We start from the raw sequence: 144,179 nt of genomic DNA, 5'->3' as shown, positions 1-144,179 counted from the left end.
AAACAGCCACCATACCTACCTACTATGGCTTTTTCAAAGTCATTCCAAGATATATTGCCATGGAACTACCACCATGACATGTGCCACCACGTCTACTTTTCCTTTGCATGATCGTAATATAGTTAGCATGATGTTTCCATTGATGTCTATGCCATGCTAGATCATTGCCACGGTACACTACCGAAGGCATTCCATATAGAGTCATAGTTGCTCTAAGTTTTGAGTTGAAAGTGTGATGATCATCATTAATGGAGAGTTGTCCCATGTGAGGAAATCAAAGAGGCCAAAGAAGCCCACCAAAAAAAAGAGGCCACAGAGCCCACCAAAAAAATAAAAAATAAAAAAATGAGAGAAAAAGAGAGAAGGGACAATGCTACCACTTTTTCCACACTTGTGCATATTAAGCACCATGATCTTCATGATTGAGAGTCTCTCATTTTGTCACCACCATATAGCTAGTGGGAATTTTTCATTATATAACTTGGCTTGTACATTCCAATGATAGGCTTCCTCAAAATTGCCTTAGGTCTTCGTGGGCAAGCAAGTTGGATGCACACCCACTAGTTTTCTTTAAGAGCTTTCACATACTCATAGCTCTAGTGCATCAATTTTATGGCAATCCCTACACATTCACATTTATATCTATTGATGAGCATCTCCACAGCTCATTGATATGCCTAGTTAATGTGACTATCTTCTCCTTTTTTGTCTCGCAACCTCCACTTCATTCCACACCATCTATAGTGCTATAACCATGGCTCACGCTCATGTATTGTGTGAGAGTTGAAAAGATTTGAGAAAGTAAAGGTGTGAAACAATTACTTGGCCAATACCGGGGTTGTGCATGATTTAAATTCGTTGTGCAATGATGGTAGAGCATAGCCAGACTATATGCTTTTGTAGGGATAACTTTCTTTTGGCCTTGTTATTTTGAAAGTTCATGATTACTTTGTTAGTTTGCTTGAATTATTATTGTTTCCACGTCAATAGCAAATATTGTTTTGAATCTAATGGATCTGAACATTCACGTCACATAAGAGGAATTACAAAGGACACCTATGCTAGGTAGCATGAAAGCATCAAAAATTCATTCTTATCACTTCCCTACTCGAGGACGAGCAGGAGTTAAGCTTGGGGATGCTTGATATGCCTCAAACGTATCTATAATTTTTGATGGTTTCACGCTGTTATCTTGTCTTCTTTGGTTGTTTTATGTACCTTTTATATTGGGACTAACTTATTAATTCAGTGCCAAGTGCTAGTTCCTGTTTTTTCCGTGTTTTTGACTCTTTTCAGATCTGATTTTGGAACGGAGTCCAAACGAAAGAAAACCCCGAAATGATTTTTTGCCGAACGGAAGAAGACCAGGGGGACTTTGAGCCATGCCAGGTGGGCTCCAGGGAGCCCACAAGCCCCCACTCCGCCACCAGGGGGGAGGCGGCGGTGGGCAGGCTTGTGGCCTCCCTGGCCACTCCCTGACATAGGTCTTTGGCCTATAAATTCCCAAATATTCCACAAAAAATCAGGGGAGCCTCGAAAATACTTTTCCGCCGCCGCAAGCTTCCGTTTCCGCGAGATCTCATCTGGAGACCCTTCCCGGCACCCTGCCGGAGGGGACTTTGGAGTTGGAGGGCTTCATTATCATCATCATCGCCCCTCCAATGACTCGTGAGTAGTTCACTGCAGACCTACGGGTCCGTAGGTAGTAGCTAGATGGCTTCTTCTCTCTCTTGGATCTTCAATGCAAAGTTCTCCATGATCTTCATGGAGATCTATCCGATGTAATCTTCTTTGGCGGTGTGTTTGTCGAGATCCGATGAATTGTGGATTTGTGATTAGATTATCTATGATATATATTTGAGTCTTTACTGATTTCTTATATGCATGATTTGATATCCTTGTAAGTCTCTCCGAGTCTTGGGTTTTGTTTGGCCAACTAGATCTATGATTCTTGCAATGGGAGAAGTGCTTGGTTTTGGGTTCTACCATGTGGTGACCTTTCCCAGTGACAGTAGGGGCAGCAAGGCACACATCAAGTAGTTGCCATCAAGGGTAAAAAGATGGGGTTTTTATCATTGGTTTGAGATTATCCCTCTACATCATGTCATCTTGTTTAAGGCGTTATTCTGTTCTTTTGGACTTAATACACTAGATGCATGCTGGATAGAGGTCAACGTGTGGAGTAATAGTAGTAGATGCATAAAGTATCGGTCTACTTGTTTTGGACGTGATGCCTATAGATATAATCATTGCATAGATATCGTCACGACTTTGTGCGGTTCTATCAATTGCTCGACAGTAATTTGTTCACCCACCGTCTACTTGCTTTCATGAGAGAAGCCACTAGTAAACACTACGGCCCCTGGGTCTATTCACATCCATCATTTACACCTCAGCTTTTACTTTGCTTTGTTACTTTGTTGCTTTCAGTTCTCACTTGGCAAACAATCTATAAGGGATTGACAACCCCTTCATAGCGTTGGGAGCAAGTTTTGTTTTGTGCAGGATCTTGAGATACTCCTCCACCGGATTGATACCTTGGTTCTCAAACTGAGGGAAATACTTACCACCGCTGTGCTACATCACCCTTTCCGCTTTGAGGGAACACCAACACAAGGCTCCAAGGCCACAGGGGAAATCCTTCGCATACTTTCCTAGGAAGTCCCTTAAGCCGTAGCCGCAACAGAAAGATCAAGCCAAGTATTCTCCCGTCGACGTGCCTATTTCTAGCACCGTTGGAAGGTCTTTTGTTGCAGTAGCAGAAGTATTTCTGGCGCATTTTCCAGGGATACACAGCAAACATCAGTTATCAAGATCAACAGGTTCAATCTCCACATCCTTATCATTGCTAGCTTGAGCATCTTCATGAGCATCACTATCGATATTATCATTAGGCTCATGTTCATCACCAGATTGTGTTTCAGCATCAGAAACAGAGACATCATTTGGACTCTCAAGTGTAGCAACAACATGGTTGCTAGCGTGCAAATCCCTATCATCTTTCTTCTGCTTTCTAGGATGACTAGGTGCATCAGTGCTAACTCCTTGAGAATCTTGTTCAATTCTCGTAGGGTGACCCTCAGGATACAAAGCTTCCTGGGTCATTCTACCGCCTCTAGTGACGACTCTGACATAATTGTCATTCAACTCATTGAGCAAGTCATTCTGAGCCTTAAGTACTTGTTCTACCTGAGTAGTAACCATAGAGGCATGCTTACTCAGAAGCTTAAGATCATTGACATTTCTATCCACACAAGCACTTAAATGACTAAGCATACGAGCATTCTGTTCCAACTGTCTGCTAGCATAATCATTGAAACTCAGTTGTTTGGCAACAAAGTTATCAAATTCATCCAGGCATAGGCTTGAATGTTTATCAAAAGGAATATCACTCTCATTGAATCTACGCACAAAATTTACCTCTACTACCTCTATCGGGTTATCGAGACCATGGATCTCTTCGATAGGTAGTAGATTTTTGACATCTTCAGTTTTAATGCCTTTCTCTTTCATAGATTTCTTAGCTTCTTGCATATCTTCAGGACTGAGGAATAGAATGCCTCTTTTCTTCGGAGTTGGCTTTGGAGGTGGTTCGGGAATAGTCCAAGCATTATCATGGCACAAGATATTATTCAATAGGATCTCAGCTTGTTCTATGGTTCGTTCCCTAAAAACACAACCAGCACAACTATCTAGGTGGTCTTTAGAAGCATCGGTAAGTCCATTATAGAAGATATCAAGTATTTAATTCTTCTGAAGAGGGTGATCAGGCAAAGTATTCAGTAGCTGGACGAGCCTCCCCCAAGCTTGTGGGAGACTCTCTTCTTCAACTTGCGCAAAGTTGTATATTTCCTGCAAGGCAGCTTGCTTCTTATGGGCAGGGAAATATTTCTCAGAGAAGTAGTAGATCATATCCTGGGGGCTACACACACAACCAGGAGCAAGAGAAGCGAACCAAGTCTTAGCATCATCCTTTAGCGAGAAAGGAAACAACTTGAGGATATAGTAGTGGCGGACCTTTTCCTCACTAGTGAATAGGGTGGCTATATCGTGCAGTTTGGTAAGATGGGCTACAACCGTTTCAGCCTCATAACCATAAAAAGGATCAGATTCGACCAGAGTGATTAACTCAGGGTCGATAGAGAATTCATAATCCTTATGGGTCACAAAGATAGGCGAAGTAGCAAACTTCGGGTCGTATTTCATCCTAGCATTCAGAGATTTTTCTTTCCACTTGAGCAGTAATTTCTCAACATCATAGCTATCCTTACAAGCAAGAAAATCCTCAGCTATCTCTCCCTCCATAACATAACCCTCGGGCATATCAGGCAATTCATATCTAGGAGAGCTAGTTCTAACAGGCAAAATAGCAGGTTCTACTTCAATAGTATCAGCAGTTTCAGAAGTATCATCACATCTAGCAGCAACTCTAGCAATTTGTGCATCTAGGAATGCACCAAGTGGCAAAGCAGTATCAAGCATAGCATCATCATAAGCATCATGGGCAGCAGAAGTAGCATCATCAAGCACATGCGACATATCAAGATTTCTAGCACGAGGTAGTGTCGCAAACTTACTCATAACTGAAGGTGAATCAAGTGCAGAGCTAGATGGGAGTTCCTTACCTATCCTCGTAGTGCAGGGCAAGACTTTAGTTCTTGGATCTTTCGGATTCCTCATAGTGACTAGCAGACATAAATCCCAAGTGACTCTGAGAATATAGGTGTGCTTCCCCGGCAACGGCGCAAGAAAATAGTCTTGATAACCCACAAGTATAGGGGATCGCAACAGTTTTCGAGGGTAGAGTATTGATGACCCACAAGTATAGGGGATCAATCATAGTCCTTTCGATAAGTAAGAGTGTCGAACCCAACGAGGAGCAGAAGGATCTGACAAGTGGTTTTCAGCAAGGTAAAATCTGCAAGCACTGAAATTGTCGGTAACAAGTGATTGTGTGGTGAGATGATTCGTAGCAAGCAACAAGTAACAAAAGTAGAAATGGTGCAGAAAAGTGGACCAATCCCTTTTGTAGCAAGGGACAAGCCTGGACAAAGTATTATAGGAGGAAAAACGCTCCCAAGGACACACGGGAATTTCTGTCATGCTAGTTTTCATCATGTTCATATGATTCGCGTTCGTTACTTTGATAGTTTGATATGTGGGTGGACCGACGCTTGGGTACTGCCCTTACTTGGACAAGCATCCCACTTATGATTAACCCCTCTCGCAAGCATCCGCAACTACGAAAGAAGAATTAAGACAAAGTCTAACCATAGCATTAAACTAGTGGATCCAAATCAGCCCCTTACGAAGCAACGCATAAACTAGGGTTTAAGCTTCTGTCACTCTAGCAACCCATCATCTACTTACTACTTCCCAATGCCTTCCTCTAGGCCCAAATAATGGTGAAGTGTTATGTAGTCGACGTTCACATAACACCACTAGAGGAAAAACAACATACAACATATCAAATTACCGAACGAATACCAAATTAACATGACTACTATTAGCATGACTTATCCCATGTCCTGAGGAACAAAAGTAACTACTCACAAAGCATAATCATATTCATGACCAGAGAGGTAATGAGTAGCATCAAGGATCTGAACATAAACTCTTCCACCAAGTAATCCAACTAGCATCAACTACAAAGAGTAATCAACACTACTAGCAACCTTACAAGTACCAATCGGAGTCGCGAGACGGAGATTGGTTATAAGTGATGAACTAGGGTTTGGAGATGAGATGGTGCTAATGAAGATGTTGATGGTGATGAGTCCCCTCCGATGAGAGGAGTGTTGGTGATGATGATGGCAGCGATTTCCCCCTCCGGGAGGGAAGTTTCCCTGGCAGGATCGTCCTGCCGGAGCTCTAGATTGGTTCTGCTCAAGTTCCGCCTCGTGGCGGCGGCGAAACCACGAAAAAGCTCCTCCCTGATTTTTTCCTGGACGAAACCCTCCATATAACAAAAGAGGGGGCAAGTGGGCCAGCAGGGTGCCCACAAGCCCCATGGCGCGGCCTGGGGGGGGGGGAGTGGCCATGCCGTGCAGGCTTGTGGCCACCCCCTGGCGCCCCTCTGGCACTTCTTCGGCCCAGTATTTTTGATAAATCGGGAAAAAAATCCTCGTTGATTTTTACGGCGTTTGGAGTTGCGTAGAATAGGTATCTCAAACTTGCTCCACTTTCAGGCTAGAATTCTGGCTGTCGGTATTCTCCCTCTTCATGTAAAGCTTGCAAAATAAGAGAGAAAAGGCATAAGAATTGTACCGTGAAGTGAAATAACAGCCCAAGAAGCGATAAATATCAACATGAAAACATGATGCAAAATGGACGTATCAAGTATTCAACCCAAATTTTTTGATTCGACTTAAGGGGAAGCCAAACAATATTCTCAAGCATTAGCAATTAAGTTGTCAATTCAACCACACCTGAAAGATTTAGTATCTGCAGCAAAGTATCACTAGCAAGGTAGTATGATAACAGCAGTAGCAGTAGTAACGAGCAGCAGCAAAGTGACAGCAGTAGCAACAGAGTAATTGCAGCAGTAGTGAAAGCAGGAAAAACTTGTAGGCAGTGGATCGGTGATGGATGATTATGCCGGATGTTATTCATCATGCAACAGTTATAACACGGAGAGATATGTAACTAGCTCCAGTTCGTCAATGTAATGTAGGCATGTATTCAGTATGTAGTCATACGTGCTGAGGGAAAAGAACTTGCATGACATCTATTGTCCATCCCTCCCATGGCAGCGGGGTCCTAATGGAAACTACGGGATATTAAGGTTATCCTTTTAATAGAGAACCGGACCAACACATTAACACTTGGTGAATACATGAACTCCTCATACTATGGTCATCTCCGGGAGTGGTTCCGGCTATTGTCACTCCAGGGTTGCCGGGTCATAACACATAGTAGGTGACTACAACTTGCAAGATAGGATCAAGAACACGCATATATTGGCGACAACCTAATAGGTTCAAATATGAAATCATGGCACTCGGGCCCTAATGACAAGAATTAAGCATGGCAAAGTAGTAGCAACATCAATCTCAGAACATAGTGGATACTAGGGATCAATCCCCGTCAAAACTAACTCGATTACGTGATAGATCTCATCCAACCCATAACCGTCCAGCAAGCCTACGATGAGATTACTCACGAACGGTGAAGAGCATCATGGACTTGGTGATGAAGGAAGGTTGGTGATGACGATGGCGACGATCTCCCCTCTCCGGAGCCCAGAACGGACTCCAGATCTGCCCTCCAGAAGAAGAACACGAGGTGGCGGCGCCTTCGTATCGTAAAACGCGATGAAATCTTCTCCTTGATTTTTTTCCAAACGAAAGGGACTAAATAGAGCTGAGATTGGAGGCGGTGGAGCTTCGTGGGCCCCATAAGCCTGCCAGGCGCGGCCAGGGGGGCCCGCGCCTGGTGGGCTTGTGGGCTCCACGCTCCACTTCCTCCATTGATTCTTGCGCCAGTATTTTTTATATATTCCACAAAAAATCCCCGTAAATTTCCAGGTCATTCCGAGAACTTTTATTTCTGCGCAAAAACAACACCATGGCAATTCTGGTGAAAACAGCGTTAGTCCGGGTTAGTTCCATTCAAATCATGCAAATTAGAGTCCAAAACAAGGGCAAACGAGTTTGGAAAAGTAGATACGACGGAGACGTATCAGTGGTGGATGCTCATTGTTGATGAAGATCATCTTGAGTTGGGAGCAGTCCTTGTTGCTTCATAGTCTTCTCACCTACATGGGTTAGTCCCACACAAAGAACAAATACAAGGATATCTATGGACATGGATTGAAGTTCATATGAGATGATGTCCATTGGTATTTTAATTACCTTGTCCCTTGCTTACCATTGAGGGAATATGCGACTCCTTGAACTAATGCATATGGTTGGAGTTGATTGCAAATAGTTCTTGCCAAAATGAATAATAATGAGTTTTGTTGGCGGAGTCACCCCTCAAGAACTTCTCTAGTTCTTCTTATTAGGGACCCACATTAACTTGATGGGGATCCTTGTAGTTGAGGTAGCGCTTGATGAAGTCGAGTTAGTGGTCGTCTTGGGAATCCACTTGACCATGGCTTAGTATTCTTCTTCAAATGATTCAATCTCCTCTTGAAGCTTGTCCTTGCCCCTGAGCTTTTGGTATTGTAGTGGAAGGTCATCTTGAGCATTTGTTCCCTTGGGGAGAGTAGGATCACTTCTCCTTTTGGGGAACAAACTTCGGGTTGGGGTATTGACCTTCTTCCCATTCAACTCCATTGGCATTGAAGTATCCATTGCCTTGTTTCTTCCGATATAGTCCTTGCTTGCATACAATCTCCTCGAATTGCTTACTTCTAGAAAGACTCTTGAAGACACCTTTATCTATAATCCCTTTCAATATATCATTTTCTTACTCAAGTGTAACTTGGCTAAGATAATCATTAGTGGAATAAATAGAGCTACTAGCAACAACATCATTAGATTTAACATTAGTGTTGTTATTACAATATTAAGAAACTTTGTTGCCTTCGTTACTAGTTTGCTTAGATTTAACTTGTGGAACAAAAGTAGAGAAGAGTAATCATTTATCTGGATAAGAAGAACTCTTCTTTCGAAGATCATCATTGATTGCTTTTAGAAACTCATGCTCTTGCTCTAAATTTAGCTTCTCTAAGTGTAGCTTCTCATGAGTTCTTGCAAGCTCTTGATGGTCCTCTAGAGTAGGTTCATGGGCTAAATTAAGAGTGTTTAGTTCTTTAGTTAGACGCTCAATCTCCTTCTTATCATCATCACACGACTTATCTTGACTAGCATGATTATGATCAAGTTCATTTTCATTGATATCACTAGTTTTATCAAATATAAAGTCATCATCTCCTAGTAATTCATCCTCATCAGTATTAAAGTCAAAGTACTCGGGGTGTGATACCTTGGGGGCTTGGGGCCTTTAGCCATGAAGCAGTTTCCAATCCCTTCATTTGGTGAATAAAATACGCCATGGGTGTTGGAAGATACGAGTGCTAGTTCGTCAACACCTTCATCTTGACTATAGTTGGAGTTGGAGTGGTAGCTTCTCTCGGACTGGTTGTCGAATTCATTGCCGGATACCCATTCAGCAACATGAGCTTGATGTCTTTATATTGAGTGGCTCTTGGTGTACTTGTCCTTCTTCTCTGATTCCTTGCTTCTCCAGGAGGGTCTTCGTTCATAACGATCTTATCTACTCCTTCTCTCTCTTCAAGGTGACTCATCTCTTAAGCTTTGTCTTCTAGGTGAATCATATCTTGAGCTTCATATTCTAGGTGACTCTTCTCTTCTTTTGTGGAGGGCCGATCACTCATTGCAGTAGTGTTTGGGCCTTCCACAATTGTATTAGTTTTGCTCACGACTAGATGGACGCTTCTCTTCATATCTTGAGTTGGAGCTTCTCTCTTTGCCTCTACTCTTGTAGAACTTGTTGAATTTCTTGACCATGAGGCTTATCTCTTCATTGGTGACAAGGTTCTCATTTGAAGTAGCGGGAGTATCACTTGAAGCTTTGTATGCACCTGTTGACTTGTTATGAAGCTCTTCTTTGTCCTTGAGTGACATTTCATGAGCAACAATCCTTCCAATGACTTCTATTGGCTTGAGATATTTGTAGTTTCGCATCATTTGGATCAATGTGCACATGGTGTCATACTTTCCATCCAGGGCTCTAAGGATCTTCTTGATGATGAATTTGTCACTCATTTCTTCGCTTCATAAGCCTACAATCTCAATTGTGATGAGAGGAAGCATAGAGTACATTTCAGTAACTCCTTCACCATCCTTCATCTTGAAATTGTCAAGTTGACTTTATAGCACATCCAACTTAGATTCTTTGAAGGATTTGGTACTTTTGTACATATCAACCAAAGTAGCCCAAATTTCCTTTGCATTCTCAAGATGGCTAATCTTGTTGAACTCTTTGGGGCATAGGGAGTTGAATGGAATGTCGCATGCTTGAGCATTGTATTGCAACATATTCAATTCTTTCGCGGTCGCTTCATGATCCGGTTCCCTTCCATCACCAAATAATTCACCTTGCAAACCAACACGAACATCTACCCAAACGGCACGGTTATGACCAATAATATGCATTTTCACTTTATGCTTCCAACTACCAAAGTTTGTACCATTAAAGTATGGACCTCTACGGTGGTAATTTCCCTCACTAGACGCCATACTCACCTAGGTTGTGAACCAATAAAAACGTACCCTTTTCCCAGTTTTAGTTGTGGGGAAGTTTAGCAATTGTAGCAAGTCAAGCACACACTACACATGCAAGTCTAAGAGTATAGCAGTGGAAAGGAAAGACATGCACATGTAAATAGAGGGTAGGGATAGAAGTCAAACGCAAAGGTTGACACAGAGATTTTTGGTGTGGTTCCAACTGGTGGTGCTATCGTATGTCCACATTCATGGAGACTTCAACCCACGGAGGGTAACGGGTGAGCGAGTCCAAGGAGGTCTCAACCCGTAAAGGGTCCATAGAGAAGCAATCTTGTGTATTCCGCCATGGCTAACATCCACGAAGGAGTAGCCTCACTCGGGGTAGATCTTCATGAAGTAGGCGATATCCTTGCCCTTACAAACTTCTTGGTTCAACTCCTCAATAGGAAGTAGGAGGCTCCCAAACGAGACCTAACCAATCTAGGAGACACCACTCTACAAAAGGTAATAGATGTGGTAGTATGAACTCCTTGCTCTTGTGCTTCAAAAGATAGTCTCCTCAACACTCAATCACCCTCTCACATATTTAGCTTGGGTAGAAGAGATTGATTGGGTGGAAAGAAACTTGGGGAGGATAGAAATCAAGATTCATGTGGTAGGAATGGAATATCTTGATCTCAACACATGAGTATGTGGCTCTCTCTCAGGAAAATGGATGGGGCAAGTGTTGTATATTCTGAGTGCTTCCTTTGCAAATGAGAGGTGATGGAGGGGTATTTATAGGCATCTCCAAAAATCCAACTGTTACAACATTATTTCCCAACTCGGTGAAACTGAAGTAAAAACTAGGTTACACCGACTAGTGCAAAATGTGGCAACTTTCGGCATTTCGGTGACATAGAATCTCCTCTGAAATATGATTGTCCCAATGACTGAAAATATAGTTTGTTGATTATCAGTAAACTTTATGCTTCATACTCCAGTAGTTGTGAATGGGTTATTACCTTCTTATGAAAAGTTATATGATAAAATACTTGATGCTATGATAATATTCATGATGCTCTCGTGCTTGTATTCTGTTTTTATCAACGCCTCTCTGTCAAATCATGTGGTCACTATTTTCGACCTAGGCTTACTCTTGAGGACAAGCGAGGTCTAAGCTTGGGGGAGTTAATACGCTCATTTTGCATCATGAATTACTATTGATAGTGTTGATCCTATCCAATATCCCTTATTGTCATACAATTCTTATACTCTTTTTCTCTGAATATGCAAGGTACATCACTCAGAGGAAAATATCTGGAAATTGGAATTCTGGACCGGGAAACCGAGAAAAATGTAGAAAAATCAACTTGTGCAATTTGAGAATTGGGATTCTAGACCTGAAATTTTATGGAGAATTTTTCTAGAATATTTGAGAATTTCTAGGCCAAAAATATACCAGAGAGGGGCCACTAGCTGGGCACAAGCCAACAAGGCACCCCCGAGGCCACATCGTGATAGCTTGTGGGGCCCCAGTTGGCCCTCTCGCGACCTTCTTCTCCTATATGGTGTGTTTTACCATAGAAAAAAAAAATCATAAGTGATCTTTCGGGCCAAAGCGCCGCCGTCTCAGGCGGAAACCTTTGCAGGGGCCCTTTTGCTCTCTGACACAGGGATTTTGCCGGGAAGACTTCCCTCCGGAAGGGGTAATTGCTGCGGCAACAAAAGTCCTTCCTTGGCGCGAGGAGTTCTTCTTGTTACTTCTCTGGTTTGCATTGGTTTTTCCCTTGAAGAGGAAAGGGTGATGCAGCACAGGAGCAGTAAGTATTTCCCTCAGTTTGAGAACCAAGGTATCGATCCAGAAGGAGGGCCTCATCAAGTCCAGAGTACCTGCGCAAACACAAACAAGCTTGCACCCAACGCTTCAAAGGGGTTGTCAATCCCTTCAAGATTGTTTGCAAACTGAGATCTAAAGGCGGAAAGTGCAACGAAGTAAAAAGTGTAAGGCTGAAAATATGGTGTGGAGTAGACCCTGGGGGCCATAGTGTTCACTAGAGGCTTCTCTCATAATAGCAAATATCACGGTGGGCGAACAAATTACTGTCGAGCAATTGATAGAACCGCGCAAAGTCATGACGATATCTAAGGCAATGATCATACATATAGGCATCACGTCCGAGATAAGTAGACCGATACTTTCTGCATCTACTACTATTACTCCACACATCGACCGCTATCCATCATGCATCAAGTGTATTGAGTTCTTGACGAACAGAGTAACGCCTTAAGCAAGATGACATGATGTAGAGGGATAATCTCAAACCAATGATGAAAAACCCATCTTTTTACCCTTGATGGCAACAACATGATGCGTGCCTCGCTACCCCTTCTGTCACTGGGTGAGGTCACCGCACGGTATGAACGCAAAACCAAGCACTTCTCCCATTGCAAGAATCATAGATCTAGTTGGCCAAACAAAACCCACAACTCGAAGAGAATTACAAGGATATGAAATCATGCATAAGAGAGATCAGAAGAAACTCAAATAAGATTCATAGATAATCTGATCATAAATCCACAATTCATCGGATCCCGACAAACACACTGCAAAAGAAGATTACATCGGATAGATCTCCATGAAGATCATGGAGAACTTTGTACTGAAGATCCAAGAGAGAGAAGAAGCCATCTAGTTACTAGCTATGGACCCGTAGGTGTATGGTGAACTACTCACACATCATCGGAGAGGTCATGGTGTTGATGGAGAAGCCCTCCGTGTCCGAATCCCCCTCCCGCAGGGCACCAGAACATGCCCAGATGGGATCTTGCGAAGACAGAAGCTTGCGGCGGTGGAAAAGTGATTTTGATGATCTCCTGATTTTTTTGGGATTTTTAGGGAATTTATAGGCGCAACCCCTAGGTCAGGGGACGCTCAGGGGGCCCACAAGCCTGTGGGTCGCGGCCTACCCCCTAGCCACGGGGTGGGGGCTTGTGGGGCCCCTGAGGCTCCCCTGCCTTGGCTCCCAAGCTTCCCGATCTTCTTCCGTTCCGGAAAAAATATTTTCGGGTATTTTCTTCCGTTTGGACTCCGTTTCAAAATCTCCTCTGAAAGGGGTCAAAAACATGGAAAAAACAGGAACTGGCACTTGGCATTGAGTTAATAAGTTAGTCCCAAAAAATATATAAAAGGCATGCAAAACATCCAAAGTTTGATAAGATAATAGCATGAAACCATCAAAAATTATAGATACGTTGGAGACGTATCAGTAATTGAAGCCATCGTCATCACCAACGCTTCCTCCTTCATGGGAGGACCAATCTTCATAAACATATTTACGAGCACGATCTCATCTCCAACCCTAGCTCATCTCTTGTACTCAATCTTTGTCTCAAAACTTTAGATTGGTACGTTTGGGTTACTTGTTGTGTTGGTTGCATCTTGTAGTTAATGCTTGTTGGATTACTTGGTGGAAGATATTATGTTGAGATCCTTAATGATTATTATTACACCTATGATCTTGAATATGTTTATTAGGTGTGAGTAGTAACTATTGTTCCTGAGGACATGAGAGAAGTCTTGTTATAAGTAATCATATAAAGTTATTATTCGTTTGATATTTTGATGATATGTATGTTGTTATTTCTCTTAGTGGTGTCATGTGAGCGTCGACTACATGACACTTCACCATGTTATGGGCCTAAGGTAAGTCATTGTGGAGCAATAAGTAGATGATGGGTTGCGAGAGTGAGAGAAGCTTAAACCCCAGTTTATGTGTTGCTTCATGAGGGGATGATTTGGATCCACAATTTTAATGCTATGGTTAAATTTATCTTAATTATTCTCTTGTAGTTGCGAATGCTTGGAAGAGAGGGTAATCATAAGTTGGTTGTTTGTTCAAGTAAGAACAACACCTTGGCACCGGTCCACCCACATATCAAATCATCAAAGTAGAGAACGTGAATCAACTTAATATGATGAACATGACTAGACAGGAATTACCATGTGTCCTCGGGAGCACTTGCTTTATATAAGAGAACTTTTAGGCATGTCGTTTGCTAGTTGCTCCTTTGCTACTCTTGTCACTTGTCACTTGTTACGAATTATCTTGCTACAAAACTTTCTATCACTATTACTTACGACACTTGTACAGAATGCCTTGCTGAAAACTGCTTATCATTTCCTTCTGCTCCTCGTTGGGTTTGACACTCTTACTTATTGAAAGGACTAGATTGATTGATATGTCCACTTTGCATCATGTCTTGTTACTTTTATTTATAGTGTTTTTATGCATATCGCCACTTGGTGGAGTAATTCTAATGTCTTTTCTATCATAATATGCAAGGTTTACATCAAGTGGGAGAATGCCGGCACATGGAATCTTGGACCTAAAAAAGCTGCATCAGAGATACCTGTTCTGCACATCGCCAATTGGGTTGAAACTTTATGGAGGTTTATTTTACAATAAATAAAACATACTAGAGCGAAGAAGTGTCAGAGGGGGGCTACCAGACACCCACTAGACACCGGGGCGCGACAGGCCCCTGGCGCACCTCTCGCGATCATCTTTTGGTATAAAATCCCTTTTACCCAGAAAAAATTAAGAGGAGGACTTTCGAGACTAAAGGCCGCCATCTCGAGGCGGATCCTAGGCGGGAGCACTTTTGCCCTTCGACGGAGCGATTCCGCCGGAGGAACTTCCCTCCCGAAGGCGAAAATTGAGGCCATCATCATCACCAACAACCTTCTCATCTTGGGGAGGCCAATCTTCATCAACATCTTCATTAGCACAATCTCCTCTGAAAACCGTAGTTCATCTCTTGTACTCAATCTTGTACCGGAACCTCGGATTGGTACCTGGGCTGTGTCTAGTAGTGTTGATTACATCTTGTAGTTGATACTTTATGGTTTATTTCATGGAAGATCATATGCTCAGATTCATTATGCTATTTAATACATGGCTCATCATGAACATGTTTATCACTTGTAAGTAGTTACTTTTGTTCTTGAGGCAACAGGAGAAATCATGTTGCAACTAGTCATGTGAAGTTGATATTCGTTTGATATTTTGATGATATGAATGTTGTGATTCCCTTAGTGGTGTTATGTGAACGTCAACTACATAAAACTTTACCATCTTTGGTCTTAAGGGAATGCATTGTAGAGTAGTAATTAGAGGGTGGGTTGTGAGAGTCATAGAAAGTTAAACCCCAGTCTAGGCACTACTCCGTAAGGGGCTGATTTGGATCCCTATGTTTAATGTTATGGTTATAATTTATTCTTAATACTTTTCTCGTAGTTGCAGATGCTTGCAGGAGGGTTAATCATAAGTGGGAGGCTTTTTCAAGTAAGAGGAGCACCCATTCAAGAGTCCACCCACATATCAAATTATCAAAATACCGAACGTAAATTAACCCAACATGACGAAAGTGACTAGATGAAATTCTTATGTGCCCTCAGGAATGCTTTGCCTATTATGATTTTTTCGGCATGTCCTTTGCCACAAAAGGATTGGGCTACCTTGTTGCACCTATTGGTACTATTGCTACTTGTCACTTGTTATAGTTATCTTGCTATCAAACAACTTGTTACCACTATTTTAGTGCTTGCAGAAATTACCTTGCTGAAAACCGCTTGTCATTTCCTTCCGCTCCTCGTTGGGTTCGACACTCTTACTTATCAAAAGGACTAGGATTGGTCCCCTATACTTGTGGGTCATTAAGACTCTCTTCTGGCGCTCTTGCCGGGGAGTGAAGCGCCTTTGTAAGCGAATTTGGTAAGGGAAAATTTATATTATGTGCTGAAATTTACTGTTACTTGTCACTATGGAAAGTAATCCTTTGAGGATCTTGTTCAGGGTATCTTCACCTCGATCGGAAACACCAAGAGTTGTCCCTCAACCTGCTGAACCTACCGAAAATGTTTACTAGGAAATTCCTTCGAGTATGATAAAGAAACTGCTAGCTAATCCTTATGCATGAGATGGAACAAAACATCCCAATATGCACCTAGTCTATGTGGATGAAGTTTGTGGATTATTTAAGCTTGCATGTTTGTACGGAGATGAAGTAGAGAAGAAGGTTTTCCCTTTACCTTTGGGGGGAAAAGCACTGACATGGTATAGGCTATGTGATGATACAGGATCTTGGAACTGGGATCGATTGCAATTGGAGTTTCACCAAAAAAATTATCCTATGCATCTTGTTCATCGTGATCAGAATTTTATCTATAACTTTTGGCCTCATGAAGGAGAAAGTATCGCTCTAGTTTGGGGGAGGCTGAAGTCAATGTTATATTCATGCGCCAATCATGAGCTCTCAAGAGAAATTATTATTCATAATTTTTATGCCGGGCTTTCTCGTAATGATCAAACCATGCTAGATACTTGTTCTCGCTTTTGTTTGAAGAAGACTATTGAATTCAAGTGGGATATTTTGGAAATAATTAAACACAACTTTGAAGATTGGGAGCTCGATCAAGGTAAAGAGTCAGGTATAGAACTTAATTTGGATTGTGTTAAATATTTTATGAATACCGATGCTTTCAATGATTTTAGCACTAAGTATGGACCTGACTGTGAGATAGTAGCCTCATTCTGTGAAACCTTTGCCGCTCATGTTGATATTCCTAAAGATAAATGATTTAAATATCATCCACATAATAAAGAGAAAATTGAAGAACGAGTTAAAGTTGAGGCTGAAACTATCATTTACAATGTTAACCCAGTTGTGCCTACTGCTTATATTGGGAAACCACCTTTCCGTGTTAGGATAAAGTACCATGCTAAAGCTTCAACCATTGTTAACAAAAGATATGTTAGAACAACCAAACCCTCTAAGAAAATCAAGGTAAAACCAAGTTTTGATATGGTTAAGGATGTCTTGGTAGACAACATCGATGGCCATGTTATTTATTTCTGTAATGAAGCTGCTAGAATAGCCAAACCTGATACTTAAGATAAGAATAGACCTGTTGTTGTCATGCGTGTCGTTTCAATCAAAATAGGAGATCATTGCTCTCATGGTTTATGTGATATGGGTGCTAGTGTTAGTGCTATTCCTTTTATCTTATATCAAGAAATTATGCATGAGATAGAATCCTCTAAAATAGAAGACATAGATGTTACCAATAAACTTTCTAATAGAGACACCATCACACCACTTGGGATTGTTAGATAAGTTGAGGTCTTGTGTTGAAAATTAAAATGCCCTACTAATTTTCTAGTACTTGGCTCACCACAAGATAACTTTTCCCCCATAATATTTGGTAGACCCTTCTTGAACACTATCAATGCTCAAATAGATTGCAAAAAGGAAACTGTGAGTGTTAATTTTGGCGGTATGTCTCATGAGTTTCATTTCTCCAAGTTCAGTAAGCAACCCCATGATAAAGAATTGCCTACTAAACATGAAGTAATTGTTCTTGCTTCCATTCCCATTCCTCCTACTGATCCATTAGAACAATACTTTCTAGACCATGAAAATGATATGCATATGCGTGAAAGAAATGAATTAGATAATATGTTCTTTGAGAAAAAGCCTACCCCTAAACACAACTTGCCTTTTGAAACTCTAGGAGGTCCTCCTCCACCCAAGGCTGATCCTGTGTTTGAACTAAAGAAATTACCTGACACTTCAAAATATGCTTATCTTGATGAAAGTAAGATATATCCTGTTATTATCAGCGCTAACCTTACAGAGTATGAAGAAGAAAGATTGCTAAAAACTTCGAGGAAGCACCGAGCTGCTATTGCATATACTCTTGATGATCTTAAGGGCAATAGTCCCACTCTCTGTCAGCACAAGATTAATATGGAACCAGATTCTAAACCCGTTGTTTATCACCAACGAAGAGTGAATAAAAAAAATGAAAGAAATGGTAAGAAATGAAATATTAAAGCTTCTGGAAGCAGGTATAATCTATCTCCCATAACTGATAGTAGATGGGTAAGTCCTGTTCATTGTGTTCCTAAGAAAGGAGGTATTACTGTCGTTCCTAATGATAAAAATGAAGTCATTCCACAAAGAATTGTGATTGGCTACAGAATGGTAATTGATTTTAGAAAAATAAACAAAGCTACTAGAAAAGATCATTATCATTTCTCTTTCATAGACCAAGTTCTAGAAAGATTATCAAAGCACACACATTTTTTCTTTCTAGCTGGTTATTCCGTAATCTCTCAAATACCTCTGACATAACCTGATCAAGAGAAAACCACCTTTACTTGTCCTTTTGGAACCTATGCTTATAGACGTATGACTTTTGGATTATGCAATGCACCTGCTACTTTTCAAAGATGTATGACTGCTATAATCTCTGTTTTTGTGAAAATATTATTGAGGTCTTCATGGATGATTTTTTTCGTTAACGGAACCTCTTCTGATGATTGCTTAAGCAACCTTGATCGAGTTTTGCAGAGATGTGAGCAAACTTACCTTGTCTTGAATTGGTAGAAGTGCCACTTTATGGTAAATGAAGGTATTGTCTTGGGCCATAAAATTTCAGAATGAGGTATTGAGGTGGATAAGGCTAAAGTTGATGCAATTGAGAAGATGCCATATCCTAAAAATACTAAAGGTATTTGTAGTTTCCTTGGTCATGTTGGTTTCTATAGAAGGTTTATTAAAGACTTCTCTAAAATTTCTAGGCCTTTTACCAATTTACTACAAAAGGATGTTCCTTTCGTTTTTTATGATGATTGTGTAGAAGCCTTTGAAACACTTAAGAAAGCCTTAACATCCGCACCTATTGTTCAACCACCTGAGTGGAACTTGCCTTTTGAAATTATGTGTGATGCCGGTGATTATGTTGTTGGTGCTGTTCTAGGACAAAGAGTTGATAAGAAATTAAATGTTATTCATTATGGTAGTAAAACTCTAGACAGTGCCAAGAGAAATTATGCTACCACTGAAAAAGAATTCTTAGCAGTTGTATTTGCTTGTGATAAATTTAGATCTTACATTGTTGATTCTCAAATAATTGATCACACTCATCATGCTGCTATTTAATATCTTATGGAAAAGAAAGATGCTAAGCCTAGACTTATTAGGTGGGTTCCTTCGCTACAAGAATTTGATTTGCATATCATTGATAGGTAAGGAGCTGAGAACCCCGTAGCTGATAACTTGTATAGGTTAGAAAATGTTCTTGATGACCCACTACCTATTGATGATAGCTTTCCCAATTAACAACTAGATGTGGTCAATGTTTCTCATAACACATCGTGGTTTGCCGATTATGTTAATTACATTGTTGCAAAATACATACCACCTAGTTTCACCTATAAACAAAATAAAAAATATTCTTTGATTTAATACATTATTTTGGGATGACCCAGATCTTTATAAAGAGGGAGTAGATGGTATTATTAGATGTTGTATACCTGAGCATGAACAGGAACAAATCCTTTGGAAATGTCACTCCGAGGCTTATGAAGGACACCATGCGGGAGACAGAACTCCACACAAGTTATTGCAATCTGGATTGTATTGGCCTACTCTTTTCAAAGACGCTCGTAAGTTTGTCTTCTCTTGTGATGAATGTCAGAGAGTTGGTAATATAAGTAGACATAAGGAAATGCCTATGAATTATTCACTTGTTATTAAACCATTTCATGTTTGGGGATTTGATTATATGGGACCTTTTCCTTCCTCTAATGGGTATACACACATTTTGGTTGCTGTTGATTATGTCACTAAAAGGGTAGAAGCTATTCCAACCAATAGTGTTGATCATAACACCTCTATTAAAATGGTGAAGGAAGTTATTTTCACACGCTTTGGAGTCCCTAGATACTCAATGGCTGATGGTGGTTCAGCCTTTATTCATGGTGCTTTTTGGAAGTTGCTTGCTAGATATGATGTTAACCATAGAATTCCATCTCCCTATCATCCTCACTATAGTAGTCAAGTAGAATTAACCAATAGGGAAATAAAACTAATGTTGGAAAAGACTGTCAATAGGCCCCAAAAGAATTGGTCTAAGAAATTAGATGATGCATTGTGGGCCTACAGAACATCTTTTAAAAATCCTATGGGTATGTCTCCTTACAAAATGGTTTATGGGAAAACATGTCATTTACCTCTTGAGTTAGAACATAAAGCTTATTGGGCAATTAAAGAACTCAACTATGATTTCAAACTTGTCGGTGAAAAGTGTTTATTTGATATTAGCTCATTAGATGAATGGAGAACCCGAGGTTATGAAAATGCCAAACTATTCAAAGAAAAAGTTAAAAGATGGCACGGCAAAAGAATCCAAAAGCGAGAATTCAAAGTTGGTGAATATGTTCTATTACATCATCGAAAACTTCTCGCCTTAGATTTTTTGCAGGAAAACTTCTCGCCAAATGAGAAGGACCATATATCATCAAAGAAGTTTATCAGTTAGGAGATATTAAGATCAATAACCCCGAAGGCACTAATCAGAAGGGGGTTATGGACAAAGAATAAAACAATATATTTCAGGTACACCAATTAATGTTGAAACAAATATTGTACAAACCATCACATCGGAGGAGTGATCAACACAATAATATGATAGTGTTGATAGAAGTGGTAACAGTAGCAGCAGTAACGGTAACAGTAGCAGCTGTAATGGTAGCAGTGATAGGAGTTTTGTAGGAGTTGTAATAGGAGTACCAACATTAGTAACTTAGCAACCACAATATGTGGAGAACTCGTAGGCACTCGATCGGTGATATTGCTGGATAATATTCACCATGTAACAGTCACAACATAGGGCGACACAGAACTAGCTCCCGCATCGATATAATGTAGGCATGTATTCGTAAATAGTCATACATGCTTATGGAAAAGAACTTGCATGACATATTTTGTCCTACCCTCCCGTGGAAGAGGGGTCCATAAGGAAACTAAGGGATATTAAGGCCTCCTTTTAATAGAGAACCGAAACAATGCATTAACACATAGTGAATACATGAACTCCTCATACTACGGTAATCACTGAAAAGAATCCCAATTATTCTCACTTTGGGGTATGCGGATCCTAACACGTAGTAGGTGCATATAACTTGCAAGATCGGAAAAGGAACATAGATATAATGTTGAAAACATGAACGGTTCAGATCTGAAATCATGGCACTCGGGCCCTATTGACAAGCATTAAGCATAGCAAAGTCATAGCAACATCAATCTCCGAACATAGTGGATACTAGGGACCAAGCCCTAACATAACTAACTCGATTACATGATGAATCGCATCCAACTCTTCCCCGACCAGCAAGCCTACGAAGGTATTACTCACTCTGAGTGGACATTATCATGGAATTAGCAATGGAGGAGGGTTGGTGATGGCGAAGACCAAAGATTCCCCTCTCCACACCCCAAAAGGACTCCAGATTAGGCCTCCGATGAAGAACACGAGGTGGCGGCGGCTCCGTATCACGAAACGCGGTGAAATTCCCCTCTTATTTTTCTCTCTCCGGAAATAGGATTTTATAGCGCTGGAATGAGGGTCAGCGGAGCCACGTGGGCCCTACTATACACCACACATCACGAGGGGGTCCTCATGTGCCCTGATGTCTATTGGGCCCATGTGCCCTCCATGTGGTGTGTCTTGGTTACAATTTTTTTATTTATTATAGAAAAAATCTCCAAAAAGTTTCGTTCCATTTCGAGAACTTTTATTTCTGCACAAAAACAACACCATGGTAGTTCTGCTGGAAACAAGGTTAGTCCGGGTTAGTTTCATTCAAATCATGCAAATTAGAGTCCAAAACAAGAGCAAAAGCGTTAGGAAAAGTAGATACGATGGAGACGTATCAACTCCCCGAAGCTTAACCCATTGCTTGTCCTCAAGCAATTCAGCTAACAAACTTAAAGTGATAAAGGAAAACTTTTATGAACTCTTTTCTTCTTGTTTACATATACATGCTTAGAGGGCACCCAAGTTTTCAGCACAAATCATGACTAATCATATCAATAATAACCCTTAGAAACAATATTACCTCATATCAATGACATAATCAACTAGCAAGCAATAATAAGATAACTCAAAAGCCAACACTTGGTCAAAACAATTATGATATAATATGACAACAATGGTATCTCTCTAGCCCTTTCTAAGGCTGCAAAACATAAATGCAGAACACCTCCAAAGTTTAAGCAATGACTAGATATTGTAATTCATGGTAAAAGAGACCCAGTCATGCTGCAAAGAACGACTGACTAGACACAAAGCATGAGGATGACAAGAGTGCTCCCACATATGATGCTTATTTGATAAGGTGATGACTCAAAGTAAAAATACAATAACAAGAAAATAAATAGAAACTCCCTTCATAGAGGGAAGAAGGGATTTGAAGTGGTGCGAGAGCTCATAGCAAAAATAAGAGATAAATTATTGTGGGAGGTACACCCTTCCTGTCAATGTTGCGACCAAGAGTTATCGGTATCTTCCATGCTAAACAAATTAGCGGCAGTTACCAAGGGGTAGAAGTAAAGGTTTACTCCCCCTCCACCGACAAACACACACCACGGCTAGCCGAATCCACGGGTGCCGTCCATACCAACAACAATCCAGGGTGAGTTTTTTTAATTATTTACGATTTATGATTCGGGATTGGGAGTCATTTTTACCAACCCCTCTCGTGCAAGGACGAGTGAATAAACACTCATCATGAGAATAACCCGCTTAGCATGGAAGGAACTTACCGGCCCGTGTTGCTCCGTGAGCGGTCCAAGCACACAAAACAGAAGTTCATTTGAAATATTAGATGTGGCACATGCAAATTTACTTGGAACGACACGATAATACCGCATATAGGTAGGATAGTGGACTCATCTGGAGTAACTTTGTTTAAATTATTTTTATTCACAAGCAGTATTCCCCCTTAGTACATGTGAAGGCTAGTAAATAGGTTGCGAAGCGACCAGCTAGAGAGCGAAGACGATCATGAACTTGCTTTATGAATAATTATCGTTGCATACTAGCATGAGTAGGATATAAACACCATGAACATAAATATCATGGAGGCTATGTTGATTTTGATTCAACTACATGTGTGAACATGTGCCAAGTCAAGCGACTCGAACATTCAGAGGAGGATACCATATCATCATACTACATCACAACCATTTTAATGCATGTTGACATCCAAGATAAATCATTATCCATTCCTAGCTACTTAAGCATGGCATGAACAACTATAATCTCTAATTGTCATTGCAAACATATTTGGTCATTATACACTGAATCATGGATACTGGTCTAAACATATTTACAAAAACAAAAACAAGTTGAGTTCATACCCGCTTCTCTTTGCCATAGTCACTTCATCAAATATCGTCATTATTGCCTTTCACTTGCACGACCGAATGATATGAAAATAATAATAGTGCAAAAGTGCCATGGACTAAGCTAGAATCTACAACATTTGATTCAAAAGGAGAAGACAAAGTAATATGGGATCTTTATTAGATTGATAATCAATACATATGAGAGCCACTCGATATTTTCATCGTGATCTTCCCCTTGAGTATAACTCAAAGAAGGGAAAAGAAATTCAGAGAAACACACTAAAATATTTTTGGAGTTTTTAGTTTTTACAGAAGAAGGCCAATTAAAGAAGGGAAAACTAAAATGAGAAAAACTATTTACACGAGAAAGATCCCAACAAGTAAAAGAAGAAAAGAGAAAGGTTTTTGGGTTTCCTATAAGTTTTCCAAACACAAAAGAAGAAGGCAAGAAAATAAATCTAACAAGGATTATACGATGCAAAAGTGTGAACACCAACAACTAGAGTATGTAAGCATGAATGTAAAGTCGATGGAAACACGTACTCCTCCAAGCTTATGCTTTTGGCCTTGCTTGGTAATTACCACCCGTAGTGGCATGGGTAATAGTCAGTGTGGTAACTCATGGAAGCCCTTGGAGCACCCTCCACTGCCGTGTTGTATTCATGCGCCTCCCTCTCATAGACATAATATCTTCCTTTTCCTCATAATCAAAGAGGGCAGGTGCAAGAAAAATAACAGGGACAATATATTTCTTATTAAACATTAGTTTGCAGTTATAACTAGTAGCAGTGGCCTTTATGAACTTGTGGCACTTCATGGCCTCTAAATCTAAATACTCGGTAGGAAGAATAGGGTCACTAGACCGCGGTGACACGCCACACTTCTTAGCTAAATGGGAGGCATAAATTCCACCATAAAAATTGCCACTGTCAGAATTGCGTTGCAATATGCGTGCTACGATTGCTCCAAGATTATAGCATTTAGTTCCAATTAACACAGTATGCAGGAGACTCAAGTCCGGGGCACATAAGGTACTACAATCTTTCATGCCCTCTATGCATTTTCCATTAAAGAGTGCTAGATAATGAATTGGAGAAAAATGTATACTATTTATTTTACCTTGAGTTACTCCCCTATCTTCACCAAAGCAAAGACTAGTTAAAAATGCCTCATATTCAGATTTTGGTGGTTTGTCTAACTAACCCCAACATGGAATTTTACATGCATCAGAGAAATCATCTAGAGACATGGTGAAGGCATTTTCGTAGAGGTTAAATGAGACTCTAAATTCTCGAGGATAAAATTTAAATCCCTTAATGAAAGTTTTAGTGAGATGATAATGTTGCGTGAACTTATCTATGATGAAGGGTGTGAGCTCAGTATTAAGAATGTATCGCTCAAATTCTTCCTTAATGCCTGCACCCAACATGAAGTCATCACTTGTACAAAGGCATGATTTGGTGTGGGCTTCTCGCACCGAACTTTCACTTGGCTCAACATAAGATTGTCGTAGCGGAGTCTCACTGGATGATGCCTCCAAGGACTTCCTCCTCGAAGAACTCCTCTTGAACCAACTCATTATTCCTATATATATAATTTTATGAGTTTTTTTTTGGGTCAAAACTAAAGGTTAACGAAACTTCACAAGAATGATAGCAACTACCCATGGGGATGCCTAGAGCCTTAAACAAGCACTTGAACTATTTGGAAATTTAAGAATTCAACATGCAAGTGTTGGGGAACGTAGCATGGGAAACAAAAAAAATTCTTACGCACACGCAAGACCTATCCATGGTGATGATTATCTACGAGATGAGAGAGTGAATCTACATACCCTTGTAGATCACTAAGCAGAAGCATATATAACGCGGTTGATGTAGTGGAACATCTTCATGATTCAAATCGCAGCCCGTCACACGATCTCATCAAGCTCCGTGCCGCAATCCATCACGATCTATCCCGATATAGTGCCGAACTGTGATAGCCTGGCTTATTAGGGATGATAGACTACTCATATCAATAAGGAATTCCTTCTTTTTCGGGAGCCCATTGGAATAGAACTCTCAGGTTAAGCGTGCTCAGCTTGGAGTAGTTCTAGGATGCGTTACTACTACTTCTCAAACAACAGCGCCAGAAATTGGCACGTTGACGGAGACTTGGCTTGCGTTGGTTTTTCCCTTTAAGAGGAAAGGGTGATACATCACAGGAGCAGTAAGTATTTCTCTCAGTTTGAGAACCAAGGTATCAATGCAGTAGGAGAATCGCGTCAAGTCCAGAGTACCTGCGCAAACACAAAAGAGCTTGCACCCAACGCTATAACGGGGTTGTCAATCCCTTCAAGATTGATTGCAAAGTGAGATCTGAAGGCGGAAAATGCAACGAAGTAAAAGTGTAAGGCTGAAAATATGGTGTGAAGTAGACCCGGGGCCAAAGTGTTCACTAGAGGCTTCTCTCAAAATAGTAAATATTACAGTGAGTGAACAAATTGCTGTCCGGCAATTGATAAAACCGCGCAAAGTCATGACGATATCTAACGCAATTATCATACATATAGGCATCACGTCCGATACAAGTAGATCGATACTTTCTGCATCTACTACTATTACTCCACACATCGACCGCTATCCAGCATGCATCTAGTGTATTGAGTTCATGACGAACAGAGTAACGCCTTAAGAAAGATGACATGATGTGGAGGGATAAACTCAAACCAATGATGAAAACTCCATCTTTTTACCCTTGATGGCAACAACATGATGCGTGCCTCGCTACCCCTTCTGTCACTGGGTGAGGTCACCGCACGGTATGAACCCAAAACCAAGCACTTCTCCCATTGCAATAATCATAGATCAAGTTGGCCAATCAAAACCCACAACTCGAAGAGAATTACAAGGATATGAAATCATGCATATAAGAGATCAGAAGAAACTCAAATAAGATTCATAGATAATCTGATCATAAATCCACAATTCATCGGATCTCGACAAACACACCGCAAAAGAAGATTACATCGGATAGATCTCCATGAAGATCATGGAGAACTTTGTATTGAAGATCCAAGAGAGAGAAGAAGCCATCTAGCTACTAGCTATGGACCCGTAGGTCTATGGTGAACTACTCACGCATCATTGGAGAGGTCATGGTGTTGATGAAGAAGCCCTCCATATCTGAATCTCCCCTCCGGCAGGGCACCAGAACGTGCCCCAGATGGGATCTTGCGGAGACAGAAGCTTGCGGCGGTGGAAAAGTGTTTTCGTGGATCTCCTGGTTTTTTCTGGGATTTAGGGAATTTATTGGTGAAGGAGCTAGGGCAGGGGAGGCCCAGGGAGCCCACAAGCCTGGGAGGCGCGCCCCCTGGCCGCGCCACGAGGTCTTGTGGCCTCCCCCGGGTCTCCCTGCCTTGGTTCCCAAGCTTTCTGCGTATCTTCTGTTCCGGAAAAAATCTTTTCGGAAGTTTTATACAGTTTGGACTCCGTTTAAAATCCTCCTCTGAAAAGGGTCAAAAACACGAAAAAAACAGGAACTGGCACTTGGCACTGAGTTAATAAGTTAGTCCCAAAAAAGATATAAAGGGCATACAAAACATCCAAAGTTTGACAAGATAATAGCATGAAACCATAAAAAATTATAGATATGTTGGAGACGTATCAGTGACCGACCGGGAAGTTGATCCCAGGTGTGCATGAGTGAGGACAAAGTGCGCAGAAAAGACTAGTATTGATATGTGGGGCCAGTCTAGATCCCGCCAGGGGTAACGACCGCCGGCGGGTGTGTCCGGGGCGTTACAAGTTTGGTATCAGAGCCAAATTAACTTGTAACAACTAAGATGCGGCCCTTTCCTTATTTGGGAGAGAGGCCTCAAAAGGGGAAAGAGACGCATCTACGCATTTCGCAAGCGAGATAATCATAACTATACAATAACTGAAAGAGTGACAAGTAGGGCATACACTTGCTATCTGATATAAAACATAGTCAACCTGTCGCTGTCCTCATCGAACTCCCACTTCAGCTGGCTGTCATCGGGAACTCCTGCATCAGGGGGTACCTGTACTTGTGGGTGTTTGTAGTAATCCGTGAGCCACGAGGACTCAGCAATCCTATGACCTTGGTATCGAACCTAACTGGGTTAAATGGATGAGGAACGTTAAGTGTATGAGTTGCAGCAACCTAAGCTTGGATGGTGGCTATTTTACGATGATCAGAGTTATCATATGTGGCCTACGCAAGACGGTCGATAACTAGATTGATCACTAAGTGATCCTGAACACCTACTTATGTCATTCATAACCCCACCGTGTTCTCTATCAGAGAAGGAGCTCTGAAGGAGACACTCACGGTTACACATTCAGTTGGCAAGTTTTTTTAGAGTTACTTCAAGTTGTCTAGAACCGGATGTTAACAAAGATCCATGTTTTCCACATAACCGCGTGCATGGCTTTCCAAAAAGAGTAAACCCTGTAGGGGTGCTCCAACTAGTCCATCACAAATTACCACAGGACGCATAGTAATCCTCTACCACAAAACTCGTGATCTCGTCGGATTCCTTAGAGGAAAACCTCAACTCTGAGAAGACCCAAAGTCTCACCGGAATCCCAATGCGCAAGATATATCGCTAAGGTATGACAAGTCCAGCAAGACCACCCAACGTGTCGACGAACCCGATAAGAGTCGCGTATCTCAGTCTCAGGACACGTCGGATAAGCTACGTGCACGGTGGCCTGATAGATATCACCCAAGTTGTCCTGGATTGGCCCCGTGCAGTGCTCTGGTTTGGACCAACACTCATGAGGAGCACTGGCCCGGGTTGTTGATTAGATTCCTCGGGGTAGTTATTCCCTATGCATTTTATTATTAAGTTGTTACTAGATTAACACCAAAGTTGGGTCCTGCCAGACAAGTCTTAACACTATACGATTTATCGAGGGGGTCCCATAACAACCCCAAACGTGTTAGGAGCGCTTAGTTATGGAATAAAACACCGGTAGCCGAAACTAAGGTGACAACAGTGGAACAAATCACCTGGCAAAAGGCTAGGCCTTCTGTTATTTACCAAGTATATAGGTGCATTAATGAAATAGCAGTTAAACATAATGATATCAAATTGCCCATGTTATCACATGGACCAGCTGGCACCTGCAACTAGCAACGCTATCAATTAGTGGTTGAGCAAGCCTACTTAGCCAAACAATATTTGCTAGGAGGGGAGGTGTTTGAGGTTTCATGGCAAAGTTTGATGGCCTATATTCATGTGGTAGGAAGCGGAGATGTAACGACGATAACGTAACACTAAGCATAGCAAAGCTAGATACGGTGTCAAGGTCATGATCATCTTGCCTGTGATTTCTTCAGACCGGAACTGCTCTTGTTCTTCCTGCATGCACTCTCTAGAATCTACGTAATCGTTCTTCGTTCCCGATGCTAACCAAAGGAAAAATAACAGCAAATAAACACCAGAAAAACATAATGCAACAATCAATATGATGCATGTGTGATGAAGAGGGCATGCAACACTATTCTAGTCACTTTCATGTGCATTAGTTGAGTTGTTTATATTCTGGACAGAACCTCATGTTAAGTTATTTTGACATGCATGAACATGGCATAATCATATGCATCACGAGAAAAGAATGAAAAAACCTATAAAGAACGTCGTGAACGGAGTTTGGTTCAACCGGAAACTACAAAACAAGTTACGAAGGTCTACGGAGACAAAACATCAACAAACATAATTACATGGGCACTCACTGGTGAACCAAGGTTGCCTATTTGAAAAAGAACCAAAATCCAAGTGGGATGGTGTTAAAGAACACATAAAACCATCAACCATAGCTCACACAAAGTTCGAAACCAGTTTGACACACAATCTGTTTTTAACAGCATCCTATCACTTTGACCACAAGATCTATAGCAGCTACAACCCTCTAATTAATTCAAACAAGACATGAAACTGAATCCAACCAACAACATTACAACCTCTAACAAGTAGCTAAGGCAAAGGGTTCAGACATCAAAATATTTACAGCTCTAAACTTGGACAAAACATATCAGACTGGGACTTAGTAAAAATTACAGATTCCACCAGTTGCTTATGCTCTGAAGCATTTTGGCAGCCTCCAAAAGGATATCTATAGGAGGTATCTGGGCAAGAAATTTGATAGAGAGCTAGACAAACATACCAACAAACTAACATTAGTTTGTTGCTTGGGCTAATTCCGAACAGGAAAGCAAATACACGCAACACCACAGGGCAAGAAAATAACATCAGATCACGAGACTTGGTGAAAATTACAGCTTTTCACAATTTGTCATTTTCAGCCAAGTGCCCACTTTGACAAGGTGCAAATCTAACATGCAAATTCCTATGAACAAAATAATGGCCCCAAGTTGTAGAGGGGTTCATCCACTACCATTCCTTATTTGGTGCAGCCTCAAAAGAACAACACCTCACTTGGAACCAAGCTCAAAGCAGGGCATGAAATATCAGCTTCAACACTTAGAAAAAACATGCAAGTCTGCAATGAGGAATAAATTGACAAAAAAATAAAAATAAAGGTGCAACAAAACTACCATTCCTTATTTGGTGCAACCTCAAAAGAACAACACCTCACTTGGAACCAAGCTCAAAGCAGGGCATGAAATATCAGCTTCAACACTTAGAAAAAACATGCAAGTCTGCAATGAGGAATAAATTGACAAAAAAATAAAAATAGAGGTGCAGCAAGGGGGGATCGAACCTACAACCTCTCTGGTGTAAATAGCTGCCTCCACCACTGGGCTAGCTACTGCTAGTTGCTCTACTAGGGGCATTCCACCACGTAATCTAGTACTGCACCGAATCCACCACAGGAGAAATAAAACCACCGAAAACAAAAGGGGCCAGGGGATTCGAACCCAAAAACTCTTGGTTTCCTGCACTACTCTATGGAGGTGATCCTGACAGAAAGGGGGATCCACGTTTCTTAACTATAACAGGGGCGCTGTTTTTTCTACCTCCAGCCGGAACTACAAAGAATAGATCTTTACGCCGGCGAGCGATGCAGCCACAACGGCGGCAGGGGACCACCTGCGAGGGTTGTGGGGCCATGGGGGAACCCATTTTTGACGCAAGCTCGGCGAGAGGTGGGCCATGGCGGGATCGCGACGGGGCTGCCCTACTGCATCTGCTACTACTCGCTTCTGCTGCGTGAAGTTGCTGCTTCGCTACGAGAAGATACTGCGCTGCGCTTGGTACTGCGCTACCGAAGCTACTGCACACCTGCTGCTACTACCACATGAGTGTGCTGGACACCTGCTGCTATTACCACATAACAGAGCATGCCGCATCCACGTCCCTACTCCATGCACCGCAGCAGAAGAAGGAGAAGATGGAGGGGAGCTGCCCTTTGCTCACCTAGCGGCAGAGAGCCGATCCCACCCTAGAGATGGAGAGGACGACGAGCCAGTGCGGAAGAAGACCCTTCGGAGTTGGAGAAGTTGTTGCCGTCGTGGACGTCGAGGGCCAATAGCTCGTGTGCGACGTCTTTCCTGGGAATTGGAAGCAGTGCGACATCTTTCGATGAAATAGCTCTCGTGCGACGGTTTGCAGGGAGAAAATAGCTCACGACCACTCATGCGATAAAACCTTAGTCAACTAGTCCAATTTGCGTTAAGTCATGTCTTATTTAATTTGGGCCCAAATTAATTAGCACCGCATCTCGTGAAACTGCCCGACTAGAACTGTCCAAAACAGCCCGACATCTTCAGCTTCGGCGGCGGCTACGACGGAGGAGCCCTCTTTCTCGGCGATGGCGGAGCCCCCTTTCAGCGGCGGCGGCGGCCATGGTGGTGAGTGAATTCGATACTCTAGTCCCAATCCCCTCCGCCTTGTAGATCTGAGCTCTCTGTTTTGCTTGGTGAAATCGATAGAAGGTGAGAGGGGGCGACGCGGTGAGAGGAGTCCGTGGTCAGGTCGAGAAGGAGCCGTCAGATTCAGCTTCGAACAGGTAATGCGCCTCCCTTCCGCCCATTTGTGAGTGCGATTGAAGGCAATCTTTGCTCTGTCTCACGCTGCCCGCCCGCCTATAACAGAGGGAATGCTGCTGAAACATTTGAATTTGCAATCAATTTCTTTCCATCGACGGCAAAATTAGTTGATGGTAGCATTGAGAACATCCAGAGAGACACAATTGTGAAATGGGAGGTTGATTGTGCAGAAATTGATCCCAATGAGATACAGCCGATGGAAGAGAAGGCACTGAGGAAATTGGTGGAGAAAATTGGGGAAACTGTGCTTTGGGGTCCAGAGCAAGAGGTTTCACTATTGTGATATGATGATTTCAAAGGAGAGTATGTCAGAATTGAAGATGGTGAAGATATTGCTGTTGAAATCGATAGGCAAGAGGGCTGGGCAAGCCTCATGGCTGAATTTTTTGCTGAGCTCGTTGATCTGAATATTGACTCGAAGGTAGGTTATGTGCCGTCACACTTGGCTATGCAGAAGGCAGATGATGATTGGGCTTCGCAGAGGCATATCGTTCCCATTATTACGGATCTAACAGTAATAGCCGATGGGGCTAATGCACATGCAGAAGAGGGAAATGTTAATGTTGTTGATTGGAATGCAGCTGAGTTGGAGGAGCCTACTGATTTGGTCATTGCACCAATTGCTGACACTGAGATGGCCAAACTATTTGGCATTCCAGTCGATGATAGAGATGAGGAGGAGAGGGATGAAGCTAATACAAGTGGGAATGATGACAGAGAATTGAATGATGTAGATGAACAGTTGATGAAAGATGCTGCAGATGATGTAGATGATGCACATGATGAAGAGCTAGTGCATGTGTATGACAAGGAAAACCCTGTCATTTGAGTGAGGAAGTTGTGGCCAAACATGGATGAGTTCAGGTTGTCTTTCTAGACTTATGCAGTCAGACATCAGTTTGATGCCATGACAGTTTGGACTGATAGAAAGAAGTTTTATGCTAAGTGCAGAGGTTTTGATGGTAGTGGTACGAGGGCTTGCAAGTGGTACATATCTGCTAGACTGCAGCCTGATGGAAGTACTATCAGGGTTAACCAAATCCCTAATAAACGTACTTGTCTCACAAGTTCACAGAAAAAATCAAGCATGACATCACAGATTTGGGTTGCAGAAAAGATAACTCCAATTTTGGCCAAAACACCCAACACTACTGCAAAAAGACTCCAAGTAGACTTGGAAAAGTTGTACCCCATTAAACTGCATTATACCACAGTGTGGAAGGCTAAACAAAGGGCAATGAAGAATTTGTATGGTGATTGGGCAAACACATTTAGGCTGCTTTTCAATTTCAAAGCAGAGGTGGAGAAAAGGTCACCTGGCAGTGTTGTCGAGATAGATACTGAGGTATCAGAGGGTGGCAAGGTTTATTTCTCCAAATTTTTTATGGCTTTAAAGCCTTGCATTGATGGCTTCAAAGCAGATGTTTCCAATTGCATTGATGCCTTGCATGGAATGGTCAGTTGGCAGCATGTAATGCTCTAGATGGACATAACTCGATGTTTCCAATTGCTATTGGCTTGTTTCAGTCAGAGATAGAGGCTTCATGGACATGGTTCATGATGCAGTTGAAAAGATGCTTAGGGCCAGTCTCACCTTTGGCAATACACACATATGCATGCAAAGGTCTGGAAAATGCAGTTAAAAATGTGTTCCCACATGCTGAGCAAAGGGATTGCTTCGGCCATTTGTGGATGAATTTGATCAAAAAATTCAGAGGAGATGAATTTGGGAGAATGTGGCGAGCAACAAGATCTTACACTAAACAGACACATTCATATCATCTTAGTAAGGTAATGGCAACATGTGAGGAGTTTGGTACATGGTTGAACACCTACCATTCTTTATTATGGTACAGGTCAGGATTCAACACTGCCATCAAGTGTGACCATATCAACAACAATTTGGCAGAAAGTTTCAATAACAAGGTGAAGCAGCTAAAAGATTTTCCTGTGCATGACATGGTTGATCAAATCAGGATCATGCTCATGCGACTGTGGGAATTGAGAAAAAAGATTGCTGATTATCTGCAAGGTGATAAACTTCCAGCAGTGGTGCAACGGGTGGTCAACAGAAGCAGAGGTCTTACACATTTGTCTGTTGAAAAATCATCACTGTGGGGTGCTGAAGTTAGAGATAACAAGACTGGAAGGAGGCATGTTGTTAACACTGAATTGCATGATTGCAGTTGCCTCGAATGGCAGGCCACTGGTAAACCATGTGATCATGCCATTCTATTCTTAGCCGACCAACCAAAGATAAATAGGCATCCATATCTGCATGAGTATTATTCGGTAGCAAAATTCAGAGCTGCATATGCAACTGCAATTCCACCTCTTACAGATCAGGAACAGTGGCCAGAAGTGCCGCTTGAATATTCCATGTGTCCTCCTCTAATAAAAAGAAAGGCAGGCAGACCTAAACAGAGTAGATTCAAAGCATGGTTTGAAAAAGGTGGGAGTAGTAAGAAGGGCAAGAAGGACAAGAAAGATGCAAAGCGAAAAAGGGCTCAAAAGGGTAACAAAAACAGATGCAGGAGGTGCCAAATACTTGGGCACAGAGAGGGATCCAGACTATGCATTTTCTCTCCTCCTAATCCGAGAAAGTATGTGCTTGTTTATTTGTGTTTGTTCATATTCTGATTTTGTTTAAATTATAAATATGTGGCATGCTTTGTTGTTTTCAGGAGGAAGCTTCCAAGTCAGCCTATTGTTGTTGAACAGTCTTGGCCAACAAAAAGACCAAGAGTGAGTGGCAGTAGAAGGCAAACAAGTCAGTGGATGGAACAGTTTGGTGGTGCAAGTGACGAAATTGAAGTTGTGCACACTGTCGAAACTGTCGAAACTAAAGCTGTGCACACCGTCGAAACTGAAACTGAAGCTATGCACACTGTTGAAACTGTCGAAACTGAAGCTGCTATCGAGTTTCATGAGGCGATAGCATCGAGTCCAGTGAAGAAAACCAAGATGATGAGTGAACTTGTGTGTGAAGTACAACCAAAAACAAGAAATGCTAAGGCGAAGAACGGTACACGACGTGGTCGGAACAGATAGAACTGTTGATCATTTGAAATTTATGGCATGTAATAAAATTTGTTGGGCACTATGTACCCACATGTTTCCATCAAAACTTGTTTGATTATTATTGTTTTCAAACTGAATTTCAAATTTGATGAAAAATAAAAATTTCGGTTTAAATTCAAATTTGGAGTAAGTTGAACTTTTGACTCGGGTATGATGTTTCAATGCTACCACAACAACTCAAATATGGTTGTTATGTCATCATTCTGAGCTCTTTTGTTAAGTTAGAGCCATAGTCATGAAAAATGTGTGACAAATGACCTCATAAGGTAGGGTAAACGCCATCTTCTTAAAGGCATTTTCCTACAAATGTATATAAACCATGTTTATATATATTTTTGGTTGCTATGCAACATAATACGACTATGGGCACAAGTTTTGATTTTTTTTGAATTATTTGTGCTCATTTGAAAAATAGTCAACTTTTTCACGAAAACGTTGACCGACTCAAAATCAAAGTTTATATTTTTGTTTGCTAAGTATGTGATGTAAAATGACAATGTGTGCTGGTTTTATATATTTTTGATTTTTTTTGAATTAATTATGTTCAACCCTAGCTCATTTCGTCGATATCGTGAACTTGTGAATTTTGGTTTTAAACTTTGCATATAACAAGTTTCCATTTTTTATAGCAACTCAGTTAAATAAGTACACAATGTGCGCTGGTTTTGTATTTTTTGAATTTTTTTGAATTACTTATGCTCTACCCTAGATCATTCCATCAATAACATGAATTGTGTGAATCTTTTTCATTGAAACATGGATATAACAAGAATCAATTTTTTATAGCAACGTAGTTGCATCAGTAAACAGTGGGAGAAAGTTTCATATTTTTTTGAATTTTTTGTGCTCAACCCTAGCTCACTGCAACCCTAAACCCCGAAAACCCCATCCTAAACCCCTCCATAGTACATTGTACAATGTAACAAAATCCCATCTTCTTGAAGGCATTTTCCTACAATTGTATATAAACCATGTTTATATACTTTTTTTTGATTGCTATGCAACATAATACGACTATGGGCACAAGTTTTGATTTTTTTGATTTTTTTTGAATTATTTGTGCTCATTTGAAAAATAGTCAACTTTTTCACAAAAACGTTGACCGACTCAAAATCAAAGTTTATATTTTTGTTTGCTAAGTATGTGATGTAAAATGACAATGTGTGCTGGTTTTATATTTTTTGATTTTTTTAATTAATTATGTTCAACCCTAGCTCATTTCGTCGATATCGTGAACGTGTGAATTTTGGTTTTAAACTTTGCATATAACAAGTTTCCATTTTTTTTAATAGCAACTCAGTTAAATAAGTACACAATGTGCGCTGGTTTTGTATTTTTTGAATTTTTTTGAATTACTTATGCTCTACTCTAGATCATTCCATCAATAACATGAATTGTGTGAATCTTTTTCATTGAAACATGGATATAACAAGAATCAATTTTTTATAGCAACGTAGTTGCATCAGTAGACAGTGGGAGAAAGTTTCATGTTTTTTTGAATTTTTTTGAATTTTTTGTGCTCAACCCTAGCTCACTGCAACCCTAAACCCCGAAAACCCCGGAAAACCCATCCGAAACCCCGCCATGTTTATAGCCGTCGATCATTGCTGAGTGAGCGGTTGGATCTGACGTCGATCCGCGTTTGTGGTCCGCGTGTGCTGATTGGCTGGCGAGCGGGGGTTTGGATCGAGGGCCCGAGTGAGGGCCTGTCCGTTGGATCTAGTCAGTTCGGTGAAGATCCGACGATTGGAAATGAATCGGTGCATGGATGTGGCATACGCGCCTCTGACTTCGTGTGCTTCTTTGTTGCATGACACGCGTCGGTTTTTCTGCATGCATGCACGGGTCGCATTAGAGCCATTAGCAGCGCATCGAGGACCGCAGTCTGAATGGGCTCTGAATATGAGGGGCGTGCTCGACGCGGTGCACCGACGAAAGTCTGAACGGAGGGCGTGCTCGACGCAGTGCTCGACACGCTGTGTGAATCGACGACGCACCCTTTGATCCAATAGGCAAACGCAAATGGGCGGCATCCATTAATTGCGGCAACTGAATCGACGAAGCGACGCAGCCCAAAACCTGCAATTTTACCCTCCTCTCGTGCACATCTAACCTTCATCTTCCTCCTTGCCCTCCTTCTCCCCAGCCCCCCTCGCATCACATCCAAGCAACCGCAAGCCCCGGCATGGAGTTCCATGGCCCGACGTTCCAAGCGCCCGGCACCAGGACGGAAAGGATGTACCCCGCTGGGGTCGTCGTGGAGAACCAACTCTGGGTCTGGGCCATGTCGCACTGGCGGGGTGGACGGGAGTTCGCGGGGCTCTTCCTTCGCGCCCTGTATTGCCACCTCCCTGTGGGAACTCCCCAGATGTTCACCATCGACGAGTCTCGCATGGGAGGAACTGGCATGATCGTGCGCTTCCACAACCCCTACGACGCATATCACCTCCTCGGCCGTGTCTGGTTTGGGGGGTGCGAGTTCATCTGCTGCACCACCTACAACATCTTCACCGACCACGACAACATCTGGCCCAACGAGCACGCCATGCACACCCTCCCCTACAACTTGCCGGCCGACGACGATGACGAGTGAGGGCGCCCGAGGAGTGAAGACGTGCGCCCGTCGCCCCTCCATGTCGGGTTTATCATAGTTTCTTTCTTATCTATCGTATCTGTAAGGTTAAACACTATCGTATATGTAAGTTTATTGTAATCGTACTGTTGTGCCCTACGTACTGTTGTGCCAGTTTATGTGATGTGTTTATCTTATCTATGTTGTGCACATCTATGTGTTTATCTGTCAGTTTATCTTTTTATCAGTGACGCAGTGCACCAGGTATTTGATCCTTTCTTGTCACCATTCATGGTTCTGTTCTACATTATGATTAAAGGAACTAATCTCTCTTTAAGTTCTCGTTTGGTTGACCCAGGAGCAGCAAGGCAGCAATTGAGGGGGGCCAATGGAGCACAGTCGCAGCGACTAAGGGGCGGGCCAGAAAAGAAGCAGCCAGAAGACGTTCCTTTCCTCGTGTGGATCTGTTCCAGCCGGGCCCGTTCTAGCCACTGTTCCATGCATCACAGGTGATTCTGCAGCGAGTAAGGGGCAAAAAAGGAGCAGTCAGAAGACGTGCCCGACGTTCCTCACGTGTAGTACTAGCTCTGTAGATAATGGGCCCGTAGATAATACACTTGTAAATAATTGACCACGTGGATCGGGCTGTGATGCATGTTGATTGTATCCTAAGCAAAGAAGGCCTTAGGCCGTGTTTGCAATGGTTGTAATTAAATAAATAGGTGTTTATATTACACTTGTATCTTGCAGGCCGCTTAGGCCATGTTTGTAAATAATACAGATCAGATTAGATGTTCAACCCTGTTAAGATAAATGAACTTAGATTGTTGTATATAATCCGTCGTTTTTATTTCCTATTGAAAATCATACATGACCAGTCAAATAATTTTGGGCCTGGTTATTCCTATTGAAATCAGTAGTAGCTTTTGTAAATTACACCTTTGGGCCTCGTTATTCCTCAACTTCAGCGTCATGGCCCAACATCTATTCGCCATCCCACGAATAATTTTTTTGTACTGAAACTGAACTTTGTTTGGTCTCGCACTTGGCAGCCCAATTTTGTTTTTTTTACTACAAACTGAATTTGGGTGTGTACTCTGTTAACTAAAGAACAAAAAACAGAAGAAACACAACATGAAAACTGAATAATTTGTGTTCCAAGCTGCTGATTCATTTAAGATACATGAACTTGTCATGGCGCACAGATCACATCATGTACACTGGACAGACCTAAATGCCCCCTCTAATGACGATGAATAGCAAGTAAAACATAAACAGAGCAATGACACAACAATAAAAAAACACTGCCATGATATTTGCTTGCTTCTGCAAATCGATCATCTCCCTTTGATTTTTCTTTATCTTCTTTAGTTCATTGGTCAGTTTAGACTCCAAGTACCTCGCCATCGGCACAACTCTGCCCGCCCCTCTGTCTGAGCTCCCCCAATTCTCCATCTGCGGCACCCCGCCCAAATTGAGCTCCCAGGTTGCGGCCACGCTAGAATCAATGTAGCCCTCACATTTAATCCTCTGAACATATTCATCAATCCACTCGAAATGTGTGCATTTCTTCAGGATCTGCAAACCACAAAATGAACCCTAAATCTCAAATTAGAGGAGAAAAAACAAAATATGGAGAAATCAAAGCAAACAACAGCGAAAGAACGGGCTTAGAACCGAGATCTAACCTTGCCATCCCTTCCTGCCATTGGTTTGCTCAAGCATTTCACAAACTCCTGCCGAAGTTTGCCATTCTCATCCGTATTAGTCACCAACCGTTTGAGAGGCTCTGGGCGTGGGCAGTTAGGGCGGGCGGACGGACGGGTACGGGCGGAATCGCTTCTAGCCGCGACGAGGTAGGTCCCGCGCTTACTGGACAAGTGGTGGGTCCCGCGCTTAAGTGGATAGGTTGTGGGTCCAACCCATAACAGGTAATGGGGGTATCAGTTCAGCTTAAGGGCCATGTCGCATAGGAGCAATTTACTCGCTCAAAAGTGTCGCTGCCAAGCCATTCTGTCGAACAACGTCTCATTCCATCCAATTCCCAGGAAAGACGTCGCATAGGAGCTATTGGCCCGGACGTCGAGGTGGAGGTCCTGGCGCTGATCCCTTCGCGAAAATGGAACCCTCCGAGTATCCTCTTGCTCCTAGTGCTGGCGGAGAGGAAGAAGATGAGCCGATCACCTCAGCCCCGAGCTCCTGCTAGAGCTGGACATGGTGGGAGCAGCTCCGGTCTCGCCCCCGGCGGCACTAGGGAAGAGGGGAGGGAGAGAAATGGAGACTAGGGTTGAGAGGAGACTGGGGTGGCTCTTATCACCCTAGGAACCCGAGCCCTACCGTCTGATGAAGGAGGGAGGAGGATCTGGTGGTGGAGCTCTGCTCGTACTGCTGACGCACGCGAGGAGGAAGACGAGGGACGCGCTACGGGCTGCGAAAGGGTAAGCTGGGCCTTGAGGGGAAAGAGGCTGGCCCAAGTTCCTGATCAGAAGAAGTAGCAGAAAAGAGTCCCTTACAAATTAAACCCCACACCAAATTAAGAGTTTTATAAACAAAATAGAAATAACTGCTAAGTATAGAAATGCAACCTATTTATTAGAATAGGTTTAACTATTTTTTAGACCAAGTAAAATAAGTGATTTTACAATAAAACCTTTGCTGTTTTAAAATGACAACAAAATGTCAGCCTTGGAAAAAAATAAGGAACCTCACTAAGCCACTCACAAAAATAGAGAGGAGAGGTGGGACATTTTATTGGAATTTTTAAAACAATTTGAAAAACACAAGAAACACCTATTGAATAGAAAGGGTTTTGAACCAAAGTGCTACAAGGTTTTTGAATGGCTTGCTACCCCCACTCCCATGCACAAGATCATAAACACACTCACCACATGATCATCAAGTGACACAACACACAAGATCACACAACCAAGCAAAAAGGAAAATAAGCAAGATATGCAAGATGCATGAGATGCACATGAAATGATAAAGCCAAAGAAAGCACTTGGGCTGTCACAACTCTCCCACACTACAAGAGGATCTCGACCCGAGATCTAGGACTGGAAGAACTCTGGAAATTCGGAACGGAGGTGGTCCTCGCGCTCCCAAGTGGCCTCTTTGTCGGAATGATGTGACCACTGCACTTTGAGAAACTTGATTGACTTATTGCGGGTCTTGCGCTCAGTCACCTCAAGAACTGCAACTGGATGCTCATGGTCGGATAGGTCGGGCTAGAGGTCGATATCCTGGAGATCAACTGTTCGCTCGGGAGTCTTGAAGCATCTCAGGAGCTGAGAGACATGAAACACATCATGCACATTTGAGAAGTTGGACGGAAGCTCTAACTGATATCCAAGATCGCCTCTCTTGCCAACAATTCTGAAATGACGAACAAAACGAGGAGCAAGCTTCCCTTTGATGCCGAAGCGCCAAGTGCCCTTCATTGGAGACACTTTGAGATACACGAAATCATCAAGCTAAAAATTCATGTCACGATGCTTGCTATCGTAGTAGCTCTTCTGACGGGACTGCGCTGCTTTGAGATTATCCCGAATGACACGACACATTTCTTCTGCTTCAGCAATCATGTCATTCCCAACAATCTGACGCTCACCAGTCTCTGACCAATTGAGCGGGGTACGACACTTCTTGCCATAAAGAATCTCGAATGGAGCCTTGCCCGAGCTTGCCTGAAAGCTGTTGTTGTATGAGAACTCGGCAAATGGTACACAGTCTTCCCACTTCATGCGAAAAAAATCACACAGGCTCTGTGCATATCCTCAAGGATCTGATTGACTCTCTCGACTTTCCCACTTGTCTGAGGATGGAAAGCTGTACTGAATCAAATCTTAGTACCAATCGCAGACTGAAATGAATCCCATAACTTGGAAGTAAAGATGCTTCCGGGATCCGAAGATATCAGCATTGGAACACCATGCAATGAGACTATCCTTGACGTGTACAACTCTGCGAGCTGAGTTGTCGAGATAGACTCCTTGACTGCAAGGAAATGAGAGACTTTGCTCAACTTGTCGATGACGACGAAGATAGTATCGTTGCCTTTCTTGGACTTCGGAAACCCAGTGACGAAATCCATCTCAACATGATCGAATTTCCACTCGAGTATGGGAAGGGATGCAAAAGACCTGTTGGATGTTGATGCTCTGCTTTCACTCTGCGACAAACATCACACTTGTTCAGGAACTGAGCAATTTCACGCTTCATGCGAGTCCACCAGAAGGTCTGCTTCAGATCCTGATACATTTTGGAACTTCCTGGGTGTATCGAGAGAAGAGAATTATGGGATTTTTCCATGATAACCTTCTTGAGATCCCCTTTCGGAACGACAAGGCGATCCTCGAAGAACAAGGTATCTCTGTCATCAACACGGAAGCACTTATATTTGGGAATGCTCTTTGCCAAGCCAATCTTAACTTTCTTCACCATCACATCAAGAAGTTGAGCTTGTTGGACTTGCTCTTCCAAGGTAGGAGAAATCTGGAGATTAGCAAGAAAACCCTGAGGTACTAACTGAAGGTTGAGCTTCCTGAAAGATTCACAAAGATTAGGTTGGAGAGGCCTCAGAATGAGGCTGTTGCAGTAAGCCTTCCTGCTCAAAGCATCTGCAATGACATTAGCTTTGTCTAGAGTGTACTCAACGCTTGGATTATAATCTTGGATCATTTCCACCCAACGAGTTTGCTGAAGATTAAGACTAGGCTGCGTGAAGATGTATTTGAGACTCTTGTGATCGGTGTAGCCTCAACCTGTCTGCCCAACAAGAGATGTCTCCAAGTCATTAGAGCATGTACCACTGCCACCAACTCAAGATCATGAGCGGGGTAATTCTTCTCACTTGTCTTCAACTGCCTCGAGGTATAAGCTACCACTTTCTTCTCTTGCATCATAACTGCACCAAGACCTTGAAGAGAGGCATCTCAGAACACTTGATAAGACTTGGAACCTTCAAGAGGAGGAGAAACCCAATATTTCTGCTGCTTCTGGACCACCTGAGTTGAGGACGAGGAACTGGAATCTTTGAAATGCTTCCTTGAATTCTCCACTTTGAGCAAAGCTGCTTCAGCCCTGAGAGCCAAGTTGTAGAACTAATCGAACTCGTCGGGATCGTGCAAGGCAAGGGCCAACTGCAAGTCTTCCTTCAGACCACCTCTGAACTGATAAATCTTGCTCTTTCGATCTGGGATGTCCTGTTTAGCATACTGAGCCAGCTCATGAAACTCGACGTTGTACTTGTACATAGAAGATCGTCCTTGCTTCAAGTGTCTGAACTTCTCACGCATCTCTTCCACAAAGCTAGACGGAATATAGGGAGACCTGAAATCTCTGTAGAAATTGTCCCAGCTGATCATTCTGCCACCCCTGGAGTCCCTCAACTATTGCCACCATTATGTCGCCTGTCCCTTTAGCTAAAAAGTTGCAAACTTGATGAAGTCCTCTGGTCGCACATTACTGCACTCAAAGTGTTTGTTCATGTCATGAATCCGGTCCTCAGCGTCGAATGGCTGGTCACAAGACGTGAAGGACTTCGACTCATATCAATAAGGAAAGCTAGACGTGAAGGACCTGCCTGTGATACCATATGTGATAGCCTGTCTTATTAGGATGATAGACTGTATTCCATCTTTTCCGGGAGCCCATTGGAATAGAACTCTCACGTTAAGCGTGCTCAGCTTAGAGTAGTTCTAGGATGGGTGACCGACCGGGAAGTTGATCCCAGGTGTGCATGAGTGAGGACAAAGTGTGCAGAAAAGACTAGTATTGATATGTTAGGCCAGTCTAGATCCCGCCAGGAGTAACGACCGTCGGCGGGTGTGTCCGGGGCGTTACACGAACGGACGACACCTCCGTGTTCAACACACGTACAACTCGATGACGATCACCGCCTTCTTGATCCAGCAAGAGGGGCGGAGAGATAGATGAGTTCTCCAGCAGAACGTCGTGGTAGTGGTGGTGGTGAACTAATCCAGCAGGGGTTCACCTAAGCGCCGCCAAACTAGACTAGAGGAGAAACAGATCTAGAGATAAGTAGAGGGAGCACGTGGCAATTAGGGTTAGCTCTCCCCTCTAAATCATCTAGTATATCTAGGTGGGAGGGAGGGGAGGAGGCAGCCTGAAACCCTCAAGGCTTGGTCGAAATTGGAGTTGGAGGAGTCCTACTCCAATCCTACTCCAAGTAGGACTCCTCCCAATTGAAATATCCCCCCTCTCCCTTTGGAAACCCTTTCCACCTTTGGGTTTTTCCTACCCCCAGCTGCATGGGCCTTATTGGTTGGTTCGGCCAGCCCACTAGGGGCTATTTTGACTCCTCCCACAGCCCATGATGTATTTTTGGTCATCACACCCCTCCCGGTGGTCCCCCAATACCTTCCCGGCACTCCCGGTACACTACCGAGAAACTTTTCTGATGACCAAAACAGGACTTCCTATATATCAATCTTTACCTCCGGACCATTCTAGAGCTCCTCATGACGTCCAAGATCTCATTCGGGAGTCCGAACAACCTTTGGTGACCATCCCTATAACTCAACTATACCGAGACATCACCGAACCTTAAGTATGCAAACCAAGTGGGTTCGAGAACTATGTAGACATGACCCGAGACACTCTTGGGTTAATATCCAATAGAGGGACCTTGATGCCCATATTGGATCCTACATATTCTACGAAGATCTTATGGTTGAACCTCTATGTCAAGGATTTAGTTAATCCCGTATATCATTCCCTTTGTCCTTCGGTATGTTACTTGCCCGAGATTCGATCGTCGGTATCCCAATACCTATTTCAATCTCATTACCGGCAAGTCTCTTTACTCGTTCTGTAATACAGTATCATGTGACCAACTCCTTAGTCACATTGCTTGTAAGGCTTGTTGTGATGTTGTATTACCGAGTGCGCCCCGAGATACCTCTCCGTCAGACGGAGTGACAAATCCCAGTCTTGATCGATGCCAACCCAACAGACACCTTCAGAGATACATGTAGAGCACCTTTATAGTCACCCAGTAACGTTGCAACGTTTGATACACACAAGGTATTCCTCCGGTGTCCGGGAGTTGCATGATCTCATATTCATAGGAACAGATACATTGACATGCAGAAAACAGTAGCAATCAACTGACATGATCATATGCTATGTTTATAGTTTGGGTCTTGTCCGTCACATCATTCTCCTAATGATGTGATCCCGTTATCAAGTGACAACACTTGTCTATGGCCAGGAAACCTTTACCATCTTTGATCAACGAGCTAGTCAACTAGAGGCTCACTAGGGTTAGTGTGTTGTCTATGTATCCACACATGTATTTGAGTTCCAATCAATACAATTCTAGCATGGATAATAAACGATTATCATGATCAAGGAAATATAATAATAACCAATTTATTATTGCCTCTAGGGCATATTTCCAACAATCTCCCACTTGCACTAGAGTGAATATTCTAGTTCACATCACTATGTGATTTTAAAGAATCCAACACGCATAAAGTTCTGGGGTTTGATCACGTCTTTCTTGTGAGAGAGGTTTTAGTCAACGAGTTTAAACCTTTCAGATCGATGTGTGCTTTACAAATCTATATGTCATCCTGTACATGTTGCTACTACGTGCCATTCGGAACTATTCGAAATGACTACTCTACTATATGAATCCGGTTTACTATGCAAAGTCATCCGTATTAGTGAAAAGCTTGCATCAGCGTAACCCTTTATGACGAACTCTTTTGTCACCTCCATAATCGAGAAAAAAAATTCCTTAGTCCAATAGTTACCACAGATAACTTTTGACCATTGTCCAGCAATCCACTCCTGGATCACTTTCGTACCCCATGACAGATTCATGGAAGGGCACACATCAAGCGCGGTACACAGCATAGCATACTATAAAGCCTACGACTAAAGCATAGGGGACGATCTTCGTCCTTTCTCTTTCTTCTGTCGTGGTCAGGTTTTGAGTCTTACTCAAATTTACACCTCACAACTTAGCTAAGAACTCCTTCTTTACCGATCTATTTTGAACTCCTTCAAAAACTTGTCAAGGCCTGCATTCCATTGAAAGTTTTATCAAGTGTCTTGATCTATCTCTATAGACCTTGATGCTCAATGATCAAGTAGCTTAATCCAGGTTTTCCTTTGAAAAACTCCTTTCAAACAACCTTTTATGCTTTCCATAAATTCTATATTATTTTCGATCAACAACATATTCTAATCAGAAATTATATAGTGCTCCCACTCACTTCTTTGGAAATACAAGTTTCTCATAAACTTTGTATAAAACCAAAAACTTTGATCATCTAATCAAAGTGTATATTCCAACTCCGAGATGCTTGCTCCAATCCATAGAAGGATCGCTGGAGCTTGCATACTTGTTAGCATCCTTAGGATCGACAAAACCTTCTGGTTGTATCACATATAACCTTTCCTCAAGGAAACTGTCGAGGAAACAATGTTTTGACATCCTATTTCCAAGATTTCATAAATAATACAACAACTGCTAACATAATTCCAACAGACTTTTAGCATCGCTACAAGTGAGAAAGTCTCATCATAGTCAAGTCTTTGAACTTGTCGGAAACATCTTTGCGACAAGTCGAGCTTTCTTAGTGGTGACTTTTCACCATCATCGTGTGTCTTCCTTTTAAAAATCCATCTGTACTTAACAGTATTACGACCATCAAGTAGTTCTTCCAAAGTCCACACTTTGTTTTCATACATGGATCCTCTCTCGGATTTCATGGCCTCCAGCCATTTGTCAGAATCCGGGTCCACCATCGCTTCTCCATAGTTCATAGGTTCATTGTTGTCTAACAACATGACCTCCAAGACAGGGTTACTTTACCACTCTGGAGCAGCACGTGACCTTGTCGACCTACTAGGTTTGTAGTAACTTGATCCGAAGCTTCATGATCACTATCATCAGATTCCACTTCAATTGGTGTAGGAGCCACATGAACAACTTCCTGCGTCCTGCTACACACTGGTTGGAGTGATAGTTCAATAACCTCATCAACTTTCCACCATTCTCCCACTCGATTCTTTCGAGAGAAACACTTTCTCGAGAAAGGACCTATTTCCTGAAACAAAAACTTTGCTTCTGGATCTGAGTTAGGAGGTATATCTAACTATTTTAGGTATCTTATGAAGATGCATTTATCCGCTTTGGGTTTGATCTTATCAGGCCGAAGCCTTTGGACATAAGCATCATAGCCCCAAACATTTAAGAAACGACAACTTAGGTTTCTCCAAACCATAGTTCATATGGTGTCATCTCAACGGAACTATGTGGTTCCCTATTTGAAGTGAATGTTGTTGTCTCCAATGCATAACCCCAAAACGATAGTGGTAATTCGATAAGAGAGATCATAGTATGCACCATATCTTAATAGGACGCGGCTACGATGTTCGGACACACCATCGCACTATGGTGTTCCATGTGGCATTAGTTGTGAAACAATTTCCGCATTGTCCTAAATGTGTAGCAAACTCGCAACTAAGATATTCATCTCTACGATCACAGTGTAGACATATTATCCTCTTGTCACGACGATCTTCCACTTCACTCTGAAATTTCTTGAACCTTTCAATAATTTAGACTTGTGTTTCATCAAGTAAATATACCAGTATTTACTCAAATCATCTGTGAAGTATGAACATAACGATATCCATTGCGCGCCTCAGCACTCATTCGGCTGCATACATCAAAATGCATTACTTCCAATAAGCTACTTTCTTGTTCCATCTCAATGGAAAATGACGCATTGAGCCATCTTGCCCATTTGGCATGATTTGCATGTCTCAAGTGATTCAAAATCAAGTGACTCCAAACGATCCATCTACATGGAGTTTCTTCATGCGTTTATTCCAATAGGCATGGTTCACATGTCTCAAACGGTTCAAAAACGAGTGGGTCCAAAGATCCATCAGTATGGAGCTTCTTCATGTGATTTACACTAATATGACTCAAGTGTCAATGCCACAAGTAAGTGGTACAATCATTAGTACTTTGCATCTTTTGGCATCAATATTATGAACATGTGTATTACTACGACCGAGATTCAATGAACCATTCACATTGGTGCATGACCATTGAAGGTATCATTCATGTAAATAGAATAACCTTTTATTCTCTGACTTAAATGAATAACCGTATTGCAATAGACACAATTCAATCATGTTCATGCTCAACGCAAACACCAAATAACATTTATTCAGGTTCAACACTAATCCCGATGGTAGAGGGAGCGTGCGATGTTGATCACATCAACCTTGGAAACACTTCCAACACATCGTCACCTCGCCTTTAGCTAGTATCTGTTTATTCCGCAACTTTTATTTCGAGTTACTAACACTTAGCAACCTGAACCGGTATCTAATACCACGATGCTACTAGGAGTACTAGTAAAGTACACATCAAAATCATGTATATCCAATATACTTTTGTCGACTTTGCCGGCCTTCTCATCTACCAAGTAACAAGGGTAGTTCCGCTTCCATGACTGTTCCCCTCATAATAGAAGCACTTAGTCTCGGGTTTGGGTTCGATTACTAGAGTGTCAACTGGTTTGCCATTTCATAAATCATCCCTTTTAACCCTTACCCTTCTCGAAACAAGTGGTTCTACTAACCATCAACACTTGATGCTCCTACTTGATTTCTACCTTCGGGGTGTCAAACATCGCAAATAGCTCAAGGATCATCAACTCTATCCCTGATATGTTATAGTTCATCACGAAGCTCTATAGCTTGGTGGAAGTGACTTTGGAGAACTATGTCAATCACTATCTTATCTGGAAGACCAACTCCCACTCGATTCAAGCGACTGTAGCACCCATACAATCTGAGCACATGCTCAATGATTGAGCTTTTCTCCCTTACTTTGTAGGCAAAGAATCATGTCAAAGGTCTCATACCTCTCAACAGGGGCACGAGTCTGAAATTCTAATTTCATCTCTTGGAATATCTCATATGTCACGTGACATTCATAACATCTTCGGCGCCTTACTTCAAAGTCGTTTAAGCATTACGCACTGAACTATCATATAGTCATCAAAAACATGTATGTTAGATGTTCGCAACATCTACAGATGATGATCGGGGTTTAGCACACCGTGCGGTGCATTAAGGACATAAGCCTTTTGTGCAGCAATGAGGACAATCCTCAGTTTACGGACCCAGTCCGCATATTCGCTACTATCATCTTTCAACTAAGTTTTCTCTAGGAACATATCAAGAAACAGTAGAGCTACAGTGCAAGCTACAACATAATTTGCAAAGAAAATTTGACTATGTTCATGATAATGAGTTCAATTAATCATATTACTTAAGAAGTCCTACTCAAATAGACATCCCTCTAGTCATTTGATTGGCGCATGATCCAAATCCACTAACTCAAGTCCGATCATCATGTGAGTTGAGATTAGTTTCAATGGTGAACATCTCCATGTTGATCATATCAACTATATGATTCATGCTCGACCTTTCGGTATCTTGTGTTCCGAGGCCATGTCTTTACATGCTAGGCTCGTCAAGTTTAAGCCGAGTGTTCCACGTGCGCAACTATTTTGCACCCGTTGTATGTGAACATTGAGTCTATAACACCCGATCATCACGTGGTGTCTCAAAACGATGAACTGTCGCAACGGTGCACAGTCGGGGAGAACACAATTTTATCTTGAAATTTTAGTGAGGGATCACCTTATAATGCTACCATCGTCCTAAGCAAAATAAGGTGCATGAAAGGATTAACATCACATGCAAATCATAAGTGACATGATATGGCCATGAACTTGTGCTTCTTGATCTCCATCACCAAAGCACCGGCATGATCTCCATCGTCACCGGCGCCGCACCATGATCTCCATCATCATGTCGCCATCGAGGTTGTCGCGATATCTATGCTATCACTACTAAAGCTACAACCTAGCGATATAGTAAAAGCATATGCAAGCACGAACGTTAGTTGAAAGACAACCCTATGGCTCCTGCCGGTTGCCGTAGCATCGACGTGCAAGTCGATATTTAACTATAACAACATGATCATCTCATACATCCGATATATCATATAATGTCTTTGGACATATCGCATCACATGCATACCCAGGAAAAACAAGTTAGATGTCCTCTAATTTGTCGTTGCAAATTTTACGTGGCTGCTATGTGTATCTAGTATGATCAGATCTTACTTACGCAAAGACACAATGGTGATATGAAAATTGTAATTTAACCTTCTCCAAGTACCGCCTCGGTCAAATCCAATTCAACTAAAGTTGAAGAAACAGACACTGATGACCCACAAGTATAGGGGATCAATCGTAGTCCTTTCGATAAGTAAGAGTGTCGAACCCAACGAGGAGCAGAAGGCTCTGATAAACGGTTTTCAGCAAGGTAATAACTGCAAGCAGTGGAAGTAGCGGTAACAAGTGATGGTGTAGTGAGGTGAAACGTAGCAGGTGAAAAGTAACAAGTAACAAGTAATAGCAACAGTGCAGCAAAGTGGCCCAATCCCTTCTGTAGCAAGGGACAAGCCTGAACAAAGTCTTACAAGAGGAAAAACGCTCCTGAGGACACATGGGAATTTCTGTCATGCTAGTTTCATCATGTTCATATGATTCGCGTTTGTTACTTTGATAGTTTGATATGTGGGTGGACCGGCGCTTGGGTACTGCCCTTACTTGGACAAGCATCCCACTTATGATTAACCCATCTCGCAAGCATCTGCAACTACAAAAGAAGAATTAAGACAACGTCTAACCATAGCATTAAACTAGTGGATCCAAATCAGCCCCTTACGAAGCAACGCATAGACTAGGATTTAAGCTTCTGTCACTCTAGCAACCCATCATCTACTTACTACTCCCCGATGCCTTCCTCTAGGCCCAAATATGGTGAAGTGTTATGTAGTCGACATTCACATAACACCACTAGAGGAAAAGACAACATACAACATATCAAAATACCGAACAAATACCAAATTCACATGACTATTAATAGCAAGACTTATTGTCGTGGGTGTAAGTCTGACAGTAGAAGTGTAGGGTATGAAAGGATGGGCAGAGCCTTAGCTACGGTGAGGATGTATGAGTTCATGCCTCTCTACGGTGGAGGTAAAAGCCCTATGTCTCAGTGCTCTTGGGAGCTTAGTGTCGAGTGGATTATAGGATTACATTAAGTGCCAACCCCTGCACTAGTGGGGAAGGACGGCTTATATAGAGTGCGCTGCCCTTCATAATGGCCCGGTGGACAGGGGTGGAATAGTGGCGAATAAATGCCTACGTTACAGGTAACGTAAGCCTTAAATGTTAATAATGGTATATGAAAACGTATGACCGTTGCCCTCCTCGGAGGTTACGATGTACAGAGTGGATTCCAGTCGGTACGTTAAATAAGCTCCGAGTGCTCGTCGCCGACTGGATGATGGAGGCGTCCTTAGTTCAGTCGGAACTGTCTAAGGGCCTTGTTCTCTATGAAGGGTAGTCCTTGGGTAGGACCTATAGGACATGCCTATGACCTTACCCTAGGACTATAACCCCGTCATTAGTCCCCGAATGGATCGGGGTTGGAACGATGAAGTGATGTCTGCAGTATGGAACCGACTGGTATGGAGGTGACTTTAGCGTTGTTTGCCTCGATCCATTTTATCCTTTCAACCAGTGATCTGAGTGGATATACCAGTGAAACGAACCATCAGGGACCGAGTGCTTCCGCGGAATCTTTCGACGTGACTGGTCAAACTGACAGCGCCGGATTTTCCGGGATCCTCAAATTTCGGTTACCGCGCGCTTAGCGGGGATGACGACATTGCCATCGAGTAGGTTTTGCCTCCTCGATTACCGTGCCTTTATATTCTCCACTAACATCGCAGCGGCCGGTTGGGGAGATAAGATTTCGGGTCCACCTGTTAGTGACCCAGTCGGAAGCTTATTTAAGCCTCTCCGACGAGATTTCCTGTTGCGCTGCTCATCTTCTTCGCACTAATCCCGCTCCTCCTGCAGCTCTCTGCACGCCTCAAGCCTCCTCCCTCCCCTCCTCCTTTGCGGATCCGTCGCCTTCGCCATGACGAAGGGGCAGACCAGCAAACTCGAGTCGCAGAAGAAGAAGAAGGGGGCGGCCCCTACTCAGCGGCGGCAACGGGCGCTGCCGGCTGGTTGGATCCATGGGGATTTCCTCCCCTCCTCGGTGACGAAGGACGACTTGCTGGAGCCGATGGAGCACGGCATGATCGTCAACAAGTCCTGGAGGCTACCGGAAGGCGAGACGGAGCCGTCTGCGAAGGAGGGGGAGCGCGTTCTGCTGCTCAGCCACGTGTTCAGAGGCTTCTCCTTGCCTCCCCATCCTTTCTTCCGAGGTATCATGACTTACTTCGGGGTGCAGCTCCATCATTTTCCTTCGAACGCAATAGCCCACCTTGCTGCATTCGTCACCCTTTGCAAGTGCTTTATTGGATGTCGCCCCCAGTGGGGGCTCTTTAAGTACGTCTTCTCCGCTAGATCCCAAACCATCAAAAAGATTAGCCAGTCGGACGATAAGACCCGTATCCTCCAACTCTGCAGGGGTTTAGGCTTCTAGAAGAAAACAAAGAGTAGCTACCCCCCCTCCAGTTGTCCGACTCAGTTAGGAACTGGGAATCGTCTTGGTTCTATTGCCAGGACATTGCTTGTCCGAATGCTTCAAGTGGGTTGCCACCTTTTAGCTTAGACCGTTCGGGCCCTCCCAGGAAGCTTGCGCTCTCTAAGGGGGAGAGGATCCAGAGCCGGCCTTTGGTCGACGCGCTGATAGCCGTCGTCTGTAAGGGAGTCACCGGCACAGATCTGCTGGAGACTTTTCTGGGTCGACGCATTGAGCCGCTGCAGGCCCTACACCACGCCATGTGGCACTACGCGGGGCCTTCGGATTCCACTCGGTCTCATCGAGAGTGCGTGACCGGGGAGACTGTGAGAGCGTGGGTCCGCGGCATCACAGGCGCGTGTGATAACCCTGAAGGAGCCCGGCGGGTGAATCCCTTCCGTGCCGACAATCCTCCTCCGAATGAGGTGAGCGCATCTTGTCGAGTGCTTTTAATCTTCTTAGATTTACTGCTTTTCTTGTCCCGCCGACTGACGTTGCCGACTGTGTTTTGTGCAGGAGTGGACCAACTGGTATTCTGCCGTCTCGAACGGGAATCCAGCCAAGGAAGAGGAGGGCAGCTAGGAGGGCAGCGTGGATAGCGCCGAGTACGTCTCCGACAGTGGGGAGACAGAGGATGAGATGGAAGAGGAGGAGGAGGAGGATGAGGAGCAGAGCTCGCCACCTTCACCACCAGAGCATCGAACTAAGCGCCGTCACGATCCCGCTGCTCCGCCGGCTCCTCCAGCGGCCCCGAGTGCTCCACCAGCCCCTCCCGTGGCTCCGAGTGCTCGGAGTGTGAAGAGGACCAGGGACGCTGCTGTCGGGCCCGTGAACCAGCAGTCCAAGGTGGCCAAACCTAGTGGGCCTAAGCCTCGGAAAGCTTTGCCTCGGATGAGGATCGCTGTTCGAGTCGCCTCAGCGTAAGTGTCTTGTTCTTCCATCTTCCTTCAGTATTCGATTGAACTCATGCTTATCCGTTGAGTGGATTTCACTCAACAGAGCTGCTACCTGTGCCACCTCTCTGCCGCGCTAGGACGATGATCCGATGGACACGGATAACGCCGCCACGTCCCAGCAAGGTACGTTGTCACAACTCTGAGAGCTGCATTACTGTTTCGCGAGAGCTGTCCTTGATCTTGACCTTTTTCTGTAATTTCATTTTGTTTAGTCGGGCTACCTTCGGAGGTGATCCATCTGGAGGACGACGACCAAAGGGGGTGGGAGGCAGCTTTGGTGCCTGTCCTTGAGGTTGTCCCATCTACTGCTGCTCCCACCATGAACGTCCCGCCAACTGAGACGGTGCTCCTCACAGCGGAACCGATTGGAGCGGAGCTCGGGATGCCCAGGGAGTCTTCTGTTGCGCCGGGTCCATCAACCGTTCAATATGACGCCCGACACCTCCCGGAAGACCAGGTGGGGGCCGCCAAGGATGCCATGGTGCAGGTGGAGCTGATGGTGGGTGGCGCCAAGGGAGCGTATGACTCCATCGCGTCTTTGTACAAGAAAAGCTTGGAGCTCCGGGACGATATCCGAGTAAGTGCGCTAGTAAGTGTTTACTTTCCTCTTGTTACCAACTGGGGGTTTCAACGATATACTCTAGTAACTGCTTGCACCAGCAGTTGTCTTTATATGTATTTTCCATAATCTGAACAGATCAGAGTTGATCTGCCCGAATGGTACCAGTGGGGGCACTCCGAGTGCACCCACTGGGTGTAGTCCCCAAGAGTAGTGTTACTCGGGTCGAGTAATAGTAATCTCATAGTGTTGTCTGTTTGCTATGGAGCTTGATAGGGCCGACCTATTCGAGCTTCATAACAGTAGGGTCACTCTTAGTGAACCCACTAGGTGTAGTGCCCGAGACCGTTGTCGATTGCTTGCATCGGCAGGGGCCTGAAGAATTTTCAGCTTTGATTGTTTTGTCATATCTGACAAGACTTTTTCCTCGTTGAACGTGGTTGATCCTCCCTTTGTGTCTCTTTGGCAGAAGACTTGCGAAATGGGATCTGTGTACAATGCTCTGAAGGCTGAGAAGATTCAGCTTGCTGCAGACTTGCAGGCGGCTGTGAATGACCTGGCTGGTGTGAAGGAGGCTCTTGCTGACCGAGAGAAGTCTTTGGAGGAGTCTCGGGAGACCAACAAGGCATTGCTAGCCGAAGTAGAAAAAATGAAGAGTCAGAGATCCGAATGGATGGGCCAGCTGAAGGTGATGAACACTCGGTGCATGGCGCAGGAGAACTACGTCAGCGACTGGGCAAGGAAGATGGTCGCATTGCTTGGTGGTAAGTTGCTGCCGAGTGCTTCTTTACTTTGGAGTTCACTCCGTCGTGCTTACTTTCTGCTTGTCTTTTCTTTGCAGACTTCTGTCGGGACGTTGAGGCTGAAGCGGCCGAAATAGAACGGTCGCTTGTTCCAAACGTTCCAATCGGCAACGAAGCTAACCGGGACATGCTCCGAGCGCATTCTCGCCTTAACAGGGTGGGCCCCTTCTTTGGCCGTTTGAGAAAAGTTGTCGGCCGGATCGACAAGGAGATGTGGCCTGAAGACGACTCCCGGAGCGAAATAGAAGGGTTGATGACTTGGTTGGAGGACGTCCCAAGCAGAGTGCAGGCATGGAAGAAGTCTGCCGCTCACTGTGGTGCGGACATGGCGCTATCTCTGGTCCGAGTGCACTGCAAGGAAGCTCGCGAAGAAAAACTGAAGACATTGCAGGTCGCCAACACCAAGAAGCTTCGATTCGAAGATTTCATGGAGACCTTCCTCGACACAGCCACTCGTATTGCAGATGGAATCGACCTTGACACCTTTGTGGAGCCTGCCAGTCCCGGTGACACTTGAAAAAACTTTATGGTGAACGCCCATTTACCTCGGTATGCCGAGTGGTATCTGTATTAAACTTTGGCCACTCTTGTTGGCCGTCACATTCGTGGTTCGGTGTGGATAAGCTTGATTCACACCGAGCCGACTGATCGTAGATCCAACTTTGAATTCGAATCGGATCTTTTGCTCTTCTTTCGCTAAGTTTTTTTTGACACGATTTTGGCTCGTGGTTTTTGTTTGGCGTTTCTTGGTGAAGCCAATGGCAAACATGAGGAGCATGTAGTTGTCAGTTGTCTTCACATCCACATGAGCCTCAATGAGGGTCTGCCAAGTCTCCGAGTGCGCATTCAGAGTGAGCTTTTACTTAAGCAACTCTGGGTCGCGGCTAAGTCTCCGAGTGTGACTGTTAGTGCGCACTCGGAGCGAGTTGTTACTTAGGCGACTCTGGGTCGCGGCTAAGTCCCCGAGTGTGACTGTTAGTGCGCACTCGGAGCGAGTTGTTACTCATGTAGTTGTCAGTTGTCTTCACATCCACATGAGCCTCAATGAGGGTCTGCTAAGCCTCCGAGTGCATCTCGAGTATACATTCGGAGGAAGCTTTTTACTTAGGCGACTCTGGGTCGCAGCTAAGTCCCCGAGTGTGACTGTTAGTGCGCACTCGGAGCGAGTTATTACTTAGGCGACTCTGGGTCGCGGCTCAGTCCCCGAGTGTGACTTTTCGTGCACACTCGGAGTGAGTTGTTACTCATGTAGTTGTCAGTTGTCTTCACATCCACATGAGCCTCAATGAGGGTCTGCTAAGCCTCCGAGTGCATCTCGAGTATACATTCAGAGGAAGCTTTTTTTACTTAGGCGACTCTCGGTCGCAGCTAAGTCCCCGAGTGTGACTGTTAGTGCGCACTCGGAGTGAGTTGTTACTTAGGCGACTCTGGATCGCGGCTAAGTCCCCGAGTGCGACTTTTTGTGCACACTCGGAGTGAGTTGTTACTCATGTAGTTGTCAGTTGTCTTCACATCCACATGAGCCTCAATGAGGGTCTGCTAAGCCTCCGAGTGTATCTCAAGTATACACTAGGAGGAAGCTTTTTTACTTAGGCGACTCTGAGTCGCAGCTAAGTCCCCGAGTGCGACTTCTAGTGCGCACTCGGAGCGAGTTTGTACTTAGGCGATTCAGGATCGCAGCTAAGTCTCCGAGTCCGACTTTTAGTGTGCACTCGGAGTTAGTTTTTTACTTAGGCGACTCTGGGTCATAGCTAAGTCTCCAAGTGCTACTTTCAGTGTGCACTCGAAGTTAGTTTTTTTACTTAGGCGACTCTGGGTCACAGCTGAGTCTCCGAGTGCGACTTTTAGTGCGCACTCGGAGCGAGTTTGTACTTAGGCGATTCTGGGTCATAGCTAAGTCTCCGAGTGTGACTTTTAGTGCACACTCGGAGCGAGTTTGTACTTAGGCAATTCAGGATCGCAGCTAAGTCTCCGAGTGCAACTTTTAGTGTACACTCGGAGTTAGTTTTTTTACTTAGGCGACTCTGGGTCGCAGCTAAGTCCCCGAGTGAGACTTTCAGTGTGCACTCGGAGTTAGTTTTTTACTTAGGCGACTCTGGGTCGCAGCTAAGTCTCCGAGTGCGACTTTTAGTGCGCACTCGGAGCGAGTTTGTACTTAGGCGATTCTGGGTCGCAACTAAGTCTTCGAGTGTGACTTTTAGTGCAAACTCGGAGCGAGTTTTTTACTTAGGCGATTCTGGGTCGCAGCTAAGTCCCCGAGAGTGACTTTTAGTGCACACTCGGAGCGGTTTTTTAGACCGGAGTCTACAAACACGGAAGAATTTTGGATCGGCAAGAAATCAATCTGCTTTGTATTACTTCAATGATACTTGTTCTTTACATTGTTTCCGTCGGCGGTCATGTGTAGAAGCGCTTCAGGAGATCTCCATTCCATGCTCGCGGCTCGTCCGTTTCCCTGTCGAGGTTGTAGAGTCGATATGCTCCGTTGTTCAGCACCTTAGAGATGATGAACGGTCCTTCCCAGGCGGGAGCCAACTTGTGTGGTCTCTGCTGATCCACTCGGAGCACCAGGTCGCCTGCTTGGAATGTGCGACCCCTGACGTGCCGCGAGTGAAATTGCCGCAGATCTTGTTGATAAATTGTTGAGCGAGTCAGTGCCATCTCACGCTCTTCTTCTAGAAGATCCACTCCGTCTTGCCTCGCTTGCTCTGCTTCGGCTTCGGAGAAGAGTTTGACTCGTGGAGAGTTGTGAAGCAAGTCACTCGGAAGGACTGCCTCTGCTCCATAAACAAGGAAGAACGGGGATCGCCCTGTAGATCTATTCGGAGTTGTGCGGAGGCCCCACAACACTGAAGGCAGCTCGGTGACCCATGCGCCGGTGCCATGTCCAACTTCCCGCAGAAGTCGAGGCTTCAACCCTTGAAGAATAAGTCCATTTGCCCGCTCTGCTTGCCCGTTTGTTTGGGGGTGCGCCACGGATGCAAAATCCACTCGGATACCTTGGCCTGTGCAAAAACCTTTGAATCTGTCCGAGTCAAAGTTTTTGCCATTGTCGGTGATTATGTTGTGCGGAACCCCGTATCTGCCGATGATGTCTCTGATAAATTTGATGGTCGTAAGGGCGTCAAGCTTCTTGATGGGCTTTACTTCAATCCACTTGGTAAACTTGTCGACTGCTACCAACAGATGAGTGAATCCTCCTTGGCATGTTCTGAATGGTCCGACTGTATCTAATCCCCACACGGAGAACGGCCAAACAAGAGGAATTGTCTTCATCGCAGATGTTGGCTTGTGGGACTTGTTTGACTAGAACTGACAGCCTTCGCATCGGTCGACCATATCTTTTGCCATTTCATTCACCTGCAACCAGAAGAAACCAGCTCTGAATGCTTTGGCGACGATTGCTCTTGAGGAGGCATGATGACCACAAGTTCCCGAGTGAATTTCTTCCAAGATTAACTGTCCCTCCTCAGGGGAGATGCACCGCTGAAGGACGCCCGAAACACTTTTCCTGTACAACTGGCCATCCATAACGGTGAAGGACTTAGACCTGCGGACGATCTGCCTAGCTTGGACTTCGTCTTCTGGTAACTCTTGCCTCATGATGTACGCAATGAACGACACAGTCCACTCGGGGTTGACAGCAAGAATCTCCATGATCAAATCAACCACAGCGGGGACCTCGACTTCAGTCGGATCTGTTGAGCTCTTCGGTAAAAGGATCTTCCTTCATCGAGGGGGGGTGTAGGTGCTCGAGGCAGACATCGCTCGGGACCGAGTGGATCCAAGTTTTTCCAATTCATCTGCTGCTTGGTTTTTCAGTCGGGGAACATGGTGGAGTTCCAGACCTTCAAACTTCTTCTCGAGCTTCCTTACTGCGTTGCAGTATGCAATCATGGTGGGGTTCCTTACGTCCCATTCCTTCATTACTTGATTAACCACCAGATTTGAGTCGCCATAGACCATCAGGCGACGGACGCCGAGTGTGATGGCAATGCGCAGTCCGTAAAGGAGAGCTTCGTACTCTGCTTCATTGTTGGAAGAATCAAAATGTATCTGCAGCACATACTTAACTTTATCACCTCTTGGGGATATGATCACTACGCCGGTGCCGAAGCCATCCAACATCTTGGACCCATCGAAGAACATGGTCCAATGGGTCGAGTAGATGTGAGTCGGTTGCTGTTGTTCTACCCATTCTGCTATGAAGTCAGCCAGAGCTTGAGACTTTATAGCTTTCTTGGCTTCGAACTTGATGTCGCAGTATAGCATCTCCATTGCCCACTTTGCCACTCGGCCTACCGCGTCCCAATTGTGGAGAATTTCCGACAACGGAGCATCAGATATGACAGGCACCAAGTGGTCTTGGAAATAATGAGCCACCTTCTTTGCAGTCATGTAGATCCCACAAATAAGCTTCTGATAATGGGGATACCTTTGCTTGGAAGGAGTCAGGACTTCGGAGACATAATATACTAGCTGCTGAACCTTGTACACATTGCCTTGTTCTTCGCGTTCGACTGTCAGAACGGTGCTGACGACTTGATTTGTGGCCGCGATGTACAGAAGAAGGGGTTCTTTACTGAGCGGGGCAGTAAGAACCGGCTGGGTGGAAAGGAGGGCTTTGAGGTCGTCGAATGCAATTTGGGCTTCGTCTGTCCACTCGAAGGTATCTGATTTCTTCATGAGTCGGTACAGAGGTAACGCCTTCTCGCCGAGTCGAGCGATAAACCTGTTCAAAGACGCTAGGCAATCTGTGAGCCTTTGAACATCATGTATTCTTACCGGCCGCTCCATTCGGACGATGGTCCCGATCTTTTCGAGGTTGACATCGATCCCTCGTTCGGAAACGAAGAAACCGAGTAACTTCCCCGCTGGGAACACCGAATGAACACTTGGCTGGGTTGAGATTGATATCGTACCTACGTAGGTTGGCGAATGTTTGTGCCAAGTCAGTCAACAGGTCGGAACCTTTGCGTGACTTAACTACGGTATCGTCCATATATGCCTCCACATTTCGACCGATCAGGTCAAGGAGGCATTTTTGGATCATGTGCATAAAAGTTGCTCCTACATTCTTCAAACCGAATGGCATAGTGATGTAACAGAAACACCCGAATGGGGTGATGAAGGCTGTTTTTAATTCATCCGGACCATACAGACAGATATGATGATAGCCCGAATAGGCATCAAGGAATGATAAACGCTCGCAACCCACAGTCGAATCAACAATTTGATCAATGCGGGGGAGCGGGAAGTGATCTTTCGGACAGGCCTTATTGAGATGCTTGAAATCGATGCACATACGGAGAGACTTGTCCTTCTTGGGCACCATGATAACATTAGCGAGCCACTCGGAGTGGTGTACCTCGCGAATGAAGTTGGCTGCCAAAAGTTTAGCCACCTCCTCTCCGATTGCCTTCCTCTTGTGCCCGGCGGACCGACGCAGGCGTTCTCGGACGGGCCGAGCAGCAGGATCCACATGCAGTCGGTGCTCAGCCAACTCCCTTGGTACACCTGGCATGTCAGCGGGCTTCCATGCAAAAATGTCCCAGTTCTCACGGAGGAATTGGATGAGCTCGGCTTCCTATTTTGGATCAAGGGTGGTGGAGATGTTTGTCGGAGCAGCGGCGTCGTCCGTCGGGTGGATGCTGACTTTCTTCGTGTCTCCCGCCGACTGGAATGCGGACTCGGAAGTGGGCTTCTTCGAATGCATCAGGTCAGCGGGGTCGGTGGTCTTCTTGTACTCATCCAGCTCGAGAATAGCCATCTGCTGATCGGCAATCCTCGACCCCTGCTGCAGACACTCCTCGGCCCGCTGCCGATTGCCTGTGACCGTAATCACACCTTTGGGGCCTGGCATCTTGAGCTTGAAATAGACGTAAAATGGTCGGGCCATGAAGCGCGCATATGCCGGACGGCCCAGAATCGCATGGTATGCACTCTGGAAGTCCACCACCTCGAATGTCAGCTTCTCCTTGCGGAAGTTCTTGTCAGAGCCGAAGACGACATCCAACGCGATCTGGCTGAGTGATTTGGCCTTTCATCCTGGGACGACTCCGTGGAACTGCATACTGCTCTCGCTAAGTTTGGACATCGGAATTCCCATTCCCTTGAGAGTGCCGGTGTACATGATGTTCAAGCCATTGTCGCCGTCCATGAGGACTTTGCGCAGCCTGACTCCGTCCACCACCGGGTCGACGACCAGAGCTTGCCTCCCTGGGGTGGGTACGTGTGCTGGATGGTCCGACTGATCAAAGGTGATCGCAGTCTGTGACCACTTGAGGAACATGGGGGTGGTTGGGGTTGCCATGTTCACCTCCCTGTTAACCAGCTTCAGTCGACTTTTGCTTTCCACATCAACAAAAATCATCAACGTTGCATGGACTTGGGGGAACGGATCCTCCTTGTCCTCATCATCCAGCTCGGTGTCTTTTTCACTCGGCTGCCCTTCACCGAATCCTTGGATCAGAGACGACACTGCCGAGTGGTATGCTTCGGGAATATGGCATTGCCTTCTTCGTCCATCTTCGTGTGGATTGGACATGGCTGATCGAGGATGGAATTTCCTGACTGCCTCTTCTTGGGGGTGTACTGAGCTTTCCCCTTGCCTTTGAACTTGGCATTGGTAAGGGCCGCTGCCTCTGCCTGTGGAGTGGATTGAGTCTTCTACTTCTGCTTCCGATTGTTGTTCCCATCTCCGTTGGCGACTGACTTATGCTTGCCGCTACGTATGCGGTCCTCCTCTTCGCCATTTGCATAGCGTGCGGCTATCTCCATCATCTTGCTCATGGAGATGTCGCCTATCCGACCAAACTTTAGGTACAAATCTCTGTACCGCACGCCTGCCTTGAAGGCGCAGCCTGCTTGGTGTTCTGTGATGTTCTCCATCGTGTGGTAGAGGGTCGTCCAGCGCTGGATGAAATCGCGCAGGGGCTCGTTCTGCTTTTGGACACAGTGCTGGAGCTCTACGAGACCAGCAGGGAACTTGCACGTATCCTCGAAGGTCTTGATGAAGACTCAGGACAAGTCTGCCCAGCTGTAGATGCTTGACGGAGCTAACTGGTTTAGCCAAGCTCGCGCCGAGCCGTCAAGCATCAGGGGGAGATGTTTCATGGCGACCTGGTCATCTTCGCCACCGATCTGGACCGCCACTCTGTAGTCGTCCAACCAAGTTTCTGGCTTGGACTCTCCTGTGAACTTGCTGATTCCCGTCGCCAATCGGAAGTTGGGAGGGATGTCAGCTGAGCGGATGGCCCGACTGAAGCACTCGGGACCAGAGACGACGGTCCTGCTTCCACTCGGACGGTCTCTATCGTGACCATCACGGTGGGCTCGACTTCTGTCGACCTTCTTCTGGGCGATGTACCCTCTTGCATCGGGCCTTGGATCATGCGCGTCACCGACTAAACGACGATCATCGTGATGTCGGGGCCCGTAAGGCCCACCCCGCGGAGGGGTGCGCGAATGGCGACGATCTTCGGGATTCCTGGAATGGCTGCCCCCTCTGCGTCGCTGATGAGAGTCGGGGCTGAAAACCGACCGATGCGTGTTCGCGTGAACAGAACTGTTGTGGATCCTGTTGTGCGACTGGGAGACCGCCGAATTTTGCTGCTGCGCCATATGCAACAGGGCACAGATCTGCTTGATCCCCCTACCAGCCTCTGAATCAGTCGGCTGGAGAGAATCGGCTATCCTGGCAGCCGCAGCCAGGTTGAGGATGGGTGTGCGGAACACCTCGACGTTGCTCTGGCGAGTGCGTCGACTGGCAGAATGATGGTGTTGACGACGAGCGCCAGATGATTCTCCGACCTCATGCTCGTTCCGACCAGTCCGGAGGGGACTTTCATGGGAATCGGCCATGAGAACTTCGGCTGCAGGCCCGTGACCCAGGTACTCGGAAGGTAGCTCGGTCGGAACTGAGTCCAAGCACTGGGATGGTGGTGCGACCACAACCGATTCGAGCACCGCCACATGAGAGGACGCGCTCTGTCGCGCCTGGGCGTGTCGCACCCAACGCTGGAGCTGCGGACGAAGAGATCGCTTGCTACGGCGCGTGACGGGGGCGAAGATCGACACCGGGGCCGATGGCTGGAGAAGAAGAACGCCGCGGGAACCGACACGGAAGTGCGTAGCCCCGCGACCGGCGAGCGCCTCGACGTCGAGGGGCGCATCCCAAAGCCATGCCGAATCGTCAATGATGAAGGAGAGTGCGCTGAAGAGGATCTCATGACCCATGCACAGATCTCCGCCGGACGACATGATGAAAAGATGAAATCGCAAACTCGCCGAAATTTGCTTAGACGCCCGCCCCACGGTAGGCGCCAACTGTCGTGGGTATAAGTCTGACAGTAGAAGTGTAGGGTACGAAAGGATGGGCAGAGCCTTAGCTATGGCGAGGATGTATGAGTTCAGGCCCCTCTACGGTGGAGGTAAAAGCCCTACGTATCAGTGCTCTTGGGAGCTTAGTGTCGAGTGGATTATAGGATTACAGCAAGTGCCAACCCCTGCACCAGTGGGGAAGGGCGGCTTATATAGAGTGCGCTGCCCTTCATAATGGCCCGGTGGACAGGGGTGGAATAGTGGCAAATAAATGCCTACGTTACAGGTAACGTAAGCCTTAAATGTTAATAATGGTTTATGAAAACGTATGACTGTTGCCCTCCTGGGAGGTTACGATGTACAGAGTGGATTCTAGTCGGTACGTTAAATATGCTCCGAGTGCTCGTCGCCGACTGGATGATGGAGGCGTCCTTAGTTCAGTCGGAACTGTCTAAGGGCCTTGTCCTCTATGAACGGTAGTCCTTGGGTAGGACCTATAGGACAGGCCTATGACCCTACCCTAGGACTATAACCCCATCACTTATCCCATGTCCTCAGGAACAAAAGTAACTACTCACAAAGCATGGATATATTCATGACCAGAGAAGTAATGAATATCGTGATGGATCTGAACATATAATCTTCCACCAAGTAAACCAACTAGCATCAACTACAAAGAGTAATCAACACTACTAGCAACCTTACGGGTCCACAATTCCAGCTGCCGGTATTCTCCCTCTTCAAATAAACCTTGCAAAATAAGAGAGAAAAGGCATAAGTATGGTACCACAAAGTATAATAACAGTCCAAAAAGCGATAAATATCAACATGAAAGCATGATGCAAAATGGACGTATCAACTCCCCCAAGCTTAGACCTCGCTTGTCCTCAAGCGAAAACCAAGATCCATAAACATGTCCACATGTTTAGGGATGAAGGTGTCGATAAAACATAATACGAACATGAGGGCATCATGATCACACATAGAACAACAATACATCATGAAGATTCTTATGGGAAAGTACCAATTCCTTCACAAAGCAAAGTATGAATCAAAAACCTTACCGAGAAGTAGCAAACAACAGTCCATAGTCATTGAAGCAATTGCAATTTATCATAACATTAGAAAGAGTCAAATAAGAGCTTGTAAAGAAAATCCACATACTCAATCATCTCTTTTGTTTTCCACAATTGTTACAACTCACGTGGTACTCATGGTAGCAAAGTTTCAGTTGGACACAGAGAAAGATAGGGGCTTATAATTTTGCCTCCCAACCATTTACCTCAAGGGTAAAGTCAACAATAATAAAGCATAAGTACTCATCTCCAAGTTGATATACGAATATAGATCTTTCCCTAGCATATGACGTTCACCAAGATGAAGACGGAATAGGGAATTGGTGTTGATCACCATGACTTTCACGAGGACAAAAGTAAAGGTACAAGATAGGCCCTTCGTAGAGGGAAGCAGAGGTTGTCATGCGCTCTTAAGGTTTGGATATACGACCTCTGAGTGTAAAGGAACGTCACTTTATATTGCCCCCTGTGATAAAGAACTTTATTATGTAGTTTGTCGCTTTTCTGTCTTCCTCATCACAGGTTCGTACAAAGCTTATTTTCCACACACTAATAAATCATACATACTTTAGATAGCAACTTTTTATTGCTTGCACCGATGACAACTTACTTGAAGGATCTTACGCAATCCATAGGTAGGTATGGTGGACTCTCATGGCAAAACTGGGTTGAAGGTTTATGGATGCACAAGTAGTATTTCTACTTAGTATGGAAGTTTTCGCTAATATGAGGTGGAAGCAATCGTCACATGCTAAGGGATCTCTAGACATATAACATTGTTTGGAATCAAGCAAACACAATTCATTATGTTGTCTTCCTTGTCCAACATTTACTTCTAAGCATGTAATAGTTTGGTGAGTGCTCACAATTATAGAAAGTGTCTAAGATGATATATTTATATGTGAACCTCTCTTTCCTTATTACTTCTTATTAATTGCAACAATGATTGGGGTCTATGTTGGTCTATTCTCAACAAGTTTCAATCATGATACTTGTTATATGTGAAGCTATCACTTTCCATAAGATCATCTCATGATCTTTCATGCTATCGTTCTTTTCATACTTTTGATCACGGCACAAAACAAAGCCCTTGACTAAGATACTCATTATTATATAGCTCGCAAGCTCGAATATATCGGGGGAGACACAGGGCAAAAGACTCAAACTAGACACTAAAGACTTATTCCACTAAGATAAGAAACACAAAATGAAAAGGAAAGAACTAAAACAAAGGTAAAATCAAAAGATATAAAGGTGATACGATACCAGGGCAAGTCCCCCAAGCTTGGCACAAGCCAAGGGAGTTTCCCATACCAATGCTTAGTTGTCTTCCTTTGGTGGTGATGGTGGTGGAGTCTTTTCCTTCGATTCCAAGAGAGCTATCAATCTTTGATTTATACCTTGGATATCCACGACATGATTCTCCAGCAAAACAACTTCACGAGAAAGGGAAATATTGCAAGCACGAGTTGTTTCACAAAACCTCAAGAGTTCAATCAAGGATGGAGACAGCATGTGGAGGAAGGGTTGGAGAAAATCCACTCCTTCAACGTCTTCAATGTTGAACATAGGTTGAACTTCCTCCCTAACTTGGGTTTTCTCCTTAGCTTTGTCCCTGGCTTCCGTGACTTCTACTCTTTTCAGATCAGCATCTACTTCTTCATGAACTTGAGGGAGATTATTCTCCCCAGCAGATTCCTGACACATCTTTGCTCTAAATCTGCGGCAGACAACAGGCTCGAAACGAAAACAGAGGAAAACTGCGCGATACGAAGATCAAAACCCTCGGGCGTATATATAATGATTTTTTTCTGGACCAGAAGGAGTGTTCCGCAAGAAAACGGAGTCCGGGAGGCACACGAGGTGCCGACAAGCCCTGTAGCTGCGGCCAGGGGGAGGCCGCGGCTACCAAGCTTGTGGCCGCCTCGTGCGCTCTCCGGACTGGTTTTTATTTTTCTATTTTTGCATAAATTCCAAAGCGGAGAAAATTTCCTACTGGAAAAGTTTTGGAGTCCAATTACTTAGCGAAACACATACCTCTTCGTTTTCAGAGTCTGAAACAGCCTGATAAACATCCCTTATGTACTCCTCTGGAGTTATGATATTGATGATATTGGTCTCAACATTTATGGGAGTACCAGAGATATAATGCTTGATTCTTTGCCCATTTACCACTCTCGGAAAATTACCTTCCGTGTTGTTGATTTTGATGGCACCGGAACGATATACTTCCTCGACAACGTAGGGACCTTCCCATTTAGAGAGACGCTTGCCTGCGAAGAATCTTAAGCGAGAATTGTATAGCAGGACATAATCACCCACATTGAACTCACGTTTTTGTATTCTTTTATCGTGCCATCTCTTAACCTTTTCCTTGAACAACTTGGCATTCTCATATGCGTGGGCCCTCCATTCATCTAATGAGTTGATATCAAACAACCGCTTCTCACCGGCAAGTTTGAAATCGAAGTTGAGCTCTTTGATTGCCCAATAAGCTTTGTGTTCTAGGTCAAGAGGTAAATGACAGGCCTTACCGTAAACCATTTTATACGGCGACAGGCCCATGGGATTCTTATAAGCAGTCCTATAAGCCCAGAGTGCATCGTCAAGTTTGCTAGACCAATTCTTTCGAGATCTATTGACAGTCTTTTGTAAGATCAATTTGATTTCCCTATTACTCAACTCCACTTGACCACTAGACTGAGGATGATAAGGAGATGCAACTCTATGGTTGACATCATACTTAGCGAGCATCTTGTGGAAAACACCATGAATGAAGTGTGAACCGCCATCGGTCATCAGATATCTAGGGACTCTAAATCTTGGGAAAATGACTTCTTTAAGCATCTTAATAGAGGTGTGGTGATCAACATTTCTAGTGGGGATAGCTTCTACCCACTTAGTGACGTAATCAACAGCAACTAAGATGTGAGTATACCCATTGGAACTCGGGAAGGGTCCCATATAATCAAAGCCCCAGACATCAAATGGTTCAATGACAAGTGAATAGTTCATAGGCATTTCCTGACATTTCCTGATGTTCCCTATTCTTTAGTATTCGTCACAAGACAAGACAAACTTACGGGCATCCTTGAAGAGAGTGGGCCAATAGAAACCTGATTGCAATACCCTATGAGCAGTTCTATCTCCAGCATGGTGTCCTCCATAGGCTTCGGAATGACACTTCTGCAGGATATGTCTCTGTTCATGTTCAGACACACAACGTCTAATAACACCATCTAATCCTTCCTTATAAAGGTGAGGATCATCCCAAAAGTAGTGTCTCAAATCAAAGAAGAATTTCTTCTTTTGCTAGTAGGTGAAACTGGGCGGTATGTATTTGGCTACAATATAGTTTGCGTAATCAGCATACCACGGTGCACTACGTGAAGCATTGATGACATTCAATTGCTCATCAGAAAAGGTATCATCAATAGGTTGTGAGTCATCAAGAACGTTCTCCAACCTAGACAAGTTATCCGCTACTGGGTTATCAGCACCCTTTCTGTCAACAACGTGCAGATCAAATTCTTGTAGCAAGAAAACCCATTTGATAAGTCTAGGTTTAGCGTCCTTCTTCTCCATGAGGTACTTAATACCAGCGTGATCAGTGTGAATAATGACTTTGGAATCAACAATGTAAGACCTGAACTTTTCACACGCAAACACGAGTGCTAAAAATTCCTTCTGTGTAGTAGCATAGTTTCTCTGGGCACTGTCTAGAGTTTTACTAGCGTAGTGAATAACATTCAACTTCTTATCAACTCTTTTCCCTAGAACAGCACCAACAACATAATCACTAGCGTCACACATGATCTCAAAAGGCCGGTTCCAATCAGGTGGTTGAACAATAGGTACAGTTATCAAAGCCCTCTTAAGTATTTCGAAGGCTTCCTCACAATCATCATCAAAAACAAAAGGAATATCCTTTTGCAAGAGATTGGTAAGAGGCCTAGAAATCTTAGAGAATTCTTTGATGAACCTTCTATAGAAACCAGCATGACCAAGGAAACTTCTTATCCCTCTGATATCTGTGGGGTATGGCATTTTCTTGATTGCATCAACCTTAGCCTTATCGACTTCAATGCCTCTTTCGGAAATTTTATGTCCTAAGACGATGCCTTCATTAACCATAAAGTGGCACTTCTCCCAATTCAAGTCAAGATTGGTGTCTGTACATCTCGGCAAGACCCGATCAAGGTTACTGAGGCAATCATCAAAGGAAGACCCGTAAACGGAGAAGTCATCCGTGAAAACCTCAACAATCTTTTCACAAAAGTCAGAGAATATAGCCATCATACATCTTTGAAAGGTGGCAGGTGTATTACATAAGCCAAAAGGCATACGTCTATAAGCAAAGGTACCGAAAGGGCAGGTGAAAGTGGTTTTCTCCTGATCGGATTGTGCAACTGGTATTTGGGAGAAACCAGAATAACCGTCTAGAAAGCAGAAGTGTGTGTGTGTGGATAGTCTTTCTAGCATTTGGTCGATAAAAGGCAAAGGGTAATGATCTTTCCTAGTGGAATTATTCAACTTCCTAAAATCAATCACCATCCTATAGCCAGTAATAATCCTCTGTGGGATCAACTCATCCTTATCATTAGGGACAACGGTAATGCCTCCTTTCTTAGGAACGCAATGCACCGGACTCACCCAATCGCTATGAGCAACATGATAGATAATACCTGCTTCTAGGAGCTTTAGTATTTCTTTTCTCACTACTTCTTTCATCTTAGGATTCAATCTCCTTTGATGATCAGCAACTGGTTTGAATTCAGGATCAGTTTTGATCTTGTGCTGGCATAGAGTGGGACTAATGCCCTTAAGATCATCAAGAGTATATCCAATAGCAGCACGGTGCTTCCTCAGAGATTTTAGTAACTTCTTTTCTTCCTGCTCTGAGAGGCGAGCACTAATAATAATAGGATATATGTCCTTTTCATCAAGATAGGCATACTTAAGAGTATCACGCAAATGTTTAAGTTTGAACACAAGATCACCCTTTGGTGGGGGCGGATCCCCAAGCAGTTCAACGGGCAAGTTATTCTTAAGGATAGGATATTGTTCTAAGACAACTCTATCTATTTCATCCCTTTCATCCATATGCATATCATTTTCATGCTCAAGCAGGTATTGCTCTAAGGGATCAGTAGGACGCGCGGTAATATAAGCTAAGGCAATAGTTTCATCCCTACTAGGCAACTCCTTTTCATGAGGTTGTCTACCAAACTTAGAGAAATTGAACTCATGTGACACGCCTTCAAAGCCAACAGTGACAGTTTGCTTCTCACAATCAATATGAGCATTGACAGTGTCGAGAAATGGTCTACCAAATATGATGGGACAAAAGCTATCTTGAGCGGTAGCAAGAACGAGGAAATCAGCAGGATACTTCGTTTTACCACACAAGACTTCAACATCCCTAACAATTCTCACAGGGCAAATAGTATCTCTACTGGCAAGCTGAATAGTGACATCTATAGGTTCTATCTCAACAGGTGCAATCTCATCTTTGACTTCATCGTATAAGGATTGAGGTATTGCACTAACACTAGCACCCAAGTCACATAAACCATGATAACAATGATCTCCTATCTTAAGAGAAACCACAGGCATGCCAACAACAGGCCTATGTTTGTCTCTAACGTGAGGTTTAGCAATTCTAGCAGCATCTTCACAAAAGTGAATATTATGTCCCTCAACTTCTTGAGATAGAAGATCTTTGATAATAGCAATGCTAGGTTCAACTCTAATTTTCTCAGGGGTGTAGGTGTTCTAATACAGCCTCTACGTATCACAGTTGAAGCTTTTGAATGATCATTTATCCTAACAGGGAAAGGTGGTTTCTCAATGTAAGCACTGGGTACCACAGGATCATTATAGGCAATGACTCTCTCTTCAACTGGAGTGGGTTTAACTACATTGACTTCTAAAGGAGGATGAAATTTAAACCAGTTCTCTTTGGGAAGATCAATATGAGCAGCAAAAGATTCACATAGAGAAGCTACTATCTCAGAGTCAAGTCCATACTTAGCGCTAAAATCTCTAGAAGTGTTTGTTTCAACAAAAGATTTAACGCAATCAAACTGGAAATTCATACCTGACTCCTTACCTTCTTCAAGCTTCCAATCTTCAGAGTTACGTTTGATTCTTTCCAATAAATTCCACTTGTGGTCAATATCCTTCTTCATAAAAGAACCGGTACAAGAAGTGTCAAGCATGGTACGATCTTCATGAGAAAGCCAAGCATAAAAGTTTTCAGTGATAATTTCTCTCGACGGCTCATGATTGTGACATGAATATAGCATTGATTTAAGCCTCCCCCAAGCTTGAGCTATGCTTTCCCTATCACGAGGCCAAAAGTTATAAATATAATTTCTATCATGATGTACTAATTGCATAGGATAAAACTTTTGATGAAATTCCAATTTCAACCGATTGTACTCCCATGATCCAGTATCATCACATAGCCTATACCATGTCAACGCCTTATCCTTCAAAGATAAAGGAAATACTTTCTTCTTTACCTCATCCTCGGGCAAACCTGCAAGCTTAATTAAACCACAAACTTCATCTACATAGATTAGATGCAAGTCTGGATGTGATGATCCATGTCCTGTAAAAGGATTAGCCAACAGTTTCTCAAGCATACCCGAAGGAATTTCATAAAAGATATTTTCAGTAGGTACCTTAGGTTGAGGAGCAACTCCTCGTGCTTCTGTTCGTGGTGAAGATACCCTGAAAAAATTCCTCAAAGGAACAGTTTCCATAGTGACAAGTGACAATAAATTTCAGCACAGTATATAAATGTTTCCTTACCAAATTCCACTTACCAAAGGCGCTTCACGCCCCAGCAATGGCGTCAGAAAAGATTCTTGATGACCCACAAGTATAGGGGATCAATCGTAGTCCTTTCGATAAGTAAGAGTGTGGAACCCAACGAGGAGCAGAAGGCTCTAATAAACGGTTTTCAGCAAGGTAATAACTGCAAGCACTGAAAGTAGCGGTAACAAGTGATGGTGTAGTGAGGTGAAACGTAGAAGGTGAAAAGTAACAAGTAACAAGTAATAACAACGGTGCAGCAAAGTGGCCCAATCCCTTTTTTAGCAAGGGACAAGCCTGAACAAAGTCTTACAAGAGGAAAAACGCTCCCGAGGACACATGGGAATTTGTGTCATGCTAGTTTCATCATGTTCATATGATTCGCGTTCGTTACTTTGATAGTTTGATATGCGGGTGGACCAGCGCTTGGGTATTGCCCTTACTTGGACAAGCATCCCACTTATGATTAACCCCTCTGTCAAGCATCCCCAACTACAAAAGAAGAATTAAGACAACGTCTAACCATAGCATTAAACTAGTGGTTCCAAATCAGCCCCTTACGAAGCAACGCATAGACTGGGGTTTAAGCTTCTGTCACTCTAGCAACCCATCATCTACTTACTACTCCCCAATGCCTTACTCTAGGCCCAAATATGGTGAAGTGTTATGTAGTCGACGTTCACATAACACCACTAGGGGAAAAGACAACATACAACATATCAAAATACCGAACGAATACCAAATTCACATGACTATTAATAGCAAGACTTATCCCATGTCCTCAGGAACAAAAGTAACTACTCACAAAACATGGATATATTCATGACCAGAGAAGTAATTAATATATTGGTGGATCTGAACATATAATCTTCCACCAAGTAAACCAACTAGCATCAACTACAAAGAGTAATCAACACTACTAGCAACCTTACGGGTACCAATCGACGTCGCGAGATGGCGATTGGTTACAAGAGATAGACTAGGGTCTGGATAGGAGAAGGTGCTGATGAAGATGTTGATGGAGATGACTCCCCTCCGACGAGAGGAGTGTTGGTGGTGACGATGGCGACGATTTCCCCCTCCTGGAGGGAAGTTTTCCCGGTAGGATCGTCCTGTCGGAGCTCTAGATTGGTTCTGCTCAAGTTCCGCCTCGTGGAGGCGGCGCATCCTCGAAAAAGCTCCGCCCTGATTTTTTTCCGGACGAAACCCTTCATATAGTAGAAGAGGGGGGCCAGTGGGCCACCAGGGTGCCCACAAGCCCTGTAGCCGCGACCAAGGGGGCAGGTCGCGGCTACCAGGCTTGTGGGCCCCTGGAAGCTCCCCTCTGGCACTTCTTTCGCCCAATATTTTTTATATATTCCCAAAAAAATCCACGTTGATTTTTAGGGCATTTGGAGTTGCGCAGAATAGAGGACTCAGACTTTCTCCTTTTCCAGTCCAGAATTCCAGCTACCGGTATTCTCCCTCTTTAAATAAACCTTGCAAAATAAGAGAGAAAAGGCATAAGTATGGTACCACAAAGTATAATAACAGTCCAAAAAGCGATAAGTATCAACATGAAAGCATGATGCAAAATGGACGTATCAGACACCCGCGAGTCATCTTTATGCAACAAGTTGCATGTCTGTCGATAAAACCGGTCTCTCGTAAGCATTCGAGTAATGTTGGTCCGGGCCGCTTCAATCCAACAATACCGCTGAATTAAGAAAAGACTAAGGAGGGGAGCAAATTGAACATCAACACCCATAAATTGTTTTTTGTTCTACTTGAGATACCATCTATGCACGAACCTAGCTCATGATGCCATTATTGGGGTACGTAGCATGGGAAACAAAAAAATCCTACGCACACGCAATACCTATCCATGGTGATGATCATCTACGAGAGGAGAGAGTGACTCTACATACCCTTGTAGATCACTAAGCAGAAGCGTATATAACGCGGTTGATGTTGTGGAACATCTTTGCGATTCAAATCGCAGCCCTTCCCGCGATCTCATCATGATCCATCACGCGATCCATCACGATCCATCCCGATCTAGTGCCAAACGGATGGCACCTCCGCATTCAGCACACGTACAGCTCGATGACGATCACTGCCTTCTTGATCTAGCAAGAGGGGCAGAGAGATAGATGAGTTCTCGAGCACAATGGCGTGGTGGTGGTGGTGGTGAACTAATCCAGCAGGGCTTCGCCTAAGCACCGTCGAACTAGACTAGAGGAGAAACAGATCTAGAGAGAAGTAGAGGGAGCACGTGGCAATTAGGGTTAGCTCTCCCCTCTAAATCCTCTAGTATATATAGGAGGGGGAGGGGAGGAGGCAGCCTCAAACCCTCAAGGTTTGTCCAAAATTAGAGGTGGAGGAGTCCTACTCCATTCCTACTCCAAGTAAGACTCCTCCAACTTGGAATATTCCCTCTCTCCCTTTGGAAACCCTTTCCACCTTTGGGTTTTTCCCACCCCTAGCTGCATGGGCCTTAGTGGTTGGTTTGGCCAGCCCATTAGGGGCTGGTTTGACTCCTCCCACATCCCATGAGGTCTTTTGGGTCATCACACCCCTCCCGGTGGTCCCCCGGTACCTTCCTGGCACTCCCGGTACACTACCGATGAGCCCGAAACTTTTCCAATGACCAAAACATGACTTCCTATATATCAATCTTTACCTCCGGACCATTCCGGAGATCCTCATGACACCCAAGATCTCATATGGGAGTCTGAACAACCTTCGGTAACCAACTCCTATAACTCAACTATACCGAGACATCACCGAACCTTAAGTGTGCAGACCATGCGGGTTTGAGAACTATATAGACATGACCTAAGACACTCTCCGGTCAATATCTAATAGAGGGATCTGGATGCCCATATTGGATCCTACATATTCTATGACGATTTTATCAGTTAAACCTCTGTGTCAAGGATTCAGTTAATCCCGTATATCATTCCCATTGTCCTTCGGTATGTTACTTGCTCGAGATTCGATCGTCGGTATCCCAATAGCAATTTCAATCTCGTTACCAGCAAGTCTCTTTATTCGTTCTGTAATAAAAGATCTCGTGACCAACTCCTTAGTTACATTGCTTGCAAGGCTTGTTGTGATGTTGTATGATCGAGTGGGCCCCGAGATACCTCTCCGTCACACGGAGTTACAAATCCAGTCTTGATCCATGCCAACCCAACAGACACCTTCAGAGATACATGTAGAGCACCTTTATAGTTACCCAGTATTGTTGCGACGTTTGATACATACAAGGTATTCCTCCGGTGTTCGGGAGTTGCATGATCTCATGGTCATAGGAACAGATACATTGACATGCAGAAAACAGTAGAAATAAACTGACACGATCATATGCTACGTGTATAGTTTGGGTCTTGTCCGTCACATCATTCTCCTAATGATGTGACCCCTTTATCAAGTGACAACACTTGTCTATGGCCAGGAAACCTTGACCATCTTTGATCAACGAGCTAGTCAACTAGAGGCTCACTAGGAACAGTGTGTTGCCTATGTATCCACACATGTATTTGAGTTTCCCATCAATACAATTCTAGCATGGATAATAAACGATTATCATGAACAAGGAAATATAATAATAACTAATTTATTTATGGCTCTAGGGCATATTTCCAACAGCAAGTTCATCGACAACAACATCTAGAGTAGCTAATTACTTCTAAGATAAACCACTAAAGCAAAAACTAATTGGAGGAGTGGGGGAGTTACATACCAAGGAGCAATCCCCCAAAACAGATTCAGAAATGGAGTTTCGTGCAAAGAGATAGAAATCCACGGGTTTGAGAGCAAGAACACGAGAGAGAGGGATACATGGATTTCTTTCTGGAGTTAGGTGACGAAGTGAGCTGAAGGAATAAGTGAGGGGACCCCGAGAGGCCCACTAGACACCTGGCCGTGCTAGGGGGTTTGCGCGCCCTGGTGTCTAGTGGCCACCTGGTACACCCCCCTTGCAGTGTTTTTAGTGCTAGATATTCTTAAATATCCAGAAAAAATCTTGTGAAAATTTCACGTGATTTGGACAAAATTAATTTTTGGGCACTTTTTTATTGCACGGAAAAAATATATCAAAAAACACGATAATCATGACATTTATTGTAATAAAATAAAAATAACAGGAAAAGTAAAATGGATACACATAGTTCTGCCTACTAAATTCATCGACCCCGTGCTTCTTGAAAATGATTCATTAACACGGTTGATCAAGTCTTATTAACAACCACTTCCAATTAGCATGATCCCGAAGAATTTTCGTAAAATGCTAAGTTACCTCAATGGGAATGTGCATATCCCCAACAATAAGTATCTCATATTTATTTTTGGTTGTAGGTAGAGGTAGTTGAAAACTTACATTTATGGTAGTCGGAGATTTTTCAATAACATTAACACCATTCACTTGAAATTGTTTCTCGTAAAATGCATTGTATGTTCTTTACCATCGAGATGAAAAGTCTTGCTTTTGTTGCAATCAATAACATCCCTTGCAGTATTTAAGAAAGGTCTACCAAAGATAATTGACATGTTGTCATCCTCGGGCATATCAAGTATAACAAAGTCTGTCAAGATAATAACATTTGCAACAACAATGGGTACATCCTCACAAATATCGATAGGTATGGCAGTTGATTTGTCAGCCATTTACAATGAAATTTCAGTAGGTGTGAGTTTATTCAAGTCAAGTATTTAGTATAAGAGAATGGCATAACACTAACACCATCTCCTAGATCACATAAAGCAGTTTTCACATAGTTATTTTTTATGGAACATGGTATAGTTGGTATTCCTGGACCTCCTAGCTTTTTAGGTGCTCCATCCTTAAAGGTATAATTAGAAAGTATGGTAGAGGGTTCAACTTCAGGTATTTTTCTTTTATTAGTGATGATATATTTCATGTACTTAGCATAAGGAGCCATCTTTAAAAGATCAATTAAACAAGTACGTAAAAGACTGGCCTAAGCATTTCAACAAAGCGTTCCAATTCTTCATCAGCTTTGTTCTTAGTTGGTTTAGGTGGATAAGGCATTGGTTTTTGAACCCATGGCTATCTTTATTTTCCATGCTTTCCAAGAACAAAATATCTTTTATCATAACGTTTATTCTTAGGTTGTGGGTTATCAAGATCAACAACACGTTCTATCTCAACATCATTATCTGGTTCTTTATCATTGTCAGGTTGAGCATCTACATGAGTATCATCATTATCATTTTCATTATCACTAGGTGAATGCTCACTACCAGATTGAGTTTCAGAATCAGATATAGAGATATCATTAGCATTAGTAGAAGGTTTTTCTACTTCAGGCTCACTAGAAGTATGCAAGGTCCTATCATTTTTCTTTTTCTTTTCTTCCTAGAAGGACCAGGTGCATCAATATTAATTCTTCTTGAATCTTGTTCAGTTATTTTAGGATGACCTTCTGGATATAGTGGATCTTGAGTCATTGTTCCTCCTCTAGTCATTACTCTAACAACATGATCATTCATATTATTGGTCATTTCATGAAGTAACTCACTTTGAGATTTCACAAATTGTTCTAGTTGGGTTTGAACCATAAAAGCATGTTTACCTACACCTCTTACATCATTGGTGATTCTAAATAACAAGTCACTTACGCGAGCAATCATATCAGAGTTTTGTTTCAATTGTTTCATTACACAAGAGTTGAAATGATCTTGCTTTATACTATAATTATCAAACTCCTATAAGAAATGACTAGGATGTTTATTGTAAGGAATGTCACCTTCATCAAACTTTAAATAGAATTTACCTCCACCACCTATGGTGGTGTTTTGAGACCATTGATTTTTTCGATAGGTGGTAAATTCTTAACATCTTCAGCTTTAATGCCATTTTCTTTCATACATTTATTTTCCTCTTGCATAGTTTCAGGACTAAGGAATAAGATACCTCTCTTCTTTGGAGTAGGCTTAGGCGGTGGTTCACGAAGTGTCCATTCATCCTATTTCTTCAATATATTAGTCAATAATTCCTCAACTTGTTCAATAGATCGTTCCCTGAAAACACAACTAGCACAACTATCTATGTGGTCCCTAGAATCATCGGTTAGTCCATTATAAAATATATCAAGTATTTCATTTTTCTTAAGAGGATGATCATGCAAAGCATTAAGTAATTGGAGAATCCTCCCCCAATCTTGTGGCAGACTCTCTTCTTCAATTTGCACAAAGTTAAATATTTCCTGTAAGGAAGCTTGTTTCTTATGAGGAGGAAAATATTTTTCACAGAAGTAGTAAATCATATCCCGAGGACTACCACACAACGAGGAGCAAGAATATTATACCAAATCTGGGCATCACCCTTTAATGAGAACGGAAATAATTTGAGGATATAGTAGTAGCAAATTTTCTCATCATTAGTAAATAGGGTGGCTATATCATTTAGCTTAGTGATATGTGCCACAACAATTCAATTTTCATAGCCATGAAAAGGATCAGATTCAACCAAAGTAATTATCTCTAGCCCGATAGAGAATTCATAGTCCTTATCGGTAACGAAGAGAGGTGTAGTAGCAAACTTAGGATCATATTTCATTCTAGCATTCAAGAATTTTTCTTTCAACTTGCATAGTAGTTTCTAAAAGATCTTCTCTATCCTCACAAGCAAGAAAGTCTTTAGCAATTTCTTTATCCATAACATAACCTTCAGGTATTCCGGCATTTTAGTTCTAGGATAGTCGTGTCTAAAAGGTATTTCAATATTTTCCGTAGTAAAGACTTCATCAGTTTCAATGGTATCATCTGTTTCAGCATGCTCAATCTCTGTAGCTCTAGCGAGTTGTTCATCAAGAAATTCACCTAGTAGCACAATATAATGAAGCAAGGTACTAGCATCATCATAAGCATCATTCATAGTAGAGATCATCAATAACTTGGAACATATAAGTATTAAAACATGTGGTGATGGTGTTGCAAGTCTATTCAAAACAGAGGGTGAATCAAGTGCAGAGCTAGATGGTAGTTCCTTACCTCCCCTCGTCTTAGAGGGAACAATCTTGGTTATTGCATCCTTTAGATTCTTCATAGTGATTGATGACCCACAAGTGTAGGGGATCGCAAAAGTCTTCGCGGGTAAGTTAACCCAATTTATTGATTCGACACAAGGGGAGCCAATGAATATTTATAAGCTTTAATAGTTGAGTTTTCAATTCAACGGCACCTGAAAGATACTTTGATTGGCAAAAAAATATTAGTAGAACGGTGATATGGAAGTGATGGTGGCAACGGAAATAATAGTGGCAAAGCAACGAAAGTAAAACGGTGAAAGTAAAGCAACTTGTAACTAGCAGTATTAAAACACTGTTGGCTAGGGAGATGGATGGTTTGTCATGGATGAGATAAATCATGTATTTCACTTGGGGCAAGGCACATAGAAAAGTAATGATCATCTAGGCATATATCAAAGAATTGGCATGTATCCCGAGGTAGTCGTGTGTGCTTGCAATAAGAACTTGCATAGCATCTTTTGTCCTACCATACCGCTATCAATGGGGCCAAAAGAAACTTATGGAGATTAAGGTGCTCCTATCAAAGAGCACCATAACAAAGCATTAACAATCAATGGATACATGGAATCCTCAAAATATAGTCTATCCCCTTTGGTGTCCCAAGCTGCCACCATTGGGATCGCCGGTTCCGGACTATAACAGGTGCATACTATTCTTCGATAGGATCAAGAACACAAATATATTCATGAAAACATAATGAATTCAGATATGAAATCATGGCACTCGGGCCCAAAGTGACAAGCAGTAAGAATAACAAGTAGTAGCAAAGATGATAAACACCATAGTAGATGATAGGCAACATGCCCCCAACAATCCGATGAACTATTACATGATCTAACTCATCCAATCTCTCCCATCCCCTTCACCTACAGCAGGGAATTACTCACACATGATGGGGGAAGCCATGGGAGGATGATGGAGTGGTGATGGTCATTACGATGGCGACGATTTCCCCTCTCCGGAGGCCAAGGCAGCCTCCAGATTAGCTCTCCTGGAGAAGAACCGAGGGTGGCGGCGGCTCTGCATCGAGAACTTGCAAAACGACTTCTCCTCTAGGATTTCTCCATCACAGGTAAAAATAGGAGCCAAAGTAGGGCAGCGGAGGGGGTGGGCCCCACCCAAGCGGCCTCCCGGCGCGGCCAGGGGGCAGGCCGCGCCCACAGGTCCCGTGGAGGCCCTCTGGCTCCCCTCTGGCCCATCTTCTGACCCATGGTTCCTCCCGGTATGTGGATTTTCTCTATTTTTATGGGAATTTTCCAGGACGTCTAAATATCCATTTTCATGCACACAAGAAAACCATACAGGCAGTTTTGCTGAAAACAGCGGCCTTCCGGGTCAGTGTCATTCAAATCATGCAAGAATGAGGCCAAAACAATAGCAAAAGTATTTGGAAAAGTCAATACGTTTGACACGTATCAACTCCCCCAAGATTAGCATATTGCTTGTCCTCAAGCAATTCAGTTCAACGAACTGGACGCGACAAAGAAAACTTGACAAACTCTTTTTCTTCATTAGATGTATATAAGCATGCACCACGAATAGGTCCAACGAGTATTGAAGCAATGCTACATAGACAATGCACGAAGCAATCATTCGATCATGTGAAGAATTTCAAACAACTAAGAATGAATAATATGCAACTGAAAATCATGACGAGATCACAATGCTCATGACTCGGGCATACTAGAGTGGCATCTCACTAGCCCCCAAGAGTGAAGCAAAACATAAATGCAGACGCTCCTTCGGAGTCTTGAAGGAGACTAGAAAAAAATACTTCAGAATACGTAATATCACAATCATACAGAAAACAATGTGGTACTTTGGGACAATGCACATTATACTCAGAATGACAATTATGCTCTCTGTAGTTGGTGCCTTTTTATAAGGGGATGACTCAACAGTAAAGTAGAATAGATAAGCCCTTCGCAGATGGAAGCATTGATTTGCAGAGGTGTGAGAACTTGAGCTTTTAAAGCAGATATAAATCAAATTTTTGGGTGGTATGCTTTCATTGTCAACATAAAAACTAAGAGATCTCAATATCTTCAATGTTAAATACATTATAGGCAGTTCCCAAGGGGAAAAGTAAAGTTTTTACTCGCCCTCCACTAATCGATCACACTCCACGACGGGCCGAATCCACGAGTACCGTCCATACAAACAACAATCCTGGGGGAGTATAGTTTCATTAAATTTGATTTGACTTTGAGCACGGAACCGGGCATCCCGATTACCAGCCACTTTCTCGTGAGTGATAGTGAATAAACACATATCTTGACAATTACCGACTTAGCATGGAAGATACTGATAGCCCCTAGTCGCTACATGAGCGATTCGGGCATACAAAACAAAATATTTATTTGAAAATTAAGAATAAGGGAAATGCAATTTACTTAGGATGGCACATAAACACCACATATAGGTAGGTAGGGTGGACTCATATGGCGCAACTCGTTTCAAGGATTTTGGATGCACAAGCAGTCAGTCCGCTTAGTACGGGTGAAGGCTAGCAAAAGACGGGGGAGCGACCAAGTAGAGAGCAATAACGGTCATAATCATGCAAAGCGACAAAGCAACATTGAATCGAGCATGAAAGTGATGTAACTATTCTGAAATGAAAAGATCATCAAGGCTTGATAGACTTCTAATCATAAACATGTGTAAGCACGTGCCAAGTCAATCCAAAAATTCTTCGAAGGGAAATACCACTCCAATATGCCAAACCATGAACAATGCAATGCATGCTAATCATTTCACTAACACATTATGCACTCGAGCTATTTGAGACAAGTCACAAAGAAAGCATGAACTACTGGGAAAGCATTGTAAACATAGCACTATGTCACTACAAGCTAGTCTCTAGATCATAAGTACAGGCATATGTACAAAAGTAGAAACTAATAGAGTTCATACAGGCTTTCCTTGTTGCATCCCTTCCGTTGATCTTCGTCATTATTGCATCGTCACTTGCAAGATTGAATGTAGAAAGATATAATCAAGTGCAGTTGCAACCATGGACGTGGGTTGAAATATGCAAACAAAGCAAACTAAAGAGAGAAAAGAAATCTTTCTGGGTTTTCCAAAGGTTAAACGAAAGCAAAAGAATAGAGAAATCTTTTTGTTGTTTTTGCAAAGAAAGGGCAAAGAAGAACGGGCAAAAACTCCGAAAAGATCAAAAAGCAAACTACGGATGATACAATGAAGGGGGAGAAGGGTACGTACTCCCCCAATGTTAGGCTTTTGGCCTAAGTTGAGCTTGGCTACTTCGGGCTCCAGGAGCTTCCTCCAGCTCCAGAATGGTACGGGTGGCTCCAAGAATCATACGAGGCCTCGGCCGCGTACACTGATGCCCGGCTGGCCTCCCAAGAAGAAGGCTCTTCCTCGTAAACAACCCCCTCCATGGGGTTGTTGAACTGCTGCTGGATCACGAACTCATCCAGCTCAATCGAGGTGAAGGACCATCTGTTCCTTCTAGTGTAATCAAACAAAAGTGGTGCAGGTAGACGGATCTCGCGAGTAGTAAGCTCGCCAAACCTCGTAATATAAACAAGGTTACCAAACTCAGAAGTCCTAGTAACAAACTCATGACTCTTCATAGTGGTAAGGTCAAAGCTTATAAGTGACAAGGCGTATCATCCGTGCGTATAGTGCGCCCGAGGTGCTCGAGGATAATCGTGGCATAAATGCCATCAAAGTGAGGCCCTTTGCCGCTGTTAGCAACAAGGCGACAAGCAATCAAAGCACCATTATTATACGTGGTATTTCCTAAGAGGGCGGCTACCAAGATAGCGAGATCCGGAGCCGAAATGTTGCCCGTGTTGTCACGAGCTAACACCCCTCGAGCAATATAGTATGGAAATACATGATGTGGGGAAACAAGATGTTGGAGATCTTCCCCCGGTGAATGTCTCACGGGTCCTTACCGCAAAGGGAAGAGAATAGGGATTTCAGCTCATAGGGCTGAACTTTCATTTTGGTCGTCTTACCGACATTCCGCACACCTATAACATCACAAAATTCTGCAAAGACATGGTGAAGACATCTTCATATAATCTGAATTCAATCATGGAAGTTTTATCATTATATCTAAACCAGTTGACAAAATAATAGGTGAGCTTTGGATATTGTTGTACACGTCGTGTTACGAGACGTGTCAAACCTGCAGCTGCACAAAGGTTATCAAACTTATCCTTAATACCTGCCGCCATAAGGAAATCTGAACACGGGTATGCCATGGCACGTGTCGTGTCCGTCTTTGGAGCAACTCTGGTGGCACGATATCATCACTGTAACTTGTCCTCACAGTGGAAGATGAAGCTATAGCTCTAGTTAGTCTGTCAGTAGGCTCAGGTCTCTTCTTCCCAACCCATCCTTTTCCTTTCCCAAACAAACTCATTTCTGAAATTTTTGGTACAGCACAAAAATGGAGGTTTAAGCAAAATGAGTTGGAGCAAACTATTCTACTCACTTCCCCAAGGCATAAACTTGCATCAAAACTCCATAAATAAATTTCTAAACATGCATGCAACCTCATATGAACAACACAAACAACTCCTAAATACTCACAAATAAGACCACCAATCAAAATTTTAATTGGAGGAGTGGAGGAGTCACATACCAAGGAGCAAATGCTCAAATTCTCAATGCAAATGATGGGCTGTAGAGAGAGATCAAAATTTGCCACCAAGAACAGCAAGAACGCGAGCTCCAGAAGAAAAATTGGGATTTTTGGAGTGAGAGAGTGAGAAGGGAAGAAGAAGTACCTCGAAAGGTGACCAGGTGGGCCCAGGTGACCCATGGGCGCGGCCAGGGGTCACGCAGCGCCAGCTGGCCGCCTAGACCAAGGGTGGCCCCCTTGGCTGGCTCCAGGTGCCCCTGCGTCTCTTATTTGATGGGAAATTTTATTATAATTTTTATGGAATTTTTCTGGCAACTTCACTTTTGAATTTTTTTCAAAATACCGAAAGCTGCAAAACTTCCAGAAAGCTCGAAACAATGGTTAAACATATGAAGCTTCAAAAACATAAAACTTTAGTACAACAAGGAGGATGGAATATAGAAGAAATGAAAACATAACAAGGTTCTCCTTTTACTCATATAAAACATATTTGTTAGCAAGGTTGATGAAGTCTTACTACCAAATAGGTGTTATATCGAGCAAGAAGTTTCACTTCTTATAAAGCTATCATGGTACCTTTATTTTAATGGATATTGTCCCCACAATAATGGTTTTGTATTTGTGGTGCACATGTAGAGCACAATTCCACTCTCCAACCTTCACTGTCTCAATATTCTTAATAGAATTAAGGCCATGCCTTTTATCAATCTTCTTCAGAAAATATACCATGTGCTCCTTCTCATTAACATTGAAGGTCACCTTTCCTTTATTGCAATCAACAATAGCACCTGCGGTTTTAAGAAAAGGTCTACCAAGAATGATAGACATGCTCCCATCGTCGGGCATATCAAGCACAACAAAGTCAGTAAGGATCAAGAAATTGGCAACTTCAACAGGAACATCCTCACAAATACCGACAGGAACGGCCATTGACTTATCAGCCATTTGAAGAGAGATATCTGTAGGGATTAGTTTATCTAAACAAAGCCTTTTGTAAAGAGAGAAAGGCATAACACTCACTCCTACACCAAGATCACATAAAGCAGTTCGAACATAATTATTTTTTATGAAGCAAGGAATTGTGGGTATACCTGGATCACCAAGCTTCTCAGGAATCTTACCACTGAAAGAGTAATTAGAAAGCATAGTAGATATTGCTTCATTAGGAACTTTTCTTTTATTAGTAACAATATATTTCATGTACCTCGAGTATGGAGGCAACTTAATAGCATCAGTCAAAGGAATTTGAAGAAAAAGAGGTTTCATCCATTCACAAATTTTTTTGTAATGCTCTTCTTATTTGGTTTTGAAAGACTTACCTGGGAAGGGCATTGATTTATGTACCCATGGTTCTGTTTTCTTCCCATGTCTTCTTGCAACAAAGTCTTCTCTAGTATACCTCTTGCGCTTGTCGGGTGCTTCTTCTTCTCGTACCTCACGAGGATCATTATTTTCATTATCTTTATCAGGTTCAGCACCATCTTCAGTTTCAGCATCGGAAATAGATATACTATTAGGATCAATAATATGTTCTTCATCAATTATGGGATCATTGGAGTTGTCAGCTTCCTTGTGTTTCTTCTTCTTCTTCGGGGAGCTGACAACGTCTTCTTCCTGCAATTGAGAATCTTGCTCGATCCTTTTTGGATGCCCCTCCGGATAGAGAGGGTCCTGGGTGTGTGTACCACCTACGGTCTTTATACCATATGCCTGCGTATCAACTTGTTTAACATTTTTAGCAAGAAAATCTTTTTGCACATTAGAAATTTGTTAAAGCTGAGTTTGAATCATATGAAAATTCTTAACAAGACCTTTAATATCATTAACAGTTCGACTTAAAACATCAAGCAAACTTTTGATAGCAAGGGAATTATCATGGCATTGGTTTTGAATCCTCTCATTAAAATGATTTTCCTTGATAATGAAATTATCAAGCTCATCTAAGCATTGATCAGGGGGCTTACCATGAGGGATGTCACTTGCATTGAATTCTAAAAGAGAGTGTACCTCTACCATAGGTGTGTGAGTGGTAGGCTCACATAATTGCTCTATAGGAGGTAGATTCTTCACATCTTCAGCTTTAATACCTTTCTCTTTAATAGACTTCTTAGCTTCTTGCATAACTTCGGGGCTCAATAAAAGCATGCCCCTCTTCTTAGGTGGTGGAGGTGGCTCAGGAATGGACCAATCATCATGATTCTTAGCTATCTTGCCCATTAGTTCTTCAGCATCGTCTGGCGTTATTTCCCTGAAAACACAACCAAGACAACTATAAAGATAGGTTCTAGATTCATCGGTTAGACTAGCATAAAATATATCAAGCAGTTCATTCTTAGGGATTCCATGTACCGGTCTAGCCTTGAGTGAAGTGCAATACCTCCTCGAGCTTTAGGGAGGTGCTCATCCTGCAACTATTTAAAGTTATATATTCTTTGTAAAGCACCATGTTGCTTATGAGCAGGAAAATATTTAGCAACAAAAGATTGAGCTAAATCTTGAGGACTCTTAATGGAACCAAATGGTAGTGCATCATACCATGATTTAGCATCTTCCTTCAAAGAGAAAGGAAGTAGCTTAGTAACATAATAATTTCTCTTCTTGTCCTCTGTAGTGAATAAATCGCCCAACTCAGTGAGTTTGGTAAGGTGTGCAATAGCATCGGCATTTTCTCTACCATAAAAGGGGTCAGCTTTAACTGTGGATATAAGTGAAAGATCGACAGAGAAATCAAAATCAGCATCCTAAATGCAAATAGGAGACGAAGCAAATTTAGGATCAGGAGTAAATTTGTTCTTTGTAGAATGCTTTTCAAGCAGCTTCCTAACAGAAGTAGGGTCAGAGTCAGCACACTTTGTGAGCTTCCTGCATAGATCATCATCAAGTTGAATATAATCATCATCAAGAATTCTTTCCTTGAGACCACTCAAGTCTGGGTAACCAAAAGATCTACCAATGGGGTAGCGTGTAACAGGAGGTTCGATTCGAGACAGCTTAGCAGCCTTGGCAATCTGAGACTCAATAAAATAACCAAGTAAACCAGTCTCATCATTAGTAGTAGAAGCATCATCAAAAGTGGCAGGCATAGTGACAGACTCGGTAGAAGCAGCATGTGGTGGTGGTGAAGCGAACTTACTCATTACAGAAGGTGAATCAAGCGTAGCGCTAGTGCTAAGAACAGTACCTTTTCGTGTAGTGGATGGTAAAATTGGAACCTTGGGGTCTCCTTTCTTACCCATAGTGAATAAATCGCAGCAAGCAAAATAACTCCAAGTAGACTTGTAAATAAAGTTATGCTCCTCGGCAACGGCGCCAGAAAATAGTCTTGATGACCCACAAGTGTAGGGGATCGCAATAGTCTTCGCGGGTAAGTTAACCCAATTTATTGATTCGATACAAGGGGAGCCAAAGAATATTTATAAGATTTAACAATTGAGTTGTCAATTCGACCGCACTTGAAAGATAATTTGCTTGGTAACGAAATATTAGTAGCAACGGTGATATGGAAGTGATGGTGGCAACGGAAATAATAGTGGCAAAGCAACGGAAGTAAAACGGTGAAAGTAAAGCAATTCGTAACTACCAGTATTAAAACACTGTAGGCTAGGGAGATGGATGATTGGTCATGGATGAGATATATCATGTATTTCACTTGGGGCAAGGCACATAAAAAAGTAATGATCATCTAGGCATATATCAAAGATTTGGCATGTATCCCGAGGTAATCGTGCGTGCTTGCAATAAGAACTTGCACAACATCTTTTGTCCTACCATCCCGCTATCAACAGGGCCAAAAGGAACTTATGGATATTAAAGTGCTCCTATCAAAGAGCACCGGAACAAAGCATTAACAATCAATGGATACATGGAATCCTCAAACTATACTCTATCCCCTTTGGTGTCCCAAATTGTCACCATTGGGATCGCCGATTCCGGACTATAAGAGGTGCATACTACTCATAGATAGGATCAAGAACATAAATATATTCGTGAAAACATAATGAATTCAGATCTGAAATCATGGCACTCGGGCCCAAAGTGACAAGCATTAAGAATAACAAGTAGTAGCAAAGATGATAAACACCATAGTAGATGATAGGCAACATGCCCCCCAACAATCCGACGAACTATTACATGATCTAACTCATCCAATATCTCCCATCCCTGTCGGTGAATACTCACAACATATGCCATGTAGGTAGGCTAAAGTCAGTGAGAACCGAAAGGACAAAGGAGGGCGCTGGGAACGAGGTTGGTACAAGCATGGAACGCACGATGTACCCAGGTTTAGGGCTCTCCATAGAGATAAGACCCCTAGTCCTGCCGGAGTGTTTGATGCGTGTGAATGGATTACAGGGTTGCTCCTGGACCGGGGGGTTTTATAGACGAACCCATCGGCCTACAATATGGATAAAGGGTACAAGAGTGGGACCTAGCTAGCAGCCTCGCCGGCTGACCACGGGCCCACGAGAGTCTTGTCTTGTCGCTCGAGGGGCCCGCCGGCTGCATGGTCTCGATTGGCTGTGGGACCCGCCGGCTGTCCAATGAAGCTCTCGCGTAAGGTTGACACCGAGCACGTGATGTACGTCGAGCGTCATCGAGCGAGATTCGTCATGGGCAGGTAGTACGACCGCCTCCACTGTTCCCCACGCCGAGTGCGGTAATGGAGTGGGAGTGCGACGGTCCGACACTATGCTAGGTGATTGATCAGAGCCGGGATAGGTCAGCGGCGTGGCCGCCGACGCTCGTACCTGTCGGATGCCCCCATCCATTACCTTTGCTGACGCGTAGCTACCTTTAGTCGTAAGGTCTCATCCTGACCTACGATCTGATGTGACTTGTGATCCCCGGCCGGCTTGGGCACGTGTTGGGGCATAGTTTATGCCTAAGTAATTTTGGTGATTGATGACAATACCGTAAAGGACTAACCGTGTGTGTTAAGGTTTCAGATAACACACGTCAATGGCACAAGATGACTCGTCTCCTCATTCATGGAAGGGAAGCACGGCGCTCTCTACGATTCTCTTTATTTGAGTCATAGGAAAGCCGTACTATGAAGAGGGGATCCGTAGTGGAAAGGTTTGGGTGGAATCTATCTTTGCACGCGCACACTTCACATATTCTCCCTTACCTTCATCTTTGGAGCGGCCCCCGCCACTGTGTTTCTTTCCTCCTTGCAAAATGCTCCGCAGCGGTAGTACCGCTGGCCCTAGCGGTAGTACCGCTGCAGCCAGTGGTAGTACCGCTAGCTGGCGGTAGTACCGCCCCTGGTCAGCGGTAGTACCGCTCCAGGAGCTTTGTACCGCCTTCCTAGCAGTAGTTCATGGACGGACCTTTTTGCGAAGACTTTCTTGGCGGTGGTAGTGCTTTTGCACTACCAGGGGCCCAGCGGCAGTACCGCTGGGGCCAATGGTAGTACCGTTGGAGTTCCAGCGGTAGTACCACTGCATCCAGCGGTAGTACCGCTAGGCGGCGGTAGTACCGCCCCTGGTCAGCGGTAGTACCGCTGGAGTGCCACCGGTAGTACCGCTGCAGCCAGCGGTACTACTGCCGGAGCTCGGGCAGAGAGTGGGAAAACGGTCTGATTTCCCCCCCACTATATAAAGGGTTCTCCTAGCTGTGGAACTCTATCTCTTACCTCTCTAAGATCCATTGTTGCGCCCCAAGCTCAAAAGTGCCCGATCTCTCTCCCTAGCCAATCAAACTTGTTGATTCTTTAGGGATTGGTTGAGAAGGCCTAGATCCACACTTCCACCAAGAGAAAAGTTGATTCCCCCACCAATCCCTTGCGGATCTTGTTACTCTTGGGTGTTTGAGCATCCTAGACGGTTGAGGTCACCTCGAAGACATATTCCATTGTGGTGAAGCTTCGTGGTCTAGTTGGGAGCCTCCAAGCTTTGCGTGGAGTTGCCCCAACCTTGTTTGTAAAGGTTCGGTCGCCGCCTTCAAGGGCACCTATAGTGGAATGACGGTACCTTGCATCGTGCGAGGGCATGAGGAGAATACGGTGGCCGTAGTGGCTTCTTGGGGAGCATTGTGCCTCCACACCGCTCCAACAGAGACGTACTTCCTTTCAAAGGGAAGGAACTTCGGTAACACATCCTCGTCTCCATCGGTTCCACTTGTGATTATCTCTATCCTTTACTTTGTATTTGCTTATGTGTGTGACTATATCTTACTTGTCTTAATAGCTCTCGTTGTTAGCTTCTTTAGGGTTCACCTCATTGTCGTATTATTTGTGAATCCGTATGTTGTTTACCTTAACTTGCTAAGGTTAATTAAAAAGTGGTCGTTGTCTATTCACCCCCCCTCTAGCCAACCATATCGATCCTTTCAGCACGGCCGCCTCGTTCCTAGCCGGCTGGCTGGACCAGGCCGGCCCGGAAGAGGTAACCACCTCGACTCTAGCCGGCAGGGGTTGCGTGGCCGGCCACAGAGATGGCCGCCTCATCCTCCAGCCGGTAGGCGCAGCCTAGCCGGCCAGAAGACTTGTCACACCCTGTTTTTCATCACCAGCGTTTTAAGTTGCAAAAAGCAGGGCTTGCTAAAACTTTTTCTAATGATGTTGTGAATGCTATGAATGCCTTGTATGGATGTATGTTTGTTTGCTTGTTGAACCAAACCCATGGTAAATTTTTTTTAAAAGAAATGAATTTCCAAAACTCTTTTCTTTGACATCAGATCACCTCTACCTTGCTTGGGTTACACTACTAGCTCATGATGCCTAGTAGCACTCCCAACCAAAGTTGGTGATCTGAACTCAAATACTATTATTATTTGCCAAAAACATTATTTAATGATTTAAAACATTATTTTTCTATTTTAAATGCATGTCTATTTCTAAGGCTAGGAATGATATCCCACAAGGAAAAATGCTTCTCTGCCTTAGAAAACTCTGAGTAAAATCATGGAAACTCAGAAGGACATATATTTTCCATACATAAGATTTTCATCCCTATTTTATATTATAATTATTTGGGTAAAACCCTCAAAACCATTCCTGTTTGTTTTAACCTTTTGAGATATTTCCAAAGGAAATATTCTCAATAAAATCCCATTAAATTACAGGAGCCTCCCCAAGCCATATTTGGTGCCCACATAAAATCTCACCTTGATCCAAGGTGGGGAAGGTCACCAAATGAGCCTAAAACCCTCTTTGTCAAGAATAGAGTTGGAACAACTCTACATAGCAAAGTTTGTCCAATAGGGCTGAGACTTTGCAGGGGTGTTGGGCACCTCAAATGAGGACTTCACACCAAAAAAGAGATTTCCTAGACTCTGTTTAGTCACACTCCCTTTGGAGAAGACAGATCTGGCCACTTTCATGCATTTTCAAGTTTACAAAGCTAAACTTGTGCAATGGAGCTCAAAACTGGTGGAAACCCCTACTTTAACCCCAAGACCAAACGTGTTAAGTTGTAGTTCCAGTGGTGGAGCGGAAGCACCCCAAACCACTGTCGAACACCTTCTGACAGCAAGGTAAAAACCCACCTAGCCACTATTTTACCCAATGTAAGAGCCTCAAACATGGTGTGTTAGTGCCTCAGACCAACCTAAATACCCAGTCAACTGGCCCCTCCCCAGTTCAAAGCACAAATGACAAAAACTCCAATTTGTGCCACAGATTAGGACTGGCAGCACTAGTAAAACATGTTCCCCTTGACCAGCCGGTGCTCTCACTAGCGCACAACGGCTAGATACACTCCCAGCAACACCCAGGACACGAGGGACACGTCTGAAGTGCCCTAGAGCGCGCCAGCATGCCGTGGCATGCCAAAACTGCGCTCTGGACGTGCTATAGGGAGCAACCGAGAGGGGGACGACGCCCCTGGCTGGTTCCAACCTCCCCCGAAGTGTCCAAGACCTCCCCCGACAACCCCTCAGTGTAAAGAAGCCGCCACGGACCCTCCTCCCCCGCACTAGAGCTCGGGCGACGCGTGCCCGCGCGCACCCGACTCGGTCGAGCATGCACGGACGTTGCAGCTTGACCCCACGCCTTCTCCCTCTGCGGCCGATGCTTTAGAGTGTCCTTAACCACGTCCGGAGACCGTGGTTTCGCAGCTAGCTCCTCACTATGCACGCACGCGCGCCGCGGTGAGTCATTGGTGCACCGAGTTCGGCTCACCGTCGCGAGCCTATAAATAGGCCCCCCGGCACCTCAGCACCCCTCCAGCAGCCTCTGCACGACCACTAGCTACCCCCTAGCCACCCAATCAAGCTCTTAGAGCCCCGGTGCTCGAGATCCATCGAGGCCCCTCCGCCTTAGAGCTCCGATCGATCTCCGGCTACACGCCGGCTCCTGCGACACTCGACCCACCAGAACACTCCCCTCGACACAAGGAACGTTTTCCCCAACAGCCCCAGCTTTTCCGTGCCCCTAGCTATCAGTTCAACCACATCCCGAAACTCCTCCGCCACGGCCACCTCGTCGCCGGCGACTCCAAGCTTCTCTGGCGCTGTCCCGACCACCTGCACGTAGGCGGAGGCATGCTGAACCCATTCCTGTCCTTAGCTAGGCCCATGGACGACGGTAGCCTCGCCGACGTTCGTCTCCTCCTCCCTGGCTGGTGGTAGGGGAAGAACTCGACAGGTGGGCTCCACCTGTCGGCGTCCTGGAGCTGCCCCGCGCGCAGCCACTGCCGCTGACTCCAGGGGCCCGCACGTCAGGTTCAAACCTGGCGCGCGCGCGCCTGGCAGCCTGCTCGCTGGCTGTGCCGGCCTGCTTCCCAGGCTAGGCTTTGGCCTTTTCTTTTATTTTTAAACCCGAGACTAAAATGATTTTTGTAAAAATAACTATCCAGTGGAAAAATATGATTCTTCCACTGATATTTTTCTAAAAATGAGTAGTATTTGATTCTGCCATTGTTGGCATTTTTCAAAAACAGAATCTGTTTATAATAATATAAAGGCATTAAAAGCAATAGTTTGCTCCTGTTTTGTAATTATTAAAAATGCTTTGCTAGTAAAAACAAAGAGAATGTATTTTTCAAAGTAACAACCTGATTTTTACCATGTTTTGCAAAAAAATTAAAAGTGGTCTGTGATCTGTTTTTATGTGAGCTATTTCTTATTTATTCTATTCTCGACGATAGAAATACCGAGTGACGAAGGATTCGGAGCGGAAGACCTCGAAGACCCAAGATACCTAGCTGACCAAGGCAAGCAGCCCTTTGACCATGACTTGAGCATATACATTGACGCATGCTAGAATAGCAAGTACTTTCCCGTTGCATGTGATCACAGTGTCGGTTCATCTTTGGTGTGATGGTACCGAAGACTTCTTCGAAGCACTTGCATGATGGTGATGTTATACATATGGCTCCTCGGAGCACAAGCATGATGAGCTTGACCCTACCATCTATGAGGATCATGCTACTATCATGCTGACTAGTAAAGTTATAGGATCATTGCATTGAGCTTGACCCTACCACTTGAGGGTCATGTTAATACCATGTTGACAAGTAAATATAAAAGCATATTATCATGAGCATAATGATGAGTTAAATCAAATATTTATGAAAACCCCATAGGGTGCCACTAATGCCCGGGGGAGATGATGAGTTGGTGATCACTTTTGGTGAAGTGATGCACCGGTGTTTTTGTGTGAGTATGCTTTCGGAAATGGGATTAGATTTATGATGTGTCGACCGTCACAACCTTACCAGTACGACCACGATACCCCTTTATAGGACGGGGCTTTGTTGATTACTCTGGTCGGTACTAGCAAAGAGCCACATTACTAGTGCCGGGAGTGATTGTCGTCAATCTCGTGATGGGGTCGTGCCAGGTAGGACGACTATGCCATTATTATGAGTTACCGGCACACCGTTGGTCCCTGCATGGTTGATACTATCCAGAGTCGGTGCTCGTAAGACATACAACATGTGGGTTGGGTACCAATCGAGTGGACGTCTTTGTCTAGTATCGTCAGGGGAAAGATAATGATCGGGTACTTACCTCGGGTATATGTGATATACCGCGAGTCGTGGATGACACGGAAGTTTCCTGGATCTCGTGGGTCCAACGTACTACCTCTGCAGAGTGTAAACTATTTGAATAGCCGTGTCCACGGTCAAGGACAGTTGGGTAATCCTACATAAACTACGTCCTGATATTTCCACATAAACCAAGTGTGAGTGTGTGTGTGGTGTTAAAAGATGTTGTTATAGAGATAATAATATGACCAAGTTCGGTGACTTGACATATAGGGTAAACCCGGATGGTTTAGCCCTCAGCTGATACATTGAGGTTATGACAAGTCCGGTGACTTGACATATAGGGTGAACCCGGATGGTTCAACCCTTAGCAGATATGTTGATATATGTAACCTGTTCTTCAAAAGTAATTCTTTCACTTCATGCATATTCATGATCATTCTACCCAGATGAGTTATACTAGAAATGCATGATATTGTCATCCTTCACTTTCACTGTTCATATCATGGGCTGTTTGCGAGTACATTCAAAGTACTCATTGGCTTCCCACTGGTCATATTATTGACCAAACAAGGAAGGACCGGAGTTTGGCGACGAGTACGTCTTCAGAGACGGACCTGCGATCTAGGACGCTTCCAAGCCAGAATGCTTGTCGGTGTAGGCTAGATGGCATGGGCACCCGCTTAGCCCTTATGAGTTTCCGCTACCCGTTGTACCCGTTTTATTTGGCCTTAGGCCCTGTTTGTGAACCTGACCCTTCGGTCATTTGATGTAATATTTGGTATTTGGATGTAAGACTCTATTATTCAGTATCTGTGTTCAGTGAGCATTGATCGTTGGGATCACTAGGCACGGCGATCACGACTCGCCAGTCGGGGTCCCCACAGAACTGGTATCAGAGCCATCCTGACTATAGGAAGCCTTAGGTAGCATGAACGTTAGCCGAGAACGATTAGTACACCAGCCTTACACAACTTTGCACCTAAAACCTTCTGATTTTCTCTCTCTCTCTTATATCTTGTAGATGGCTACCGTACCTGAGATGCTTCTCGAGACCGGCTTTCCCCTACTCCTGGTGGATAGTATCGAGAAGTGCCACGTACGCCGCACACCCATCTTCCTCTACCACGAGCACTGGGTCAACGCCGACACCAAGGAATATCACGTGGACGTCATAGTGAAGGCTAATGGCTCCCCAACTAGTTGGTTCTTTGAAGGACCACAAATGGGAGAACTGATGCTGGCAGTGGAGACAGCTGCACGAGAGGCGCTCGGGCGTCTCCGCGATATCCTCCCTGAGATGGCTGATGAACCCACTACTCGCCACCTACCCTTTCTTAAGGAAGGAATGGATGGGAGCTGGACGCTCACGCCATCGTCTGAGGAAGGGATGCCATTAAGGTTTCAGACCTATTTCAGTCTCTCATCCGACACCCTGACGCACCTTCTGGTTAAGGAATCAACGAAGCTTCGCCAAGAACTACAACAAGTCAAGGGCCTACTTCATACCGAGAAGATGAAGAATCACAAGATGAAGAATGAAGGCGCACCTGAAGGAAGGGCTGGTATTGCTACCAGGGGTGGTGTGCTACCGATTCGGGCCGTTCCTCTTCAGAGTCGCCGCCTGACAGCGGAATAATATGCTGAGCTCTTTGCTGCCTCACCTAAGAGACGCCGTGATGTGCGGATTCTTTCTTCCACTCTGATGAAGGAAGAAGACACCGACGAAGACGAAGATCCTGCCGAACCCACTTTTGAGACCGAGCAGTCCGCCGTGTAGGATTTCAGCGTAGGCAACTAGGAGTACCCCTGAGCATAGGGTATCCATGTATCCGATCTTTTAAGTTATGAGTTTGTATGATGTAAGCCGCATTCTGCCTTAGGCAGCCTGTACGTGATTACGTCACTTGTTTTCAATGAATGCAAATCCCGTTTTCAAGATTTTGATTTTAAAAACTCGCACTAGCACATTTGGACCCCCCCCCCCTCTTACTAGAGCAAACCCTTGTGGTTTCAAGCAAGGCAGACTTTTGACCTGTCTGTTTCCATGACAGGATGGTGAATGCAACCCGCAACAGCACCTTCGGCAACCCCGGCACCGCCTCCTCAGGTCAGCCGCTGGGAACCGAAGGAGAAGCTCACGCTGGAGATCACCATGAGCAGCATGGCAATGTTCGTCCGCCACCTCCTCCCGAGAACTTGACTACGGCTCAGTTCCTTCATGCTCTTCGCGAGGAGTGTCAAGCCAACAATGCCGCTATTCAGCAGCTGGCTCAAGTCCTAGTGAACAACCCGCCGCAGAACGGGAATGGCAATGGCTGCTCTACTCTCTCAAAGTTTATGCGGACTACGCCTCCCATATTCACGGAGATGACTGAACCGTTGGATGTCGATGACTGGATTCGCACTATTGAAGACCTCCTTGCGCTCGTCAAGTGCACCGATGAACGTGAGAAGGTCCTTTATGCTTCACACTATCTCGGAGGCACCGCTAGAGCTTGGTGGGATGGTTTCCACATCATGCGAGATGGACAAGTCATCACTTGGGCAATATTCAAGGAAGGATTCCGCGCGGCACATTTTCTGCCAGGAATGATGACCATCAAGAAGCGGGAATTCCGAGCCTTGAGGCAGGGCAATGGAACTGTTAAGGAATATATGCAGAAGTTTAACCTCTTGTTAAGGTATGCCCCCGAGGATGTTAACACTGAGGCCGCTAAGGTGGAACGCTTCATGGAAGGATTGCAGCAGTCCCTGCAATACCAGTTGGTAGTTTACGACTGCAAAACCTTCAGCGACCTGGTTAACAAGGCAATTATGCTGGAAGACAAGCGTCGTGCAATGGACGACACCCGCAAGCGCAAGATGATAGGCAGTGGAGGACCCACTAATGCAAGACCAAGACCATGGCAGTCAGCACCTGCGAGGCCCAACTATCAGCAATAGCAGTACAAGACCCCGGTATTCCATCAGAATTATCAGCCTCAAGTCAACACCAAGCCGGTTTCCAACCCGCCGAACAACAGTAGCGTCAAGACCAACCCTTCGGGTCAGGTCACCTGTTTTGGGTGTGGTCAAACCGGGCACTATTCCAGGCAGTGTCCCAACAAGAAGCCCGATGCACCGCGTCCCAATGCACCCAACCCAGGTCAAGGAGCACCAGGGAGAAACCAAGTTCCCTGCAATCAGCAGTTCAACAGCAGGGGGCGGATCAATCACATCACCGCCGAAGAGGCGCAGGAAGACCCGGACTGCATTCTGGGTACGTTCCTCGTCAACTCCACCCCAGCTACAATGTTGTTTGATTGTGGTGCTTCACATTCTTTTGTTACTCAAAGGTTTGCAGAGAAGTGTGGTTTAAAACCCACTCTGCTTCGCAGGCAGATGGCAATTCAAATGCCAGGAACAGTGTTGAGGTCCAATCTAGGGTGTAGAAAGGTCGGGATAGTTATCAATGGGACGAGCTTCTTGGCAGACCTCATTGTGCTTAAGTCGCAAGGCTTAGAAGTAATTCTCGGCATGGATTGGCTGGCCAAGCACCCGAGTCTCTTGGACTGTGCCAACAGGGCCATTACCATGACAAGCGACCAAGGGGTCAAGGTCAAGTTTGTCCCTGAGCCGGTATCAGCTCAAGTACCTTGAATCAACAGCCTATCCGAGGTAGAGCTCGACCAAATGCCAGTAGTCTGTGAGTACCCGGACGTCTTTCCTGACGAGCTACCAGGAATGCCTCCTGACCGAGACATCGAGTTCATCATCGAGCTCATGCCCGGGTCAAGGCCTATTTATAAGAAGCCTTACAGGATGGGATCCGAGGAGCTAGCAGAGGTGAAGAACCAGCTGGAGGAGCAACTCAGGAAAGGATTCATCCGTCCGAGTGCGTCACCTTGGGGATCACCTGTTCTGTTTGTGTCAAAGAAGGATAGTACCATTCGACTCTGCGTCGATTACCGTTCTCTCAATAAAGTCACAATGAAGAACAAGTACCCGCTTCCTAAGATAGAAGACCTATTTGACCAGTTAAATGGAGCTAAGGTATTTTCCAAGATCGATCTTCGATCCGGATATTACCAGTTGAAGATTCGACCGGAGGACATACCCAAGACTGCATTCATGACCCGATACGGTCTCTATGAGTGCACTGGCATGCCCTTCGGATTGACAAATGCCCCAGCTTACTTCATGTACCTCATGAACAAGGTATTCATGGAGTATTTAGATAAGTTTGTCGTCGTATTCATCGATGACATACTAATCTTCTCAAAATCCGAAGAAGAACAGGAGCAACACTTGAGGATAGTTCTAAGAAAGCTTCGAGAGCACCAACTGTATGCCAAGTTCAGCAAGTATCAATTCTGGCTGAACGAAGTTGGATTTTTGGGCCATATCATGACGGCAAGCGGATTGGCAGTAGATCCATCCAAGATTACCACAGTGGCCAACTGGGAATCGCCGAGGGACGTGAAGGATGTCAGGAGTTTTCTCGGACTCGCGGGATACTACCGCAAGTTCGTAGAGGGATTCTCCAGCATCGCTCGACCTATGACTCAGCTTTTGAAGAAAGGTTGGAAGTTCGAGTGGACACCGGCATGTGAAGCAAGCTTCCAAGAGTTGAAGAAAAGACTGACTACCGCCCCGGTACTAGCTACCCCGGACATCAACAAGGAGTTTGTGATTTACTGTGATGCCTCCGGAACCGGACTCGGTGGAGTCTTAATGCAAGATGGCAGAGTCGTGGCGTACTTGTCATGGCAACTGCGTCCGCATGAGGAGAACTACGCCACCCATGATCTCGAGTTAGCAGTCGTAGTGCATGCCTTAAAGACATGGCGACATTACCTTCTCGGAAGCGATGTGAAATATACACGAACCACAAGAGTGTGAAATATATCTTCACCCAAAGGGAGCTGAATATGAGGCAACGAAGATGGCTTGATTTAATCAAGGATTATGACGTCAGCATTCAGTACCACCCCGGTAAGGCAAACATGGTAGCCGATGCTTTAAGCCGGAAGGCTGGCACCTTGAACGTCATGCTCAAGGAATGATTGCCCGCCTTGTATGAAGAGATGGAAAGCTTCGGACTGGAGTTGGTCGGACCAGGATACCTGGCCAACCTCAAAGTCAAACCAACTCTGGCTGATGATATCAAGGAAGCCCAGAAGGGACACAAGAGTATTGAAGGCCTCAAGAGGAAGATTCGGGAAGGCAAGGCCCCAGGGTTCTCGGTCGATGATAAAGGATTGGTGTGGTACGGGAAATGCTTATGCGTGCCCAACAAGGCCGAACTCAAGGACTTGATCCTGCAAGAGTCTCATGACACACCATACTCCATCCATCCCGGTGTTACCAAGATGTATCAAGACCTCCGAGAGTGATTCTGGTGGCATGGCATGAGAAGAGAAATAGGCTCCTACATCGCTAAGTGTGATGTAGGCATGTGGGTCAAGGCTGAGCATCAACGACCTACTGGGCTGCTGCAACCTCTTCAAGTGCCAGAATGGAAATGGGACAAGGTCGGCATGGACTTCATCACCGGAATACCCCAGTCAAACAGGGGTCATGACTCCATATGGGTCATCGTCGACCACTTAACTAAGGTGTCTCATTTCATGCCGGTCAACACCACCTATCGGGGCGACAAGTTGGCTAGCCTCTACATTGAGCACATCGTTAGCCTTCATGGAGTTCCTAAGGAGATCGTGTCCGACCGCGGCACGCAATTCACCTCAAGATTCTGGAAGAAGTTTCAAGAAGCTCTCTGAACCAAGCTCTCTTTCAGCACGGCATTCCACCCGCAGACGGGCGGACAGACCGAGAGGGTGAACCAGATACTCGAGGACATGCTCCGCGCATGTGTCCTGGCCCATGCTGCCAAGTGGGAAGACTGTCTGCCGTTTGCTGAGTTCTCATACAACGACAGCTACCAGTCCAGTCTTCAAATGGCCCCATTCGAGGTGTTATATGGGTGGAACTGTCGCACCCCACTCAATTGGTCCGAAACCGCAGAAGGACTAGTTTTCACGCTAGAAGCGCTGCAGGAAGCGGAAAGAAAGCTGCAGCTCGTCCAAGAAAACCTGAAGGCAGCTAAGTCACGACAGAAGAGCTATGCGGACTCCCACGGCAAGAATGTGGAGTTCATTTCTGGGGACCAGGTGTACCTGCGCATTACGCCTCTCAAGGGAACCAAGCATTTCCACGTCAAGGGGAAGCTAGCCCCAAGGTTTATTGGACCCTTCAAGATCGCGGCAAGGTGCGGGGAAGTGGCTTATCAGTTGGAGCTACCCCCAGAACTTTCGGGTGTGCACAACGTGTTACACGTATCACAACTCCGGAAGTGCTTACAAGTGTCGAACCGTTCTGATCATTGCAAGGACATTGACCACCAAGCTGTTGACCTTCAACCAGACCTTACCTATCGCAAGAAGCCGATTCACATTCTGGATGAAGCAGAGCGTTGCACCAGAAGCCGCACCATCAAGTATTTCAAGGTTCAGTGGAGCAACCATACCGAAGCAGAAGCAACATGGGAACGTGAAGACTATCTCCGATCAGAACTTCCAGAGCTATTTAACGCCTAGCTTAGGAATCTCGGGGACGAGATTCTTGTAAGAGGGATAGGTCTATCACATCCTGTTTTTCACCTCCAATGTTTTAAGTTGCCAAAATCAGGGCTTGTTAAAAAATTTTCTAATGATGTTGTGAATGCTATGAATGCCTTGTATGGATGTATGCTTGTTTGCTTGTTGAACCAAACCCATGGTAAATTTATTTCTTTTTTAAAAAGAAATGAATTTCCAAAACTCTTTTCTTTGACATCAGATCACCTCTACCTTGCTTGGGTTACACTACTAGCTCATGATTCCTAGTAGCACTCCCAACCAAAGTTGGTGATCTGAACTCAAAAACTATTATTATTTGTCAAAAACATTATTTAATGATTTAAAACATTATTTTTGTATTTTAAATGCATGTCTATTTCTAAGGCCAGCAATGATATTCCCACAAGGAAAAATGCTTCTCTGCCTTAGAAAATTCTGAGTAAAATCATGGAAACTCACAAGGACATATATTTTCCATACATCAGATTTTCAACCCTATTTTATATTATAATTATTTAAGTAAAACCCTGAAAACCATTCCTCTCTGTTTTAACCTTTTGAGATATTTCCAAAGGAAACATTCTCAATAAAATCCCATTAAATTACAGGAGCCTCCCCAAGCCATATTTGGTGCCCACATAAAATCTCACCTTAATCCAAGGTGGGGAAGGTCACCAAATGAGCCTAAAACCCTCTCTGTCCAGAATAGAGTTGGAACAACTCTACATAGCAAAGTTTGTCCAATAGGGCTGAGACTTTGCACGGCTGTTGGGCACCTCAAATGAGGACTCCACACCAATAATGAGATTTGCTAGACTCTGTTTAGTCACACTCCCTTTGGAGAAGACAGATCTGGCCAATTTCATGCATTTTCAAGTTTACAAAGCTAAACTTGTGCAATGGAGCTCAAAATTGGTGGAAACCCCTACTTTAACCCCAAGACCAAACCTGTTAAGTTGCAGTTCCAGTGGTGGAGTGGAAGCACCACAAACCACTGTCGAACACCTTCTGACAGCAAGGTAAAAACCCACCTAGCCAATGTTTTACCAAATGTCAGAGCCTCAAACTTGGTGTGTTAGTGCCTCAGACCAACCTAAACACCCAGTCAACTGGCCCCTCCCTAGTTCAAAGCACAAATGACAAAAACTCCAATTTGTGCCACAGATCAGGACTAGCAGCACTAGTAAAACATGTTCCCCTTGACCAGTCGGTGCTCTTACTAGCACACAACGGCTAGATACACTCCCAGTAACACCCAGGACATGAGGGACACGTCTGAAGTGCCCGAGAGCGCGGCAACATGTCGTGGCATGCCAAAACTACGCTCTGGACGCGCTACAGGGAGCAACCAAGAAGGGGACGACGCCCCCGGCCTGTTCCAACCTCCCACGAAGTGTCCAAGACCTCCCCCGACAACCCCTGAGTGTAAAGCAGCCGCAAGGGACCCTCCTCCCCCGCGCTAGAGCTCGTGCGACGTGTGCCCGCACGCACGCTGCAGCTCGACCCCACGCCTTCTCCCTCTGCGGCCGATGCTTCAGAGCGTCCTAAACCACGTCCGGAGACCGTGGTTTCGCAGCCAGCTCCTCACTGTGCACGCACGCGCGCCTCCGTGAGTCACCGGCGCACGGAGTTCGGCTCACCCTCGCGAGCCTATAAATAGGCCCGCGACACATCAACACCCCTCCAACAGCCTCTGCACGACCACTAGCTCCCCCCTAGAAACCCAATCGAGCTCGCAGAGCCTCGGTGCTCGAGATCAACCGAGGCACCTCTGCCTCGGAGCTCCGGTCGATCTCCGGCTGCACGCTAGCTCCTGCGACACTCGACCCACCAGAACACTCCCCTCGACACCAGGAACCTTTTCCCCAATAGCCTCGAGCTTTTCTGTGCTCCTAGCTATCAGTTCAACCACATCCCGAAAGTCCTCCGCCACGGCCACCTCGTCGCCGGCGACTCCAAGCCTCTCCGGCGCTGTCCCGACCACGTGCAGGTAGGCGGAGGCATGCTGAACCCATTCCTGCCCTTAGCTAGGCCCATGGACGACGGTAGCCTCGCCGGCGTTCGTCTCCTCCTCCCTGGCTGGAGGTAGGGGAAGAACCCGACATGTGGGCTCCACCTGTCGGCGTCCTGGAGCTGCCCCGCGCGCAGCCACTGCCGCTGACTCCAGGGGCCCGCACGTCAGGTTCAAACCTGGCGCGCGCGTGCCTGGCAGCCTACTGGCTGGCTGGGCGGGCCTACTTCCCAGGCCAGGCTTTGGCCTTTTATTTTATTTCTAAACCTGAGACTAAAATGATTTTTGTAAAAATAACTATCCAGTGGAAAAAATATGATTCTTCCACTGATATTTTTCTAAAAATGAGTAGTATTTGATTCTGCCATTGTTGGCATTTTTCAAAAACAGAATCTGATTTATAATAATATAAAGGCATTAAAAGCAATAGTTTGCTCCTGTTTTGTAATTATTAAAAATGCTTTGCTAGTAAAAACAAAGAGAAGGTATTTTTCAAAGTAACAACCTGATTTTTATGTGAGCTATTTCTTATTTATTCTATTCTCCATGATAGAATTACCGAGTGACGAAGGATTCACAACGGAAGACCTCGAAGACCCAAGATACCTAGCTGACCAAGGCTAGCATCCCTTTGACCATGACTTGAGCATGTACATTGATGCATGCTAGAATAGCAAGTACTTTCCCGTTGCATGTGATCATAGTGCCGGTTCATCATTGGTGTGATGGTACCGAAGGCTTCTTCGAAGCACTTGCATGATGGTGATGTTATACATATGGCTCCTCGGAGCACAAGCATGATGAGCTTGACCCTACCATGTATGAGGATCATACTGACTAGTAAAGTTATAGGATCATTGCATTGAGCTTGACCCTACCCCTTGAGGGTCATGTTAATACCATGTTGACAAGTAAAGATAAAAGCATATTATCATGAGCATGATGATGAGTTAAATCAAAGATTTATGAAAACCCCGTCGGGTGCCACTAATGCCCGAGGGTGATGATGAGTTGGTGATCACTTTTGGTGAAGTGATGCACCGGTGTTTTTGTGTGAGTATGGTTTCGGAAATGGGATTAGATTTATGATGTGTCGACCGTCCCAACCTTACCAGTACGACCACGATACACCTTTATGGGACGGGGCTTTGTTGATTACTCTGGTCGGTACTAGCAAAGAGCCACATTAGTAGTGGCGGGAATGATTGTCGTCACTCTCGTGATGGGGTCGTGCCAGGTAGGACGACTATGCCATTATTATGAGTTCCACGCACACCGTTGGTCCCTGCATGGTTGATACTGTCCAGAGTCGGTGCTCGTAAGACGTACAACATGTGGGCTAGGTACCAATCGAGTGGACCTCTTTGTCTAGTATCGTCAGGGGAAAGATAATGATCGCGTACTTACCTCGGGTATATGTGATATACCGCGAGTCGTGGATGACACGGAAGTTTCCCGGATCTCGTGGTTCCAACGTACTACCTCTGCAGAGTGTAAACTATTCGAATAGCCGTGTCCACGATCAAGGACAGTTGGGTAATCCTACTTAAACTACGTCCTGATATTTTCGCATAAACCAAGTGTGAGTGTGTGTGTGTGTGGTGTTAAAATATGTTGTTATAGAGATAATAATATGACCAAGTTCGGTGACTTGACATATAGGGTAAACCCGGATGGTTTAGCCCTCAGCTGATACATTGAGGTTATGAAAAGTCCGGTGACTTGACATATAGGGTGAACCCGGATGGTTCAACCCTTAGCAGATATGTTGATATCTGTAACCTGTTCTTCAAAAGTAATTCTTTAACTTCATGCATATTCATGATAATTCTACCCAGATGAGTTATACTAGAAATGCATGATATTGTCATCCTTCACTTTCACTGTTCATATCATGGGCTGTTTGCGAGTACATTCAAAGTACTCATTGGCTTGCCACTGGTTATATTATTGACCAGACAAGGAAGGACCGGAGTTTGGCAACGAGTACGTCTTTGGAGACGGACCTGCGATAAAGGACGCTTCCCAGTCAGATGCCTGTCCACCAAGAGGTTCACCCCCGGCACGGTAGCGTGAAGGGTGAACCTGATCTCCACCGCCTGCATGGACGATAGCGGGGACTGGTCGTGGGGGATGACCCCCTTCAACAGGTCCCGTCCACCTCCAATGGTAAGTGGTCTCTTCGTTCTTCATTGTTTGTCTTGCAACCGACCGGCTCGCTGAGCCGGTGGTTGAATCCTTTTTCGCAGCTATTCGAGAAGCTGCAGGGATCGCTCCGTCCGCCCACTCCCGACGTGGATGTGTCCGACGCCTCGGAGATTGAGGACGAGGGCGTGATTGAGTCTCGCTCAAACTCCTCCGCAGGCTCGGAGAACGCCCTGGAGTCGGAAGGGACAGAGCCATCTCGTGAGTACCCGCGGCCCTCCATCGCAGACTGGACGGACGACGACGAGACTCCCTCATTCTTCTCTGGTGCAGCCTTCGAGGAGGACTCCGATGGGGTGGAGGAGGTCACTAGCCCGCCACTAACGCGCGGCCGATGTCAAAGGGTCGGGGCAACCGCCGCCGACGAGGCGGCCGGGAGGAAGGGCAAGGGTGCCACAGCATCCAGGCCGGCTCCTAAGCGGCCGGTGCGGGGTCCTCCAGCCGGAGGACGAGCAGGCGGCGCCAAGAAGCGCCGTGGTGCCACCCGGAGGCAGGTGCCTATGGTCGCAGGGTAAGACTCCCTCCCCCTTTTCTTCGTTTATCTTGTGGGAAGCTTTGTTCCTTAAGAACTTTGCTCGACAGGGAGGCGGAGGACGTGGAGGAAGACACCGCCTCCGCAGCCGAGCGGGCTGGCTGGGCAGCAGCCGATGCTGCCCAGAGGGAGCTTGAGACGCAGTCCAAGCGCCGGTGGAACGCGGCCGTGGGGAAGACGGCCGAGGGCCAGTCTCGCCCCAACCGACCCGAGAAGCCGGTGGAGAAGCGTGCGAAGGCTAGACAGGACCCCTCCGGGCACGCTCGCACGGAGGAGCCAGCTAGCGAGGTGGCCCCAAGGCACGCCCCAAGGGCTGAGGGAGCCCAGCCCTCCGAGCCGGATGCTTCCTTGCCGGTGGACTTGGAGACAATCCCCAACTCCCCTCGGGCTGAGCCGGCGCCCGACGCGCAGGAACTGATCCTAGACGTGCCGGACACGGCCCCTAATGCGCCTGGGGTGTCCATGGATGCGCCGGGTGCAGCCCATCCACCTTCTATTGAGGAGGCAGCGCCAGCCGTGATACTGGCGGAGCCGGCTGTCGAGCCAGCACCCGGAGCCGGCGCCATCGTTGTTCCCCACCACGTTCCAGCTGCGTCAGGAGCTGGAGGCCGGGTCGGGAGCTGGCCCATGAAGTCGTGGCGGGCAGTCAATTCGGTGCGCATACGATTGCCCGCTGGTACTGCACTCACTGGTGTCCCGGAGCGGGTGTCGATGTTTTCCACCAGTCGGACGAAGCTGGAGCAGTCGGCCCGTGTGGTGAGCGGCGACCTGGAGCGCCTGGAGGCCCGTACTAGGGTAAGCGCCTTATCTTGGTTTTGAATTTTTCCTCTTTCTTCTTCTTGCGTCAGTGGCGGCGCGACAGCGCACCCACTGGGTGTAGCCCCCGAGAATCGGGTCGGCCGATCATCGGCCCGGCCGAATCTCTTTGAGCTTCTTCTCTTGTAATGAGTTGCGGACTCAGCATGTGGCGGCTGATGGCCAGATCGTCGAGCTCGAAGTTCGGCTGGGCGAGGTCTCCATGGAGCGGGACGCTCTGCGAGGCGCTGGCGACCGGCTCTAGGAGCAGCTGGCTCTTCTCTAGATGGAGAAGAAGGAGCTCGAGGCGGCCAGTCGGGTCGAGCTAGAGCAGCTGCGCGGCATGCTGCAGGAGAAGGAAGCCTCCTATTCTACCAACGTGGATCGCCTTGCATCGGCTCATCTCAAGGAGATGGAGCTCAAGGACGCCGCCTTAAGGGAGAAGGAGGGGGCCCTTGTCCAGATGCAGTCGCAGCTGGCCAAGGCCCTGGAGTCTGCGGAGACTCTTCGGGAGGAGGTTGCCCGCCTTACTCATGCGAGCAAGGTGCGGGAGCTCGACGTCCAGGAGAGCTCCCATGAGACCGATGGCGCCTTCCATTGTGAGTCTCTCTTTTTTGTTTTGTCTTGAGCTTTTTTGGCCGTCTCCTCTGCTTACTCGCTTCTGCACCCTTGTTTCCTTGTCTCAGGCCTCTTCCCCACGACCCAGGTCGCAGCCGACACGGCCGTCGAGGTGAGCCGTGAGGAGCGCCGCGCGGCTGGGCAGGAGGTAGATACTACCTCCGGCTAGAGCGTGGAGGAGATCGGGGTGGGCCTCAGGGCCCGCCTGCAAGCCCTGGGCAAGTCTGTTGCTCAGCTCCAGGTTGCAGGCTCGTCGAGCTGGCTGTTAGAGCATATATCTCCATATGTGGTTTTGGTAATTGATGACAATTCCTATGGACTAATGGTTGCCTTAAGTTACATTTATAGGATTTGTCCATAGGCACTTCTTGAAGTCCATCTGTTGGGTTCAAGGAGTTTATATGATGACCAAGATGGTATTCAAGGTATTATCCAAAGAATGGTCATAGAGACACATGGTTGATCAAGATCTCAGACAAAGAGCAAATCAAGATGATCAACACACAAAGCGTACAAGATGTACCGAGAGGGATCAAGTGATCCCATGGTATGGTAAGCATTGTCCATTACGTATTTGTGTACTAACCCATGGTCTTCATGAGAGTTCTATGTGGGGGTTAGGTGTGTTTCCATGGGCTTGAGTCAAAGGGAAGATCTCATACAACCCATGAAGTATGACGTCGATGACCAAGATGGTATTCAAGGTATTATCCAAAGAATGGTCATAGAGACACATGGTTGATCAAGATCTCAGACAAAGAGCAAATCAAGATGATCAACACACAAAGCGTACAAGATGTACCGAGAGGGATCAAGTGATCCCATGGTATGGTAAGCATTGTCCATTACATATTTGTGCACAAACCCATGGTCTTCGTGAGAGTTCTATGTGGGGGTTAGGTGTGTTTCCATGGGCTTGCGTCAAAGGGAAGATCTCATACAACACATAAAGTATGACGTCAAGTTGTGATCGTCATCAAGATTGCGATGTGCAAGTTCAAGCGGATCAGCACGAAGATACCATGCTTGAAGCTTGTCGTCCGTTGTGGTGGCAATGGACTTATGAAGATATGCTGAAGAGTGGCTCACCCATAGTGAGTATGGGGGAGCAATCAACTAGTCTTCATCAAGCCAACACAATCAAGAAAGGTGGTCCATCTTGAGGAAGCCAAGATCATCATCATCTAGCTCAAGAGGACGAGGTGCAAGGTATAGGTTTGCCCTTGATAGGTTTTCTGTTTAGGATAGATTGCTGTACTATCAAGGGGGGCTCTCAAGTGAGTAGCTTGATCATATCGTTTGTTGAGAGCTCAAACCATTTGCATCCTTGCATCATACTTCTTGGTACTTGTTTGGTGTTTCTCTTTGTGAGTTTTAGAGCTTATGGTCATCTTCGTGACAAGCTCGAGTTCATCGAAAACGGAGTCCATATGCATCTACTATGATGTTTTCGATGTTCGAGTTTTTGCCGGTTCTTCATTCATAGAGGACTCACATCTCTATATCATTAGCATTTTCATATCTGCATGGTCTTCATATTTCCAACAAGCTTGGATAGCTCTTGTCGTCCTGAATCCAACAAGCTTGGGTTTGCTCGATTCGGAGCTCGTATGCGAAAGTTATGGCTGTTTCAGTGGCGAGCGGTAGTACCGCTGGACCTAGCGGTAGTACCGCTGGACCTAGCGGTAGTACCGCTAGAGTTGGCGGTAGTACCGCTGGCTCGCGGTAGTACCGCCCCTGGTCAGCGGTAGTACCCCTCGAGGAGCTTAGTACCGCCTGCCTAGCGGTTGTTCGTGGACGGACCTTTTTGCGAAGACTTTCTTGGTGGTGGTAGTGCCTTTGCACTACCAGGGGCCCAGCGGTAGTACCGCTGGGGCCAGCGGTAGTACCGCTGGAGTGCCAGCGGTAGTACCGCTAGCTGGCGGTAGTACCGCCCCTGGTCAGCGGTAGTACCGCTGGAGTGCCAGCGGTAGTACCGCTGCAGCCAGCGGTAGTACCGCTGGAGCTCGGGCAGAGAGTGGGGGTAACAGTCTCATTCCTTCCCCCACTATATAAAGGGGGTCTTCTTCCCCCTTGGCTTTATCCATTCGTTGAGCTCTTGTTCTACCTCCATTGTTGACATTCTTAGAGCTTGCTTACTCTCAATCCCTCCAATGATTCTTGCTTGTTCTTGAGGGAAAAGAGAGAGGAGATCTAGATCCACATCTCCACCAATCACTTTCTCCTCTATGTGAGGGGAACCCCTTGGATCATGATCTTGGAGTTCTTTGTGAGCTCCTTGTTCTTCCTCTCATATTTCTCCATAGCTTTCGTTGTTGTGGAGGGATTGGAGTGTCAGGGACTTGACCACTTCGTGTGTTCTTGCCATTGCATTGGTTGCATCGGTTTGAGTTCTCCACGGTGATACGTGGAAGTGAAGGTTGAGAAGCTTATTACCTTTGGTACTTAGTACCCTAGATATTGTTCTTCGTGGATGCTTTGGCGTCCTAGAAGCTTGGTGGTGTCTCGGAGCTCAATCATTGTGGTGTGAAGCTCCGGGAAAGCGTCGGGGTCTCCAATTAGGTTGTGGAGATGGCCCCGAGCAATTTGTACGGGTACCGGTAACCGCCCCCAAGGGTTGCCACGTGTAAGGGCTCGGTAACCGCCCCCAAGGTTTGCCATTTGTACAGGTTCAGTGACCTCCCTCAAGGGTCCCTTAGTGTAATCACGGCATCTTGCATTGTGCGAGGGCGTGAGGAGATTACGGTGGCCTTAGTGGCATCTTGGGGAGCATTGTGCCTCCACACCGCTCCAACGGAGATTAGCATCCGCAAGGGTGTGAACTTCGGGATACATCATCGTCTCCACGTACCCCGGTTATCTCTTACCCGAACCCTTTACTTATGCACTTTACTTTGTGATAGCCATATTGTCTCTTGTCATATATCTTGCTATCACTTAGTTGTTGATCTTGCTTAGCATAAGTTGTTGGTGCACATAGGTGAGCCTAGTTGTTTGAGGTTTTGTGCTTGACATATTAAACGTTAGTTTTATTCCGCATTTCTTCAAGCCTAAACCTTAATTATTTTAAAGCGCCTATTCACCCCCCCCCCCTCTAGGCGACATCCACGTCCTTTTCAACGGCCTTCAGCCCTATGACCCTGATGGCAGATCCGGCGAGGTGGCCCATGCTGTGGATTCTGTTGCCGCCTCCAGCGGTGTAGCGTACGCCTACTCTGGTGCGGATGGAGCGAGGAGCCCTTGCGAAGGAGCCGGCGCAACCGCCTCGGGAGCAGCCGGGGATGGTGAAGCCACCACTTCAGGAGCAGCGGCCGGGGTGACCGATGAGGCCGCAGCCCCGTAGCCGGTGTCCTGTTTGTTGTCTGCAATTTTCTTGTCAGTCCAACAGTTCCACCCACTAGGGGGTGTAATGAACGTCGTCCGTGGGCCAATGCATTTTGAATGTATGTATTCAGCATTATATTTGTATTGCCATGCGTACCATTTTATATCTTTATCTTTTGATTCCTGGTTGACTCCTTTTTCTCTAATCCCTGTATTCCCAAGTTTCCACCCCGCCAGCCCGACAACCGGGAGCCGGTCTGTGACTGGGTCGAGGTTTCTGGCCTTAGAACACAAGACTTAGATTTTTCGAAGCCATCAAGACTTAAAGATTAAAACATAAACCAGCAGAGGCCGGCCTGAATGAGATCGTAAATTTGATCGAGCCAACCCGAGTCGGCGACCCTTTTGTAGTCGAACTTTGCATGCATCCGGCCTTACCTGGCGTCGCCTCGCAAGCCGGACGGCCGGAGCCGATCTGCAAGCTGATACGAGGTGACCAGGGATCGGTCCGGCTTACACTATGTGTTCTTCTACGCAGCTAGCGAGCCCCCGAGCTTATTGAAGCAAGCAAGGGGCGTACGCATTGTAGCCCCCGAGCTTATTAAAGCCAGCAAGGGGCGTACACAGAGTGAGCACTCTAGATATGAAATCTAAAAAGAAGCATGAGGCATGCTCTATTTATTGCATTCATTGAAGATCCCTAAAGAGGGAGAAAGATACATATGCATGCTCTTTCCATTGTTTGATACCTGCCTTCTAGCAGTAGAACGGGCGAAGCAACGCCGCGTTCCATGGACGTTCCGTCTCCTGGCCGGAATCGTCCCTCTTGCGCTTCCTTGGCTTTTGGGCGTCAATCAAGTAGTAAGCGTTGTTGTGCAACGCCCTACTGATGATGAAGGGTCCCTCCCATGGGAATGAGAGCTTGTGCTGGCCGGCAGTAGATACGTCTCCAACGTATCTATAATTTTTGACGGTTTCATGCTATTATCTTGTCAAACTTTGGATGTTTTGCATGATTTTTATTTATTTTCTAGGACTAACTTATTAACTCAGTGCCAAGTGCCAGTTCCTGTTTTTTTCCTTGTTTTTGACCCCTTTCAGAGGAGATTTTGAAACGGAGTCCAAACAGAAGAAAATCCCCGAAAAGATTTTTCTGGAACGGAAGAAGATCGGAGGACTTGGGGGCCAAGACAAAGCAGCACCAGGGGGCCCACAAGCCCCCACCCCGCGGCCAGGGGGGCGCGCCATCCAGGCTTGTGGGCCCCCTGGAGGTCCCGTGACCAAGATCTTGCGCCTATAAATTCCCAAATATTCCCAAAAAAATCAAGAGACGATCGCAATTACTTTTCCGCCGCCGCAAGCTTCTGTCTCCGCGAGATCCCATCTGGGGCACGTCCTGGTGCACTGACGGAAGGGAGATTCAGACACGGAGGGCTTCTTCATCAACACCGTGACCTCTCCGATGATGCGTGAGTAGTTCACCATAGACCTACGGGTCCATAGCTAGTAACTAGATGGCTTCTTATCTCTCTTGGATCTTCAATACAAAGTTCTCCATGATCTTCATGGAGATCTATCCGATGTAATCTTCTTATGTGGTGTGTTTGTCGAGATTCGATGAATTGTGGATTTACGATCAGATTATCTATGAATCTTATTTGAGTTTCTTCTGATCTCTCTTATGCATGATTTCATATCCTTGTAATTCTCTTCGAGTTGTGGGTTTGGTTTGGCCAACTAGATCTATGATTCTTGCAATGGGAGAAGTGCTTGGTTTTGGGTTCACACCGTGCAGTGACCTCACCCAGTGACAGAAGGGGTAGCGAGGTACATATCGTCTTGTTGCCATCAAGGGTAAAAAGATGGGGTTTTCATCATTGGTTTGAGATTATCCCTCTACATCATGTCACCTTGCTTAAAGCGTTACTCTGTTCGTCATGAACTCAATACACTAGATGCATGTTAGATAGTGGTCGATGTGTGGAGTAATAGTAGTAGATGCAGAAAGTATCGGTCTACTTGTCTCGGACGTGATGCCTATATGCTAGATCATTGCCTTAGATATCGTCATGACTTTGCGCGGTTCTATCAATTTCTCGACAGTAATTTGTTCACCCACCGTGATATTTGCTATTTCGAGAGAAGCCTCTAGTGAACACTATGGCCCCCAGGGTCTACTCCACACCATATTTTCAGCCTTACACTTTTTACTTTGTTGCACTTTCCGCCTTCAGATCTCACTTTCAAACAATCTTGAAGGGATTGACAACCCCTTTGAAGCGTTGGGTGCAAGCTTGTTTGTGTTTGCGCAGGTACTCTGGACTTGACGAGACCCTCCTTCTGGATCGATACCTTGGTTCTCAAAGTGAGGGAAATACTTACTGCTCCTGTGCTGCATCACCCTTTCCTCTTCAAGGGAAAAAACCAACACAAGCCCAGTCTCCGTCGACGTGTCAATTCTGGCACTGTTGTTTGAGAAGTAGCGGAAGGATTTCTGGCGCCGTTGCTGGGAGGAAGATCAATTCAAGAACTCATCCAAGTAGGTGTCGCAAACTCATCTCTTGCATTTACTTTGTTTGCCAGTTGCCTCTCGTTTTCCTCTCCCCCACTTCACCAATTTGCCTTTTTCGTTTGCCTTTTCGTTTGCCCTTTTTCGCACCCGCTTTTTGTTTGCTCGTGTGCTTGCTTGCTTGATGAAGTCACCATGAAAAAAAACACCAAACTTTGTGACTTCTCGAATACTAATAATAATGATTTTATTAGTACTCCGATTGTTCCCGCCACTAGTGTGGAGTCATACGAAATCAATGCCGCTTTGCTGAATCTTGTTAAGAAAGAGCAATTCTCTGGCCTTCCAAGTGAAGATGCCGCTTCCCATATCAATACCTTCATTCAGCTTTGCGATATGCAAAAGAAAAAAATATGTGGATAATGACGTGATTAAATTGAAGCTTTTTCCTTTCTCGCTGCGAGATCGTGCAAAAACTTGGTTTTCTTCTTGGGATAAGTGCAAAGATGCTTATATATCCAAGTATTTTTAGCCGGCTAAGATCATCTCTCTCTGTAATGATATCATGAATTTCAAGCAACTTGATCATGAGCATGTTGCACAAGCTTGGGATAGAATGAAATTAATGATTAGAAATTGTCCCGCTCATGGCTTGAGCCTTTGGATGATTATTCAAATCTTTTACGCTGGCTTGAATTTCGCTTCTAGAAATATCTTGGACTCCACCTCAGGTGGAACGTTCATGGAAATCACGTTAGGAGAAGCCACAAAGCTCTTAGACAACATCATGACGAACTACTCTCAGTGGCACACTGAAAGGTCACCTACTAGTAAGAAGGTACACGCTATAGAAGAAATTAACTCGTTGAGCGCTAAGATGGATGAGTTAATGAATTTGGTTGCTAGTAGAAGTGCTCCTTTGGATCCTAATGATTTGCCTTTGTCTTCTTTAATTGAGAGTAGCAACACTAGCTTGGACGTTAATTTTGTTGGTAGGAATAACTTTGGCAACAACAATGCTTTTAGAGGAAACTATGTTCCTAGGCCTTTTCCTAGTAACTCCTCTAATAACTTTGGCAACTCCTACAAAAATACCCATGGAAATTACAATAGATTACCCTCTGATCTAGAGAATAATATCAAAGAGTTCATCAACTCTCAAAAGATTTTCAATGCGTCCATAGAGGAAAAACTACTCAAAATTGACGATTTGGCTAAGAGCGTTGATAGGATTTATTGTGATGTTGATGCTTTGAAAGTTAGATGTGCTCCTCCCAAAATCAACATGGATGAAACTTTGAAAGCTATGTGTGTTTCCATGATTGAGAGCCAAGAAAGAACCGCCCAAATTCGTGCTAGACATGAATGGCTTAAAAAGGCGTGTTCTCGTGATGAGAATCACGAAGATCTTAAAGTGCTTGGTGTGACTCCCATTGAATCTTTGTTTTCTTGTGCGAAACCTAATGATTATGGGGTTGGATATGAATCCACTTTGGTTTAAAAGTGCCCCAAGGATTCGGAGTCCATCTATCTTGATGCTAAAAGCATTAAAAGTGGAGTAGAAGACGTTAAAACTTTGAGTATTAATGAAACTACTACCGTGGATTTCAAGGAATTCAATTATGATAGTTCCTCCTTGATTGAATGCATTTCTTTGATGCAATCCATGTTGAACTCTCCACACGCTTATAGCCAAAACAAAGCCTTTAGCGATCATATCGTGGAAGCTATGATAAAAGCTCTTGAAGTTAAACTTGAATTGGAAGTCTCTATCCCTAGAAAGCTTCATGGTGAGTGGGAACCTACAATCAAAATCAAAATCAAAAACTATGAGTGCCATGTTTTGTGTGATTTGGGTGCTAGTGTTTCTGCGATTCCAAAGTCTTTATGTGATGTTCTGGGTTTTAATGAGATTGAAGAGTGTTCTCTCAATTTGCATCTTGCTCATTCTACTATCAAGAAACCCATGGGAAGGATCAATGATGTTCTTATTATTGCAAATAGGAACTATGTACCTGTGGATTTCATTGTGCTTGACATTGATTGCAATCCTACATGCCCTATTATTCTTGGTAGACCTTTCCTAAGGACTATTGGTGCTATCATCGATATGAAGGAAGGGAATATTAGATTTCAATTTCCTTTAAGGAAGGGCATGGAACACTTTCCTAGAAAGAAAATAAGATTGCCTTATGAATCCATGATGAGGGCCACTTATGGTTTGAGCACCAAAGACGACGATACGTGATTCTATCGCTCCTATGCCTAGCTAAGGGCGTTAAACAATAGCGCTTATTGGGAGGAAACCCAATGAATTTATCTTTTTCTTTCTGTTTTGTTGCGTCCACACCATCATAAGTCTGTTGTGATTGTGTTTTTTGTGTTTCTTTTCGTGTTTGAGCCAAGCAAAACCTTTATGGCTAGTCTTGGTAATGGTTGTTTGATCCTGCTCGAAAAAGACAGAAACTTTTCGCTCACGAGATGATATTTCATTTTTCTTCACAAAGAGCTTTTGAGTTGATTATTTTTGCTGCTGATTGATATGCTTTTTCCCCAGACCGTCATAATTTGTCAGATTTTTTGAGGTACAAGAAGTATACGAAGTATATACAGATTGCTACAGACTGGTCTATTTTTGACACATTCTGTTTTTGTTGGGTTGGTTGCTTGTTTTGATGAAACTATGGTTAGTATCGGGGGGTAATAGCCATGGAAAAGTGAGAATACAGTAGCCCATCATCAATATAGATGGAATTCAAGTTTGCTACAGTACCAAAAGAAATGGTAGTTTGTTTTCTTGTACTAATGTTATCACAAGTTTCTGTTTAAGTTTTGTGTTGTGAAGTTTTCAAGTTTTGGGTGACGTTCTCGTGGACAAAGAGATAAGGAGTGGAAAGAGCTCAAGTTTGGGGATTCCCAAGGCACCCCTAGCCAAATTCAAGGACACCAAAAAAGCCTAAGCTTGGGGATGCCCCGGGAAGGCATCCCCTCCTTCGTCTTCAATCCATCGGTAACATTACTTGGAGCTATATTTTTTTCACCACATGATATGTGTTTTGCTTGGAGCGTCTTGTATCTTAGGAGTCTTTTCTTTTTGATGTGTCACAATCATCCTTGATGCACACCTTTTTGAGAGAGATACATGCACTCATCGTGATTTTGCTAGAATGCTCATAGTGCTTCACTTATATCTTTTGAGCTAGATACTTTTTGCTCTTGTGCTTCACTTATATCTTTAGAGCATGGCGGTGCGTGATTTGGTAGTTGGCTTATGCTATGAAAGTAGTCCCAAATGTGCTAGGTACCCAAAGAGGATGCAAAAACCTCCATCTTCATGTGCATTGAGTAGAAAGAGAAGTTTTGATTCCTCTCAATTAGTTTTGAGACGTGGCTTCGGTAATATTAAAAGTTATGTTAGTAGGGTGTTGTGAATGTAGAAATACTTGTGTTGAAGTTAGTGATTCCCATAGCATGCACGTATGGTGAACCGCTATGTTAGGAAGTCGGAGCATAATTGATCTACTGATTGTAATCCTTTGTGTTGAGGTCGGGATCGCGCGATGGTTTATACCTACCAACCCTTCCCCTCGGAGTATGCGTTTAGCACTTTGTTTCGATTACTAATAAAAAAATTCACAATAAGTATGTGAGTTCTTCATGACTAATATGAGCCCATGGTATAGATGCACTTTCACCTTCCACCTTTGCTAGCCTCTCTAGTGCCGCGCAATTCTCGCCGGTACTCAAACCCACCAAATTCCTTCCTCAAAACAGCCACCATACCTACCTACTATGGCATTTTCATAGCCATTCCGAGATATATTGCCATGCAACTCCCACCGTTCTGTCTCATGACTTGCGTCGTCACTCTCATATTGCCATTGCATGATCATACTAGATAGTTGCACATCCCGGTACACTACCGGAGGCATTTCCTACGTAGTCATCATCATTGTGATCTTTGAGCTGTGAGTAAATAAAAGTGTGATGATCGTCATTATTAGAACGTTTTCCCATGTGAGGAAATAAAAAAAAAAGACCAAAGAGCCCAAAAACAAAAAAAAACAAAAAAGAAAAAAGAAGAGGCCTAAGAGCCCAAATAAAAAAAAGATGAGAGAAAAAGAGAGAAGGGACAATGCTACTATCTTTTTCCACACTTGTGCTTCATGTAAGCACCATGTTCTTCATGATTGAGAGATTCTTGCTTTGTCACTACCATATGCTAGTGGGAATCTTCATTATATAACTTGGCTTGTATATTCCAATGATTGGCTTCCTCAGAATTTCCCTAGGTCTTCGTGAGCAAGCAAGTTGGATGCACACCCACTAGTTTTCCTCTTGAGCTTTCACATACTTATAGCTCTAGTGCATCCTTTGTATGGCAATCCCTACTCATTCACATTGATATCTATTAATGGGCATCTCCAAATCCTTTTGATACGCCGAGTCAATGTGACCATCTCCTCCTTTTTGTCTCACAACCACCACCACACTCTATTCCACCTATAGTGCTATATCCATGGCTCGCACTCATGTATTGCGTGATAGTTATAAAAAGTTTGAGAAAGTAAGAGTGCAAAAACAATTACTTGTCCAATTCTGGGGTTGTGCATGATTTACATTAGTTGTGTGAGGATGATGGAGCATAGCCAGACTATATGATTTTGTTGGGATAACTTTCTTTGGCCTTGTTATTTTGAAAGTTCATGATTACTTTGCTAATTTGCTCGAAGTATTACTATTTTCATGCCAATAGCAAACTATTGTTTTGAATGTCACGTAAAGTAAGTTGCAAAGGACAACTATGTTGGGTAGCATTCCACCTCAAAAATTCATTCTTTATCACTTCCCTACTCGAGGACGAGCAGGAGTTAAGCTTTGGGATGCTTGATACGTCTCCAACGTATCTATAATTTTTTATGGTTTCATGCTATTATCTTGTCAAACTTTGGATGTTTTGCATGCTTTTTATTTATTTTTTGGGACTAACTTATTAACTCAGTGCCAAGTGCTAGTTCCTGTTTTTTCCATGTTTTTGACCCCTTTCAGAGGAGATTTTGAAACGGACTCCAAACGGAAAAAAATCCCCGAAAAGATTTTTTCTGGAACGGAAGAAGATCGAAGGACTTGGGGGCCAAGCCAAAGGAGCACCAGGGGCCCCACAAGCCCCCACCCCACGGCCAGGGGGGCCGCGCCATCCAGGCTTGTGGGCCCCCTGGAGGTCCCCTGACCAAGATCTTGCGCCTATAAATTCCCAAATATTCCCAAAAAAATCAAGAGACGATCGCAATTACTTTTCTGCCGCCGCAAGCTTCTGTCTCCGTGAGATCCCATCTGGGGCACGTCCTAGTGCCCTGCCGGAGGGGAGATTCGGACACGGAGGGCTTCTTCATCAACACCATGACCTCTCCGATGATGCGTGAGTAGTTCACCATAGACCTACGGGTCCATAGCTAGTGACTAGATGACTTCTTCCCTCTCCGGGATCTTCAATACAAAGTTCTCCATGATCTTCATGGAGATCTATCCGATGTAATCTTCTTTTGCGGTGTGTTGGTCGAGATCCGATGAATTGTGGATTTATGATCAGATTATCTATGAATCTTATTTGAGTTTCTTCTGATCTCTCTTATGCATGATTTCATATCCTTGTAATTCTCTTCGAGTTGTGGGTTTTGTTTGGCCAACTAGATCTATGATTCTTGCAATGGGAGAAGTGCTTGGTTTTGGGTTCATACCGTGCGGTGACCTCACCCAGTGACAGAAGGGGTAGCAAGGCACATATCGTGTTGTTGCCATCAAGGGTAAAAAGATGGGGTTTTCATCATTGGTTTGAGATTATCCCTCTACATCATGTCACCTTGCTTAAAGCGTTACTTTGTTCGTCATGAACTCAATACACTAGATGCATGCTGGATAGCAGTTGATGTGTGGAGTAATAGTACTAGATGCAGAAAGTATCGGTCTACTTGTCTCGGACATGATGCCTATATGCTAGATCATTGCCTTAGATATTGTCATGACTTTGCGCGATTCTATAAATTACTCGACAGTAATTTGTTCACCCACCATGATATTTGCTATTTTGAGAGAAGCCTCTAGTGAACACTATGGCCCCTAGGGTCTACTCCACACCATATTTCCAGCCTTACACTTTTTTACTTCGTTGCACTTTCCGCCTTCAGATCTCACTTTGCAAACAATCTTGAAGGGATTGACAACCCCTTTGATGTGTTGGGTGCAAGCTTGTTCGTGTTTGCGCATGTACTCTGGACTTGACGAGACCCTCCTTCTTGATCGATACCTTGGTTCTCAAACTGAGGGAAATACTTACTGCTCCTATGCTGCATCACCCTTTCCTCTTCAAGGGAAAAAACCAACGCAAGCCCTGTCTCCGTCGACGTGTCAATTCTGGCACTGTTGTTTGAGAAGTAACAGCAGTGCACTGGATTCTTTTGAGCACCAAGTCTCCCTCCTTGAAAGAGAGAGGCTTGATCTTTTTGCTATGGTAGTATCTCAACTTCTGTTGATAGATGGCCATCCGGCTCAAGGCCAAGTCCCTTGCTTCTTCGAGGAGATCCACACCGTCTTCTTTTGCCTCCTTCGCATCTGATTCCGTGTATAAGGTGACCCGGGGCGAGTCGAACTCGATATCCGTGGGAATAATAGCCTCGGACCCGTATGCGAGGAACAACGGAGTGAAGCCGGTCGACCGGTTGGGCGTGGTGCGGAGGCTCCATAATACAGCCGATAGTTCTTTAATCCAGTAGCCGGACGATCTGACAAGTGGTGCCACCAGTCTTGGCTTGATGCCGGCCAGAATCAGGCCATTGGCCCTCTCCGCTTGGCCATTCGAATGGGGATGTGCCACTGACGCCAAATCGAGTCGGATGCCTACCTTGGAACAGTAGAGCGCCAGAGCACCTTTGGCGAAGTTGGTGCCGTTATCGGTGATGATGCTGTCGGGGACGCCATATCGAACACAGATGTTCGTGATGAACTTGACGGCCGTGGGGCCATCAAGCTTCTTGATAGGCCTAGCCTCAATCCACTTGGTGAATTTGTCGATGGCTACCAAGAGATGAGTCATTCCACCACAAGCCGTCTTGAAGGGTCCTAGCATGTAAAGCCCCCAGACGGCGAACGGCCATGACAGGGGGATGGTTTTGAGGGCCGAAGGCGGCATGTGGCTCTTTGCGCTGAAGAACTCGCAGCCTTCGCATTTGTCGACCAGATCCATGGCCTCCTCGAGGGTCGTGGGCCAGTAGAATCCATGGCAGAATGCCTTAGCCACCAGGGTTCTAGAGGCAGCATGATGCCCACGCTCCCCCTGGTGAATGTCTCTGAGGATCTCCTGTCCCTTTTCTGATTCGACGCAGCGTTGAAACACGCCCACGCTGCGCCACCCCAGCTCGCGATTGATGATGGCGTAGGCTGCAGACCTGCGCTGGATCTGCCTCACCTCCGCCTCGTCTTGAGGAAGCTCGCCGCGAAGGAGGAAGGCCAGGATAGTTTGAGCCCATGACGGAGCCGACACAAGGGTTGGCTCCGCCTCGACCTGACTGTTAGGGGCTTCTGCAGCCCCTGAGCTTGATGGAGCGGCGGTCGTGGACTCGAGACAAGGTGTCTCTGGTGCTGCTGTGGCAGCAGGCTCGCCGTCTATCTCCATGACGTCCACCCACTGGGTGTCGAGACGACAAGGTTCGAGGCAGGGCAGAGCCGGAGTCATTGTTGTAGCCGGTGCCGCTATTGGAGTCGGCATGGCCAGCATAGCCGGCACATGAGCTGTAGCCGGCGTGGCTGGTGGAGCCGACGGCGCTTGCACCATGGACTCAGCCGGTGCCGCCATTGGAGCCGGCATGGCCAGCGTAGCTGGTGGAGCCGACGGCGCTTGCACCATGGAATCAGCCGGCACGAAGATCGATGCCGATTCAGGAGACGGCTTATGGAGTTGCTCGAGAGAGATGCCGGCTGGAATAGCCTGTCTCATGGAGCCAATCTTTGCCAGTGTATCAGCCGCCTCATTGTCTGCTCTGGGAACGTGGTGGAACTCATAGCCCTCGAAGGGGCCGCTGAGCTGCTGGATGAGGAAGCGGTAGCTTGCCATGTTGGCATCCCTGGTGTCCCATTCGCCAGAAACTTGTTGTACCACCAAGTCTGAATCGCCGAAGCATATGAGCCGCCGGATGCCAGTCTCCTTGGCGAGCCGGAGGCCGTGAGCCAGTGCTTCGTACTCGGCGATGTTGTTGGAGGCGGAGAAGTGGATCTGGAGAGCATACTTGAGCTGGTCCCCTTTCAGAGATGTCAAGACGATGCCGGCACCCAAACCCGTCTGCATCTTCGAGCCGTCGAAGTGCATCCGCCAATGCGTAGAGTCTGGAGGCAGTGGCTCGAACTGGGTCTCGGCCCAGTCGACTAAGAAGTCGTCCACCACCTGAGATTTGATGGCGGTGCGAGGCTCGTACCGAATATCATGGTCCGCCATGGCGATGGACCATTTGGCAATCCTCCCAGTTGCATCATGGTTGCCCATGATCTCTGAGAGTGGAGCAGTGCTCACCACAGTAATGCCATGCTCTTGGAAGTATTGCTTCAACTTCTTTGCAGCAAGGTAAACACCATAATACATTTTTTGGTAATGTGGGTAGTTCTGCTTGGAGGCGAACGAGACCTCGCTGAGGTAATAGATAGGGCGCTGCACTGGCAGTGCCTTGCCCTCCTCCTTGCGCTGAACTACCAACACTACACTAACCACGCGAGTGGTCGCGGCAATGTATATGAGTATGGGTTCCCATTCAGCCGGTGCTGCCAAGATCGGCAGGCTCGAGATGACGCGCTTGAGGTCACGGAAGGCTTCGTCCTCCTGGTCGTTCCACTCGAATTTCGTTGTCTTCTTCATGAGCTAGTAGAGTGGAAGGGCCTTCTTGCCAAGCCGGCTGACGAACCGGCTAAAGGACGCCAGGCAGCCGGCGAACTTCTGGACGTCAAGGATTCGAGCCGGCCGCACCAACCGCTTGATGGTGCCGATCTTCTCGGGGTTTGCCTCGATGCCGCGAGTGGACACAAAAAACCCCAAGAGTTTGCCGCCTGGAACCCCAAAGACGCATGATACATCTCAAACGTATCTATAATTTTTGATGGTTTCATGTTGTTATCTTGTCATCTTTGGATGTTTTATGTACCTTTTATATCTTTTTTGGAAATAACTTATTAATTCAGTGTCAAGTGCTAGTTCCTGTATTTTCTGTGTTTTTGGCTCTTTTCAGATCTGATTTTGGAACGGAGTCCAAACGGAATAAAATCCCCGAAATGATTTTTTCCCGAACGGAAGTAGATCAGGGGGCTTGTGGGCCAAGCTAGGAGGGCTACAGGGAGCCCACAAGCTCCCACTCCGCCACCATGGGGTGGCGGTGGGCAGGTATGTGGCCTCCCTGGCGCCCCCCTGACCTAGATCTTGCGCCTATATATTACCTAAAAATCAGGAAAAAAATCAAGGGATCCACGAAATACTTTTCTGCCGCCACAAGCTTCCGTTTCCGCGAGATCTCATCTGGAGACCCTTCCCTGTGCCCTGCTGGAGGGGACTTTGCAGTTGGAGGGCTTCTTCATCATCATGATCGCCCCTCCAATGACTCGTGAGTAGTTCACTTCAGACCTATGGGTTCGTAGTTAGTAGCTAGATGGCTTCTTCTCTCTCTTGGATCTTCAATACAAAGTTTTCCGTGATCTTCATGGAGATCTATCCGATGTAATCTTCTTTGGCGGTGTGTTTGTCGAGATCCGATGAATTGTGGATTTGTGATCAGATTATCTATGATATATATTTGAGTCTTTGCTGATTTCTTATACGCATGATTTGATATCCTTGTAAGTCTCTTCGAGTCTTGGGTTTTGTTTGGCCAACTAGATCTATGATTCTTGCAATGGGAGAAATGCTTGGTTTTGGGTTCTTACCGTGTGGTCACCTTCCCAAGTGACAGTAGGGGCAACAAGGCACACATCATGTAGTTGCCATCAAGGCTAACAAGGTGGGCTCTATCGTTGATATGAGATTGTCCATCTACATCATGTCATCTTGCTTAAGGCATTACTGTGTTCTTTTGGACTTAATACACTAGATGCATGATGGATAGTGGTCGACGTGTGGAGTAATAGTAGTAGATGCAGAAAGTATGGGTCTACTTGTTTTGGTCGTGATGCCTATAGATATAATCATTGCCATAGATGACATCACGACTTTGCGCGGTTCTATCAATTGCTCGGCAGTAATTTGTTCACCCACCGTCTACTTGCTTTCATGAGAGAAGCCACTAGTAAACACTACGGCCCCCGGGTCTATTCACACCTATCGTTTCCACTTTCACTTTTACTTTTCTTTGTTACTTTGTTGCTTTCAGTTCTCACTTGGCGAACAATCTATAAGGGATTGGCAACCCCTTCATAGCGTTGGGAGCAAGCTTTTTGTGTTTGTGCAGGCTCTTGTGATACTCCTTCACTGGATCGATACCTTGGTTCTCAAACTGAGGGAAATACTTACCACCGTTGCGCTACATCACCCTTTCCGCTTCGAGGGAACACCAACGCAAGGCTCCAAGGCCACGGGGGAAATCCTTTGCATATTGTCCTAGGAAGTCCCTTAAGGCATAGCCGTAGCAGAAGGATTCCTGGTGCCGTCAACACACCTATTTCTGGTGTCGTTGGAAGATCTTTTGTTGCAGTAGCAGAACTATTTCTGGCGCCGTTGTCGGGGAAGGAGAGATCTATCCAAGTAGGTCTCACAAACTCATCTCCTGCATTTACTTTTTTGCTAGTTGCCTCTCGTTTTCCTCTCCCCCACTTCACATTTGCCGTTTTCATTTGCCTTTCTCCTTTGCCGTTTTCTTTTGCCTTTTGCCTTTTGCCGGTTTTCTTGCTTGCTTGTGTGCTTGTTTGTTTGTTGAAATCATCATGGCTGAAAACACCAAACCTTGCGACTTCTCGAGTACCAATAATAATGATTTTATTAGTACTCCGATTGCTCTCGCCACTAGTGCGGAATCGTATGAAACCAACGCAGCTTTGCTGAATCTTGTTATGAAAGAGCAATTCTCTGGCCTTCCTAGTGAAGATGCCGCATCCCATCTCAATACCTTCATTGACCTTTGTGATATGCAAAAGAAAAGATGTGCATAATGACGTGATTAAGTTGAAACTTTTTCCTTTCTTGTTGCGAGATCGCGCAAAAACTTGGTTTTCTTCTTTGCCTAAAAATGGTATCGATTCTTGGGATAAGTGCAAAGATGCTTACATATCCAAGTATTTTCCGCCGGCTAAGATCATCTCCTTACGTAACGGTATCATTAATTTCAAGCAACTTGATCATGAATACATTGCACAATCTTGGGAGAGGATGAAGCTTATGATTAGAAATTGTCCCGCTCATGGCTTGAGTTTGTGGATGATTATACAAATCTTTTATGCTGGCTTGAATTTCGCTTCTCGCAATATCTTGGACTCTGCCTCAGGTAGAACGTTCATGGAAATCACGTTAGGAGATGCTACAAAACTCCTAGACAATATCATGACCAACTACTCTCAGTGGCACACTGAAAGGTCACCCGCTAGCAAAAAGGTACACGCTATAGAAGAGATTAACTCGCTTAGTGCTAAGATGGACGAGTTGATGAATTTGGTTGCTAGTAGAAACGCTACTGTAGATCCTAATGACATGCCACTATCTTCCTTGATTGAGAGTAGCAACGCTAGTTTGGACGTGAATTTTGTTGGTAGGAACAATTTTGGCAACAACAATGCTTTTAGAGGAAACTATGTTCCTAGGCCTTTTCCTAGTAACTCCTCTAACAATTATGGCAATTCCTACAACAACACTTATGGAAATCACAAAAAATTACCCTCTGATTTAGAGTAATATCAAAGAGTTCATCAACTCTCAAAAGATTTTCAATGTGTTGATAGAGGAAAAACTACTCAAAATTGACGATTTGGCTAAGAGCGTTGATAGGATGTCTTTGTGATACTGATGCTTTGAAAGTTAGATGCGCTCCTCCCAAGGTCAACTTGGATGAAACTTTGAAAGCTATGTGTGTCTCCATGAATGAGAGCAAAGAAATAACCGCCCAAATTTGTGCTAGGCATGAATGGTTTAAAAGGGTGCGTTCTAGTGATGCAAATCACGAAGATCTTAAAGTGCTTGGTGTGTCTCCTCTTGAATCTTTGTTTTCGCGTGTCAAACCTATTTATGGAGGGGCTATATATGAATCCACTTTGGTTGAAAAACGCCCCAATGATTCGGAGTCCACCCATCTTGATGATAAAGGTGTGGAGAGTGGAGTAGAAGAAATCAAAATTTTGGGTAGTGATGAAACTCCCGCTTTGGATTTCAAGGAATTCAATTATGATAATTGCTCCTTGTTTGAATGCATTTCTTTGATGCAATCCATTGCAAACTCTCCACACGCTTATAGCCAAAGCAAAGCCTTTACCGCGCATATCGTAGATGCTATGATGAAATATCTTGAAGAGAAGCTCGAACTAGAAGTATCTATACCTAGAAAACTTCATGATGAGTGGGAACCTACTATCAAAATCAAGATCAAAAACTATGAGTGCAATGCTTTGTGTGATTTGGGTGCTAGTGTTTCCGCGATTCCAAAGTTTTTATGTGATATTCTTGGTTTTCATGAGATTGAAGAGTGTTCTCTTAATTTGCATCTTGCGGATTCTACTGTCAAGAAACCCATGGGAAGGATTGATGATGTTCTTATTTTTGCAAATAAGAACTATATACCCGTGGATTTCATTGTACTTGACATAGATTGCAATCCTTCATGTCCCATTATGCTTGGTAGACCTTTCCTAAGGACTATTGGTGCTATCATCGATATGAAGGAAGGGAATATTATATTTCAGTTTACTTTAAATAAGGACATGGAGCACTTTCCTAGAAAGAAAATAAGACTGCCTTATGAATCTATGATGAGGGCTACTTATGGTTTGAGCACCAAAGATGACCATACGTGATTCCATCACCTTTTGCCTAGCTAAGGGTGTTAAGCAAAAGCGCTTGTTGGGAGGCAACCCAATGAATCTATCCTTTTTCTTTCTGTTTTGTGTTTTCCACACTTTCATAATTCTATTATGATTGTGTTTTTTGCGTTTCTTTTTGCGTTTGTGCCAAGCAAAACCGTTATGATTAGTCTTGGGGATGATCGTTTGGTCATGCTCGAAAAGACTGAAACTTTCTGCTCACGAAAAGAACTTTCATTTTTTGTTCTGTAAGAGCTTTTGAGTTAATTCTTTTTGCTGCTGATTGCTACGCAAATTCTTCAGACTAACGTAAGTTCTCAAAAAATTTGAAGTGCGAGAAGTATACGAAATATAGAGATTGCTACAGACTGGTCTGCTGTTAACAGATTCTGTTTTTGTTGTGTTGGTTGCTTATTTTGATGAAACTATGGATAGTATCGGGGGCTATTAGCCATGCAAGATTGAAAATACAGTAACCCAACATCAGCATAAGTAGAATTTAAGTTTTCTACAGTACCTAAGGAAGTGGTGGTTTGCTTTCTCATACTAATGTTATCACAAGTTTCTGTTTAAGTTTCGTGTTGTGAAGTTTTCAAGTTTTGGGTGAAGTTCTTATGGGCAAAGAGATAAAGAGTGGCAAGATCTCAAGCTTGGGGATGCCCAAGGAACCCCAAGAGATTCAAGGATGCTGTAAAAGCCTAAGCTTGGGGATGCCCCGGGTAGGCATCCCCTCTCTCGTCTTCAAACCATCGGTAACGTTACTTGGGGCAATATTTTTATTCACCACATGTTATGTGTTTTTGTTTGGAGCGTCTTGTATCGTAGGAGTCTTTTATTTTTGTTGTCTCACAATCATCCTTGCTGCACACCTATAGAAAGAGACATGCACTCACCGTGATTTTGTCGAGCTTCACTTATATCTTTTGGTAGACAATTCCGCTCACATGTGCTTCACTTATATCTTTTGAGCTAGATACTTTTTCTCTATGTGCTTCACTTATATCTTTTAGAGCACAGCGGTGCGTGGCTTGGTAGTTGATCTATGCTTTGAAAGTAGTCTCAAAAGGGGTAGTTATCCAAAGGGATACGAAAACTTCCACCTTCATGTGCATTGAATAGTTAGAGAAGTTTGATTCATCTCAATTAGTTTTGAGATATGGTTGTGGTAATATTGAAGTTATGCTAGTAAGGTGTTGTGGATCTAGAAATACTTGTGTTGAAGTTAGTGATTCCCGTAGCATGCACGTATGGTGAACCGCTGTGATGAAATCTGAGCATGATTAGTCTATTGATTGTCATCCTTTGTGTGGCGGTCGGGATCGCGCGATGGTTTATACCTACCAACCCTTCCCCTAGAGTATGCGTTGAATGCTTTGTTTCGATTACTAATAAAACTTTTGCAACAAGTATATGAGTTCTTCATGACTAATGTTGAGTCCATGGTTTAGATGCACTTTCACCTTCCACCATCACTATCTTCTTAGTGTCGTGCAACTTTCGCCGGTGCACAAAACCCACCATTAGCCTCCCTCTAAACAGCCACCATACCTACCTACTATGGCTTTTTAAAAGTCATTCCGAGATATATTGACATGCAACTACCACCATGACTTGTGACACCACGTCTACATTTCTATTGCATGATCGTAAGATAGCTAGCATGATGTTTCCATTATTGTCTATGCCATGCTAGATCATTGTCACGGTACACTACCGAATGCATTCCATATAGAGTCATCGTTGCTCTAAGTTTTGAGTTGAAAGTGTGATTATCATCATTGATGGAGCATTGTCCCATGTGAGGAAATAAAAGAGGCCAAAGATGCCCACCAAAATAATATATATATATATAAGAGGCCAAAGAGCCCACAAAAAAAATAAAAAAATGAGAGAAAAAGAGAGAAGGGACAATGTTACCACTTTTCCACACTTGTGCATATTAAGCACCATGATCTTCATGATTGAGAGTCTCTCGTTTTGTCACCACCATATAGCTAGTGGGAAATTTTCTTTATATAACTTGACTTGTATATTCCAATGATAGGCTTCCTCAAAATTGCCTTAGGTCTTCGTGAGCAAGCAAGTTGGATGCACACCCACTAGTTTTATTTAAGAGCTTTCACATACTCTTAGCTCTAGTGCATCATTTGTATGGCAATCCCTGCTCATTCACATTGATATCTATTGATGAGCATCTCCACAGCTCATTGATATGCCTAGTTAATGTGACCATCTTCTCCTTTTTTTGTCTTGCAAACTCCACCACACTCCACACCACTTATAGTGCTAAAACCATGGCTCACGCTCATGTATTGTGTGAGAGTTGAAAAGGTTTGAGAAAGTAAAGGTGTGAAACAATTACTTGGCCAATACCGGGGTTGTGCATGATTTAAATTCGTTGTGCAATGATGATAGAGCATAGCCACACTATATGCCTTTGTAGGGATGACTTTCTTTTGGCCTTGTTATTTTGAAAGTTCATAATTACCTTGCTAGTTTGCTTGAATTTTTATTGTTTCCACGTCAATAGAAAACTATTGTTTTGAATCTAATGGATCTGAACATTCACGTCACATAAGAGGAGTTACAAAGGACATCTATGCTAGGTAGCATGAAAGCATCAAAAATTCATTCTTTATCACTTCCCTACTCGAGGACGAGCAGGAGTTAAGCTTGGGGATCCTTGATACGTCTCAAACGTATATATAATTTTTGATGGTTTCATGTTGTTATCTTGTCATCTTTGGATTTTTTATGTATCTTTTATATCTTTTTTGGGACTAACTTATTAATTCAGTGCCAAGTGCCAGTTCCTGTTTTTCCTGTGTTTTTGGCTCTTTTCAGATCTGATTTTGGAATGGAGTCCAAACGGAATAAAATCCCCGAAATGATTTTTTCCCGAACGGAAGAAGATCGGGGGCTTGTGGGCCAAGCCAGGAGGGCTACAGGGAGTCCACAAGCTCCCACTCCGCCACCAGGGGGCGGCGGTGGGCAGGCTTGTGGCCTCCCTGGCCCCCCTGACCTAGATCTTGCGCCTATATATTCCCTAAAAATCAGAAGAAAAAAAATCAAGGGATCCACGAAAATACTTTTCCGCCGCCGCAAGCTTCTGTTTCCGCGAGATCTAATCTGGAGACCCTTCCCGGTGCCCTGCCGGAGGGGACTTTGGAGTTGGAGGGCTTCTTCATCATCATCATCGCCCCTCCAATGACTCATGAGTAGTTCACTTGAGACCTACGGGTACGTAGTTAGTAGCTAGATGGCTTCTTCTCTCTCTTGGATCTTCAATACGAAGTTCTCCATGATCTTCATGGAGATCTATCCGATGTAATCTTCTTTGGCGGTGTGTTTGTCGAGATCCGATGAATTGTGGATTTGTGATCAGATTATCTATGATATATATTTGAGTCTTTGCTGATTTCTTATATGCATGATTTGATATCCTTGTAAGTCTCTCCGAGTCTTGGGTTTTGTTTGGCCAACTACATCTATGATTCTTGCAATGGGAGAAGTGCTTGGTTTTGGGTTCTTACCGAGTGATGACCTTTCCCAGTGACAGTAAGGGCAGCAAGGCACACATCGTGTAGTTCCCATCAAGGGTAACAAGGTGGGCTTTGTCGTTGATATGATATTGTCCATCTACATCATGTCATCTTGCTTAAGGCGTTACTCTGTTCTTTTGGACTTAATACACTAGATGCATGCTGGATAGCGGTCGACGTGTGGAGTAATAGTAGTAGATGCAGAAAGTATCGGTCTACTTGTTTTGGACGTGATGCCTATAGATATAGTCATTGCCATGGATGACACCACGACTTTGCGTGGTTCTATCAATTGCTCGACAGTAATTTGTTCACCCACCATCAACTTGCTTTCATGAGAGAAGCCACTAGTAAACACTACGGCCCCCGGGTCTATTCACACCTATCGTTTCCACTTTTGCTTTTACTTTGCTTTGTTACTTTGTTGCTTTCAGTTCTCACTTGGCGAACAATCTATAAGGGATTGACAACCCCTTTATAGCGTTGGGAGCAAGCTTTTTGTGTTTGTGCAGGCTCTTGTGATACTCCTTCACTGGATCGATACCTTGGTTCTCAAACTGAGGGAAATACTTACCACCGCTGCGCTACATCACCCTTTCCGCTTCGAGGGAACACCAACGCAAGGCTCCAAGGCCACGGGGGAAATCCTTTGCATATTTCCTAGGAAGTCCCTTAAGGCGTAGTCGTAGCAGAAGGATTCCTGGTGCCGTCAACACACCTATTTCTGGCGCTGTTGGAAGGTCTTTTGTTGCAGTAGCAACGCACTTCTCCGGGTTGAGCCGGATCTTGTACTCGCGCAGGTTGGCGAACGTCTCCCGCAGGTCCTCGAGGAGGCTGAAGTGCTGCTTCGTCTTGACGACGATGTCATCCACATAGACGTGGATGTTTCTGCCGATCTGTGGCAGTAGGCACTGCTGCATGCAACGTTGGAACGTCCCACTAGCGTTCTTCAGACCGAACGTCATGGTGGTGTAGCAGTAGGCCCCAAAGGGCGTGATGAACGAGGTCTTTAGGCGATCAGCTGGATCCAGCTTGATTTGATGGTAGCCTGAATAAGCATCCAGAAACGACAACAATTTGCAGCCTGCAGTGGAGTCGATCACTTGATCTATCCTAGGCAACCCGAAAGGGTCTTTCGGACAGGCCTTATTCAGGCTAGTGTAGTCGATACACATTCGCCAGGTATTGTTCTTCTTCAGCACCAGGACCGGATTAGCCAGCCAGTCCGGGTGGAAAACCTCCATGATGAAGTCGGCTGCAAGGAGCCGGGTGATTTCTTCTCCGACTGTGTGCCGCTTCCCCTCGGCGAAGCGGCGCAAAGGTTGTTTCACCGGCTTTGCATCCGATCGCATGTGAAGTTTGTGCTTGGCGTACTTCCTCGGAACACATGGCATGTCCTTGGGGGACCATGCAAAGATGTCCCGATTCTCACGGAGGAAGTCGACGAGCTCGCCTTCCTATTTGGGGCTGAGGCCAGCCCCGATGGTGACGCACTCCTTGGGGTTGGCAGGGTCGAGTGGGACCTACTTGGTCTCTTTGGCCAGCTTGAAAGAGCCCTCGCCGGCCGACTGGGATGGAGGAGAAGGAATCCCCGACTGCTCAATAGCCTGGGCCACAAGCCAGTCGATCTGCCGCTTCTCCTCAGCGATCACCAGGGCGTCGGCGAGGCGGCTGCTATCTTGGGCACACTCGAGTGACTTCTTGTAGTCGCCAGCAATAGTGATGATGCCCTTGGGACCTGGCATCTTCATCTTCAGGTAGGCGTAGTGCGGAATAGCCATGAACTTGGCCAGAGCCGGTCTGCCCAGCAGCGCGTGATACGGGCTGCTGAGGTCTACTACCTTGAACCATATGGACTCTCGGCGGAAGTGAGCTTTGTCGCCGAAGAGGACGTCTAGCTGGATTTTGCCAATGGGCGAGCAGGACTGCCCAGGCACGATGCCGTGGAAGACAGTACTGGTCGGCAGAACGTCCGTCTCCTTGAGCCCGAGCTTGAGGATAGTGTCGAGGTAGAGGATGTTGATGCTGCCGCCGCCATCGACCAGCACCCGGGAGAACCGGCAGGTGAGCCTCTTGGAGGCGAAGGTGGGGTCGAGGACGAACGCGTATGAGCCCGGGTTGGGCATCACCGCAGGATGGTCCACCCGGCTCCTTGTGATTGGTTTGTCAGACCAATGCATGTACTGGGGAACCGGGGGAACCATGGCATTCACCTCGCGCCGCCTCTGGCACAGGCTGTGCTTGTCGTCGCCTTCACTAGTGAAGACGACGAATGCTCCGTCTTGATGAGGGTAGTCGTCATGGAGGTGGCCGTCATCGTGAGGCGGCGGCGGTGCGCGAGGCGCGAGGCGCTTCCTGCGCACCTGGGGGAGCCGGCAGGCCATCCCCTTGCGACACCAGCGTGCGAAGCTGCACTGTCGAAGGGTGTGGTTGGACGACTGCGCCCCAGAATGTATCTTGCAGGGGGCGTCGAGCAGTTGCTCGAAGGACTGCCTGGGCAGTCAGTTGGCGTTGTTCCTGTTGGAATGCTTTTGCGGAGGGCCGGCTTGAGGAGCCGACGTCTCGCCCTCCACGTTGGCTACCAACTTGCTATTGGAGCGCGAATCCATCTGATCCGCCTTGCCCTTGTTGTTGTTCTGGCCGCCTCGGTTGTCCCCAGCCGGCTTGGGAGTAGCCGGCGTAGGGACAGCCTTCACCGAGGCGGTCACCTTGACGCGCATCGCCGAGTCGGCCGTGGCGTACTTGTCTGCCTTGGCCATGAGCACCGCTAGAGAGCTGGGCTCGGAGCACATAAGCTTGTGCTTGAGGAGGGTGTCGTCTCGGCAACCGTCGATGAAGTGCTGGATGGCTTGTACCTCATGCACCCCTTCGCAGGAGTTGCGGAGCTCTGTCCACCGGGTGACATAGTCGCGAAGGGGTTCGTCGGGCCTCTGGACGCACATGGACAGCTCGCGAGGCCGGCCAGGGCACTTGTAGGTGCCAGTGAAGTTGCGGACTAATGCCTCCTCGAAGTCCACCCAGGAGTTGACGCTGCCGGCAGGAAGGTTGTTAAGCCAAGTCCGGGTCGAGCCGGCCAACATGAGTGGCACATAGCGGACTGATATGCGCTTGTTGCCCCTGGCAATGCCGACGGCCGTGGTGTAGTCGATCAGCCAGTCCTCTGGCTTGGCCGTGTCGTTGTATTTGGGCGTTTCCCGAGGCAAGGTGAAACCTCGGGGGAACGGCTCCCCTCGGATCCGGGGGACGAAGCAGGCCGGACCGATGGGACCGTCCTCCTCTAGGAGGGTTTACTGGGCCAGGACAATGAGATGCTTGCGGGCGTCCCGATCATCCTGGGGAGTGCGAGCGCCAATCCAAGTGGCAAGAGGGGAGGCGCCTCGCGAACCAGAGACATGAGTTCTTCCCGGGTGAAGAATCTCACACACCGAATCGCCTTCGTCGCCTCCGCAATGCCTGCCCGAAGTGTGCTCGCTCTGGCACTAGGAGCGTCAGTCTTGGCTTCCCTCGCCCCTCCGGCCGGAGGTGCGGTGCGAGAAAGATCCTTCTGCATGATGCTGACCGCTAGGGTTGAGGCGTGCTCCGGAGTTGGGTTCAGGAGACTCTGACTGGGCTTGACTGGGGTCAAGCCGAGTGTGTTGCTGGTTGACGGCGTCAAGGAGATCCTTGACCCGCTTCTCCTGGAAAGCGTGCTCCTCGCCTTCCAGGCTCGCCATCTCCTCCATGGCCGCCTGCGCCGCTCGCATGTTGGCTGCACGGGTCTCGTAGGTGGGCAGATCGCCGCCTAGGACCTCGGCAATGAGCCAGCCACGGCTGCGGACCGATCCAAGCCGGCTAGGGGCCTCGGAAATCGGAGTGAGGTCGTATGCGGAGTTATACTCGCGCTGCGTGGCCTCCATCCGACGCTTTGCCGACGCGACGGCAATGCCCTCCTTCAAGATACGCTTGCGAGCCTCCTCCGGTGAGGCCCGGGCGTCACTAGGGTTTGCGGAAGCAGCGATGGGTGTCTTCAGGCCGGCGATGGCGTCCTGAAGAGTATCAACGGTGGCAGCAGGGGGCTCACCAGCGTCCGTTGACGCCTTGCCATGAGCCGCGCTGGTGCCAGCGCCGATAACCATCACCTCCACGACGTTGAAGACCGCGGCGACGTGGTATGGGGTCAACAACCCCCACCAACAGCGGAGGGCCGTCGAAGACGAGGACGTTGCTGGGATACACGTCATGGGCAGACGTCTCAGCGATAGAGAGACTGCTGAAGCTGGCGCAGAGCGCCTCAACGTCGAAGTCCTCGCCGACGTAGCGCGGACCATCATTGAGACGTAGGTCGCTAAAGAGAATGCTGAGGTTCTCCATAGCAGCGACGACGACGCTAGGAAGCGCCTCATCATCAGAATCTTCGTCTGAATCTGCATGGCGGACGAGGACGTCTATCATGATTGGTGTTGCCTCGTCGAAAGCGGGCTCCACGGGCATGCAGACCGATCCGAACGCGATGCATCCGGTGGCGTAGGTGTGGGGCCCTGCCCAGCGCGTAAAGCCAGCCGATGCCGCGATCGGCCCCATGGTGGGTGCCAAATGTCGGTGAATACTCACAACATATGCCATAGGTAGGCTAAAGTCGGTGAGAACCGAAGAGACAAAGGAGGGCGCTGGGAACGAGGTTGGTACAAGCATGGAACGCACGATGTACCCAAGTTCAGGGCTCTTCGTAGAGATAAGACCCCTAGTCCTGCCTGAGTGTTTGATGCGTGTGAATGAATTACAAGGTTGCTCCTGGAGCTGTGTTGGGAGGAGGAAGAGGGGAGCAGCCGGCTCGTCTCAGCCTCTCTCTATGTGGTTGGTAGGTGTGAAGTGTTGTTCGACCGACCCTCTACATGGAGGGTGACCGGGATGTTTTATAGACGAACCCACCGGCCTACGATATGGATAAAGGGTACAAGAGTGGGACCCGGCTGGCAGCCTCGCCGGCTGACCAGGGGCCCACGAGAGTCTTGTCTTGTCACTCGAGGGGCCCGCCGGCTTGTGACAGCCCGATGCCGACGTTCGAGAAGATTCCCTTTCCTTTCCGTTTTCGTCGTGTGTCTGTTTTATTTTGTCGCATCATCATCGCATCATTCGCATCATCTGCATTGCATCGGCATCTCCGTTGCCGTCAGTTTTCAAACGTTGCATCCGTTGTTAGTTGCCGGTTAACGTCGTTGTTCGTTCCGAGCCCGACCACACACGCACGCGCCAGCGGCATCGTTCGAAACCCTGTTTTTAAAGCCTGTATAAAACTTCCTCTGATCAGGTTGAGATTTGTCGTGCGGTATTAATTTAGTGTATGTAGGCCGTCCGTCAAATTTCATCGCGATTGGAGCTCGTTTGTTACCCGTGTCGTTTATTATATAGCGGCACTATAGCCGGTCAATTGTGGGACGTTTCGGTATTTTAAACTCTGTCACCGGGTTGCCCGTTTTCCCTGTCATCTCCGCCTAGCGCCTCTGCACAGTACACCGCCCCTACGCGCAACCTGGTCCGAAAACCTCCCGGTGCCCGAAACACACGGTCGTAACCGTTAGGTCCGGATCAACCCCGTTTTACCGCAAACCGTCACCGGTTTGTCAACTGGACTCCCTAACCTAGTCATTTTGACCGTCCGATTTAAACGAAGGGTCCAAATGCCTATTAGACCCAACCCTAAAATCTAGGAGGTCTGTCCTATCCCCAATCCCGAGCCACGCCGCCACCCACCTCGTTTTCTCCACCTGCAAACGTTTGCGTGCCTACCCAATCCCCTCTCAGCTAACCAATCCTTGCCCCAGATCCCCGATTCTCCTCAACCGAGGATCTCCTCGCGAGCAGAGCAGCCGGACGCGTCCAGCGCTTGCAGCGGGGCGTACGCGTACCCGCGGAGCCGCGGAGCCCTTCCCAGCGCCTGACCCCTCCCCGCCTCGACCACGGCGCTGGTGCCCCATGCCGGCCAGAGCTCTCCAGCCCGCCTCGCCAGAGCACCAGGTCGACCCCAAGCCCCACGCCTCCCTCTCCTTCTCCAGTTCTCGTCCTCCCATAACCTCTCTCTCCTTTCCATCCAGCAGGACCTCCATGGCTACCGAAGGAGCTCGCCGTCGTGGCATGGGGACTCTCCCAAACCGTTGGGAACAGATGGATCCTACATGTGCACTCACGGATCTGGCTCCCTCCTCTTCCTCGCATTGCTGGAGACCCATTGCTTTGCGCCTCCGCCATGTTCTCGTTTGTTGCAGTGCACGCACGCAGGAGGACGGAGACGCCTGGTCGTTTCCCATCGAAGCCGCGCAGGCCAGCCCCGCCCCGTCACCTCTCTCCTTTCCTTTGTCTCCTCCCTCTCTCTCAACTCTCTGTTTCCCTCCCGTGCCCAGCAGGTGCAGCACCAACCCCACCATGGAGAGCTGCAGCCGGTCGCCAGATCTCCTCGTCCGCGCCGCCCCAAGCCTCCTCGTCGCCGGGAATGGAACCCCGGTGTCGGATCTATCGAAACCCGCCATTCCCGCGCCTCCAGAGCCTCATCCCCGACCTCTAGCGCTGCCGCGAGCACAGCCATGGCCGACCATATTCAGAGAGGTTCAGGCTTAGCCCGTTACAGTTTCAGTTTTGTCTAGTTTCAGATTCAGCGTGAGCTGATGTTCATCTAGCCGATGCATCCCTTTTTACCATGAGTCGGCCGTAGCCCAGCTGGTCAGTGCCCTGCTGTGCCACCGTGAGGTCCTGAGTTCGAATCTCAGGCGTCCCCATTTTCGTTGTGGTTTTTTTTACAATTTTTTTCCCTTGCAAACTGGCTTCATTCTGTCTGCAGCCGCTCCATGGCCATGTTAGTGCTTCTAGCTTAGTGGGCAGCGCCACCCTAAGTTACTCAGTAGACCAGGGTTCGAATCCCTAGCTACACACATTTCTTTTTGCTGCACCGAGCCCAATATATTAGTGTGTTTCTCCTCTTTTGTTGCAGCATATGTGTCTGCATATTTAGAGTACATGACACTGTTTTTAAAACGTCCATAACATTTCAACCATGCATCTGATCGGAGTGATTTAAATATGTAACTTGACTATAATTTCGTGTAGATTAGAAATTTCCAACTCTCATGCATAATTAGAATTGTTTAGTGTGCTGTTTGCTTCGGTTTGCGTGTCGACGTGTTGAAAACGGTTTAGGTCGTAACTAATTGCCCGTAGCTCCGTTGGAGATGTGCCATATATGTAAATGGACCAGAACGACGAGTAGAATCACGAGATCCACTTTGTTTTGCTGTTTAACAAACTTAAAATGTTATTAGGACAAATCTGGACAGAATTAGAATTTAACGCGTGGGGTCATTTCGGAGATGCTATAAGTTGTTTCCGGCCTCATTTAAAATGCATAGATAGATAGTTATATTTTTGCTTCACCCCTTACCATGTTAACAACATTTTAATATTGTCGTGTTAATAATCGGGAGTGAACTAAATAATTAAACTTGGAGTTTCGTCGATATGCAACTCGTTGCATATTGAACTTCACTTAATGTGTAGTGTTTGATTGTGTGAATTGTCATGTCGTGACTTGCATGTATCCAGCTGCTCATGCATCATTTGTGTTGTGCATCGTGTGGTGAATTCCGTGTGATGATTTGTGTTTCCGGTTTGCTTCGTCTCGATAGAGCTCCGCACGCTTGCCGGATTGTGAGGACCCGTTCGACTACGTCGGTTCGTCTGCTTCACGGAGGCATTCTTCTTCCAAGCAGGATCTCAGGCAAGATGATCATTTCCTCAGATACCATTACTATCATTGCCATGCTAGTTTACCGCTTCTATCGTTTATGTCTCGTTGCCTACCACATGTTAAATATCTGCCTCTCAACAATGCCATGAAACCTTCAACCTTTTCAACCTAGCAAACCACTGATTGGCTATGTTACTGCTTGCTTAACCCTGTTGATAGCGTTGCTAGTTGCAGGTGCAGATGCTTCCATGTGAAAGCATGGGTTCCTTGATATATCACCATATTAAATGCTATCTAATTTAATGCACCTATATACTTGGTAAAAGGTGGAAGGCTCGGCCTTTCTAGCCTGGTGTTTTGTTCCACCTTTGCCCCCTTAGTTTCCGGCTACCGGTGTTATGTTCCATAATTGAGCGCTCCTAACACGATCGGGGTTGTTATGGGGACCCCCTTGATAATTCGTTTTAGATTAAGACTGGTCTGGCAAGGCCCAACTTTGGTACTACATTTGCCTAAACACCTTATAAAATTGCATAGGGACTTTCCGGACCCCGAGGATAATTTAATCAACCCCCGGGCCAGTGCTCCTAATGAGTGTTGGTCCAAATTGGCAGACTACGGGGCCACCGCGGGGCAACCCGAGGTTTGGTTCTCCTAGTGTGACCCATCCGTCGTGTCCTGAGAACGAGGTACGCGACTCCTATCGGGATCGTCGACACGTCGGGCGGCCTTGCTGGATTAGTTTTACCTTTGACGAAATATCTTGTGCATCGGGATTCCGGTGATGCTTTTGGTAATCTCAGAGTTGAGGTTTTCTACTAGGGAATCCGACGAGATCGCGAGCTTCGTGATTGAGGATTTCTATGCGGCTTGTGGTAATTTGTGATGGACTAGTTGGAGCACCCCTGCGGGGTTAAATCTTTCGGAAAGCCATGCCCGTGGTTATGTGGCAACGTGGAAACTTTGTTTAACACTGGTTCTAGATAACTTGAAGTTAACTTAATTAAAACTTGCCAACTGTGTGCGTAACCGTGACTGTCTCTTTCGTGAGTTCCTTCTCCGATCGAGGACATGGTGGGGTTATGTCTGACGTAGGTAGGTGTTCAGGATCATTCATATGATCATCAGTAGGCACGCCCGTTATGCGTAGATTCCCCCTCTTCATTTCTTGTACTCGTAAGTTAGCCACCAAATATATGCTAGCCGCTGCTGCAACCTCACCACTTAACCATACCTCACCCATTAAGCTTTGCTAGTCTTGATACCTTTGGAAATGAGATTGCTGAGTCCCCTGTGGCTCACATATTACTACAACACTAGTTGCAGGTGCAGGTAAAGGTCACTTGACGCGAGCGCGTTGGTTGTTCATTTGGAGTTGCTTCTTCTTCTTCTTCTTCATCGATCTAGGATGGGTTCCAGGCCGGCAGCCTGGGATAGCAAGGATGGACGTCGTTCTTATTTTTTTTCTCGTTTGTTTTCGTCCGTAGTCGGACCCTGCTCTTATCCTTGATGCTTATGTAATGTACTGATGTGACTCTGATGTAGCTTGTGGGGAGTGTAAGCCAACTCTTTATATATCTCTTCTTTTCAGTACATGTACTTGTAACGATATCCATTCTTGCGACACGACGAGATGCGCTTCTATCCCTGACGAGGCCCTCGAGCCAAATTGAGGATAGGGTCGCATCTTGGGCGTGACAAGTTGGTATCAGACCAGTACCGACCTAGGAGCCCCCTTGATTGATCGAATTTGGCCGAGTCGAGTCTAGTAAAAATACTTTGAGTCTAGTTATATATCGGAGAGTAGGATTCTTTTTTCTCCTCTTCTATGCTCTGGTGAGGAATCTTGACGTAATATTTTAATTCTACTCCTCTTCTCACTCAAAATTTTTTTAGGATCACGCGGATATTCTTGGGATCTATATGATGCCGATGTGACGGAGTTCTGTCTTGGTGCCTCCTGTTTGACTTGATTTTCTTCCGGGGAGTTGAGCTCGAGGGGATTCTCGAGCACATCGTTATCATTCAGATTTCTTGGTATCTAAGAACGAAGGATGTTCGTAATTGCTTCAATACTAGTAGTGGCGAGATAACCCCGATGTCCCCAGTACTGGTGCAGATTGTTCGGGGGTACTGCCATACTTTGTATCGTTGTGATCACGTGGGTCTGTTGTAGATGAAGGTCCGAGATTCTGGTCGTGTGTTGACGGATGTGATACAAGTGACGGGTTAGTATAGGAGTTGTGTGTTATTACTCCTTGTATCCGTGTACCAGATTGCATGACCAGATATTTTGGGAATTCATAGGTGGGAATTCAAGTAGTTTCTTATAGGATAATCTTCCAACAAATGCATGATGTTAGGTTGGGGTTCGACATCTAGTGGATTCGTTTGTTCACGGTCGACTTACAGCGGTACACGTTGTGTCTTAAAGAGTCCTTGTAGCTTGCTACGACTCGGGGATGCTTCGTATGTCAGGTGCACTGCCTTGCACTTGATGGCTACTGTAAATCGTGCCCGTGTGATCCTGTCCACGAAAATATCGAACGGAAATCTTTCTCATGAGTTTGTTCTGGCTTGTTTCGTAAGCCTCATCCCTTTGTTTTGTTGATTATGGTAATTCGTGTTGCTTCGATGTCAAGTGGTGATTTCAGATCTTTTCTAAGAGCTGTTCTCATATTTTTATGAGAGTATTAATTCTTTTGCCTTATCGATTGTCATGTCAATTCCTTTTAAACCGGAGTCATCGTATCAATTCCATTCAACCGGTGTGCTTCTCTGCAACTGAATCCAATCCTCTCCAGTTTTGCAAGATCATTCTCTCTTTATTCCGGAGTTCATCTCATCTGTCCCGAGTTGTCTTTGTTTTTCCCCGCCCTCCCTCCCTTTTCTTCAGTGATTGGATTTCATCCAAATGCATTTCATTTCTTTATAGCTTCCGCTGTCTGTTATTTTCTCTCTTATCCGGTGATTCATTGTGAAGATTCTCAGGAGCTTCATGTTCATCCTTATTCATTCTTGTCATCCTTACCGGTGAATTCATTTCAGTTATCCATGGTCATCATATCCTTTTCAACCATTAAATTCTTTCCGACGTTGGAAATTCTTATTAGCCTATCTTGTTATTCATTTCTCTCTAGTCTATCCGGAGTGCTGAAGTTGTCTCAGAAGTTCTGGTTTTCAATCTTTTAATTATTTCAAGGTGCTCAACCCCATCTAGTTCTCTTCATACCGGTGCAATATCTCTCTTTCTAGTATTCTTTTCAACGGTGATTTCTTTGAGTGGGCCCATAACCCACAGGTTCTTTCCCAGGATCTTTCCTCGCTCTTTTAATCTTTTCCCGGAGATCATTAAATCTTTCAACTATGACGTAAGCATGATTTTCATTAGTCATATTCCTTCTCCAAGATCTATTTGAATTAATTCTCATATGGCTCAACCTTTCATTCTTTCTTATTCCGGAGTGTCTCATTAATTCTTGGTGTTGTTCTCGTCATCATTCTCAGCTTGCAAATTCGAAGGAGTGTTTCTCTCAATCTTGGTTCATTCTCTTGGAGATTTATCTTTTCAGCTTGTGCCATCATCTTGATTTGTTCCAATCATGAGAATCCATTTCTTGCGATCCGGTGCATTTCTGAGTTATTTTTATTTCTCGATCCTCCGAAGGCCATCATCCAGAAGATTCTTCGTTCTCAGCTTTCAGCTTTCATCCTCAATTCTTCTCAATTGTTGTCTCTTCGTTCGTCTCTCGATTATCCGGTGCCTTGTTCAAGTTTTTTTTTCTCTTGTGGCTTATGATCCCTTCATTCTCTTGTTTCTCCATTAATTCGTGGTGTTCCCTTTCAATTATGAATTCTTACCGGTGCTTCCTTCAATTATGCTTCAAATGGTGCTTATCTCTCTGTCTCTTCAAGATCATTTCAAGAAGAATAAGTTGTATGCTAAATCCGTTGATTGTCGGCAATTTAACTTGATGAAGGATTAGCTTAACATAATTCTTATTCTTGTTCTTCCTTCTTCCAAGAGATTTAAATTCTTCTTCCGGAGTGGCATGATATCAATTCCTTTTCTCAAGTGTTATTATCTTTTCTTTTCCGGAGTTCCAAGTTTTATCAACTATCTCTTTGTGAAGCTTCATCTAAACCCTGGCAAGGTCATAATCTTATCCTTTCTACCTTGATATATTTGCATCATTCATTCTTATACGGAGGTCCTTCTTGGTGGTTCATCAAGGTTTCAATCCATTCTCAAGTGTTCTTCAAGATTCTTGTTGGAGAACCTCAAGTATCCTTTCTCTTGCATTTATATGTGCAATTGTTCTTCCTTTATCCTTTGAGGTGGTATTATAGCATTCTTGTTAGTGTAGGAGCCTCGAAGATTTTTCCTTTCAAAAATGAGATAATTAAACCCACCAATTCTATGATCATGAGATATTTTCAACCCATGATTTCTTCATTGAGCTATCTTGGTTTGGACTTCACCTAAAACTTTTCCTATGGATTGTGCTATCATGGTGCTTGTCATTAATCCAAGTTCTCATTGTATCCTCTTGGTGTAAGAAATTGTTCATATCTTGTTTCTCCCAATCAACCCTTGTTTCTTTTAGTGGTTGGTTGTCACCTCATAAATGTTGTGATGATTTCCATAAGCTCACTACTGTCTTGTTCTTTTCGTTGTTGTTTTTCCAACAACTTCGTCCAATTCTTCTTGCAAGGATGCTTGCCAAGTTCATTGGAGTTAGTAGTTGTCATTCTCCCTTCATTCTCTTCTTCCGTATGAGCTAGTTCCTATTCTATTGTTCCGGAGGCATTGTGATGTTGCTCTTTTGGGTCTATTTTGTTGTTCTATCAAGATCATGGTGTTCCCTTGCTCTATTTAGTTGTTTGTTATGAATATTGTCTAATTCTTCCTTCTTATCGAATTTTTTGTCCCATTTTCCTACCGAAGTGCTGCCGAAATTTTCCGTGAATTCTTGCTTCTTTCTCTTTTCATTCCTCATCGCCTTGCAACTTTCAAGGATCATTGGTTTCACTCGTTTGTCAAAGAAGCGACTAAGTTTTTACCTCTTGTTCTTTCTCATCCTCTCCCCCCTTTCATTCTTGGATCTCGGGGCGAGATCCTCTTGTAGTGTAGGAGAGTTGTGACAGCCCGATGCCGACGTTCCAGAAGATTCCCTTTCCTTTCCGTTTTCGTCGTGTGTCTGTTTTATTTTGTCGCATCATCATCGCATCATTCGCATCATCTGCATTGCATCGGCATCTCCGTTGCCGCCAGTTTTCAAACGTTGCATCCGTTGTTAGTTGCCGGTTAACATCGTTGTTCGTTCCGAGCCCGACCACACACGCATGCGCCCGCGGCATCGTTCGAAACCCTGTTTTTAAAGCGTGTATAAAACTTCCTCTGATCGGGTTGAGATTTGTCATGCGGTATTAATTTAGTGTATGTAGGCCGTCCGTCAAATTTCATCGCGATCGGAGCTCGTTTGTTACCCGTGTCGTTTATTATATAGCGGCACTATAGCCGGTCAATTGTCGGACGTTTTGGTATTTTAAACTCTATCACCGGGTTGCCCGTTTTCCCTGTCATCTCCGCCTAGCGCCTCTGCACAGTGCACCGCCCCTATGCGCAACCTGGTCCGAAAACCTCCCGGTGCCCGAAACACACGGTCGTAACCGTTAGGTCCGGATCAACCCCGTTTTACCGCAAACCGTCACCGGTTTGTCAACTGGACTCCCTAACCTAGTCATTTTGACCGTCCGATTTAAACGAAGGGTCCAAATGCCTATTAGACCCAACCCTAAAATCTAGGAGGTCTGTCCTATCCCCAATCCCGAGCCGCGCCGCCACCCACCTCGTTTTCTCCACGTGCAAACGTTTGCGTGCCTACCCATTCCCCTCTCAGCTAACCAATCCTTGCCCCAGATCCCCGATTCTGCTCAACCGAGGAGCTCCTCGCGAGCAGAGCAGCCGGACGCGTCCAGCGCTTGCAGCGGGGCGTACGCGTACCCGCAGAGCCGCAGAGCCCTTCCCAGCGCCTGACCCCTCCCCGCCTCGACCACGGCGCTGGAGCCCCATGCCGGCCAGAGCTCTCCAGCCCGCCTCGCCAGAGCACCAGGTCGACCCCAAGCCCCACGCCTCCCTCTCCTTCTCCAGTTCTCGTCCTCCCATAACCTCTCTCTCCTTTCCATCCAGCTGGACCTCCATGGCCGCCGAAGGAGGTCGCCGTCGTGGCATGGGGACTCTCCCAAACCGTTGGGAACTGATGGATCCTACACGTGCCATCGCAGATCTGGCTCCCTCCTCTTCCTCGCATTGCTGGAGACCCGTTGCTTTGCGCCTCCGCCATGTTCTCGTTTGTTGCAGTGCACGCACGCAGGAGGACGGAGACGCCTGGTCGTTTCCCATCGAAGCCGCGCAGGCCAGCCCCGCCCCGTCACATCTCTCCTTTCCTTTGTCTCCTCCCTCTCTCTCAACTCTCTGTTTCCCTCCCGTGTCCAGCAGGTGCAGCACCACCCCCACCATGGAGAGCTGCAACCGGTCGCCCGATCTCCTCGTCCGCGCCGCCCCAAGCCTCCTCGTCGCCGGGAATGGAACCCCCGGTGTCGGATCTATCGAACCCCGCCCTTCCCGCGCCTCCAGAGCCTCATCCCCGACCTCTAGCAATGCCGCGAGCATAGCCATGGCCGACCATATTCAGAGAGGTTCAGGCTTAGCCCGTTACAGTTTCAGTTTTGTCTAGTTTCAGATTCAGCGTGAGCTGATGTTCATCTAGCCAATGCATCCCTTTTTACCATGAGTCGGTCGTAGCCCAGCTGGTCAGTGCCCTGTTGTGCCACCGTGAGGTCCTGAGTTCAAATCTCAGGCGTCCCCATTTTCGTTGTGGTTTTTTTTACATTTTTTTCCTTGCAAACTGGCTTCATTCTGTCTGCAGCCGCTCCATGGCCATGTTAGTGCTTCTAGCTTAGTGGGCAGCGCTACCCTAAGTTACTCAGTAGACCAGGGTTCGAATACCTGGCTACACACATTTCTTTTTGCTGCACCGAGCCCAATATATTAGTGTGTTTCTCCTCTTTTGTTGCAGCATATGTGTCTGCATATTTAGAGTAGATGACACTGTTTTTAAAACGTCCATAACGTTTCAACCATGCATCGGATCGGAGTGATTTAAGTATGTAACTTGACTAGAATTTCGTGTAGATTAGAAATTTCCAACTCTCATGCATAATTAGAACTGTTTAGTGTGTTGTTTGCTTCGGTTTGCGTGTCGACGTGTTGAAAACGGTTTAGGTCGTAACTAATTGCCCGTAGCTCCGTTGGAGATGTGCCATATATGTAAATGGACCAGAACGACGAGTAGAATCACGTGATCCACTTTGTTTTGCTGTTTAACAAACTTAAAATGTGATTAGGACAAATCTGGACAGAATTAGAATTTAACGCGTGGGGTCATTTCGGAGATGCTATAAGTTGTTTCCGGCCTCATTTAAAATGCATAGATAGATAGTTATATTTTTGCTTCACCCCTTACCATGTTAACAACATTTTAATATTGTCGTGTTGATCATCGGGAGTGAACTAAATAATTAAACGTGGAGTTTCGTCGATATGCAACTCGTTGCATATTGAACTTCACTTAATGTGTAGTGTTTGATTGTGTGAATTGTCATGTCGTGACTTGCATGTATCCAGCTGCTCATGCATCATTTGTGTTGTGCATCGTGTGGTGAATTCCGTGTGATGATTTGTGTTTCTGGTTTGCTTCGTCTCGATAGAGCTCCGCACGCTTGCCGGATTGTGAGGACCCGTTCGACTACGTCGGTTCGTCTGCTTCACGGAGGCATTCTTCTTCCAAGCGGGATCTCAGGCAAGATGATCATTTCCCCAGATACCATTACTATCATTGCCATGCTAGTTTACCGCTTCTATCGTTTATGTCTCGTTGCCTACCACATGTTAAATATCAGCCTCTCAACAATGCCATGAAACCTTCAACCTTTTCAACCTAGCAAACCACTGATTGGCTATGTTACTGCTTGCTTAACCCTGTTGATAGCGTTGCTAGTTGCAGGTGCAGATGCTTCCATGTGAAAGCATGGGTTCCTTGATATATCACCATATTAAATGCTATCTAATTTAATGCACCTATATACTTGGTAAAAGGTGGAAGGCTCGGCCTTTCTAGCCTGGTGTTTTGTTCCACCTTTGCCCCCTTAGTTTCCGGCTACCGGTGTTATGTTCCATAATTGAGCGCTCCTAACACGATCGGGGTTGTTATGGGGACCCCCTTGATAATTCGTTTTAGATTAAGACTGGTCTGGCAAGGCCCAACTTTGGTACTACATTTGCCTAAACACCTTATAAAATTGCATAGGGACTTTCCGGACCCCGAGGATAATTTAATCAACCCCCGGGCCAGTGCTCCTAATGAGTGTTGGTCCAAATTGGCAGACTACGGGGCCACCGCGGGGCAACCCGAGGTTTGGTTCTCCTAGTGTGACCCATCCGTCGTGTCCTGAGAACGAGGTACGCGACTCCTATCGGGATCGTCGACACGTCGGGCGGCCTTGCTGGATTAGTTTTACCTTTGACGAAATATCTTGTGCATCGGGATTCCGGTGATGCTTTTGGTAATCTCAGAGTTGAGGTTTTCTACTAGGGAATCCGACGAGATCGCGAGCTTCGTGATTGAGGATTTCTATGCGGCTTGTGGTAATTTGTGATGGACTAGTTGGAGCACCCCTGCGGGGTTAAATCTTTCGGAAAGCCATGCCCGCGGTTATGTGGCAACGTGGAAACTTTGTTTAACACTGGTTCTAGATAACTTGAAGTTAACTTAATTAAAACTTGCCAACTGTATGCGTAACCGTGACTGTCTCTTTCGTGAGTTCCTTCTCCGATCGAGGACATGGTGGGGTTATGTCTGACGTAGCTAGGTGTTCAGGATCATTCATATGATCATCAGTAGGCACGCCCGTTATGCGTAGATTCCCCCTCTTCATTTCTTGTACTCGTAAGTTAGCCACCAAATATATGCTAGCCGCTGCTGCAACCTCACCACTTAACCATACCTCACCCATTAAGCTTTGCTAGTCTTGATACCTTTGGAAATGAGATTGCTGAGTCCCCTGTGGCTCACATATTACTACAACACTAGTTGCAGGTGCAGGTAAAGGTCACTTGACGCGAGCGCGTTGGTTGTTCATTTGGAGTTGCTTCTTCTTCTTCTTCTTCATCGATCTAGGATGGGTTCCAGGCCGGCAGCCTGGGATAGCAAGGATGGACGTCGTTCTTATTTTTTTTCTCGTTTGTTTTCGTCCGTAGTCGGACCCTGCTCTTATCCTTGATGCTTATGTAATGTACTGATGTGACTCTGATGTAGCTTGTGGGGAGTGTAAGCCAACTCTTTATATATCTCTTCTTTTCAGTACATGTACTTGTAACGATATCCATTC

The sequence above is a fragment of the Hordeum vulgare genome, chromosome 1H, assembly GCF_904849725.1.
Source record: "Hordeum vulgare subsp. vulgare chromosome 1H, MorexV3_pseudomolecules_assembly, whole genome shotgun sequence".
Lineage (NCBI taxonomy): Eukaryota > Viridiplantae > Streptophyta > Magnoliopsida > Poales > Poaceae > Hordeum > Hordeum vulgare.
The sequence above is the reverse complement of the archived record's forward strand: the minus strand, read 5'-3'. Positions refer to the sequence as shown.